The sequence below is a fragment of the Oncorhynchus clarkii genome, chromosome 16, assembly GCF_045791955.1.
Source record: "Oncorhynchus clarkii lewisi isolate Uvic-CL-2024 chromosome 16, UVic_Ocla_1.0, whole genome shotgun sequence".
Lineage (NCBI taxonomy): Eukaryota > Metazoa > Chordata > Actinopteri > Salmoniformes > Salmonidae > Oncorhynchus > Oncorhynchus clarkii.
In genome coordinates, this window is record NC_092162.1 from 51,631,637 (window position 1) to 51,774,779 (window position 143,143).

At 43.7% G+C, this 143,143-nt stretch overlaps 7 protein-coding genes across 16 annotated transcripts; 3 read left to right on the top strand and 4 right to left on the bottom strand.

The window, feature by feature from the left end:
• Positions 1–7,025: 7,025 nt before the first annotated feature.
• Positions 7,026–19,924, top strand: LOC139367694 (myelin transcription factor 1-like). Its single transcript, XM_071105984.1, has 23 exons — positions 7,026–7,089; positions 8,484–8,578; positions 8,756–8,810; positions 8,972–9,002; positions 9,253–9,318; positions 9,848–10,086; positions 10,260–11,327; positions 11,439–11,558; positions 11,676–11,766; positions 11,872–11,997; positions 12,195–12,409; positions 14,543–14,751; positions 15,132–15,350; positions 15,666–15,820; positions 16,043–16,105; positions 16,410–16,478; positions 16,911–16,973; positions 17,087–17,170; positions 17,338–17,562; positions 17,863–17,954; positions 18,204–18,307; positions 18,463–18,606; positions 18,747–19,924. Exons 1-23 carry the CDS (start codon positions 7,068–7,070, stop codon positions 18,888–18,890), a joined length of 3,699 nt encoding a protein of 1,232 aa, XP_070962085.1. The 5' UTR covers positions 7,026–7,067; the 3' UTR covers positions 18,891–19,924.
• A 6,496-nt stretch (positions 19,925–26,420) lies between these two features.
• On the top strand, positions 26,421–34,334 carry LOC139368686 (protein-L-isoaspartate O-methyltransferase domain-containing protein 2-like). 6 transcript variants are annotated; one of them, XM_071107881.1, is made up of 7 exons: positions 27,073–27,142; positions 27,296–27,326; positions 28,100–28,415; positions 28,730–28,832; positions 29,179–29,350; positions 32,019–32,142; positions 32,450–34,334. In XM_071107881.1, the coding sequence occupies exons 3-7, from the start codon at positions 28,109–28,111 to the stop codon at positions 32,893–32,895; spliced, it is 1,152 nt and encodes a 383-aa protein (XP_070963982.1). In that variant the 5' UTR covers positions 27,073–27,142; positions 27,296–27,326; positions 28,100–28,108; the 3' UTR covers positions 32,896–34,334. The 6 variants fall into 6 exon arrangements, with proteins under 6 accessions (XP_070963986.1, XP_070963982.1, XP_070963985.1 ...); XM_071107882.1 differs by lacking the exon at positions 27,073–27,142 and adding an exon at positions 27,152–27,227; XM_071107883.1 differs by lacking the exon at positions 27,073–27,142 and adding an exon at positions 27,155–27,227 and having other exon boundaries at positions 28,109–28,415.
• A 54-nt stretch (positions 34,335–34,388) lies between these two features.
• LOC139368687 (polycomb group protein ASXL1-like) lies at positions 34,389–51,512 on the bottom strand. Of its 2 annotated transcripts, XM_071107887.1 has the most exons (13): positions 51,100–51,512; positions 47,793–47,875; positions 44,933–44,935; positions 44,665–44,782; positions 44,263–44,422; positions 43,459–43,589; positions 43,158–43,242; positions 42,126–42,248; positions 41,238–41,404; positions 39,415–39,511; positions 38,944–39,049; positions 37,819–38,794; positions 34,389–37,509 (listed from the first exon to the last, which is right to left on the bottom strand). In XM_071107887.1, exons 1-13 carry the CDS (start codon positions 51,154–51,156, stop codon positions 34,807–34,809), a joined length of 4,809 nt encoding a protein of 1,602 aa, XP_070963988.1. In that variant the 5' UTR covers positions 51,157–51,512; the 3' UTR covers positions 34,389–34,806. The 2 variants fall into 2 exon arrangements, with proteins under 2 accessions (XP_070963988.1, XP_070963987.1); XM_071107886.1 differs by lacking the exons at positions 42,126–42,248; positions 47,793–47,875; positions 51,100–51,512 and having other exon boundaries at positions 44,933–45,011.
• Positions 51,513–55,980: 4,468 nt separating this feature from the next.
• Positions 55,981–60,775, top strand: LOC139368690 (zinc finger protein PLAGL2-like). Its single transcript, XM_071107889.1, has 2 exons — positions 55,981–56,123; positions 56,972–60,775. Exon 2 carries the CDS (start codon positions 57,503–57,505, stop codon positions 58,781–58,783), a length of 1,281 nt encoding a protein of 426 aa, XP_070963990.1. The 5' UTR covers positions 55,981–56,123; positions 56,972–57,502; the 3' UTR covers positions 58,784–60,775.
• LOC139368688 (myosin light chain kinase 2) lies at positions 59,095–68,296 on the bottom strand. Of its 2 annotated transcripts, none has more exons than XM_071107888.1 (17): positions 68,151–68,296; positions 67,691–68,000; positions 67,261–67,373; positions 67,022–67,100; positions 66,756–66,937; positions 66,502–66,580; positions 64,336–64,654; positions 63,974–64,161; positions 63,727–63,832; positions 63,510–63,603; positions 63,334–63,443; positions 62,824–62,965; positions 62,553–62,623; positions 62,311–62,439; positions 61,898–62,050; positions 61,667–61,799; positions 59,095–61,449 (listed from the first exon to the last, which is right to left on the bottom strand). In XM_071107888.1, exons 2-17 carry the CDS (start codon positions 67,950–67,952, stop codon positions 61,342–61,344), a joined length of 2,268 nt encoding a protein of 755 aa, XP_070963989.1. In that variant the 5' UTR covers positions 67,953–68,000; positions 68,151–68,296; the 3' UTR covers positions 59,095–61,341. The 2 variants fall into 2 exon arrangements, 1 of the variants encoding a protein (XP_070963989.1); XR_011627010.1 differs by having other exon boundaries at positions 60,408–61,449; positions 62,379–62,439.
• A 10,802-nt stretch (positions 68,297–79,098) lies between these two features.
• LOC139367695 (targeting protein for Xklp2-like) lies at positions 79,099–89,205 on the bottom strand. Of its 3 annotated transcripts, XM_071105985.1 has the most exons (17): positions 89,128–89,205; positions 88,670–88,805; positions 87,867–88,007; positions 87,633–87,768; positions 85,671–85,757; positions 85,507–85,548; positions 85,107–85,217; positions 84,700–84,809; positions 83,691–83,836; positions 83,356–83,524; positions 83,086–83,224; positions 82,535–82,754; positions 82,026–82,292; positions 81,560–81,706; positions 81,255–81,366; positions 80,607–80,794; positions 79,618–79,926 (listed from the first exon to the last, which is right to left on the bottom strand). In XM_071105985.1, the coding sequence occupies exons 2-17, from the start codon at positions 88,782–88,784 to the stop codon at positions 79,816–79,818; spliced, it is 2,241 nt and encodes a 746-aa protein (XP_070962086.1). In that variant the 5' UTR covers positions 88,785–88,805; positions 89,128–89,205; the 3' UTR covers positions 79,618–79,815. The 3 variants fall into 3 exon arrangements, with proteins under 3 accessions (XP_070962088.1, XP_070962087.1, XP_070962086.1); XM_071105987.1 differs by lacking the exon at positions 85,507–85,548 and having other exon boundaries at positions 79,099–79,926; positions 80,607–80,773; XM_071105986.1 differs by lacking the exon at positions 85,507–85,548 and having other exon boundaries at positions 79,099–79,926.
• A 14,279-nt stretch (positions 89,206–103,484) lies between these two features.
• On the bottom strand, positions 103,485–120,032 carry LOC139368691 (solute carrier family 2, facilitated glucose transporter member 1-like). Its single transcript, XM_071107890.1, has 11 exons — positions 120,013–120,032; positions 119,744–119,882; positions 114,216–114,311; positions 112,706–112,866; positions 106,672–106,912; positions 106,328–106,490; positions 105,727–105,914; positions 105,505–105,609; positions 105,186–105,287; positions 104,861–105,064; positions 103,485–103,803 (listed from the first exon to the last, which is right to left on the bottom strand). Exons 2-11 carry the CDS (start codon positions 119,759–119,761, stop codon positions 103,600–103,602), a joined length of 1,482 nt encoding a protein of 493 aa, XP_070963991.1. The 5' UTR covers positions 119,762–119,882; positions 120,013–120,032; the 3' UTR covers positions 103,485–103,599.
• Between the last annotated feature and the right edge of the window lie 23,111 nt (positions 120,033–143,143).

Here is a 143,143-nt window from a genome sequence, read left to right on the forward strand (position 1 = left end):
TTCCTAAATTTGTGCAGGTCTAAACATCAAAATGTCTCCAGCCATTATAATGCTACATGAAAACGTTGTCTGCAATATTGTTTTCTTTATTGTATTGTCTATTTTAGATGTGTGTGTGAAACAGATGTAGGAACAGGCATGGGGAAACAGCTTAATAACCTTGTGGCCGGTTTTGAAGTACTGTTTAAAAGATGTTAACAATGTGTTAATGTAAGCAGATTGACTTAATTAAGTATTTTTTTTCATTTGTAACAATTTCATAATCAATATTTTACAAATCGCAATTGCAAGGGGCTTTGCCTCTCTGGATGACAGCCATAGAAAGCAGGCCAGCAGCTGCTTATAATGTCACACAATTTATATCTTAGTGCATAAGTATGGGGGAGTCCTACATCCCCTCACCCTCCATACATTATCTATATACCATGAAGGTTATTTGCATACAGATGCCAACTCAGCCTGGCTAGTTGGATGAGAAAGGGGGGGGGGGGGGGGGGCAATTCACCCAGTCTTTTGGCTCTGCGCCATGGCGACAGGAATGTGGAATTAAAATTACCATGGATACTTCGGAGTGTGGGCCGGTACTAATTCATCTTTGAAAATGTCTAATCTAACAGTCATATTGGCTGGGCTTCAGCAGTCTGCAGGTAGATTTGATATTTTTCTGGCTTTCTTTTTAAATGAGGGGGAATGGTGGCTGCTGTATTGCCGGAGGCAAGGTGATGAAACAAAAATAGTCTGGAGACTAGAGAGTGAGTGTGCTTAATTATGGGGGGGGGGGGGGCTGGGTTGGGTGGGAGGGAGGGAGGGAGGGAGGGAGGGAGGGAGGGAGGGAGGGAGGGAGGGAGGGTGTATGAGGGCAGGTGGCATGAACATCTAGAGTAGAAGGCAAATTGTCTTATTGGGAGGGGTGTGGTGGGGGGTCTATTGAGAAGTTGAGCGATGAATGAAAAAAGAGGACTATTGGCACGTTGTCATATTCACTCCACCAAAACAAGTGAACCTATACTTTACTTTTCGACATCTGCTGAGCTTATTCGGCAAGGCATGGCAGAATACTATCCACACAGTACTAAAACTTTGAGCACAAACCCATTGGTGAACACTCCTCTTGATTGCGTTTCTCTAACAACTCCAAATATGTCCTCAATATTTTGGTATTTTATGTGTGATGCATTTTTACAAATAGAACATTTTTATGAAATGATTATCTGAAGTTCGGTTTGTGTTTACCACACCATACCTTTTTAAGCTATCCCTCTTTGTAACTTCAGTCTTACAACTTGAGTCACTTCATAGATCGCTGTACACAAACAATTCCAGAAAAATTTACTTGAAAATACTGAAATGTGTCTTTTTTGTATTTGAGCTTCAAATAATTATTGAAATGATCCAGGGATATTGATGCAGTCGATCTTTTCACACTAACTTTAGACAGACTAGAGTGATATTACACTGAAGAGTGACAGCTGTGGCAAAGAGCCTTTTTTTCCACTATTCACACACAAACACACACACGCAGACACACACACGCAGACACACACACACGCACATATACACAGAGTCCTCATTAAGCAGCCAATGGCCTGGAAATCATCCCGCTGTCTCCTCCCCAAAGTGTGAGCAGCCTTTGTTATTATAATCAGGCTCTTAGTGTGCAGGGGGCAGGGGGTACGTGTGTGTGCGTGTGTGCAGTGCAGCAAGACTTGGCCATCCGTCAGTATGCCTCCTCACAGCTCCCATTCGTAGGCCCATACAGCATCAGATTTTAAATAACAACTACTGATGCAAACACTACAAAAATACAGGTTATTTTGATGAAAACTATGTGAAAAACACCAAATTGAAAAAAGTACATTTCACGGTAATCATAATCAGGTCTCAGCCATACGTCTCAACTCTCAAAAGTTTGAGCCTGCAGAATACCTTTACGACAACCAGAAGCGCTGTCAGAAAGGTGGGTGGGGGGGTGGGGGGGGGGGGGGTCATCAATATCTGCAGGCCATCTGTCATAGGGGTCTATGGAGGCGCACAGTCTCCACTCATAGGACGAGAAGGACATATGGTGAACCAGAAAGTTACAGAGCACCATTCACAGGGAGAGGAGAAGGGCCAGACTAACAGAGACACAGGGACAGACAGACAGACAGACAGACAGACAGACAGACAGACAGACAGACAGACAGACAGACAGACAGACGTGAGTGGAGAGAGTTGAACACAATGAGAGAATGGGAAGCAAGTAAGAGAGAGAGATGGCATTTGTAGATGACAGTCATGCTACAGTGCGTCAAATGGTAAGCATGTGTCTGAGAAACGTCCTTCATTGATTTGTAACTAACTGATTGATAGACCTGTCAAGCCTTGACTAGAACTCAGTGATCGGGGTTTGGCATCCCTTTCTGACAGAACACAACCTTACTGTAGCATGTTGCTGTACTATAGCACAACAAATGTGGTGTAATAGCCTGAAAGAAGAACGTAATTACACTGAAATTAAGGGTATAGGCTATCTGAGTTTTCATTAGCCTATGAGTAGGCATACTAGGCCTATAACTTGCTTCCACACTATTGCTATGTTATAACCACTTTATTGCTATGTTATAACCACTTTATTGCTATGTTATAACCACACTATTGCTATGTTATAACCACTTTATTGCATGCTATTCTAAAAAGTGCTACTAACATAATTGTATTGACTGAATTCATCTGATTGTGCATTTGTACACACTACTTCAGTATTATATAATTCGTTTCATTACATATTATGGGAAATTGGTAGGGTATGCCTTCCCTTCACCTGCTGATAAGATTCTGAGGGAGGTATATTCTAAGAAATGAAAGCTTCCTTTCAGAGACACTTTGAAAGCTCAAGCATCTTTGAGGAGTTGCAATGAGAGAGCCGGGAAAAAGTTGAATTTCACTTGTGACTTACTAGGGATACCGCGACCCCTTTGTGTTCCCTTTCAAATGCATTGTTTTGGAACGCTACGAGTGTGCGGCGCTCTCATTGGCTGTTTTTGGAAACAATAAAAGGACCGGTGGCCTCTGATTGGTTCAAATCGACAGCTGCCCAATAATACCCCCCTTCCCGACTCGTGTAAGTTTCTCTACCCAACTTTGCTTAGTATGAAGTAAAGTTGCTGTGTTTGGAAGCGGTGTGCAAGGGGAAAAGTCACAGCAAAGATGAAGATGAAGCTGTGTAAAACTTTTTTAGGTGAGTCACCTATTTATCATCTGTTTCTCGCTCTCTCTTCAGCAAGCAATGTGTTGATGGCTAACTGAACTATGGTTAGGAGCAGGTGTGACGATCTACGCATCTGTCACTTTTTAGACTGTTAGGACAGGCCTTGCCTGCTCTTCTGTAGTAGCCTAAAATTGCATGTTCTCTATTCAAAGTAATTTAAAAACACAGTAGCCTATTCATCGTAAAGAAAGTATAAGTATTTGCATTGGCTTTTGTGATGAGAAAGAAGCATCTTCCACCCACTACAAAACACTCACAGGTGGCGTCAACATTTTTTAAACATACTAGAATTATGTTAATGTGACTTCTTCGTATTTCATTAACAAAAACTCATCAACTATATTTACACAATGTCTAAATTTAACCCAAAATGTACGGAAGCTATAAGCTTGTCGACAACCTATAAAAAAGGTTGATTTGTAGACTGTGCCCAGTTGCTGCATTTTCTGGGCCTTTTAACCGTTCAGCTGTTTATGAAAAGTTTTTTAGTATATGGCCGAATATATATTAACAGAAAAACGATGTTGAATCCTAACCACACAAGGCCCTTTGTGCTGACCAAAGATTTCCTGAACTCACACTCTGTTCAGACACTTTGTTAGACAAAGGAAAGTTTTGTCCCCTCAGGGATTAGTGGCTCTTAACTCTGTATAGGAGACGTCAGGCTGCAGGCGTCTTAAACATTTTTGTGCGGGGTGGGGGAGTCTGTCAGATTGGTCCATCTGTTTTTGGGGAGTCGAGAGAGCAGCCTACCCTTTCGTCGGTCACCCACCATGTAATATTTATACAGCGTGTCCCAGTCATAGCAGATCCGACGCTGATTGTATTCCAGAGCAGGGCTGTCCATCTGCACTGGGGCTTTAAAACGTGACTGAGATGGGGGAGAAAAAGGCCCCAGCTGGTAACCGAAGAGGAGTGGAGACTTTAAATATGCAAAATTCTTTTGAAGTTTCTCCAGCTTTAACAGTGCCAAAATGTTGATAATTCTTTCACCATATTTACAACCGGACGTTTGAGGGGTATAAACTAGGCCTACTAGGGTACTTTATATGCCCAATAAGTAAAAGCATTTATTTACACGCATTCAAAAGGGTTAACTACTATAAAACTACTAATAGCATATTCGTTTTGTTTATTGATTGGTTTTCCAAATGTGTATAGGTATAGGCTTCATGATTTGTGATTAGACCTAGATTATGGTCATAACCTATATATTCGTGATTATATTAGCATTCATTAGCCTACTCTATTTAAACAATACATTGTTCTAAAGTAGATTTTTTTATGTAACATTATTTGATTTTCATCAAAACAAAATCAGTATAGGCAAAGATACTTATTGGGCTCCCGAGTGGCGCAGCGGTCTAAGGCACTGTATCTCAGAGCTAGAGGGGTCACTACAGACCCTGGTTCGATTCCAGGCTGTATCACAACCGGCCATGATTGGGAGTCCCATAGGGCGGCGCACAATTGGGCTAGCGTCGTTCGGGGTAGGCCGTAATTGTATATTAGAATTTGTTCTAAACTGACTTGCCTGCTTAAATAAACACTGTAGGGTTACTACTACATTGTCCAGAGGTGCTCAGGCTGTAGGCCTAATCATATTTTGCGGAGTAATGCCAAGAAAAACTAGTTCCCTGAGAGGGCTTTTTTTTGCCAATGTTTCAGTTTTTGTGCCTGACACCATGCAATCGATAGTTTTTTTCTTAAAAAAAAAATATCGGTATTTAAGTTAACTTTGAAGGAATTTAAATCGGTGTGAATTGGAAAATTGTTTATATTTAGCTCTGAGAGTAGTTACCACATCTATAAGGACCAACGTTACAGTTTGTTTATGGACCGCAGTTTTAGCAGAGCGCTCTAGCTACTGTCCATGGTGCTGAAACTAAGGCACGCACCACCCGGGCTACTGAAATCTTCAAAATATTTTTACGGTGCTTAGATTTACCTTGATACTGATGCTGATGGAGGGTGTAGACTACAACAAATGATGATTGATGCTGCAGCATGACAACTGATCTAAAAAAAAATACCGGAGTACCCGAAGCCACCTCTTAGATTGTGGGCTTTGCTATGTTGTGGGCTTTGCTATGGTGATGTCAGAGCATGGGGGGAGGGGTGAACAATGACCCATGAGCGAAAGGTAAGGCAATATTACGTAGGCCTGTTCTCGCTGACAAAGGCAAATGAAGCCATGTTTTTTTGCTTATGGATTTTGGAGTAGGCTATTCTACATTTAAAGTTGGAGTAATGCCGCTTTTGTAAACTGAAGACTGGTGGAAGAGCACTGAGCTCCGGATTATGTTTGATGTCTCTAACGGTCAATGAAAGAGTTGCGGGGATATTGTGGAGGTAGTATTCAACGCTGAGAAGAAGTTGTTGAAATAGGATTCAGGAGGCCCGCCTTACCTTGAAAACAACGAAGCAACCAGAGCCATTCAATAATGGTATTTATAATCATATTATGGTTTCAAATTCTGTAGTATAGTTAAATGCGTGTGTTCCTCAAATGTATTTGAAATCAGATTGTAAACATATTTATTATCTTTTCGCGAACATCCATTGCTGTTGGTTTCTATCGCCTAATGGATGTCCCGGTCTTAATTCTTAAATATGCAGTCTCTTTAGGATGCTAATTCATATAGAACATAATTGTATCTTATTTCACACAACCTTCAGTACTATAGATGTATGGCATGAACCAACAGAACACACAGTTCTGTTTTGGTAATCCAAAAGTCATCCAAACGGCCAGAGAATGTCATTTCGGACGAATGACGAACTCTTTTGATAGTCACCTTTAAAAAAACGTTGATCGTTTTGATATGAGTTTCAGATAAGCTATATTGTTCACAGTTTGTAAAAACATTAATGTGAGATTTGTATCGGACTTCGTGTTGCTTAGGGTTTCTGAAACTTCGAGAAAAGAGGCATATAGACCTAATGTTGATAAGTTTGAAAGCTGCAGGCCTATTGTGTGGCATTGTACATAGCCATGTAATTGTATTTGATGGTTTATCCTTTCTTTCCATTGCGAAGAGCCTATAGAAAAGTAGACTACCGGGGTGATAATATAAAATAATATTTGAACCACTAGGCATATTTGTTTCGGTTTAGGGTTCTATTGTGAAAGTCATTTTGTGTTTTTGCAATCCGGAGAGGCATATGCCTTTATACGTGCAATGTAGCCTACTTTTCTTGTCCTTATCTCGTGTATGTTTTTTGTCTTTATATTTCTGTGTGTGGATGTTCAATAGATGATCAAGGCCTAAACCGGCATGTTATTTGGTTACAAAGTGGCTTTGCAATGGGCCTACTGCTGCTTTGCCTGTGCTATTTGCCTGTGCTTTCCTACTCGGCTCGCAGGGGGTCGTGTTTGTAGTCAATGACTGTAAAATGTGTCAGTAGGAAACTGGGGGAGGTGGAGCTACATATCCGAGAGCCGATGATCATGTGCCCCTCAAATGTCACCATCTCCCGGGGCTATGTGCGCTAAGAGTGCCATTACAACGACCTTATTATTATAATAGCACTAGAAAAACACACCCAAACTTGATATTTGAAGGCTCTCTCTCACTAAAGCAAAACCGATTAACTTGAAGACGTTGTGTCATAGCGGAGTGTGTGAGGTCGTGTTAGCAGCACCATGGACAGCACCGTGGTGTTTTTGTGCAAGGCCGATAAACAAAGCCACGAAGCCATTTTCTTTATCTTTAAACACATATTCATAAATCATTTAAATGTATTCAAATGTGTCCTACTCTAGGCCTTTAGGTCTAATTCCATTATGTGCAAGAGAGATGAAAAATAGGCTAACATGGTCGAGGAGGAAGCTTTGGGTAGGCTAGTTGCATTTCTGTTGTAAATGCAGTTTAATATTTTAGTATATACTGATTAACTGTCTGGTTCATTAAAGGCTATTCCTGAAACAATATAATCACCACAGGTTATAACGTCCAACTATATAGGCAAAGTAGGCCTAATCATAGGTATGCCTAAAATGCTATATGATACATATTTTTTTGCACATTGCTGCATGTTTAACGCAACATGATCTTGGAACAGTGTAATGTCATTGATTTAACAGGCTAGTGATAGCACATGGGCAGGCCTTCTGTACTTTTCGGCCTACTGTATTGTTCTCTTATATTTCTCTGGGAGAATCCCAACCACACAGCCCTATTGTGTATGGGGAGCTTGTTGTGTTTGCAATAACAGTCATGGTTATTTATCACCCTGTTATCAACCATCCACCGTTTTTACCTGTAGCTCTGTCCAGATTGAACATGTGATGATTTTCTAGGGGTGCCCTTCAAGGATCGTTTTGTGTTTAATCTTTTTAGAACATTTTGTACACAAATAATAAGAACAACGAATAAGAACACCAACAATCTCATTATCTTGTTCCAAACTTCCTCTGGAAGCAACGTCAGCACAATAATTGTTTGTCATGGGCTTCATGAAATGGGTTTCCATGGCCGAGCAGCCGCACACAAGCCTAAGATCACTATGCTCAATGCCAATCATCGGCTGGAGTGCGGTATAGCTTGCCGCCATTGGACTCTGGAGCAGTGGAAACGCATTCTCTGGAGTGATTAATCACGCTTCACCATCTTGCTGTCCAGTGGACGAATCTTGGTTTGGTGGAGAGAACGCTACCTGCCCGAATGCATAGTGCCAACTGTAAAGTTTGGTGGAAGAGGAATAAACGTCTGGGGCTTTTTTTTATAGTTCAGGCTAGGCCACTTAGTTCCAAGAAAGGGAAATCTTAATGCCACACCATACAATGACATTCTAGACAATTCTATGCTTCCAACTTTGTGACAACAGTTTGGGGAAGGCCCTTTCCTGTTTCAGCATGACAATGTCCCCATGCACAAAGCGAGGTCCATACAGAAATGGTTTGTCGAGATCGGTGTGGAAGAACTTGACTGGCCTGCACAGAGCCCTGACCTCAACCCCATTGAACACCTTTGGGATGAATTGGAACACCGACTGCAAGCCAGGCCTAATCGCACAACATCAGTGCCCGACCTCACTAATGCTTTTGTGGCTGAATGGAAATAAGTCCCCACAGCAATGTTCCAATATCTAGGCCTCTGTGCGACCCTCCATTGAATTTCGAAATCCTGATGGGCCTCTCGAGCCAAAATGTTTGCCCAACCCTGATGTATGCTGTATGCTGTTGTTGTATAACCTTGACTGTGTGTCCTTTGTCTCTCCTCTCCAATAGAACATGAGTTCAGAGGGCAGCTGCTGAACCAGAGGTGGACACGAGGAGACAGAATAAGCAGATTCTGTGAGACCAAGAGGAGCCTTCGAATCAAAGTGAGAAGCTGTGTGTGTGTGTGTTTGTGTGTGTGTTTGTGTGTGTGTGTGTGTGTGTGTGTGTGTGTGTGTGTGTGTGTGTGTGTGTGTGTGTGTGTGTGTGTGTGTGTGTGTGTGTGAAAAAGAGAAAGAGAGACAGATAGTAAGTGCAGTGTCATGACACTCTGTGTGTTTCAGATGAGTCAGGACACAGCAGAAACGAGAACCCGGACCCGCTCAAAAGGCATCAGAGGTGAGCTGGGGCCAAACACACATGCACGTACAGTAGGCACGCACGCAGCCACCGCACGCAGCCACACATTCACACACACTAATTGAAACGGCTTCCTTTGTCGTGTATTTAGGATAAGTGTGTGTCTTATGATGTTCTCTCTCTGTCTTTTTATTCCCCAGTACCCGTTGAACTCGTGGGAGCAGAGTTAAGGTGAGAGAATAGGTTTTTTTCTGCTACTGTATTGAATCCAGCCACACAGTTGTCTTATTACTGTATACATATAGTCCTGAAAAATACAATATGGCTTTAGACTGGTTGGGTGCACTAAAACCAGAGCATGCAGAGATTCAGAGCAAATAAACTAGGCTGGTGATGAACTGAAAAGCACATACAAAGTTTGAACGTATTCATTGTGCAAAATTAATAAAACAAATGTTTGTTTTCTGTTTGTATCACTAAGTAGCTGCCCCACCCCCGGGTGCGATGGTTCAGGCCATGTCATTGGGAGATATTCACGACACAGAAGGTATGATATACTAACTAGACTAACCACCAACAACTCTTAGCTCTCAAGTTCCTCTGCTAACACCGTTTCTTAAATACAAATACTATTACATTGAGAAAAAGCTCCATTAAAAATACCACATATAGTGTGGTACATATAGGTATTAAGGGTAATTCGTTCTCCAGTTCTCCAGTGATTTTTTAACTTTACCTGTTGAAAAACAATATCCCATGTATAAATACAGTACATACACTAAAGGGTAAAAAAAAAAATGTTTTGAGCAAAATAGTGTTTTTTAGACAACTGCAAACTTCAAGGAGTAGGGCATTGGTCTGATGGTGACTTTGCGATGTCATCGGCCACCCTCCTTGCTCAAGGAACAGTAGAGAACCAAAGAGGAAAGGCTCCTCCCCCCACTTGCGCCATGTCATGAGGATACCTGGACCATCTATTGAGATGTGCCTTTTGTTAAGTAAATCAGGTGTTAAATGAGATGAAAAGGAGACTGGAGTAAGACTTTAACACCCATCTCCTCACCTTGCACCCATAGCATTCTTGGATGCCCAATAGTGAAGAAGAGGAAACTTGTGGAGGCGGAGGCAGAAGAGAATCAACCCGCCCCCAAGAAAAAGACCCTGCCCCTGAAGTTGGCCATGGACGAGGGCTTCAACACAGCAGACAGTGACGCCGCCAGTGAGGCAGAGCATAAGGGGGGGGAGGAGTCAGAGGAGGAGGAGCAGAAAGAGAAGGAAAATAGCAAAATGCCAAACCCAGCCATGTCCATGAAAGGTGAGTCAAGAGAAGACCAGAATCCAAGGAATATATCACATTTATCATGGATTGCTATTGGCTATTGCAGTGGTACAGATTGATAATGATACTAAAGTAAGTATTGATGGAAAGACAAATACAGGGAGAGCTCATTATTTAGCAATAACCTATCAACTCTGCACTGTACACAGCCGATTGCTCACAGGTGATACCCGAAGACACAGAGAAAGAGACGTCTGTCGAGTCCGACACCATAGCTGCACCTGAAGCAGGGACTTCGCAGAAGGACACAGCCACCACAACCCAACAGCAAGCTTCCACAGAGGCAGAAGCAGAGGCAGTGGCAGACAGACACAAAGAGGAGGTGCAAGTAGTGGCAGAGATACAGGCCGCTGAGGAGGAGGATGAGGAAGATGAGGATACAGTTGATGCACACAGAACAATAGAGCATCCCAAAGGCGACAATGAAACAGGGAGAGCAGAGAGTGAGGAGAAGCAAAAGGAGGAGGTAGGAGAGGAGGAGGAGGAGGGAGGAGGGGAGGAAGAGAAAGAGGAGGAGAGGCAATTTGTGAGTCAGGAGATCTCAGATCACCAGTATTCCAGTGGCGACTATAGCAGGCATCCGGCAAAAGAGGAGGGAGATGAGGAAGAAGAGAAGAAGGGAGAGGAAAAGGAGGAGGAGGAGGAAGAGAAGGAGGAGGTGGAAGAGGAGGAAGAGGAGGTAGAGGAAGAAAAGGAGGAAGAGGAGGATGAGGTGGTCTACATGGAGCCTGCCATCCCTCTTGCCCCTAGTACTCCTGCTCAGGAATGTGAGGATACAGAAGTGGCAGCGGGGGAGATAAAGATTGGTTCCCCGTTGACTGAAGAGGAGGAAGAGGAGGAGGAAGAAGAGGAGGAGGAAGAAGAGGAGGAAACAGAAGCAAGGGAGGTGGAAGAAGAGGACCACGACTCTCACAAAGCCCCACCTACCACAGTGGTCATTGAGATACGATCTGAGGAAGAGGAAGAGGAGGAGGAAGAGGAGGAGGAAGATGACTGTCTCTCACAGGGTTCGGGTGTGACAGATGACTCAGAGACTTGGGATATGACCCGGGGGAACTTGGGACTGCTGGAGCAAGCCATCGCCCTGAAGGCCGAGCAGGTTAGAGGGCCGCACGTCGACCAACAGTCTCCAGAGCACCAGCACTACCACAGCCCCGACGACAGGGCCAGCAAAGCCATGGACCAAGCCATGCGACACAGAGGACACCATAGCAAAGGTAGGACAGTTTATGCTTTATCAGGATATCTTTTAACCCGCCATAGAATCAGAATCATGTTCCAATTGTTAGGGATTTTGCTCACTTAACATCTATCCCCTTCCTATCCAGAAAAGAAGGAGGTGAAATGCCCTACCCCTGGGTGTGATGGGACAGGCCATGTGACTGGGCTGTACCCCCACCACCGCAGTCTCTCTGGGTGCCCTCACAAAGATAGGATCCCACCTGAGAGTGAGTACTAGCAGAGCACTAACACTCTAATACCAAAGTTCTAACAGCGAAACATTACACATACTCCTTTGAACAATTGACACACATTCTTATATCTCTCTGTCTATCTCTCCCTAGTACTGGCCATGCATGAGAACGTGCTGAAGTGTCCAACTCCAGGATGCATAGGCCAGGGTCACGTAAACAGCAATCGCAACACACACCGCAGGTATTATACTGTCCAACAATTACAACCTGACATTGACCTTCTATTTCCGGTGGAATTCTATGAGAAAATGTATACATTTTCACTATCTCTCTTTGTCCCTCTCAGTCTTTCCGGTTGTCCCATAGCAGCTGCAGAGAAACTCTCCAAGGGGGGCCATGTCACCCCCAGTCACCCCCAGCCTTCAGTCAGCGAGCCCCCAACTGGGAGCCCCCATTCAGACAGAGTTCTCAGGTGAGCCCTCTCTGGTCCTCCCTTTCTCCATATCTCCACTTACGACAATAGCTGTCCATCTGATGCATTTTACTAATCTTTTACCCCTTCTCTTATACAAAATGTTCTGACTGTTTTACCACCTCTGTCTCTTACCTTTCACCTCTCTCTCTCTCTCTCTCTCTCTCTCTCTCTCTCTCTCTCTCTCTCTCCTACAGACCTATGTGTTTTGTGAAGCAGCTGGAGATCCCTCAGTACGGCTACAGACCCAACATGGTGCCTGCCACACCCCGTGCCAACCTGGCCAAAGAGCTGGAGAAATATTCCAAGGTTTCCTTCGACTATGCAAGCTTCGACGTCCAGGTGTTTGGGAAGCCTTTGCTGGTTCCAAAGATACCCGCCACCAGTCAAACCTCACCCAAAGCCTTCAAATGTAAGATCATCTTGGCATTTGTTGGATTTCTGTTGGAAACCAAAATGACATAGTTTTTTCTACCCTGTAAGCATTCTATGGACAAGGTATCACAGCAATTCATACTCTGGTTTGTTTCCCTGGCACCTTTTCCACATTCTTATTCAAGTCATGAGACCGATATTAGCATTTATTTTATTTTATTTGTTTTGTTTTTAAAAGTCTATATACAGCATGTGCAAATGAAGTAGGATAAGGGAGGTAAGGCAATAAATAGGCCATGGTGGCGAAGTGATTACAATATAGCAATTAAACACTGGAATTGTAGAATGTGCAGAAGATTAATGTGCAAGTAGAGATACTGGGGTGCAAAGGAGCAAGATAAATAAATAAATACAGTATGGGGATGAGGTAGTTGGATGGGCTATTTACAGATGGGCTATTTACAGATGGGCTATGTACAGGTGCAGTGATCTGTGAGCTGCTCTGACAGCTGGTGCTTAAAGCTAGTGAGGGAGATAAGAGTCTCCAACTTCAGTGATTTTTGCAGTTCGTTCCAGTCATTGGCAGCAGAGAACTGGAAGGAGAGGCGGCCAAAGGAGGAATTGACTATGGGGTGACCAGTGAGATATACCTGCTGGAGCGCGTGCTACGAGTGGGTGCTGCTATGGTGACCAGTGAGCTGAGATAAGGCGGGGCTTTACCTAGCAGAGACTTGTAGATGTCTTGGAGCCAGTGGGTTTGGCGACGAGTATGAAGCGAGGGCCAGCCAACGAGAGCGTACAGCCCGCAGTGGTGGGTAGTAAATGGGGCTTTGGTGACAAAACAGATGGCACTGTGATATTTAGTGTTGGAGGCTATTTTGTAAATGACATCGCCGAAGTCAAGGATCGGTAGGATGGTCCTTTTTACAAGGGTATGTTTGGCAGCGTGAGTGAAGGAGGCTTTGTTGCGAAATAGGAAGCCGATTCTAGATTTAATTTTGGATTGGAGATGATTAATGTGAGTCTGGAAGGATAGTTTACAGTTTAACCAGACACCTAGGTATTTGTAGTTGTCCACATATTCTAAGTCAGAACCGTCCAGAGTAGTGATGCTGGATGGGCGGGCGGGTGCGTGCAGCGATCGGTTGAAGAGCATGATTTAGTCTTACTTGCATTTAAGAGCAGTTGGAGGCCACAGAAGGAGTGTTGTATGGCATTGAAGCTCGTCTGGAGGTTAGTTAACACAGTGTCCAAAGAAGGGCCAGATGTATACAGAATGGTGTCGTCTTCGTAGAGGTGGATCACAGAATCACCAGCAGCAAGAGCGACATCATTGGTGTATACAGAGAAGAGAGTCGGCCCGAGAATTGAACCCTGTGGCACCCCCATAGAGACTGTCAGAGGTCCGGAGAACAGGCCCTCCGATTTGACACACTGAACTCTATCAGAGAAGTAGTTGGTGAACCAGGCGAGGCAATCATTTGAGAATCCAAGGCTGTTGTATCTGCAATAAGAATGTTGTAATCGACAGAGTCGAAAGCTTTAGCCAGGTCAATAAATACGGCTGCACAGTAATGTCTCTTATCGATGGCGGTTATGATATCGTTTAGGACCTTGAGCGTGGCTGAGGTGCACCCATGACCAGCTCTGAAACCAGATTGCATAGCGGAGAAGGTACGGCGGGATTCAAAATGGTTGGTAATCTGTTTGACGATCTTAGAAAGGCAGGGTAGGATAGATATAGGTCTGTAGCTGTTTGGGTGTAGAGTATCTCCCCCAATTGATTTTGAAGCTCAACAAAGTCACTTATAGATGAGTTGAACATGATGCATGAAAAATGCAAACATAAGTCTCATGACTTCCTTAAACGTTAGCATGTGAAAACAGTGCCAGGGAAACTAAACTATGGCATTTATTGCTGTCTTACCTTGCCCATAGATTGCTTACAGGGTAAGGAAATGAATGTCATTTTGTAATTTGGGTGAACTGTCCCTTTAACTAACAAAACATAACTTTTTCGTTTCACATCAGTATTCCTGAGAGAAATTGGTTGGTAGTCTAGGATCACGACCCTGCTGGTTATAGGAGAACTGTAATGGCGGCTTGGTGCGTGTTATACTGTGAAGGTAAATTCTAATTTGCACACACCCACCCTCTCTCTCCTCTACAGCTAAACCATTCCCTAAGGCCACGTCCCCGGGCCATAGCTTCTCGGGAGGATATGCAAAGAGCAGTTCCTCCTCGTCCTCCAGTGGCTACGATTACACCCATGATGCCGAGGCTGCTCACATGGCTGCCACTGCCATTCTGAACTTGTCCACACGCTGCTGGGAGAGTCCAGAGAACCTTCGCACCAAACAGCAGGACCCAGCTGGCAAGGTAGGCAGGCCTCTCTGCTACCCAGCTCAGCCCAGCCTAGCCTGTTTGTGGTTGACTTTATAAAGAATATATTCTTCCCTCTTGAAATTATTTATTAGACACACTGTATTACTATCCACACATGCACACACACACGCACCTATACACACACACCTATACACACACACACACACACCACACACACACACACACACACCACACACACACACACACACACACACACACACACACACACACACACACACACACACACACACACACACACACACACACACACACACACACACACACACACACACACACACACACACACACACACACACACACACACACACACACACACACACACACACACACTAACATAGTCCTTGTACCTTCAGGACATAGATATTGAAGTGGATGAGAATGGGACACTGGACCTGAGCATGAAGAAGCCCATCAAGATAGAAGGGATGCAATCACCAGACCCCTGCTCTTCCTCCTCCTCGCAGCACCCGGGAGACGTTCCCTCGTCCCAGGGCCACCTACAGGAGGAGTTGGAGGGGCCTCTGGACTTCACTAAGCCAAACTGTCCCAAAGAGAAGGAGGAGCAGGATGAGGTAACTGCTTTATGCCAAGTCTGCGACTAACACCAAACCATTGGAATTATGATAATGTCATAGTCTTGAGAAAGGTTAGTGTGTGTTCTAGCCTCAGCTTCCAGTGATACACGAGAATTGGAAATATGGCAAGGTGAGACTTGTGTGATTATGTTCTGATTGCATGATTTTTTTATACTGGAGCTGTCATCTTTGCCAGATGTACTTTGTAAAATACCTTTTTCCTTAATGGGACATCCTGGTTTGAATAAAGGGTGGATTAAATGATAAACTATAATCTCCATCCTTACCTGTGTTTGTTTGACCTTCTGCCAGATGGACTATGTGGCCCACTCCTACACCTCCTCTGACGCAGAAGATGATGACATCACCCAGGAGAGCATGGAGGACAGGAAGTACCCAGGCGAGGTCACCACGTCCAGCTTCAAGGTCCAGTTCTCACCCAAAGACTGCAAAAAAGAGGTTCTACTGTAAGAATACTCTAAAATAACTTCAATCCAGCATTCATAACAACGTTATAAGTAAAAAATAACCTACATTTTAATTATCTATGTCTCTCTACCCAGTACTCTAATATCAAGGCTGACACATCACCTTTATATAGAATTCAGTTCAAAGTAGTACTGCCATCCAACCTCATGTTTTTGAATGAATTCATTAATGAATTTCTAATCATTCCCAATTATCTCCAGATGTCCCACCCCAGGTTGTGATGGCAGTGGGCACATCACTGGAAACTACGCTTCACATCGGAGGTATTACACAGCCCTACTCCCCTGTATTACAACCAATGCAGTCGGTAGCGCTGATTCACATTGTACGTCTTACAGCTGCATTCATAGTGTTTTTCAGGCACTGACACTGAATGTCAACTAATCTACACATCTGTATAAAAATTTGTGAACTTTCAATAATTACTATACTCTATTACTCTCTTATCATGTGCTACTATGAGTCCTGTAAACAATATTCATTGTTATGATTGTGATCGAGATCTTTCCTTTATTCTGCCCTTACACAATATACTCTGTCTATATATATATTTTCCATATTTTCTAGTCTGTCAGGCTGTCCTCTTGCTGATAAGTCTCTTCGGACCCTCATGGCTGCCCACTCTGCTGAACTGAAGTATGTCTGTGCTTGTATTACCCCTTCCTTCCTTCTTTCTGACCCAGGCATGTGTGCAGGCAATGGTTCCAGTTCAGCTCCAACACACCTAAAAACTTCATTGTTGTCTGACATCAAGGATTTTAATTAGGTGTGTTAGTGCTGGGCTGGAATAAAAACCTTCACACACTGCGGACCTCCTTGACCAGAGTTTCCTATCCCTGTTCTAACCCTACTTTATACTGACATGACTGAACCCTTTGTATTGTCACTACAATGTGCGGGGATGTGTTTTCCCTCTGCTGCGATCTGTATCAAACTAATTCTATCCCATAGTGAAAGTGTTAGCTACTTTTATGACAAAGCGCTTTCATATCATCTCTACATTTGCAACAAATATGAATATCACATGAAGTGCTATGCTGACCTGACTTCTCTCTGGTTGACTCCCAGGTGTCCGACCCCTGAATGCGATGGATCAGGTCACATCACTGGAAACTACGCCTCCCATAGAAGGTATGCACAGATCATTTATTGCTTTTGTTTAAAAAAAATGTAATCCTAGAAAATCCAACTGGAGGATAATCTAAAAAGGACTTTATTCAAATTTCTCTCTACGTCTCTGTCAGTTTGTCCGGATGCCCCCGTGCTAAGAAAGGTGCCGTCAAGACAACACCCACCAAGGATGACAAGGAAGACCCTGAGCTTTTAAGGTTGGTCCACGACAAACCTTCCTTTTCTTTACCATCCACACAAACGACCACCCTTTATTCGGGCCTCGAGTTTTCAAACTATTACTGATTGCTTTCCTCTGTCTCGCTCTTTCTATCCTTTCCCCTCTCATTCCCTGTCGTCCCTGGCTTTCCCCCCCCTCCATTAGTAGATGCCCGGTGCCCGGCTGTGACAGCCTGGGCCACATCAGTGGGAAGTATGCCACCCACCGTAGTGCCTATGGGTGCCCGCTGGCAGCGCGGCGTCAGAAGGAGGGGCTCCTCAACGGTTCTCCTTTCTCCTGGAAGGCCTTCAAGACGGAGGGCCCCACCTGTCCCACCCTCGGCTGTGATGGATCAGGACACGCCAACGGCAGCTTCCTCACACACCGCAGGTATTACACTCAATCAAATTCAATTGTTTTTTGGCGGGGTTCGTGCAAACACATTACACAAAGCTGGGCCTAAACCTGAAATATAATGAACCTATTCTAGGTTATTATTGAGTTTATTGTTTATTTTATGATTTCATTTCATTCGATAGATTTTTACATCTAGTCAGGTTTTTAAAGCACAGCAAAACATATTGGACAAAAAACTGATTGGCATATTAAAATGAACTAAACTAACTGGCCCTATTCTAGCAGTGCTCCATCACTAGCCTCATCTCTCTTTTCGTCTTCTGTTGCTCCTAGTCTCTCTGGTTGTCCCAGAGCCTCCGCTAATAAGAAGAGAACCAGGTTCCCTGGAGACGAGTACATTACAGCAAAGTTCAAGGCCAGCGATGGTAAGTCTGGGGTTATACAGTACCTTAAATGTTTCATCTGACAGTTTCTGCATAACAGGGAAAATCGTCATTTCCACATAACTCAAATTTTCACTTAGTCATGCATTGATTTCAGTGGAAGTTAGGATTTGTCCCAACATTATGAGTGGGTCAAGTCAACAATACATCAGTAAAATGGGATGATCTTCAATTATGTTTGACTGTTTCTAGTTGTTTTATTGGTTGTTACTGGTTGCTTAATTTCCCCAGTTCTGGATAATGATGAAGATATCAAGCAGCTGAACAAAGAGATCGGGGAACTGAGTGAGTCCAACTCAGAGATGGAGGATGATATGATGAACCTGCACACACAGGTGAGTCTGACACTTCTTAACAATACCCACTAAATACTGTCCCGACCATACATTCCCAATTCAAAATAAAAAACAGATTGTATAAAAAGTGTTTCTGACTGGTTTGTGGCTGACTGAAGAACTGTGGTTGATTGATTGGTGGTTCTCTGCTCCAGATCTCATCCATGGAGAAGAACCTGAAGAGTATGGAGGAGGAAAACAAGCAGATCGAGGAGAGGAACGATGCCCTGTACATGGAGCTGTCTGGCCTGAGCCAAGCTCTGATCCGCAGCCTGTCCAACATCCGGCTGCCACACATGGTGAGTTACACATAGGGATGGATCACTCAGAGCATGCATGCACTCACGCACACCCACATACTCTCCACAAATGCAACGGCACTCGCTTACAAATTAACGCATACAACTTGTCTTTAAAGTGTTACTTGTGTTTACTTCAGCAGGAACCTATGTCGGACCAGAACTTCGATAATTACGTGGACACCTTGACCCATATGTTCTCCAATAAAGATTGCTACCAAAACCCGGAGAACCGCGCTCTGTTGGAGTCCATCAACCAAGCAGTAAAAGGCATCGAAGTGTAGTCTCTAAAAGTGTGGTGAGACATAATGGAACATACGAAAGGGAGGTATAAGAGGGTAGAGGAGGCAAGGTGACATGGTGTCTGGGTATACAAAACCCAACAACCATAAATAATCATCCCTTGCTTTTGGAATATATACTTGGTTTTTCTCTTATTTGTTTTGGAGAAAATATGTTGTCCATTTCATGTTGCTCCCCTCCCTGTTTGCATGAAGGTTAACAGGATCAATGGACACACAAGTGTTTTTTGTGCGCATTGAAGTAAACTGTGTTGGTGTGGGTGTTTGGGAACCTTACGAGGGGTATAATAAAAAAAGACATCCACTTTAATTGTACAGAACAGACTAAGAATGCAGTATACTGGCTCCAATACCCCATCATAACATATGCTCCAAAATAGTGTACTTGTGTTCCAACCCTATTGAGTAATGTTGATAGTATTTATGGGCATAGATATTGCACTTCCAGGAATAGTTTGTGGTTTCATTATTATTGTTGTGTATGAATTTGAGTCTGTTTAATATATTATTTATTCATGTTGTGTTAATTTTGCTTATTTATTCAGCCTTTATTTATTGACTTATTTATTTTTACAAACAAAATGACACTGAAGACATTTTTAAACAGCAACTGAGAGGACTTGTTTATCCTCTGCATTGTTGAAAAAGAGGAAATATTTTAAAATATCAACTATAAATTGTTTTATATATCTTATTTATTTGAAATACTGGGATCTTTTTTAAGTGCAAATATTTTGTAACCGACAAGTTTTGATAATTTTTTAAAGAGTTGGATTTTTGTTTATATCATTTCTTTTATTTCCATAAAGTATTTTGAGACACCTTTGCAATGAACTAGGAAAAATATGATGAACGTATTTAATATTTATTTGATAATGAAGAACAAAGTGAATGGAGATGTTGATGTATATTTATTTTGTATTGTCTATGTCACGTGTTAGTGATGATGGCTGTGTATGGATTAGTCTTTGCCCATATGTTGATTTTGAAATAAAGGAAAACCTGTGCTAACATAACTAAGCATCATGGAATATTTCATGATGAATTATAATTATGCGTAATTATTGTGAAAGTGTATGAATATTGTTTATGGCTACAGATATTTTGTTGACGTCCCTTCAGAACCTAGAAATGTCGGTGGATATCAGCAAATAACCTATCGGCACCAGGATGGGAAAGCTTGTCATAGTGTTTGATGAGGCGAGTAATTGCGTTCTTCGGCTCCAGCACTGCTGGGTGCACCGGTTCTGGTTCCAGAGTCTCAGCTCTCCGGAGAATGCTCCCAACTCGATTGAGATCTGTAGACTTGTCCAATTCAGGAGAGAGGTTTTGGAGGCGGCTTTTCAAAGGGACCACTTTACCACTTTCCAGTGTATGGAGGTCTTCTGGAAGGCATATTTCTCTGGGAGTGCTGGAGGAGCAGGATCTCACATTGAGAACCGTCAATAAATGTAGAACCAGAGTTTTGAGGGGGAGTTTAGTTGATGGACTAGTAAATGGCTTCAATCAGTTCATTCCAGGTATTGAAGTGAGTGGCGTCTGGCAGCGGAGTCACAGTGTTTTTCTCAACTCTGATAGTTACTCCAGTGGTGCTACAGAGGGAGTCTTTGGCCACTGATTAGGGGGTAGGGGAAGGAATGGAGGGCCATGATTCAACTTGTGTGGAGCCGACAAGCCAGAATCTTTCCTCTGGGGATGTCATCTGCTGGGTTGATCTGTGTGTCAACATACCTCCAGTCCTGAGGTGATGTGTGGTCCAGGATTTTAGTTACACGGTTGGAAACAAAGACTTTGTATCGAAAAGAGTGGTTTCTGAGTTATGTGTGGAGCAATTGAAAATTCCTGGTGTTTGTGATGCCCACCATTTGGTGCGACGCAGACCCGGTGGGGAGCATGGTGAGATAGAGGAGTCGTTGTCAGTCATTTTGAGTCAGTCTACCAGACAAAGTCATGTTAGGATACATCAATTATCCTGTTAGAGCTTTTGTCCATACTCCACTGTGCTGTTTCAGGTGCAACGTTTATGGTCATGTTGCAGCAGTATGGAGGAGGGAGATTCCAAGATGTGGGAAGTGTGGAGGCAACCATAGGACAGAGGATTGTGAAGGTTCGGAGGATAAAGTTGTGTGTGTTTCAATTGTACGGCTGATCATGTTGCTGGGGATCGGAAGTGTCAGCTGCGAGAGAGGCAGATAGAAGTGGCCAGAGTCAGAGTAGTGCAGAGGGTGTCATATGCTGAGGCAGTGAAGAAAATGGAGGAGGATGGGTCAAAGGTGAAGGATCCTGAGAGGATCCCAGTGAGAAGTAGATTTGAGCCAGTACAGAGGGATAGGGTAACGTCTGAGTTATTTTTCAGTAAGGTTGGCATCTTAGAGTTCATAGTAATGGTTATCAACTGTACCGCAGAAATGGAAAGTAAATCACAGAAAATAGATGTTGTGGTGGCAGTTGCAGAGAAGTATTTGGGTAGATGAGATTTAACTTCAGAAGCGTTACAGCAGGGGTGGGCAATTCCAGTCCTCGAGGGCCTGATTGGTGTCACAGTTTTGCACCAGCTACAGCTAACACACCTGACTCCAATAATCACCTAATCAGGATCTTCAGTTTAGAATGCAATTTGATTAATTAGCTGTGTTTCACAGGGATGGAGAAAAAGTGTGCCACCAATCAGGCCCTTGAGGACTGGAGTTGCACACCCCTGCGTTACAGGGTGAGTTGAGGCGTGGTGTATTTGTATTTTTATTCATTATGAATCCTCATTAGCTGCTTCCAAGGCAGCAGCTACCCTTCCCGGGGTCCAGCAAAATTAAGGCAGTTTATTCAATTTGAAAAACATTACAATACATTCACAACACACTGTGTGCCCTCAGGCCCCCACTCCACCACTACCACATATCTACAATACAAGATCCATGTACACGTGTGTGTGTATGCATGTGTCTGTGCCTATGTTTGTGTTGCTTCACAGTCCCCACTGTTCCATAAGGTGTATTTTTATGTTTTAAAATCTAATTTTACTACTTGCATCAGTTACTTGGTGTGGAATAGAGTTCCATGCAGTCATGGCTCTATGTAGTACTGTGCGCCTCCCATAGTCTGTTCTGTATTTGGGGATTGTGAAGAGACCTCTAGTGGCATATCTTGTGGAGTATGCATGGGTGTCCAAGCTGTGCGCCAGTAGTTCAAACAGACAGCTCGGTGCATTCAACATATCAATTCCTCTCATAAATATAAGTAGTGATGAAGTCAATCTCTCCTCCACTTTGAGCCATGAGAGATTGACATGCATATTATTCATATTTGCTCTCTGTGCACATCCAAGGACCAGCTTTGCTGCCCTGTTCTCAGCCAATTGCAATTTTCCTAAGTCCCTTTTTGTGGCACCTGACCACGACTGAACAGTAGTCCAGGTGCAATAAAACTAGGCCCTGTAGGACCGGCCTTGTTGATAGTGATGTTAAAAAAGCAGAGCAGAACTTTATTATGGACAGACTTCTCCCCATCTTAGCTACTGTTGTATCAATATGTTTTGACCATGAACGTTTACAATCCAGGGTTACTCCAAGAAGTTTAGTCACCTCAACTTGCTCTATTTACACATTATAAATTACAAGATTTAGCTGAGGTTTAGGTTTTAGTGAATGCTTTTAGTTTTATAAATATTTAGGACTAACATTCCTTGCCACCCATTCTGAAACGAAATGCAGCTCTTTAAGTGTTGCAGTCACTGTAGTAGCTGACGTGTATAGTGTTGAGTCAACCGTATATATAGACACACTATTAGTAAACATTAGTAAAGATTGAAAAAAGTAAGGGGCCTAGACAGCTGCCCTGGGGAATTCCTGATTCTACCTGGATTATTTTGAGGCTTCCATTAAAGAACACCCTCTGTGTTCTGTTAGACAGGTAACTCTTTATCTACAATGTAGCAGGTTGTGTAAAGCCATAAAGCATATACGTTTTTCCAGCAGAAGACTACTAAGAAGAATTAGTTTGGCAGACCGTACTATTTCAGTTTCAGTGTTTTGTTACAAGACACCTTTTCTCTTGTAATATTGTGTATTTTGGATGCGTTTATGACAAAGTAAGTTTGTTCTTGTTTCTTAATTTATACTATAATTTTATTGAGAACATTTACTGTTTGATAAATTTGTTTGCTTTATGCATGTATGTTTTTATATCCTTGTTAACCATCACATCCTTAAATCTCTCATCTTCAATTCAATTGAAATAATAAACCGGGCAACAGCCCATTGAACCGCAAACCACCATCTGTGTTTTAATGGACACACCACCACGATAGCCCTCTATAACTCAAACCAACAGTTACAGCAAGATAGTCCTTTTACCACCAAAGGTTTTCACAGGTTGTGAAATGCAGCTATTGAAATGGTGAGAACAGACATATATATCTGTTGGGGGAAAAAGTCTGGTTATTACCACACAAATACCTGCTTGTTAACAAGGTCAAAGAGGTCTCTTTCAGAATGGTCCATAAGTATTACCCTGCGAATCATGAAGGAACTCAAAATGCATTAACATTAACAATGCTTTTTGTGTTGAGAATCCAGAAAAAGTTTTGCATTGATTTTGGCATTGTCTACATGTAAAGAAATGATGGCAAGATATTAATAGCTTAATAATTGTTAATATTCTTGATGATTTTAGTTTTGTTATGGGTGAATGTGCTGCTCGGTTTCCTTAACTATAAAAAGGATAAAGAAAAACAATTTGACCTCAAATCTAATTGTGATAATGGCAAAATGTCATATTCATAAATGTAAATTCAATTAAAAAAAAACACTCTTCTGTGTTTTCTGTAAGGAAATCGAGCAGTACATTAAGACCATTCTACATTATTCTAATAAGAAAGCTGTTAAAACAATCAATATGTGTGCATCTTTTAAGGTCTTTGTATAATCTGTAATTTGTTGTACCCCCTAGCATATGTTATCATTGTCTGTTTGTATACTTGTATGTATACTATTTTTTCTGCTATAAAAAATAGTATATTATTTATAAATATATATATATAAATAATATACTATTTTTTTATAGCAGAAAAAATAGTATACATACAAGTATACAAACAGACAATGATAACATATGCTATATATATATATATACAAATAACAACAACAAAAATCAAATATATATATATTTTAAAGGAGAACAGACATATGTTACATGGTGGTTTATAACCTATGGCCTAAACTCTGATGACATCTGTCGGCCAGTTCAGGAAATGCTAATATCATGAAGCATATCTGCAATTGTTCAATGAAATTAAAACCACTTAGTTTTGTTTACCATCAAAGAGTGCGTCCCACCAGCCATAATGTAAACGGTGGATACATATTCCAGTGCATTCCATGCCAATGTCACATGCAAATAGCAATTGATTTCCATGAGAGATTGATCGATATATATATATATATATACAGTGCCTATAGAAAATCCCTTGAACTTTTTTCACATTTTGCCAGTGCCTCAGTTTCATGCATTCATAAGGATTTTTCCCACTTATCTACTACACACACCATACTCCACACTTAAGGGGATTTGTGTGGATTTTTAAAAATATATATTAAAAATACAAAACTGATATCATAACTGCATATCTCCCGAGTTAATACTTTGTGGAAACACATTTAGCAGCAATTACAGCTGTGAGTCAGATAGGTCTACCAACTTTGCACACCTAGATTTGGCCAGTTCAGACCATTCTTCTTTACAAAACTGTTCAAGCTCTGTTAAGTTCCTTGGGGAGCATTGGACATTAATCTTCAAGTCATGCCACAAATGTTCAATTGGATTTATGCTGGGTTTTCCTCAGGGACTTTTCTGTACATTGCTCCATTAATTTCCCCTTCTATCTGGATAAGACCTTAACGATGAGAAACATCCCCATAACATGATGCTGCCACCACCATGCTTCACAGTAAGGATGGTATTCATTAGGTGATGTACCGTGTTAGGTTTGCGCCAAACCTAATGCTTTGCATTTAGGCCAAGAAGTTCAATTTTGTCAGACCACAACTTGTTTCACATGGATACAGAATTTGTATTTTTGTGCATACTTAAAAACAGGATTCAAGGTGGGCTTTCTTGAGTAATGGCTTCCTTCATGCCACTGTACCATACATGCCAAATTTGTGGAGTGCTTTGGGATATTGTCACATGCACACTTTGACTAGTCTTAGCCATAAAAGCTTGTAGCTCTTTCAAAGTTGCCGTTGGCTTATTTGCAGACCGCTGTAATACCATAAAATAAGAAAGTTGCCATTGGACTCTTGGTAGCCCCTCTGATCAGTCTCCTACTTGCTCGGTCATCCAGTTTGGAGGGACGGCTTGGCCTAGGTAGTGCCATACACATTCTACTAATTAATAATTGTCTTGACTGTGCTCCAAGGGATATTCAAGGCCTTTTTTTTATACCAATCTGTGCCTTTCCACAACTTTGTCCCAGAGTTCTTTTGAAAGCTCCTTGGTATTCATGGTTTCATGTTTGCTTTGCAATTCACTACCCAGCAGAGGCACCTACAGGAACTGCTGAATTTATCCTGAAATCATGTGAATCACTACAATTTAACACAGATGGAAGCCAATTAACTTGGTGTGTGATTTTGAAGGTGATCGGTTACACCTGAGCTAATTTAGGATTGCTATTACAAGGAGAGTGGAACAGTTATCCAACACAACTATTTAATTTTTAAATTTTTATAGATAAAACTTTGTATTTTTATTTTATTATTATTATTTTTTACAAATTTCCAGTTTTTTTCTCTACGAAGTTCAAATCAAATCAAATCAATTTATAAAGCCCTTCTTACATCAGCTGATGTCTCAAAGTGCTGTACAGAAACCCAGCCTAAAACCCCAAACAGCAAGCAATGTAGGTGTAGAAGCACAGTGGCTAGGAAAAACTCCCTAGAAAGGCCAGAACCTAGGAAGAAACCCAGAGAGGAACCAGGCTATGAGAGGTGGCCAGTCCTCTTCTGGCTGTGCCGGGTGGAGATTATAACAGAACATGGCCAAGATGTTCAAATGTTCATAGATGACCAGCAGGGTCAAATAATAATAATCACAGTGGTTGTCGAGGGTGCAACAGGTCAGCACCTCAGGAGTAAATGTCAGTTGGCTTTTCATAGCCGATCATTCAGAGTATCTCTACCGCTCCTGCTGTCTCTAGAGAGTTGAAAACAGCAGGTCTGAGACAGGTAGCACGTCCGGTGAACAGGTCAGTGTTCCATAGCCGCAGGCTGAACAGTTGAAACTGGAGCAGCAGCACGGCCAGGTGGACTGGGGACAGCAAGGAGTCATCAGGTAGTCCTGAGGCATGGTCCTAGGGTTCAGGTCCTCCGAGAGGGAGAACAAAAGAGAGAATTAGAGAGAGCATACTTAAATTCACACAAGACACCGGATAAGACAGGAGAAATACTCCAGATATAACAGACTGACCCTAGCCCCCCCGACACATAAACTACTGCAGCATAAACACTGGAGGCTGAGACAAGAGGGATTGGGAGACACTGTGGACACTGTGGTTGTGGGGTAGGATGTGTAGTTAAATGTGAAAAACAACTATATGCATTTTAATTCCAGGCTATAATGCAACAAAATATTAACATTTTGACAGGGGTGCAGACTGTCTATAGATAGGCACTGTATCAATATAGGCTTACAATTGTCTTATGCCGCGTTCGTATTCTGGTCGGCACTAACAAACTCGAAAATGTCCGAATTGATGATTCGTTGAACGCGACACGTTTATAATTACTATCAGCATGTTGGAAATGTCAGAGTTTCCTAGTACCGAATAGAACATGAACGTGGCAATATTATAGGCCTACATCCCACATACTGCTTTATGTTTCATGTCAAACAAGGTAAATAACTTTAAATGGATATTACGAAATCGCATTTAAAGCATAGTTTCTATTGGACTAAAATTGCCACTTTACATCTCGGCCGATGCAAGACGAATATTCCATCGAAGATAACTGACTTGCCTAGTTAAATAAAGGTTACATTAAAAAATAGTTTCCTTTCACAATGGCGCGTTCCTCTGCCCAGGTGTTGCTGGCGCCTGTCAGATCTTACAATATTACTCCACCGGGGGTGCTGAGCGCACATTTGGGTGTTACTGCGTGTGACGTTATTGTCAGCTGGTCAATGTTTACATCCATAATAGTGGTGAAATCTATTGAATGTGTATGGGGGGAAACGAGAAGGTAACAACATATACGATTTCAACATAATTTTGAGAAGTACAGTTGACACTATAAAGCAGCGTCGATTAAACGTCACTTCCATAAGGTAAAGACGGCTGCTTCGTATTTCTGTTAGCTCCAACCAGACCATAATTTTTCTTCTCTGCATAGCAGCTCTTCATAGACGACATCAACAGAGACAAAGGTGATACTTTTTTTATGTAGCTCACATTGCGGCTGCAGTTTGTGCACGTCTTGGTTGGTTGTTGATAACAAAGCCTTATCAAACTGTTTCAAATAAGGCATAACAAAACACTATGACGAATGCGTATGAAATGATGACCTAAATGTTGGTTGCAGTAGTTTTGGTGGCAATGAGAATATTTATGTAATACAGACTCTTTTGTTATTCAGTGGCGCAGCTGTATTTTGTGTGTCCGTTGATTGGTGCGAAATATGCCTCTCTACCACCGTCACTAGGATTCTCGTGTACTGTGGCAGTGCCACCGCCCGGCTACTGGTGAAAACACAGGGAAAGGGCTTATTTGACTTGTTTATGATATAAGAACTTAATGAAAGACTTGAAGAAAGTGGTTATAAAACAGGCCTGTATTTTGCACACACCTTCAAGACCCTAAAATACAAATTATTTTCTCCAGCTACTGCTTGGCTCTGTTAAATGCAGATGGAAAATAACATTTATTTTTTATAACGTCCCAAGTCAGTGGTTAATCCAAATATAGCAATAAAAAAGTTATTATCTGGAGCCTGAGGTCAGCATTTCGGAAAGTACAGAAGCTGGTACGGATCATTGGGGAGACGAGGGGGATGATGAATCAATTGATCAATATTTGACACCTTTTGTCTGACTCAATCCTAGTTAAACCAACCTGATCTCTCAAGCTTACATTCCGTTTAATCTCTCTCTCTCTCTCTCTCTCCCTCTCTCTCTCTCTCTCTCCTCTCTCTCTCTCTGAGACCGTGAAGATGGGAGGAGCAGTGAGTGCGGGGGAGGACAATGATGAGTTGATTGACAACCTGAAGCAGGCCCAGTACATCCGTTCGGACCTGGTGGAGCAGGCCTTCAGGGCAATCGACAGGGCCGACTACTATCTGGAAGAGTTCAGAGACAGCGCCTACAAGGACCTGGCCTGGAGGCACGGCAACATCCACCTCTCAGCCCCCTGCATCTACTCAGAGGTGATGGAGGCCTTGGATCTCCAGCCTGGCCTGTCCTTCCTCAACCTGGGCAGTGGCACGGGCTACCTCAGCACCATGGTGGGACTCATACTGGGTGAGTCAGGACAACACAAACCTCACCTGGCCAGGTGAAATCTAGGCTGTGTGAAAAAGGATAGACTTGCTCCAGATTCACTAGATATTCTCAAAACTTTGGTGACTTAAATTAGAAAAGTGCATTGCAATGGAGCAAGAGAGGCTGAGCACAATTCTTGTCATTGAGACTCTCAGCCACTTGTGGTCTCCACTGCTATACACAAGCCTGTGAATGTGCCCTGTTAAGGGAAAGAAAATGGAGAAGTGTAAATTATTGATGGACTCTCATTGTTGATGGACTGACTCTTTCCTTGTTTCTCATCCTTACTGTAGGTCCATTTGGAGTGAACCATGGTGTGGAGCTGCATCAAGATGTCATTGAGTATGCATACCAGAAACTGGAGTTCTTCATCAAGACCAGCGACAGCTTCGACAGGTAGGAGGGTTTCATGATGAGAGAGCTGGAGAGAAGGTGGTAGAAAGAGAAAGGAAGTCAACAGAGCAGAAGCTCCTATAACTCTGGTATAATGCCATCAGGCGCAACCAGTTAAATGTAATTACTCTGTAACAAGCTAGTAAGATAACAGTTATTGTGAGTAGGCTACTCACCACACAGACTCTCACCACACAAAGTCTGTGTCTTCGGTGTACAGGGCACATTTATTCTGGGTTAGGTGTCGTTGATAAGATTGTCGAGAAAACTGTTTCGGGAGTGCTAAAGTTATCCAATAAACATCAGACTGGAATGGGGGAAACGTGTGTTTCTGTCTGTGTGTGTGTAGGTTTGAGTTCTGCGAGCCCTGTTTCGTGATAGGGAACTGTCTGGAGATAGCCCCAGAGAGTGGTCAGTATGACCGGGTGTATTGTGGAGCTGGGGTGCAGCGGGAGCAGGAAGACTACATGAAGAACCTGCTCAAAGTAGGAGGAATCCTAGTGCTGCCATTGGAGGAGAAGGTCAGCATGTGTGCACACCCACAAACCATACCCACAAACTATACAGTGCATTCTGAAAGTATTCAGACCCCTTGATTTTTTTCCACAGTTTGTTACGTTACAGCCTTGTTCTTAAATGGATTAAATATTCCCCCCCCCTCAATCTACACACAATACCCCATAATGACAAAGCAAAAACTGTTTTTTAAATTTTTTCCAATATATATAAAAAACACATGTACATAAGTATTCAGACCCTTTTTGTGTGTGTGTGTGTGTGTGTGTGTGTGGGGGGGGGGGGGGGGGGGGGGTGCATAATATACTGTAAAGGCACCAAGAAATCAGCTCCAAGTGATTTTAATAAAATAAATATGTTCCCAAATATTCCCAAAAATAATAGAGAGACACGTGATCATATACAAATGTAAGCAAGGTTTGAAATGATTATTGTCTTAGTCAAACATGATCTGTTTGGGCTTCTTGTGGTCAATTTGCAGTCTACAAATAATTTGTAATTATGTTCCCGACCATCCGCTCACGAAAGAAATCGTCCCGCAGCTGAATCTAGTTGATGATCCCTGAACTAGAATAAACTCATCTCTTCACCCAGTGCTATTTTTAGAACTTGAATCTATTCTGGTGTCTTGTGGTTTCATCTCCCCTGTCCCTTGCATTCTCTGTTGTAGAGTTTGTGTTGTCTCTTCTTTCTTGGTCCTGCTCCTAGAAGTGGTTTTTATACCATTGATACATTTTGACACTTGTTTCCTTTGTGTGTAGCTAATGCTCTGTGCTCCATTTGTGACTTGGGTTTAGAGAAAGGTTCCATATAAATGCACTTTTTTCCCCTTCTAATTATAGTGCATTCAGAAAGTATTCAGATCCCTTGACTTTTTCAACATTGTTACATTTTAGCCTTATTCTAAAATAGATACAATTGTTTCCCCCTTCTCAATCTACACACAACACCCCATATTGGCAAAGCAAAAACAGGTTGTTAGAAATGTTTACAAATGTTGAAAAAATTAACTGAAATATCAGATTTACGTAAGTCTTCAGACCCTTTACTCAGTACTGTGTTGAAGCACCTTTGGCAGTGATTACAGCCTTGAGTCTTCTTGGGTATGACTCTACAAGCTTGGCACACATGTATTTGGGGAGTTTCTCCCATTCTTCTCTGCAGATCCTCTCAAGCTCTGTAAGGTTGCATGGGGAGTGTCGCTACAGAGCTATTTTCAGGACTCTCCAGAGATGTTTGATCAGGTTCAAGTCCGGGCTTTGGCTGGGCCACTCAAGGACATTCAGAGACTTATCCCGAAGCCACTCCTGCGTTGTCTTGGCTGTGTGCTTAGGGTCATTGTCCTGTTGGAAGGTGAACCTTTGCCCCAGTTGGAGGTCCTGAGCGCTCTGGAGCACGTTTTCATCAAGGGTCTCGCTGTACTTCCCTCCGTTCATCTTTCCCTCGATCCTGACTAGTCTCCCAGTCCCTGCCGCTGAAAACATCCCCACAGTATGATGCTGCCACCACCATGCTTCATCGTGGGAATGGTGCCAGGTTTCCTCCAGACATGACACTTGGTATTGAGGCCAAAGAGTTCAATCATGGTTTCATTAGACCAGGGAATGTTGATTCTCATGGTCTGAGAGTCCTTTAGGTGTCGTTTGGCAAACTCTAAGCGGGCCATCATGTGCCTTTTTACTGAGGAGTGGCTTCCGTCTGGCCACTCTACCATAAAGGCCTGATTAGTGGAGTGCTGCAGGGATGGTTGTTATCTGGAAGGTTCTCCCATCTCCTCCACTAAGGAACTCTGGAGGTCTGCCAAAGTGACCATCGGGTTATTGGTCACCTCCCTGACCAAGGCCCTTCTCCCCCGATTGCGCAGCTCTAGGAAGAGTCATAGTGGTTCTAAACTTCTTCCATTTAATAACAATTGAGACCACTGTATTGTTGGGGACCTTCTATGCTGCAGAAATGTTTTGGTACCCTTCCCCAGATCTGTGCCTCGACACATTCCAGTCTCTGAGCTCTACGGACAATTCCTTCAAACTCATGGCTTGGTTATACTCTGACATGCACTGTCAACTGTGGAACCTTTTTATATAGACAGGTGTGTGCCTTTCCAAATCATTTTCAATTAATAAAGTTTACCACAGGTGGACTCAAATCAAGTTGTAGAAATATCTCAAGGACAATCAATGGAAACAGGGTGCACCTGAGTTCAATTTCGAGTCTCCTAGCAAAGGGTCTAAAAACGTATTTAAATTTATGTATGTATGTATGTATGTAGGTAGGTAGGTAGGTACTGTAGGTCCTTGAGCTGTTCTTGTCTATTGATGTTCTGTATTGTCATTCTGTATTATGTTTTGTGAAGACCACAGGAAGAGTAGCTGCTGCTTTTGCAAAAGCTAATGGGGATCCTAATAAAATACCAAATAAGGTGTTTGTTTATTTTTGAGAAATTAGCAAACATTTCTAAAAAACAGTTTTGTTTTGTCATTATGGGCTGTTCTGTGTAAATTGAGACATTTTTATTTATTTAATCCATTTTAGAATAAGGCCGTAACAACATTTTGAAAAAGGGAAGGGTTCTGAATACTTTCCCGAATGCACTGTAGATGTATTTATTAACCCTGCTTAATACAAACACATTTCAAGTACACATAAACACATCATTGTCCTTCCTCTCCTTAGTTGACCAAGATTACTCGAACAGGCTACAACAGCTGGGAGACCAAAAAGATCATTGCTGTGTCATTTGCCCCACTGGTGTTGCCCAAACACAGAGACAACAGTAAATCTAAAGCAGTGCCTTTACGTAAGTACTGTACGAGTACTGTACTCTCCGAGGGTGTCTCGGGGGAGTTAGGATTTGCAAAAAATAAGAAATATAGGCACCCTCTAAATTATTATTATTCTAGCTCAGCACTCCTACTCTGAGAGGCTTTGTGAATACAGGCCTTGGAGACTCAAGAGACTGGGGAAGGAGGCAGGAGGTGAAAGCAGCTGAACACTGTTGTCTCATGCATGTTGGAATAGTTAGAAAATGAGATTGCAGAACTTCCATCACTTACTATGTGGGCAGGGTGAAATGGTTTCATCGTGTGGTGTGTGTGCCTCCCCAGCGACCATGTTTGAGGTGCGGACTCTGCAGGACTTGGCTCGCATTTCTATCCGCCTGACGTTGAAGAAGACAGTGGCGGGGCCAGGGCCGTTGCCCAGGAGGAGGCTGGCCCACAGCGGGGAGCGGTTCCGACGGAGGCGGGCCCAACACCGTGGCTCCACCCTACTCTCCAACCGCTACGTATTCATGAGCCGCCTCATCCCCGGGCCGATGGACAACAACAACAACCGCTCTGGAACCGACACCGAAGAAGAGCAGGAGGACGAGGAAGTGGAAGAGGGGAACTGCAGGGTTCTAGGAGATCCTGAGGAAGAGGAGGAGGAGGAGAGGAGGGAGGGCGGTGCCCTTCTACATGAGGCTCCAGTGAACCTGCTAAGAGAGAGGATCTTGGGTCTGCCGCTCCCTGAGCCTCTGAAGATGTACCTGCTTCACTACAGAGAGAAGTAGGGAGGGACAGGAGACGTGAAGCTGTGCGCCCATTCTTTAACTTGTTCCCATCCCTATGCCCTTGTTGACTCCCCTTTCTGGATTCAGAAGTAATGGATGTGTAAGAAATAGGCTGATAACTCCAGTGGAATGGCTAAAATGAGTTCCTACTATTTTTTTATACAGCCTACCTAATAAGTTGCAAGTCAACAACTGGTGAATTTGAAATCAACCCCTAAAAACTTCATGTTGAAGTGAATATCTAGAATAATTGGATAAGTAGAAGCAATATGGTAATGGCACCATCTCCCCCTCCCCTGACAGCCCAGGTAAACCTATCCAGAGGTGCCTAGGAGGTAACAGTTGAGTTGGAAAAACAAGGATGGCGAGTTAGGGATTGGAAGCTTACTTAGTCAGCCCCAGAGACGTCACCACCACCAGCCTCATAGGACTATCCCAACAACTCCTCTGAACACTCAATTCTCATAATCTCACTCAATTCCCTACCTGTGAACTCCATCTACCCATCTTTTGGGTATCTTCGGTCTTGTGCCTAACCGGGGCATCCAGTCTCCAAGTCCTTCTTTATTCCCTTTGAATTTTGTAAATGTGATTGTTTGGAAAATTATACTTTTGACTGACCGAACAATTCAGTGGAGCTTTTGAGATGGACTTACAAGTACTGAAAGCCCCAAATGTTGTGAAAATAGTTTCCTCATTCTGTGTTCATATCTTACTGCATTGAATGTACTTGGTGAAAGCAGGGAATTTGTTGAAGAGGCCATTTCTGTTCAGGCAAATGTCGAGGGCTCCAGGCATTAAAGTATAGTAACACATTTTTGCACACAGTAGGTATAGAAATGAAAGGACCACATTGTCAAACAATATTACCCAAATTCACTCATTTTGTGAATTCTTTCATCACATCTTTTCAAATAATCAGAGACTGTAGAACACCCCTGGATTAGGGGTAAAAAGTGAATGAGTGTGGGATAGCAATTTACCATTGGGTTCTTAATGCAGAACTGTAGTCAAAGTAGTGAAGAATGTATGTATCCACCTGTGAAGGAATTTAAGTACTAATTGGTCTACATTGGAACTTCAGTGCAATGCTCTTTGGTGGTGTTTATAAAATGTTTTGTCTGATGTTCTCAGTGCCAAACTTCTCCAGCACTGGCCGGCTCCAAATGTTTCTTGTGGTTCCGTTCTACAATGTGTCAAGTTGTTCAGCGGAAGTAAAAATTTGTATTTAGAATAAATATCTACGTGTGACAAGATGTTTGGAAAATAATTGTAGCGTGACTATCATTAAAACAAGTTAAACTATACTGCAAGCAAATTAAAAAGTTGTATTGCTTAAGACCAGACTGCTTGATTAGTTTTGAATATTGTGCTTAGCTGCAGAGTAGTCTTGACTTTGTGTGGGAAAAATTAAAAGAAAGCAATTAGAAAAAAACAAATGGAATTTATGCTTGCTTTAATGATTTAAAAAAATATTTATTTGCAAGAAAGACTAGAACAAATTCCCCAGAGAGGAAAACAAAAACAATAACAAAACAGCCACCATTTTCACACTGAACTGATGACAGGTGTCAAGATGAGGTAAATGCTTTTTGGAGAAAAAAAAAAGGCACAATTTACAAATCAACCGTGCCAAGTAAATTCACATTAATAATTATAATACAAAATAATAATCATAATGGCATTAGAAAAAATAAGCAACAAAAAATACAGACCGATATAATACAAGGCATCACCCTGCCTGTGTTCCACCTTCTTCCGAGGGTGGAACATGTCAAAGCCTTAAGTCCCACACCCTTATTTCTCTCAAGTCCTGGGTGTGTTAGGTTAGTTAACAGTTTATACATGGAGCAGGTATGCTGAAGGTGGCACACCAAACCACCAACACTGTAGCAACGTCAGCAAAAGCACCTATCTGACCACCAAGCAGGATACACACAGTTTGGAGGGGCCGATGCAGTCGTCGTGGCAGAAGGCCCCGCAGCCCTGGCACATGATCATGGCCTTGAGGCGGCAGGAGCACTTGAGGGCCACCTCCTCAGCGGCGCTGTCTGCAAACGCCTGGATGCTGAGCGTGGCACTCTGGCTGGCACTGTGGCGCTGACGCAGCTGTAGGACACCATCGGCGATGCTCCTCGAGAAGCCGCTGCCGTCTACCACAGACACGTTGGCCGTATAGCTGAAGCCGGGGGCCGACACACCGCTGCCCCCGCCCTGCTTGGGCAGCTTACCGTAGAGCTGGAAAGGGAGGGAGGAGATCGAAGAGGAGGATGAAGATGAAGAGGGGGAGGTGGAAGAGTATTGAGCTTTGCTTTGCGCCTCCTTCTTAGCCATGCGGGCTAAAGACATCTCCATGTTCAGCAGTCCCTCCATAGCCCCACCTCCTCCAGTCAGGTAATCGTCCATAGAGTTCACTGCCTCCTTTTTGGTGACCACCACACCTGGCCCACCACCTACCATGGGGCCAGAGGGGGAGGTTTTGGCAAGAGCTTGACAAGAGGGCCGGGAGGAAACCTCGCTCTTCACGTTGGGTGCAGGCGAGAGCTGCTGTTGGTGCGGGGGGTGGGGTTTGGAAGGGTGCCAGTTTATCTTGACAGTGGGGACCACCTCAGAGGGGCAGAGGTCGGGGGTGGCCCGGGGCTGAGCAATGTTGTTGTGGTGCCTCTCTGGAGACTCTCTGATAACGGCCGACTCTTGGGAGTTCCGTCTGGAGGAAGAGGATGAAGAGAGGGATGTGATGACGGGCACGGCCCCGAGGGGTACAGAGCCACCTGGCTGCTGGGACAGATACTGCTGCATGGCTGTGGCCCGAGAGGAGGCCTCCTCCAGCAGGCAGGCCATGCGGGAGGGCACTGTGCCCAGGGGAGAGGACCCGAAGCTCCGGCTTGCTCCAGGGGAGCCTCCTCGGCCAACAGGGGACTTCTGCTGGTTCTGAGAGGACAACTCAGGGACCAGGGACTCCCCCGTATGGGCCTCTGTGGGACCCCTGAAGCGAAGGCCCGGAGACTTGGTCTGTTGCTGCCAGTTGAGCTGGGACTGGGGGGCTGGCTGGGGCCCCCCTGGCAGGCGGTTGATCTCTAGCTTGCTGGATGAGTGCGTCTGCGGCAGGACTTTCTCCATCGGGAGGCTGCCTTGAAGCAGCTGGGTGACCAGAGGATTGTTGGCCTCCACTGTGGACACAGGCCGGGCCGAACTAGGGAGCCTCTTGGAGCCAGCGGTGGGGTGCATGGGAGAAGGCTTCAGCCCCAGCCTACAGTTCTCCTCAGCCGAGCCCCGGCTGGACGCTTTGTAGTCATCCATTGGGTCCGTTTTGTGCCCCCTCTGGGTTTGAGAGTGTGGCGCAGCGAGAGTCTGTTGGTCTGGGTGAGGAGTGCATTCAGGCTGCGGCTGCTTTTGGCCTGGCTGTATGAGACTCTGGCTGGGCAGGCCGTTGGGGAAGCAGGGCTGGATGACCGTTTGGCTGTGGCCATGGTGGTTGGACACGTGAGTCTGGATGACCGGCTGCTGGATCTGCTGTAGAGGGGGGCTGCAGATCACAGGCTGGCCGTGGGCCTGCTGAGACAACCTTTGGAGGTGCTGGATGTTGCCGTTGCGCTGAGCAGGCAGGCGGTGGCTCCACATGCTCAGGTGGGGCTCCTCCTCCTGGCTCTCGTTCTCGCAGTCGGAGGCCGTCTCCGTGGAATCGCTGTGATGCCCTGCTTCGTCCTCTCTGACTGAAGGTGGGAGACGAGGGAGGGAGGCTGTATCTCTCCCCCTCTCAGAGGGCTGCGAATGCTTTTCGCTCTGGCTCTGGCCCTCTCTGGCTGGGGTGGGGGGCTTCTCTTGTGGCCCCACGTGGTGGGAACCATGTTGGATGACACCCCCTCCTCCCCCAGCCAGGGACCTGATCACATCCACTCCCTGGGCCCCAAACCTGGGCAGAGAATCTGGTATGGAGGTGGGCGCCAGGGGACCATTTTTGGTCATTGTCCTGTCACAGTCGTCCCCCTCGCCTCGCCCTCGGAGGTGGCTGGACACCGACTCAGGCTCCAGCAGCGCTGCCTTGTCCGAGAGTCCGTTGGAGGTGCCTTTGATTGGTGGTGGTGTTGTCCCCTCTTCCCCACTCAGCTCCCCTTGTCGCTCCTCCTGGGTGGTTGGGGATGGAGTGGGGGTCTGCGGGGGCTCGGAGAAGGACAGGGAGGGGTTGGAAGAGGTGGACAGGGAGGGGGATGAGGCAGCTGTATTGGGGGTGGGGGTAGAGGGCTCTAATTTGGACTGCTGTAGTTGTGTTCTAGGCGGATGAGAGCCCGCAGGCGATCCCTGCTCCTCCACGTCTCCTGCTCCTCCGGGCTCGACGGGTCCTGGGTGCTCTCGCGTTCGTCTTCCACTGCTGCGATCCTGTAGCCCAGCACCAGCCCTGCCCCCGCCCGGCCCTGGTCCGTCCCCAGTGGCTGCAACAGCAGCAGCGGCCTCGCGCTGGGCCCGGGCCTGCTGGGCGCGGGCTTTGATGTCCGCCAGGGTGCGCGCCCCCGTCCCTGAGCGCCGCGAGCCCTCGCCGGGGGGCACGATGCGGGGACAGATCTGGTAGGTTGGCGGCCCTTTGACCCAGGGCGGTTTGATTCGGGAGAGTTGAATCTGGAGGGACACAGACAAGGAGAGCATATCAAACATGGATTTTACAAAGGCCATATAACAGACATTCGCATCCATTGCTTGGCTAAGAATCCCACACCGAAACCCAGTCAATCATCACTAATGATTAACCATCTTCAGAGAAGGAAGTTGGTTTTTGGCAACGTGGTTTGACATTTTTGGTGGAGACAATTCACAATAATCAAACTTACTTTACAGATTGTGGATTCCAGGTTGTCAGAAATTGAGTGCCTGCTACTGCACTACTACAGCCACAATAAAGGGTTAAAATTACAAATGGTGACCTCATACCCGGATAGGTGGGACCTTGGGCTCCTCTGCTGTCGGCTGCGGCTTTTCCGTGTGAACCCCGTCGATTGTGGTACGAAAGGACTGACGATCTTCCATTCGCGGCCTCTTTTCGGGGAAGCTGCAGAAGGCCTGGGGTTCGTCTGGCCTCCTCTTCTGCTCCTTGGTGGCCTGGGCGGAGGTGGCGATGATGGGGGCGGGGCTGGCTGCAGGGCTGCTCTCCCGGCTGCTGGTGGTTGTGCCCCCCGTGACTGAGGTGACCATGGAGGCCCCGTCGTCCAGTGGATCAGCGGTGGCAGCGGCCGTGGAGGAAGAAGAGGACGAGGAGGAAGAATCCAAGCCGGCGGTGAACCCCCCCTGTCTCTCTGAGTTGGAGGAGGGAGATGAGGAAGGGGAGGAGGATGAGGAGGAGGAGGAGGAAGACGAGGAGGAGGGAGAGGAGGTTGAGGCGACGGCAGGTGCAGGCTCTTCAGGGAGCAGGCGGGCGGTGACTTCAGGCTCATCGGAGGCGCTGATAGATACAGGGCTGGGACTGGGGGTCGGGGTGGGCACAGGCATGGTCACAGGCGGGAGCACAGGGGAAGGGCAGGGCACGAGCTCTAGGGAGGCACACTGGGCCGGGTCCTCCAGTTCACAGTCGGCCTGTAACACCACCTCTCCTCCCTGCACCGTGGTGGCCTCTGGGACGGGCAAGGGGACAGAGGCAACAGAAGCTGCATCTAAAGTGAGCGTGCCTTCCAGCTGCTTGGAGGACTGCAGGGTAGGGGAGTTGGTCTTACAGAGGGTGCGTTGCGCCCTGCGTCTCAAGTCTGCCCGCGTTCGCCGTCTCATCCTGCCATCACGCCTCCGCCTGCCCACATTGCGGCGCTTGGGCGTTCCCGCCGCCACCAAGGCCACCTTGCTGTCCAGAACGCTGGTGGCAGCATCGGGCGCTTCGCTCATCGTCAACTTCAGAGACTCTTCTCGGGTCAGGCCAGACCTGCAGCAAAAGAACATTAGTATAAAGAGTATATACACTGTTATGCAGTGGAAATAATCAAGTCAATCAAGTCAAATGCTCCATGGAATAAAAGGGAGCTTAAAAAAATAACAGCCGATGTTGTGGCTGTGGATGTTCAGAAGACTTACTTTTGACCGTGGTACTCCTCAAAGAACTTCTCCTTCCATGCCTCCACTTTCTTCTCTTTCTCCATCTCCTGGCGGAATCGCACCTGCATCTCATGGGTGAACTCCCCTGAGCAGGTCAAACAATATTAGATTAACATATAGATAACTGGCTATAGCGTTTTATATAATAACTTAATGTATTGACTGATTCTGTTTCCCCTGGTATTTAGTAGGAAGCTATGTGATAGCATCAATGGGTACTTTCTGATACTGAATAACCAAGAGACAGTAATTCATGGGTTATTATTGTACACCATGTTACTTCTAGAAAAATACCTGGCAATTTCTGTAGAGTAAAATAAATTGCTAGCGAATTAACTCCTGAAAGGAAAGAGTTCCCCACCTGTGTAGCCAGTCACTAACACCTAGTCACGTGTTATCAGTGGGCCTTTATACCAACCATAGTATATAATTAAGTAAGTAGGTACTAACCCTCAGCAAGCCTTTCCTTCCAGCTCTGGGAGGCGTGAGTGAAGAATTCATTGTTGAGAGCCGAGTTACTGAGGCGAGCCAGACCATCAGGTCCAACCTGGAGAAGGAAGACAGGACATACTGGGTTACATTCACAGACAACATGGCACAGAAATGATGACACATTATGGGCTGGACTAAAAAGGCACACTCCAATGGAGAATCTCCATTGATAAATCTTTTTAGTCCAGGGAAAGGTTTAACCTGGGTCCGGGAATCTGTCCTCGAGTTATACAGTGTAAGTAGGAAGTTTACATACACTTAGACTGGAGTCATTGAAACGTATTTTTCAACCACTCCACACATTTCTTGTTAACAAACTATAGTATTGGCAAGTCAGTTAGGACATCTACTTTGTGCATGACACAAGTAATGTTTACAGAGATTATTTCACTTATAATTCACTGTATCACAGTCAACACTCAGTTGACTGTGCCTTTAAACAGTTCGGAAAATTCTAGAAAATGTCATGGCTTTAGAAGCTTCTGATAGGTTAATTGACATAATTTGAGTCAACTGGAGGTGTACCTGTGGATGTAGTTCAAGGCCTACCTTCAAACTCAGTACCTCTTTGCTTGACATCATGGGAAAAGCAAAAGAAATCAGGCAAGTCCTCAGAAAAAAAATTGTAGACCTCCACAAGTCTGGTTCATCCTTGGGAGCAATTTCCAAACGCCTGAAGGTACCACGTTCATCTGTACAAACAATAGTACGCAAGTATAAACACCATGGGACCACGCAGCCGTCATACAGCTCAGGAAGGAGACGCGTTCTGTCTCCTCGAGATGAACGTATTTTGGTGTGAAAAGTGCAAATCAACCCCAGAACAGCGGCAAAAGACCTTGTGAAGATGCTGGAGGAAACAGGTACAAAAGTATCTACATCCACAGTAAAAACGAGTCCTATATCGACAATCTGAAAGGCCGCTCAGCAAGGAAGAAGCCACTGCTCCAAAACCGCCATAAAAAAGCCAGACTGCGGTTTGCAACTGAACATGGGGACAAAGATCGTACTTTTTGGAGAAATGTCCTCTGGTCTGATGAAACAAAAATAGAACTGTTTGGCCATAATGACCATTGTTATCTTTGGAGGAAAAAGGGGGGTGATTGCAAGCCGAAGAACACCATCCCAACCAGCAAGGGGCGAGCAGCATCATGTTGTGGTGCTTTGCTGCAGGAGGGACTGGTGCACTTCAAAACAGATGGCATCATGAGGGAGGAAAATTATGTGGATCAGTCAGGAAGTTAGAGCTTGGTTGCAAATGGGTCTTCCAAATAGACAATGACCACAAGCATACTTCCAAAGTTGTGGCAAAATGGTTTAAGGACAAAAATTTGTGGGCAGAACTGAAAAGGCATGTGCAAGCAAGGAGGCCTACAAACCTGACTCAGTTACACCAGCTGTGTCAGGAGGAATGGGCCAAAATTCACCTAACTTGTTGTGGGAAGCTTGTGGAAGGCTACCCGAAACATTTGACCCAAGTTAAACAATTTAAAAAGGCAATGCTACTAAATATTAAGTATGTATGTAAAATTCTGACCCACTGAGAATGTGATGAAAAAAATAAAAGTTGAAATAAATCACTCTACTATTATTCTGACATTTCACATTCTTAACATAAAGTGGTGATCCTAACTGACCTAAAACAGGGAATTTTTATTAGGATTAAATGTCAGGAATTGTGAAAAACTGAGTTTAAATGTATTTGGCTAAGGTGTATGTAAACTTCCGACTTCAACTGTAAATGATGACTAGGATTATAAATTATGAGCAAGCTCCCTCACCTGACGGTCAACCTCAGGGAGGAGCTGCAGGAGTTGCTGTTGGGAGTGGGCTGGGAAGGCAGAGAAGGTGCGCATGTTGATGAGAGCCCTGATGTTGGTGTTGACCAGGATAGAGCCGGGCGTTTCAAAGTCCACCTCCACCCCGCCTCGGCTCCTCTTCATGGGCCCTGCAGGCATACACAACCACAGGCCCGCAAGTGGCTAATGCTATCCAATGGATATGGTTTAAAACTCATTCATTCAACTAACAGCAAGCACAGCATGGCTGTTCCATTGCAAGCCAACAACTCCAGTTAAGATCCATCAACACAGTCATTCAGGCGTTTAGTTTAGCAGCCAACACAATCACAACAGCTATCAGTCAGTGAGCGGTTAAGTATGTCCTGGCCGGGTAGCCAGTGTTGGGATAGCTAGCCGACCCTGGCATTCAGTTAGAAACCTGCAATGCACTGCTGTTTAGTTAGCATTAGTGACCAATGCAACCCTGACAATGATAGCGACCAGCGTACTGTTGGTTAGCTACCAAATCACCCTGTCAGTCTGGGATTGACCCAAAGTCCAGGTTTGACGCTTATTCGTAGACAGCTGGCCTGTGTAGAAACTGAGACATACATCTAATAGTTCTACAGATTGTGTACTATGTCCAGATTATGTTCTTTGACCTCTTCATTTGTGACAGCTAAATTCATAAGATATACAGATTTGTCAAGTTGTTTACAGTTCAGGTTCCATCAGGTATATCTCTTTGCCAAAGGTGTCCTGAACAATGATGAAAGGAAAATAAACTGGGTTACAACTGGGAGAGTGAGGGGTTGGTGTTTTAGGGTTTACTGGAGGGAGGTTGGTTGGGTTGGTGGGTCTTATTATACCCGGGTCTAACCCCTGTACCTGAGTGGTAGCCACGCAAGCTCTTGAAGTGCTGGGGGCGTTTCCAGCTAGCCAGCTCGGGGCGGGCACGGAGCGTGGGGCCTGGACCCCCCCTAGAGTCTTCCCTGCGCCTCCCCGCTGCTCCTGAGGGGGAGAGGTGGGGGGGAGGGGGAGCCTGGTGAGACACTCCGGTCACGTGGTTGAGGGGGGACTTACGAGCGGGAAGGCGGGGGTGGGCAGGTCAGGCAGACAAGCCAAAAGGGGAGGCAGCAGAGCCCATAGCACGGGGTGGGGGGGATTGGGACAGGTGAGCAATACAGACAAAGCAAAGGGAGCAGTTACCCAGTCCCACATTAACACAGAGAGAGGAGAGTGGGGGGTAGGGTGGAGCAGAAATCTCAGAAAGAGCTCCCCCACCTCATAGATAGCAATTGGGTTTACTGGGCAGCTAAATGTAAGGCGGGAGGGACGGACTGATATGAGACTGGAATTTCCAGGTGCACACAAAAAGAAGCAGGGAGGACAGAAGTTGCACTCAGACAATGAGTGGCTAGGAGGGTTATTCTGCACGCAGAGACTGACAGACAATCAGCCACAAGAGGGGAGGGTTTCATGGGATCCATAGAATGAGAGAAAGACTCTGGGTGTACGAGGAGCACAGTCAAAACTGCACACAGGTCACATTTCAGTCAACACGACACCTGCAGGAACACTAGCCATTCCTACACTTTCTTCCCATAGATAGCACTAAAACTGTTTTTTAGGCCACTCATGTTTTTGTTACCCAGAGCTTACTGAGAAACTTAAAGAGGTTACAGTCTAAGAATGCTGCTGCAAAAGTAAATAGGCAACACATAAATAAAAATACTGGCAAAGCAGTAGAGGCCCATGCTGGGTGAGAAATGGTCCAAGCCCACTGTAGGAATATGACTCAGAGGTGTCTGTGTGTGTAATGCTACATATTCCGCAACATTTTTTTGCCCAGGAAGAGGTGTGTGGGCATAGCGAGATGGGGTTAGGGTAGCAAAGGGGTTAGCAGAGAGAAGTGCTCACCTGACGGGACGTGTTCACCATTGACCTTGAGTGGAGTGAGGACCACTCGCGGCATCATCACAGCCTTCTTCCTCTGTCTGCTCGACTGCAGGGAAGGAGAAACGGACATGGTGAGAGGTAATAGAATGCTAAGGTTATCACTAAGCCAGACAAAGGCGATCTGCAATCATTTCCTATGCATGTAGTACTCATAAAAACCTCTTTCGACTCGACCTACGCACACTATGCACAACCACCTATAATATCCCTATTGAGCAACAGTACACATACAGACAGCCCAGGTTGAGGGGGTAAAGTGTACCTGTCTGGATCGACTTAGTCGGGTCTGTGCCTGGGCCTCAGAGCGCACCTGTCTAGAGACTCCAGATCTACTCAGCCTGGTCTGGGGCTCTGTGGAGCAGGATGCACTGGACGAGCTCTCATCTATGGAAGCTGTAAGGGGTAGAGGGGGCTATGGTCAGACAGCAAATGGTTCTCTTTACTGGGTTACAAATGGTTTAGTCGATGATAAATGGTCCATGGACCACAAACACTGACAATAAGGTTTTTCACACTGCACATGTTTTGGTTTCTGTTATCACAATTGGTGGGGTTTATCATCTAGCACTTTTCAGCCATGTACTCAGATAAACAGGAGCTCACCCAAATAAAATGTTTCTTAAAAAAAAATAATATATATTTATGCCATGGGTTGGCAGTTTCATGTGCACCCGTAACCACAGCAACAATCACATCCTAAAAATAAGAAAAAATGTCTCTGGTTTGCAGTTGTTTAAAAACACTTCAATTTATTCTATCATAGGCATGCTCTTTCCACCTTTATCACGACACATATTCCTGTGTTGTTTTCAAAGTGCCTTTGAACAGGGCAGTCAGAGAGATTTAATAGTGATGTGTTAGATGTGTGTGCTTAATAAAGACCAGTGATGTAGTGGAATAAACAAACGGTGGATAAACTGTAAAAAGGAGGTTGATAAGATGGGCGGTGAGTAATGTAAACTTCAACCATGTTAATTTACAGTGGAAGTAAACACCAAATAAAAAGGGCATTTACTCTCCACCAAATGATCACTGATGAAAGCATGTGGTGAGCACAACCACACACCATCGTTCTCTCCACTGGCTGCAACTGTTTCCATGGAGTCACAGCTCTCTTGCTCCGCACCTTCCGTTGGCCCTGCTGTTGCTGTGTTAGCGGTAGCCAGTGTGCTGGCTTCGGCTGTCTCCGCCTCCTTCGAACTCTTGGTCCACTGCAGAGCGTTCTTCTACAGAGGGACAGTCAGAAGAGAGATTGCTATCACAAACATGAATGTGTGTGTGTATTCCAGATATGGGTTTGCATGAGGTTTATTAGGGGTCACTGAAAATCTTTATACTCTCTTTGGATAATTCATTCCAATCATTTAAAAGTTAACAGCAGGTATTCTGCATGTAAGTTTAAGTATTTTGATATAAGAGGTACGTGCGTGTTTGAGATATGGGTGTGTGGATTGGGCTGGTTCCATACCTTCAAGGTAAACAGACTCATCCTGCCAGGAAGCTTAAAGAAGATGCTGTTTTTTACTCTGTCCCCCCTCACCTGGGAATGCAGCATGGTCACCAGACAGGCCAGAGGGGCTGTGCCACTGGTGGACAGAGAGAGAGAGACAGGGTGGGGTGATGGAGAAAGAGTGGGGAGAAGATGACTGTGAGAAGCAGAACAATACCTATGGTATGCAAAGAGACAGCTAAACATAAAATGGAAATATTGTCCCTTTGTTCTTGTGCCATCTTACCTTCTGTTTTTGTTGAGCATATTGTGGATCAGGCCAGGTAGAGATCATGGAAGAATTGTGAAAAATGTGAGTCAAAGTTGAAACATTCCTTTCTCATGGATATTCTCATTACATATTGACTTATTTTACATAAAACATGAGCAATTCCATTCTTGGTTTTGTTGCTGGTATACATTACCATAAAGATGGGCTTTAAAAGGTATAATGGGAGATTCTGGCATTTAAGCCCTTGTTCTACAGTTGAAGTTGGAAGTTTACATAAACAGAGTTTAAATGTATTTGGCTGAAGTGTTTCAATTCCTGACCTTTATCCCTAGTAAAGATTCCCTGTCTTAGGTCAGTTAGGATCACCACTTTATTTTAAGAATGTGAAATGTCAGAATAATAGTAGAGAGAATGATTTTTTGTTATATCTGGAGTACTTCTCCTGTCCTATTCGGTGTCCTGTGTGAATCTAAGTGTGCGTTCTCTAATTCTCTCCTTCTCTCTTTCTCTCTCTCTCGGAGGACCTGAGCCCTAGGACCATGCCCCAGGACTACCTGACATGATGACTCCTTGCTGTCCCCAGTCCACCTGGCTGTGCTGCTGCTCCAGTTTCAACTGTTCTGCCTTATTATTATTATTCGACCATGCTGGTCATCTATGAACATTTGAACATCTTGGCCATGTTCTGTTATAATCTCCACCCGGCACAGCCAGAAGAGGACTGGCCATCCCACATATGCTCTCTCTAATTCTCTCTTTCTTTCTCTCTCTCGGAGGACCTGAGCCCTAGGACCATGCCCCAGGAATACCTGACATGATGACTCCTTGCTGTCCCCAGTCCACCTGACTGTGCTGCTGCTCCAGTTTCAACTATTCTGCCTTATTATTATTATTCGACCATGCTGGTCATCTATGAACATTTGAACATCTTGATCATGTTTTGTTATAATCTCCACCCGGCACAGCCAGAAGAGGACTGGCCACCCCACATAGCCTGGTTCCTCTCTAGGTTTCTTCCTAGGTTTTGGCCTTTCTAGGGAGTTTTTCCTAGCCACCGTGCTTCTACACCTGCATTGCTTGCTGTTTGGGGTTTTAGGCTGGGTTTCTGTACAGCACTTTGAGATATCAGCTGATGTACGAAGGGCTATATAAATAAATGTTATTTGATTTGATTTATTTCAAATTGTATTTCTTTCATCACATTCTCAGTGGGTCAGAAGTTTACATACACTCAATTAGTATTTGGTAGCATTGCCTTTAAATTGTTTAACTTGGGTCAAACGTTTCAGGTAGCCTTCCACAAGCTTCCCACAATAAGTCGGGGGAATTTTGGGCCATTCCCCCTGACACAGCTGGTGTAACTGAGTCAGGTTTGTAGGCCTCCTTGCTCATTCGCTTTTTCAGTTCTGCCCACAAATTTTCTATGGGATTGAGTTCAGGGCATTATGATGGCCGTTCCAATATCTTGTCTTTGTTGTCCTTAGACCATAATGTCACAACTTTGGAAGTATGCTTGGGGTCTTGTCCATTCGGAAGGCCCATTTGGAAGACCCACGCTTTAACTTCCTGACTGATGTCTTGAGATGTTGCTTCAATATATCACCAAAATTTTCCTCCCTCATGATGCCATCTATTTTGTGAAGTGCACCAGTCCCTCCTGCAGCAAAGCACCCCCAAAACATGATGCTGCCACCCCCGTATTCACGGTTGAGATGGTGTTCTTCGGCTTGCAAGCATGCCCCTTTTTCCTCCAAACATAATATGGTCATTATGGCCAAACAGTTCTATTTTTGTTTCATCAAAGAGGACATTTCTCCAAAAGGTACGATCATTGTCCCAGTGTGCAGTTGCAAACCGTAGTCTGTTTTTTTTTTTATGGCGGTTTTGGAGCAGTGGCTTCTTCCTTGCTGAGTGGCCTTTCAGGTTGTGTCAATATAGGACTCGTTTTACTGTGGATATAGATACTTTTGTACCAGTTTCCTCCAGCATCTTCACAAGGTCCTTTGCTGTTGTTCTGGGATCGATTTGCACTTTTCACACCAAAGTACGTTCATCGCGAGGAGACAGAACGCGTCTCCTTCCTGAGCTTTATGACGGCTGTGTGGTCCCATGGTGTTTATACTTGCGTACTATTGTTTGTACAGATGAACGTGGTACCTTCAGGGGTTTGGAAATTGCTCCCAAGAATGAACTACACTTGTGGAGATCAGCTCTTGGCTGATTTCTTTTGATTTTCCAATGATGTCAAGCAAAGAGACACCGAGTTTGAAGGTAGGCCTTGAAATTCATCCACAGGTACACCTCCAATTGACTCAAATTATGTCAATTAGCCTATCAGAAGCTTCTAAAGCCACGACATCATTTTCTAGAATTTTCCAAGCTGTTTAAAGCCACAGTCAACTTAGTGTATGTAAACTTCTGACCCACTGGAATTGAGATACAGTGAATTATAAGTGAAATAATCTGTCTGTAAACAATTGTTGGAAAAATCACTTGTCATGCACAAAGTAGATGTCCTAACCTACTTGCCGAAACTATAGTTTGTTAACAAGAAATTTGTGGAGTGGTTGAAAAACAAGTTAATGACTCCAACCCAAGTGTATATAAACTCCCGACTTCAACCGTACTTACCCAGAATCAGATGAAATTGTGGATACCATTTGTATGTCTCTGTGTGCAGTATGCTACTGTAGCATTGCTATTGTACCTGCAGACTTCCAGGTTAGCAGTAGTTTTGCAAGCCAATGCTAACTTCCTTCATACTGCCCGCAGAGACATAAAATGGCAGTTCATCTGAATCTGGTAAGTGGTAGAACAAGGGCTTAAATGCCAGAATATCACCCTTCCATTAAATGTGTGTGTGGTGGTTGTTTACCTCATTTCCTTGAGCCCCTTGGTCTGAATAACATGCAGGATCTGCTTGGGCGTCATGGGGGCATCAGAGAAGTTCTCTAGAACCTGGAAAGAAAAGTCAGTCATGAACATGTTATAGCCCATACAAATACCTAGTTTATAACTATACCATACATCCAGTAAGTGAATACAGCAGCTTCAGAAATATCTGGTGAAAAAAGGCAACAAAATGTGAATTCCATACCTTATGAATGGAAGATTCACAAAAGGCAGTGTATTAAACTAGCGTCCATTTATTAAAATGTTTCAAAACGCCTGAGTTAACCACTCAAGCTTCGTCAGCAGAAGGCATGTGGCTTTAATATCCACTAAGACAGTGAAATAGCACAACACACAATACACCCACAACTAGGCCTATCCCTCTAGGAGAACCAATTCATATAAACATACGATAACAATTTAAATAAGTGATACAAAATAAGTGGGTAAATGCTGATTGCCAGCTGTGGTGAAAAAAGTAATGCTCACTATACTTTCAAAGCATTTTTACGCAAAAGGTGGGTAAACACACACACAAAATAAAAAGGTGCATAAACAATGTTTATCCTCCACTACACCACTAATTCTAATAAAGTGACATCACTACATAGCCTAGCAGCATGTGGTTTTAAGTGCCACCTCCACCCTTAAAAATACAGTGAATTATTGATTAATTTCCATTAATAAGACCAGAGATAGGTGCTTGAGGTTGTGCGATCAATCCAGAGCCTCTCAGTGTGTCGTCATGACAGGATGCATGAGAAGGAACAACACATAATACAGACTGGGTAGTAGAGCGCTGCTTCAAATTAACCCAAGGACACGCGTGCAGGAAATTGGAAGAAGAGGAAAGGGTATTTTGGTCAGGGAGACCAGCAGACAAAGCCGACTCCAAGCACACAACACAGGCACACACTAAAGATGCACATCACAATAGAGCAACAGTATGCACCATGATTCGGTGAGGCGTTGATTACAGAATACCAAGACATGTGGCATTCAATGTAACAATTATGTTGTCCTTGTCCCTGCAGAAAAAGGAAACTGAAAACAGTCTCTGAGGAACTCAAAAGGCCAGATGGTGGATAAGTTAGACCTATCAGGATTCTCTGGAATCTGTGGAGAAAAGAACCTGCCCAGTCATGCATGGAGAAAACCCATCACACACCACTACCAAACTCCTGATTAATGCCAAGGCAGATAGATTATTTTGACTTACTGAAGATAGGCCTATATGAAAATGATAAACTAGCCTACAGACTGTGCTTATGGTTGTCTAGGCAACATGACATTGTTGGTCATAGTATGAAAAGTGTCTTGAAGGTTCTCCTTTTTTGTATGTGGTGTTATGCAACCCTAAATGGATTTGTTCCATATGGTGGTGTGGGTGCAGTCGAAGCGTGTTCCTCTATCTCGGTGAAGATACAATTTCACACCGGCCCATCCCCATTTATCTGAATGTGTGAGCGTGCAAACTAGGTATGCGTGTTTCTCACTGGCGGTTCTCAAACCACGCTTGAAAGTCTGTATTTTTGTTTACATCTCTTATCACTAAATCGGTCTGTTATTCCTGTATGCCCCAGAGAATAATGAGTAGCTAGCATGGCCTAGCACAAGTTTCGGAACACACTAAACTCACCTCAGCCTATGAATATTGTTTAGGCTCCCCAAAAGCTAGCCTAGCCAAAACATTCGCACCACAAGGATCTGCAGTGACATATGGGCTTCGGTTATAAATACATGCATTCCCCACACAGTGAAAACCAAAAATGGCACTGAGCTATGTAGCGCTGCCGCGGCGTGCAAGGATGCTGATAGGCAGGGAACAGAAAAGTAGGGTCTGGCAACGGAATAGAGCCCCACCCTAAGATTTAAGTAACTTCCACACCCATATTAGAAAGGAGAAATTAGCCGAAGTTGAGCTATAATGCATCTGCAGTATGCATGCACAATATAAAACATGGTAGGCTTTATAGCTATGTGTACTGAATAAAATGTGTCATTAACTGCATCCAGTTCTAAATCCTCAAGAAACACCAATGATACTGCTATGCAACACAGCCTCATCTGGCAGTTGAGTCGCAGAAGAGGGGTCTGCCTACCATTTAAATTAATGGACTGTTGCCGAATGCAGACCATTTACAGCAGTAAATGGGCACTATGTGTTAGGGTTTTGCATAACTACACAATGTAGGTGCCTGATTATCCTACTCAGCATCAAGACACAGCTCTGACTGGCAACCTCATGACATTCCCAATAGTATATCCCTTTTACACACAATTTTAATCCAAGTACTCTCTGATACAATATAAATAATGTAATCTACCTCATATAGTAGACCTGTATATTTAGACCACTCTACAAAGCATAGAGAATCGGTGTCTGTCTTGTTGCGGAAGAAACCATAATGGAAAACTGAATTACAATAAAATGTTGCAATGGTCATTGAAGAAAGCCAAAAGAGGACTTGCATTACACAAGAACACAGACATGATTTGTATACCATTGGGTAGTAACGTTAGCTGGAAGCCTACAAGAAACTTCTTAGCTGTCTTATTTATCAATATGGCTAAATAAAAACTTTACATACATACACCAGCTTAGCTATCCAATAACCATTATGATAGCTACATAAAGACAACTGTATCCAACTTTGAATGGTTGTAGCTAGCTACCACCTAGATAACATTAGCTAAGGCTTGGGGTGGTATTCCCCTGACCCTTGCTCTGACCATAACCAGAGGGACCTGTCTAAATGTGTTAAAATAAGAGCAGATAGTGTAATTAACGTTAGCTTGAGTGGATAACTCTGAAATTGTTATTTGTTTACATGTTCAGTGAATGGTGGTACCACTGGTAGTCTGGCTAATTTACCAATACAGTGGGTTATGCTAACTCGCTAGCTGGCAAACAAAGGGTCAAACTGGAAGGCAGACGTACCCGTATGTTAGCTATGCTCCTGTCAACAATGAGCGTTAGCTTAGATACAACCAGAGCCATCTAAATACACGACTCTGCTACAACCACACTTGGAATGACTAACGTTAATCATATGAATAATAAGAGTATTTCGTTATCAGGGGCTCAGTGCATTTACTCATTTCACTGTTAACATGCTGGCGATTTAGCTAAATTAATTTAGGAGATTAACCGAGCACTCCCTGCTAGCTAACGTGCAGTGCCAACAAGACAGCCCAGGCTCCGACTAATATTTGTTTGGTTGCTGAGTGTTCCTCTTCCCTGTCAGTACATTAGCTAGCTACTATATTACAACTAAAGATAGTATTACCATGCGAGCCGCCTCAGCCCACGTGCGTTCCTTCTTTCTCTTCTGTTTGTCCTTCATTTCCTCCCCTCTAGTAGCTAGCAGTTATCGGTTGCGCCTCCAGCAGCAGCTAGCTTTTTAGCAAGCTAAATACGGTCGGTGGATCAAGAAACCCCGAACTAGCAAGCTAACGTTAGCTGAACTGTTTCTCTCCGTTTCGCTAGCCTTCCCACCACGTAGTTGCTAGTTCTCTCGCTCGTCTGGTGCTCGGTAGGCACGCCTCTTGTTGAGCTAATTCATTTAGCTATATAAACTATTGTTGTTCTACGCTAGTGCACGGTAACGCGCCTAAAGGCTAGTAAGACGCTAGCTAGCTAATAAACACATACGGGGGGCGCCTCTCGTCTTGAAGCTACTACCACAGTTTCTAACCTAGAGGGCCCAACATCGCGATACTTCCCAAGACTCACTCCGTGGACTCAACGGACCAGACTGGGGTTTGGGAAGTGGACAATTCTTCCTTAAATTGATAATTTTCTCGATTTCTGAAGGCACAACTTTAGATTCGAGCCAATGTCTTAAGTAGCTGATTGTGTTATAATTCCAACCTCAAACTGACACGTTTTAATTTTCGTCAAAAATGACTTTATATCGATGGACCGTTAGACCTGAAGACGTGTTTCTGCGCATGAGCTTAGCTAGCGTCGCATACTAAACCATATTGTTGTATTAATAGCGTTTCACGGTGAAGCTATTGCTTATCGCTCCTGTATTCTTTGATTTTATTTTTCTTGACATGGTCGAATAACTCAAGCATAAATGTGTAACTTTTTCTAAATTGGCACAAAGTAACTGGCACAGAGTAATTTGCTAAAAAATGTCACAGATTGGCCTACAGGTGGTGCTGTTATAAACAGTCTCACTTAACACACTCCAGCACAGTAGGTGGCGGCATGCAGACAAAACATTGTTTGCTGACCGACATATTGAATGAAGAAGTCTCACTGAAACCGAAGATAGAACAATGAGCCAGATGTTTCACTGTAAATCTGAAGCATCCAGTTGGCGTTTCCACTCACGACCAAATATGGTGATGAGAGGAAGCCCAGTGGCCTGCATTGGAGAAGATGGCGCCAGATGGTTTTGGCCGACATTCTGCAAATGTTCTCATCGATGAAACATTTGATCTCAATACAGTTTTCTATTCCCAAAACTAGAATATGCTACGAACAGAGTGAAACTACGTTTTGTAGACTTTACCCTTTGCCGAAGTTTTTTTTTTAAATGGCATTGTCTAGAAGGAGTGCACGAGCGAATTGAGTAATTGCACAGGAGCACTTCACAGACTAGGCTTCCCTAACGAAATATGCAAATACATGCTAGAACGCGCAAATAGGATCTCGCTTGGCTCTGCCTACCTCCTTGCCCACTATGATTAATTTGCTCGCATCGAAAAAATAGGCTGTTGTCTATCTTGGGTTAGTTATACAGACCTTTGCTTAACCCAGATAGAACAAGGGTTAGTACTATACAGTTTTCTGTTCACAAAACTACAATCTGTTACGAAAAAAAAGTCAAAGGGTCACATCTACAAAACTTAGTGGACTCTGTTCGTAATCAGTGTTGGTTTAAATGGGAGCAAATGAAGCATAGCTGTCAGAACAAGCAAGGAGGTGGGCAGAGCCATGCACGAACTAGCGAAAAACGATTGGTGTGTTCTAGCATGTATTTGCATATTACCACTAGGGAAAGCCTTCTCTGTGAAGTGCGCACTCCTTGTAAACGATGAAACGGAAATATGCAAATACAATGCTTGTTCTGACAACTATGCTTAATTTGCTCCCATTTAAACCAACACGGATGACTAACTGTCTTGGGTTAGTTATAAATATCTTTGCTTAAACCCTCATATCCGTCACCCCATTTGGCATAGCCCAATAATGGATTTAAGAAGCCTAACGTTACTCTTTATTATCCAAGGATCTTACAATTTCTGTTAAGAGGCGAATTGGTTGTCAGCCAAAACATCCAAATACTCCATCTAAACGTGAATCAATTCTCAATTGCGGTAAGGTTCTAAACTTAAAGCACTCTACTTTCATAACACATCAAAAATAATTTCACAAATGCAAAATATACCCTTTAACCGGTTTTAATAGTTGCAACCGACAGTATTTTTCAGTGACATCACGTTTGGGGTGTCTTCCGTTCACACTAATTAGCACAGGTAGTCGACTGTCTCCCGTCGGTTTTCCGTAAACAAGCGCTGTATATCATGGAAATATGGCCATGTGGAAACCATAACGAAGTTGGAGAAAAGCAAAGGGATTGGTTAAGAGATGGCGGAGTCATCGTGTCCATTTAAATCCTTTGTAAATCCACTCCACAATGGCTTATCTACTTGAAACGTTTTAAGGTCATCAAAACCATTATCATGATGAACCATGTTAAGTTTTTGATAGCTTAAAAAATAAGGAAACTATTAACAATTCACTTTTTTGACTATGTAACGCTAATACTTAAAATAATCATAAATAATATTATTCTCATGGACTAAATGTCAGATTCACTCCAAATCTGTTTTTTGGACTCATTACAATAGTCCCTAAAGAGTTTGAGAAAACAACATTGACGCATTCAAAGTTGGCCACACTATACCAGTTGATGCATATTAGCACATATGCTAAAATGTGCAAAATATACATAAATCGAATAAAAAACAAATTTGGAATTTACTAATAAAGGGATTGATCACAAGATGGCTGAGATATTGACAAATCAGATTTTACATTTCCATTTAAAACACTGTAAATCCACTCCTCAGTGGTCTTTCAACTTGAAACTTGCCATGGACGTCCCTAAGATTGACCACACTGGTATTGATAAGAAAAAACAAGGAAACTATTAACTTATTTTTTTGCATATGTAATGCTAATGCTCAAAATCATCTGCAATCCTCTTCTCCTTTAATTGTTTTGAGAGAAAAAAATAGGTGCTGCATTCAAATATCTCCGCACTGTACCTATAGATGCAAGTTAGCACATAAGCTAATGCAAAAAATACTGGGCACAGACGTCAGTTCAACGTCTAGTTTTGATTTACATTCGGTTGAGCTTTCAACTAACGTGAAATGTCATTGGCTGGCCTGTAGGTTAAAAGTTGTGTGAATAAAATTTTAAAAAGCCCTTACGTTGATTTTTTGCAAATCCAATCAGTTTCCCACTTTGATTCAATGTCATCACATATATCAACAATGTTGATTCAACCAATTTTTGCCCAGTGAGTCACTTTGGAATGCAAGGCGGACAGAACACAACAGTGAGGTCAAGGGTCAAAACACTGCAGGAATGAAACACTAAACAACTCTCCCTACCCCCTCTCTCTCTCTAGTCACTCTACAAACCAACGCTAGTGGGAGAGAATTGACAGAGATCAAGCCATTGTGGCGCTGCTATCTGCAAAATTAGCCACAATCAGTGTTACACTTGGACTGAAATAGGTGCTGGTACTCATTCTGGGTGTCGGTACTGTTTATATTTAGGTGCAGAAGCTCCACAATACTTTTGAGCTAATATTCTCTAAGAGGAACAGGAGCTTAAGCAGTAGAACATTTTAGGTTCCGGTATTCAGCTCCAAGTCAAGCACGGGTCACAATGGCATCATGTAACCTGTCCATGGACGAACCTGGCAGAGATCAACCTGAAGGAAAACATGGAGAGGAAAAATCTGAGACCACCCCTGTGGGCATAGACGTCAATTCAATATCTATTCCACGTTGGTTCAATGTTATTTTATTGAAATGACATGGAAACAACTTTGATTCAACCAGCGTGTGTCCAGTGGGACATTTTGTTTTGAGATTTAAAAAAATCCAAGAATAAATAAGATTTTTCTAGGCTACTATTTAATTACATAAAGACATAAGGGAGCATAATTATATTTACTACAGCGTTAAGAATAAAACCCTAGGGCTAGCCATATTTTTCATTGATGTTCCAGTACTCTAGTTTTCTTAGGGTGTGCAGTGCTGTTCAAATGACAGTGCCTTAACTGCCTATTTATTAGCGCACACAAAAATTGGGGTAAGGGGTGAATAAAATCATTTTGGTTATTATCAAACAAAAACGGATTATAGTCTGTAAAAAATAGAGTACTAGTCATTATGATTGTCCATACCCCCAAATAAAGTCACACAGAGAACATCCACATTAATAAAAATAGGTACAATCTGTCATTTCAACAGCCTGATCCTGCCACATTGTTTGGTGAACTGAGGGATGGGGCTGGGGAAATGTAACCACACATTTTGCAGCTGGAGCTATGAATGCAAACCTTAACATACAGTCTGTGAGATTGACATGATATAGTTTGAAGCTATTGGTACAAGACAAATGACAAAAGCAGTAGGCTATGCAACCTGGACTCCACAATCAATGCAACCTAAATCCATGTTTCAAATAGTTCCTCAATGAAGGAACTGTTTGAAACATGGATTCAGTTTACATTAGGATTTTTGGTCATCCTGAGACCTGACCAGAACCAGATAATGACCAGAAAATCTGATGGAGATGAGCATCTTCTCCTCATACCTCGTAAGTGAGTCCGCTACCTCCATCCTCCTCTCTTCTTATATAGTGTCATGATGTGGGACCCATATGGCCATCCTCTTGTTTTTTGGGCTTACAACACCTTCAATTTAACAGTTTTAATTATTTTCTACAGAAAAAAAGGAGTATATGCAATGATGTTATGGAATCATCTTTTTCTAAGTTTTAAAATATTGTCCCATGTCTTAAGGTTTAATATGAAGTATTGCATACTAGGTCGCAGTGTTGGTGAACCTTATTTAGTTGGCAACCTCTACAAAAGTTAGTCAAAAAGTGGTGTGTCTGACGTCACACTCCCATAATGCAAGCGCTCTGCAACTCCAGCGCCGCGGAGGAAAAACCCAGGCCCCGAAAATAATAAAACTTAAAAAAATTGGAAAAATAGTTTTACAAAACATCTGAGAGAAAGGGACCAAGAACCGAATCGTGAAAGTTTTAAAGGTACGTTTACGCCCATTTTCAACGGAAACGTCCCAAATATACGCCTGCCAGGCTGATAGTAAAAATCTAACGTTACTCATACCGATCAAATTCGGTGACATGAACTTGCTGAATTTCTTTAGCACTTTTCAAATAGTAGTGCAACATGTACATTTATTTTCATTACTTTATGTAATTAAGGAAAACATAACTGTTTTGTTAGCGCTCATCACATTTTCAGAATACAAACGTTTAAAAAAAATGTTTTTGAATGTTATCATCACGTCCTTATTTTCGTATTACGTTTCCCCATTCATTATTTTTCAATCATTGCTCATGAATTACACGAGTCCATTTATTGAGTTAAGTTAATTTACTTTGTGTTTTTAAGTTACTACGTGAATACGTTTTTGTGTGTTTTTGACTTCATATACATGCTGATCAGCGCGAGTTGATGATGAACCATATGTTCGTTGTATATAGACTCTTGATTCGTTTCCAAGTGAAACTCATACCTTGCTTTTCATTGTTCAGATCAGAGTGTCTTTTGTACAGTTGCCCCATCAAATGATGTAAAAAGGATAATTTTCTAATATAGAATACAAGGCTCATATCATGCCACCCCAGGTTTCACTTGATGAATATTGATCTGCAGCACTTGCACAATTAGCCTAACCATAGTAAATCTTCAACTTAAAAAGCCAAGTAATATTTTTTTTAAATATTACGGTATTGCCAAAGTTAAAATAATGTAAAGTGCATCGCTTTGGATGGGTGCTATACATGGGGTGTGTCCGGCATCAGCTTGACCCTGGTAATTTCATCACACAACAACTGTAGGCTGATCTTAACCTTGTGCTTCTTTATAGGACTGTGGTCATGCAAAATTGCCACTCATGTTCAACCGGTCCTCTGGCTCGTGTGGCTGGATGAGACAGGGAGAAGAAGCACACAACTTTGGGCCTTACACAAGAATTACCCTGCGGAGACACGCACACATACACACACAATAACATAAAACTCACACAAGCTCAGGGATGCTCACACATATCTAGTCCGAGCCTTAGCAGCTGAGTGAGTGACTCTGCTCTCTTTGCCCAGGCCCTATTGGGTTGCTATGGCAGCTGCTGCTGCAGAACCCCCCCATCTGATAAAAGCTCGTACTGGAAAGGGAGACAGGCGGACAGATCCTCACCTGGAGAGAATACGAAACACTCCACTAGCAGCATTCAGCAGCATTCAGCAGCATTCAACACCCTACTCTCCATTAACGGTGCAGCCAATGGTGTCAAGTTTGAAGGTCCTCTCTTAAAATACCCCATGAGTGTTTTGTCCATCTGCTCATGCTTATGGCCCGTCGCCCTCTGCAGAAGACCCAGCGCCGTTCCCTCTGCTAGAGCATGTTCCAACAGAAGGAGCACCTGAAGAGCCACCTGCAGGCCCACGACGCCAACAGGCAGGTGTTCCACTGCCAGGAGTGTGGCAAACAGTACAGCACTCAGTTGGGCTACCGGCGCCACCTGCTGGCCGCCCACGCCCCTGCCTCCAGCGCCACCATCCCTGGGGAGCTCCATTGCCAAGAGGGGGCGCCTGCCCTGCTGGAGCAGCTAGGGAGCCACACCGACAGGCTTCCGCCACTGGAGGTCACCGCCACCGTCAGGGAGAGGAAGTATTCGTGCGAGCGCTGCGACCGGCGCTTCTACACTCGCAAGGATGTGCGGCGTCACGCGGTGGTGCACACGGGCCGCCGTGACTTTCTGTGCCCGCGCTGCGCCCAGCGATTTGGTCGCAGGGACCATCTGACGCGCCACCTGAAGAAGAGCCACGTCCAGGAGCCCACAACCACCACCCCCACACCAGCCCCCACCACACCTGGGCCCGTAAAGGAAGAGCCAAGTCCGGTGCAATGCAGCATGGGACCCTCCTCCAAGGAGCATGTAGAGGCCTTCCCCATTGACATGTACAGCAGTTACCCCCTGCAGACCATTTCCAATCCAGGCATGGGCCACCAACACCACTCTCTCATGCAGGGCTCCCTGTCCACGGCCATGGGGGTGGGCCTCCACATGCCAGGCCCCTCTCCCCATCCCCACCACCACCTCCCCCAGCAGCAACAGCAGCCTTATGGCCACATGGCCAGGTATCAGCATGGATCTACCTCATATCCCCGCACTGACATGGAGAGCTTCCTAATGGACCTGCAGAGCGGGCTGCCCCCACACCTGACCACAGCCTCCTCCTCTACCTCCTCCTCCGCCTCCCCTCAGAGGGAAGTGCTTTCAGAAACCCTGGGTGGCCCAGTGGCTGGGGACCCCCACCTTCTGTCCAGGAGCCCCGCTCTCTCCTCAGCCGAGCTGTCGTGTGCTGCTAACATGGACTTGGGTCCTCTTCTGGGCTTCTTGCCGTTCAGCCTGCCTCCCTACAGTGCTCATATGAGTATGGGAGGTCTGGTGATGGGCTACCCGTCTACCTCCACCTCCACTGTGCCGCCCTCCTCCTCCAGCCCCCTACCCTATCAGGCCCCAGGAGGACTCACCTTCCTGCAGCCCCCACAACTTCACGCACCGCAGGTCCCCGGAGCCCACAACCACAACAACAACCAGCTACCTCAGGGGTTCAGCAATCCTGGAATGAGCACTTCCACTTCCCTACCTCGCTACTACCAGACCTTTCAACAGTGAGCAGCCTGATACCATGTGACCCACGTGACCCCAGCACCAGGCCAAGGAACACTCCAAATATTCTTGAATAAAGCCTCCCATAAAGGACGAGTGTCTCAAGTCTTGAATATACGAGTGATACATATAGGCATCCAATGTGCTTGCATTTATTTTTTTTATGGGAAAAAAATGGGAATTGTATTTTTTTAATGATGCTAATTAAGCTTTCAGTAGCAATAGTTTTTGTTATGATGATGTTGAACACAAAGAACCACTTCATCAGTATTACCTCATCCGATAATAAGAAACTTGAGCAGAAGGAGAATAGAAAGTGTGTTTTAGCAACCAAAATGTTGTTTTATTGAAACCTGTTAGAAATAGGCCAAATGGTTGCACTTTGTTCAGAAAAGACCGCATAAGGTCTAGACAATGTGGACATAAGTGCTGCATGACACCTGCCACTCATCTTGTTTTCCAATAATGTTAGTCACTTGTATGACAATGGTCATGTTAGATATTTAACAGCAGCTTACGTAAAAGTGTACTTGTGTTATCATGTTCTGCGTATTTATACAAAAACTAGAGATGTTTGATTTTTAAATCCCTTTAAAGCAGTTTCCCAAACCTCTATACAGGACCCCCATTCCAATTATTTGGTCTGTTCCAGACAGTATTAGCACACCTGATTCAAGTAATCAAGAGCTTGATTATTAGTTGACCAGTTCAATCAACTGTGCTTGTTCTGGAATATACCAAGTAAGTGGAATGGCAGGGGGTACTTGAGGAGAGGTTTGTCAAACACTGCTTTAAAGAGTGTTACTGAAATGGGTTTCATATTACTGCATATCATTGACTGTATCCTTTATTCAGTGAAATGTTGCACCGATGTCTTAAAAAAATGCTACTGTTGTGCCTCTTGGGTGTCTACTCTATTGACTGGGTTTAAGCACTTAAGACATTATGAAAGGATAGAATTGATGTCTTATGAAATGTTTTGTTCTTTTTACCTCAACAACATGCTCTCCTAGATGAAGATATTAATACAGAACTCTGTCCTTTGGGGTTAGGGTATATCATTTTAATCTCTTTCCTAGTTACTTTGGCTCTAACTTGTGCCATTAGATCTCAAGTGAAAATGTAGATTTTCTTCATCAAATTGCTTGTTTTGTTTAGATACAACAGACATTGATTGACCCATAAACTCTCTACCTCTACCTTATCCTATTACAGTACCCGTTTCTTTCTTTGCGTGGAGGTAACTGTTACGTAAAAATGAACAATCAGTACGGAATAACATCTCTCCTCCTTGAACATTGTTGTCTCTTTTACCACTACTTATGTATTGTATTCTTTCCTGATATGTAGAGATCAGTTCCTCCACGCCCATGATGATTGTATATTTGTTGGCAGCGTTTTAGACAGACTACATTGCAGACGCCTGCCAAATCTCACAACACCTGGATAGGTGTTTTAACATATCACCTAACCACATCATATGATATAGCAATCTGAGGCCTGACTGCGCAGTCAATTAAGTAGCATGCAACCATTGGTTGATGCAATGCAACTGTCTGAAATGTAGTCAGCCTGGAACGCGTCCTTTGACTACCTCAGAAAAGAGCAACTTGTAATTGCAGAGAAAACATTTGTGTAGAGTTTATTTTTGTCAGTTCAACGAACGCACACTTTATAGTAATAGATTTGTATTGAGGTTAGCTTAGCATATTGACGAAAGGATGTTATGCCCAATAGTTAAGTTCCCATCATATTGTATTGAATGAGGATTCCATTTAATTCAATTGCATTGTTGCCTGCAGTAAAATTAGCTGGAAGCGTTACTAGTATGCAGGCATCACATCCTCGTTAGCTCTTAGGACAAGGCTCTAGCTGTTTGTTCCATCACCCTATAGAAGAAGATACAAAACAAGAATTGCTGAACTGCTCTTATCATATTATCTTTGAAGCATTTTCTTATTGTATGAATGTAAACAATAAAGTACCTATTAGATTGGATTGGTTTCTCGTTATTGAGTTGCGCAGCGGTCTAAGGCACTGCACCTCAGTGTTTGAGGCGTCACTACACACACCCTGGTTCGAATCCAGGCTGTATCACATCCGGCTGTGAATGGGAGTCCCATAGGGACACAATTGGCCCAGCATCGTCCGGGTTTGAGTGAGGTAGGCCGTCATTGTAAATAAGAATTTGTTCTTAACTGACTTGCCTAGTAAAATAAAGGTTACGTTTAAAATTACAAAATCATTTCACTATTTCCTTTATAGATGTAGTGTCATATCTTTTGGCATGAATCCGCTTCCATACATTTCCACACAAGAAAAAATATAAAAGTACAAAATTGCTGTTCATTTTATGAGTGAAATTATGTTGTGTAGCCACTATTTATTCACACACTGTGTCCAGGTTTGTTTACACAGACAGACCATGACAAGAGTACCTTCTCTGACTGATTATGTGGGAGGTCTTTACAAGTATGCAGTTTGTCCAGCGTAGGTCAGTACAGATTTCACAGGGGTGACATTGTAAGGCGGCAGTGCAGGTACTGTATTAATGGGTGACATTGTTACGTTGCTATAGGTACTGTATCCGTCTCCGTATCCAGAGAGGTCAGTTCCCCACCGCTGCTGATCTTCTTGAATCTGTTGGCTGCTGCTATCGCAATGTAGTTTTTCTGTCAACAAGCACAGAAGCACATTTACAACAAAGTGAGCAGGGCAGGAAGGTTGGATGCGTCTCATCAACAATGGTCGGCCGGTAACAATTGACATGACACAGCTGATTGCAGTGCAAAGAGGATAAAACTACCATAATGTAAACAATGTGCCTTCCAACTACACAACCAACTAAATGAACCACACTGTGTGGTGCAGGAATTCTGTTTAACTGACCTTCCATAGTTTCTTGGCCAGGTATTTCTTCAGCAGGACCTGGGACTTCAGTACTATATTGCTGCCCTTGGCCTTCTCTGCAATGTTGTTGAGCCACGGATGTCTTAGACACTGTAAAGCACTCATTCGCCCTCTGGCCAAACAAGGAACATGGTAGAAGTATAACTAATAAACTGTAATAATCATCACAATCATGAGTGTTATGATTATTATTTCAGCTTTGGCCCTCACCCCCTCTCCTTGACCAGAAGGTGGGAGATAAAGTCCTTGGCCTCTGCTGAGATGTGCTCAAAGGCCTCATCCTCAAAAGAACAGTTGGCAGAGAGGACGTTGTTGAGGGTCTGGCTCTCATCATCACCCAGGAAGGGTGAAAGGCCACTTAGACTGTGGAGGATGAGAGGAAGGAAGTGCCGCATGCACATACACAGGGAAACAGGTCACAATGGAAGAGCATGCATGGTAGGGACATGGGGGGGGGGGGGGTGAATCCTAACTCCCACTTAAGTCACATTTTTACTTGGTCATGCATTGATGTCAATGGGACACTAAGTAATAATGTTACTTACGTGGAAGTAAATTTGCCCCATACAACTTACGGTTTAACTTAGATGTTAGGGAATATGAGGCTTATATTTTAGACTCACAGCATATAAGTGACAACCCCTAAGGTCCACATGTCTGTGGGAAAGGACACAAAATCAAAGTTGACCACCTCTGGGGCCAGAAATTCAGGGGTTCCAAAATTGACTCTGAGCTTCTCCCGCGGCCTGTATCTGATTCCGAGGAAGAAAGAAAATTATTTTTCAAGGTTCGTTTTGAGAAAGCTGCTACCAATGCTCACAATAAATCCCCCAAAATCACACCCACAGCTGAAGAGAGGCATTACCTTCTTGCCAGCCCAAAGTCGATAATCTTCACCTGATGGCCAGTTCGATTCACACAAAGGATATTCTCCGGCTGTGAACATCGGAGTGTGCAAATTCATTTGGATAAATTAACCATTGATTCCTTTTCTTACAACAACACACATATGGATGCCTCTGAGTTACGGTGAGACTGACCACGATGTGCTTCAAGTGGTAATTAAAATGTGCCTGGCATTTGTGACGATGGTGAGCCTTGAAATCTGGAATGCACATCCAGTCCACCATACTCACTTTCAGGTCGAGGTGGAGGACGTACATCTGATGCATGTAGCTGACCCCTTCACAGATCTGCTTGACAAACACCATGGCGTCCACCTCGGTCAGTGGTGCGCTCTCATCCACAATCCTGTCAAACAGCTCCCCGCCCTCAACACTGCCACACACAGACATCAGGTTGACCAACTCCACTGCTCCTTTCTCCCCTTTCCATTGTGTACTTTTGATTGAGGTATACTGTATGTAATGCACTTTGTCTTTGTTTTAATAATGTATCCATATTTGTGGTGATTCAGTGTTCCGTATCTATGTCTCTGAGTGTCTGTACTTTGTACTTTAGTGTCTGCTGCCAGCAAACCAAATCCCCCCTCAGGAGATCATTCAAGTATATGAATTAATTGTTAATGTATTGATCCCTGTTAAATTATTTGTAGAATGTTTAGAAGCACTACAGTGTAATGGAGATCTTGCTAACCAATGACACTGAATAGCAGAGTGGAATATGAAGGAATAGTAGCCACTTACTATTCCAGAATTAACACCAGCTGGTGCTTGGCCTCAAAGGCCTCGTAGAGCTGGAGGATGTTGGGATGACTCAGCTGGTTCATTGCCTGCACCTCATTATTTGCCCTTTCCTGAGAGAACAACACAGGCAAATGTGTATGTGAACATACAAATATGTACCTCACTCACTCACTCACCTTTTCTTTAGCAGTTCGTGTGTTGATTATCTTAGCTGCAAGCTTTAGTCCAGAGGATTTTTCAGTGCATTTGTGCACCTTGCCAAAGCGTCCGCTGAGGGAAAAATATGTTTTTCTTAACTCATTAACACACAAACCCAATAGCTAGTAGATAACATCTGGGAGATTACTAGTTCTACCACTATTCCAGACCAGTAGGCTACAGATGTCAGTTTACCTCCCCAGCACCTCTCTGGTGTGGATGATGAAGGTGTCAGATGGGGGGTTGGATCGCAAAGACACACAGCGGTGAAGGAAAGGAGCTGGCTGGGGGGGAACGTCATCTGAGAGATAGATAGAGAGAGAGAGATTGGGAGGGCAACACTCATTAGCACAATGTCAGTACACGTCTTTGTATAATAGCATACTAATCCCAAAATTATCAAACACACTAAGGCCTTTTGTGCACGGAAGTCAACAATCACCTATGACCTTATGGCAAGTTTTGGTAGGGGACTTGGGCCGGGTCCTTTCTGCTGTAGTAGGGACTACTATGATCTGTATTCCACTGGCTGCAACTGGACTAGCCCCTCCCAAAACACTGCAGGTCTTCCCAACAGCAGGTCTACGGGCAGGGCAGACAGACTGGGGCTTGGGCCTTGAACTCTGGAGCCTGGACCAGAAAGAAGGTCAGCACAATCAGAGCAGAGTAGCATTTATAATTTGTATGGTGGAAAGCAATGTGATTCAAATTGGTGGTGGATGTGTTTTTCACATATAGATCCGATATCCAATCATGTATCATTTTTATTAGTATGTATGTTAGGTGATGAGTAAGTGCCTTTACCTCTGCAAGGACTCTGGACAGCTGTGCACTTGTCTGAGGGAGGAGCTTTCCACAGTTGGCATAAGGACAGCCAACCCAGACTGCTTTTTTGGTGCGGGGGCGGGACTTGATGGAGCAGCTGCTTGGTTCTCCGCCACTGTGGTCCTCGTCTCAGTCCTTGGAATGTCCGCCAATGATGGGACAACGGCTACAGCTGGAACCTCTCTCGTCCAACCCCTTTTAGTTTCACTCTGTCTGTGGGAATCTGCTGCCATTGGTTGACCTCTGACCCCCTGCTGGTTCCCTCCAATCCACTGCTCTCCAACACAGTCTCTTTGCTCTGCTCCCATACCAGCAGACACCCATTAATTAATATAATATACAGTTATAGTCGGAAGTTTACATACTCTTAGGTTGGAGTCATTAAAACTCGTTTTTCAACCACTCCACATTTTTTTGTTAACAAACTATAGTTTTGGCAAGTCGGTTAGGACATCTACTTTGTGCATGACACAAGTAATTTTTCCAACAATTGTTTACAGACAGATTATTTCACTTATAATTCACTATATCACAATTCCAGTGTGTCAGAAGTTTACATACACTAAGTTGACTGTGCCTTTAAACAGCTTGGAAAATTCCAGAAAATGATGTCATGGCTTTAGAAGTTTCTGATAGACTAATTTACATCATTTGAGTCAATTGGAGGTGTACCTGTGGATGTATTTCAAGGCCTACCTTCAAACTCAGTGCCTCTTTGCTTGACATCATTGGAAAATCAAAAGAAGTCAGCCAAGAACTCAGAAAACAAATTGTAGACCTCCACAAGTCTGGTTCATCCTTGGGAGCAATTTCCAAACACCTGAAGGTGCCACGTTCATCTGTACAAACAAAATTACGCAAGTATAAACACCATGGGACCACGCAGCCATCATACCACTCAGGAAGGAGACGCGTTCTGTCTCCTCGAGATGAACGTACTTTGGTGCGAAAAGTGCAAATCAATCCCAGAACAACAGCAAAGGACCTTGTGAAGATGCTGGAGGAAACATGTACAAAAGTATCTATATCCACAGTAAAATGAGTCCTATATTGACATAACCTGAAAGGCTGCTCAGCAAGGAAGAAGCCACTGCTCCAAAACCACCATAAAAAAGCCAGACTACGGTTTGCAACTGCACATGGGGACAAAGATCATACTTTTTGGAGAAATGTTTTCTGGTCTGATGAAACAAAAATAGAACTGTTTGGCCATAATGACCATCGTTATGTTTGGAGGAAAAAGCGGGAGGCTTGCAAGCTGAAGAACACCCTCTCGACCGTGAAGCACAGGGGTGGCAGTATCATGTTGTGGGGGTGCTTTGCTGCAGGAGGGACTGGGGCACTTCACAAAATAGATAGCATCATGAGGTAGGAAAATTATGTGGATACTGTATATTGAAGCAACATCTCAAGACATCAGTCAGGAAGTTAAAGCTTGGTCGCAAATGGGTCTTCCAAATAGACAATGACCCCAAGCATACTTCCAAAGTTGTGGCAAAATGGCTTAAGGACAACAAAGTCAAGGTATTGGAGTGGCCGTCACAAAGCCCTGACCTCAATTCCATAGAAAATTTGTGGGTAGAACTGAAAAAGCGTGTGCGTGCAAGGAGGCCTACAAAGCTGACTCAGTTACACCAGCTCTGTCAGGAGGAATGGGCCAAAATTCACCCAACTTATTGTGGGAAGCTTATGGAAGGCTACCCAAAATGTTTGACCCAAGTTAAACAATTGAATGGAAATGCTACCAAATACTAATTGAGTGCATGTAAACTTCTGACCCACTGGGAATGTGATGAAAGAAAAGCTGAAATAAATCATTCTCTACTATTATTCTGACATTTCACATTCTTACAATAAAGTGGTGATCCTAACTGACCTAAGACAGGGTATTTCTACTAGGATTAAATGTCAGGAATTGTGAAAAACGTTTAAATGTATTTGGCTAAGGTGTATGTAAACTTCCGACTTCAACTGTATGTCTATCCATTCATATGGCAATGCTTTCTGTGTTCCTATCTATCATATAACTCATAAACACCCATCGAATCCATGAATGTTGGTCAACTCAATCTAGCCAAATGTAGGTCTTGAGCTCACAGAGTATGACATGACTATAGTCATACCACTAAAATGGAAGTGAGTTACCTTTCTTTGCAGGAGTGATAGGAGTCTGTTGCTTTGTTTCCTGGTGTCTGTTCGTCTCAAACTGATTCAGGGTCTCAGCCTGAGCATGAGAGAAACAGAGGCAGCTTGAGCATATCACAAGGTGTGCCACTGACCAATCATCAACTAAAAGGCTTGTTTTATGTTTTGCCAATTAGAGACATGAAGTAGACACATATCCATGCAATGTATACACAAAACCATTGACACAATGAAGAAACATATTATAAAAGTACCTTTTCCATGCTTAATGAATCACTGACTGGCAGAGATGCTGTCCTAAGTGACTCTTCGATGGATGTCACCGCTTGGTTCTTCGTCACTGTGGTCCTTGTCTGAGTCAAAATCTTTTGAGTGTGCGCCATTGATGGGAAAACTGCTACTGCCAGCCGTGTCAATGTTTTCTTTGCATCCGTCTCTATCAAATAACACACCAATTGAATCCACCCTGGATTATGGTCACCTACATTTGGTCTGGAGCTCATTGAGTATGAATAGTTACCTTTCTTTGCTGGGGTGGTAGGAGTGTGTTGTGTCTTATCCTGCTGTCTGTTTGTCTCCAACTGATCCGGGATCTCATCCTGACCATGAGAGAACATAGCACCGGACAGACTAAAACAGTTGCTTTATGTTTTGTCATTTAGATATACATGCTTCCCATGTTGACATGTATCAACATGGAAAAAGACAATGCAGTGTATACACAACCATTCACACAATAAGGAAACAGACTCAAAGTACCTTAGAAGTGACTAGTGAGGTCTCAGCTGGCAGATATACTGTTCTAGGTGATGGCTCAATGGGTGGGGCTGGGGCAGCTTCCTGGCAGGTGTGGGGGTTCCTTTGCGCCAGACCTCATTTACAAGACAAAATGGAATTATCCTCAAAGGATATTGGACACAATTCCTACAAGCCTCTGTCATCTTCACAGTAGCATGGATGTTGTTGTAACATCAACATTGTGTGAGCAAAATCATTGTAATTCATGTCCACTTCACAGTTATTAATCTCCTTTGAAATGCAGTTTGAAACTTTAATGCAGATACACGGTATTGGTTGAGACATTGAAATACTAAACCATGGGTCAATCCTGTAGTGAGCTCAGTCAAACTTAGCTTGTCAATAACAATACAATACTTCCATGTGTCATTTCAGATCAATTGAACGTTACCTTTGGCCAGGGCCTCTAAGGTCCTCTGCATCTCACCGATCTTCCTCTCAAAGTTCTCTAGCAGCCTGGACTGGGCCACAAGCTGCCTTTCTGTTGCCTCTGGCTGGCCGCTGTGCAGACTGCAGGTGGAGCAGATGGAGCAGGAACCTATTTGTCTGGAGAGGAGCTCATCTAACTTGTGACTCAAGTCATCTACTTTGGCCTCTAGGACAGGTAGGTTTGTGGGGAGTGGGACAGGTGGCGTACACCGCACGGAACCCATGATGAACAGTGGTCCTCAATAGGCCTCCGCAAAACACAAGCCTCTAGACTAGAAGACATAGGCAGAGTTATCCTCAAGAAATGAAAAGGCTGGTTACAGATTAGAAAAAAGTCAGTACAGTTGGTTACAGCTCCCTCCAAAAATATAAAGGTTGGCACTCTTCAGGCCTCCTCTCAGAGCTCTTAAAATTGTACCTACCTCTTAGATCAATGAAAGCTGTAGAAGGCAGAGTAGGAATAATCTCAGATCAAAAAAGACCAGTATTGGTGAGAGTCAGAGAGTAGGGGTTGGTCCTGTCCAGAGAGCAGAATGCCGCAGTGAGCTGGTTTGCTCCGTTATCTCTTCCAGCGACAGCCTCATGGTCCAGAAATAGGCAAGCGAGGGGCAAGGGCGCTGAGGGTTGCGAAACAGTAGCAGATAATGAAGGTATGCATGTCAGGCCAGACAGACGTCAAGAGGACATACGCAGTTCCTCTGATGAAGGAGAGCATGTGCACACAATTCTTGTTTTATTTGGGCATAGAAGACAGTGATCCAAATGTCTGGGTCTTGGCTAATCAAGTTGCAACCAATCCTTTCCAGGCTTGGACCAGACTCCTAATTTGCATATTTATTGGCGTGCTAATAGTCTCACTAAACTATCAGATACTGTTCCCCAATTAAACTATTCCCAATGAGCTGATTACTGAAATGACACAGTTTGGCCTCCATCCAACCAGTGTCTCAACCTCTGGTCCCCAAGATGGTTAGTCTACCCAAACTTTTTATAGTCCCGTACCCCTTCAAACATTCAATCTCCAGCTGCGTACCCCCCTCTAGCACCAGGGTCAGCACCAGGGTCAAATGTTTGTTTTTTTGCCATCATTGTAAGCCTGCCACACACACACTATACATTTATTAAACATAAGAATGAGTGTGAGTTTTTGTCACAACCCGGCTCGTGGGAAGTGAGAGATCTTATTGGACCAGGGCACAAATAATAATATAATAATAATCAATAATTTTGCTTTTTATTTAGGCATCTTACATATAAAACCTTATTTGTTCATCAAAAATTGTGGGTGTGCTTGAAAGGATGCACATAAATCATTTTCCACACACAGTCTGTGCCCGTATTTAGTTTTTATGCTAGTGAGGGCCGAGAATCCACTCTCACATAGGTACGTGGTTGCAAAGGGCATCAGTGTCTTAACAGCGCGACTTTCCAAGGCAGGAAACTCTGAGCTCAGCCCTATCCAGAAATTTTTCAATTCAGTTTTCACAGAACCGCTTGTTGCAATTTCGATGAGGCTCTCTTGTTCAGATATCAGTAAGTGGACTGGAGGCAGGGCATGAAAGGGATAACAAATCCAGTTGTTTGTGTTGTCCATTTTGGGAAAGTACCTGCGTAATTGAGCACCCAGCTCACTCAGGTGCTTCGCTATATCACATTGACATTGTCCGTGAGCTAAGTTAATTTGCACACAAAAAATCATGCAACGATGAAAAGACCTGTATGTTGTCCTTGTTAATACAGACAGAAAAGAGCTCCAACTTCTTAATCATAGCCTCAATTTTGTCCCGTACATTGAATATAGTTGCGGAGAGTCCCTGTAATCCAAGATTCAGATCATTCAGGCAAGTAAAAACATCACCCAGTTAGGCCAGTGGTGTGAGAAACTCGTCATCATGTAAGCAGACAGATAGGTCAAAATTATGGTCAATAAAGAAAACTTTAAGCTCGTCTCTCAATTCTTTAAAAACGTGTCAATACTTTGCCCCTTGATAAAATCAAATCAAATCAAATTTTATTTGTCACATACACATGGTTAGCAGATGTTAATGCGAGTGTAGCGAAATGCTTGTGCTTCTAGTTCCGACAATGCAGTAATAACCAACAAGTAATCTAGCTAACAATTCCAAAACTACTACCTTATAGACAGACACAAGTGTAAGGGGATAAAGAATACGTACATAAAGATATATGAATGAGTGATGGTACAGAGCGGCATAGGCAAGATACAGTAGATGGTATTGAGTACAGTATATACATATGAGATGAGTATGTAAACAAAGTGGCATAGTTAAAGTGGCTAGTGATACATGTATTACATAAAGATGCAGTAGATGACATAGAGTACAGTATATACGTATACATATGAGATGAATAATGTAGGGTATGTAAACATGATATATTTTACATCATTTCCCATCAATTCCCATTATTAAAGTGGCTGGAGTTGAGTCAGTGTGTTGGCAGCAGCCACTCAATGTTAGTGGTGGCTGTTTAACAGTCTGATGGCCTTGAGATAGAAGCTGTTTTTCAGTCTCTCGGTCCCAGCTTTGATGCACCTGTACTGACCTCGCCTTCTGGATGATAGCGGGGTGAACAGGCAGTGGCTCGGTGGTTGTTGTCCTTGATGATCTTTATGGCCTTCCTGTGACATCGGGTGGTGTAGGTGTCCTGGAGGGCAGGTAGTTTGCCCCCGGTGATGCGTTGTGCAGACCTCACTACCCTCTGGAGAGCCTTACGGTTGTGGGCGGAGCAGTTGCCGTACCAGGCGGTGATACAGCCCGACAGAATGCTCTCGATTGTGCATCTGTAGAAGTTTGTGAGTGCTTTTGGTGACAAGCCGAATCTCTTCAGCCTCCTGAGGTTGAAGAGGCGCTGCTGCGCCTTCTTCACGATGCTGTCTGTGTGGGTGGACCAATTCAGTTTGTCTGTGATGTGTACGCCGAGGAACTTAAAACTTACTAACCTCTCCACTACTGTTCCATCGATGTGGACAGGGGGGTGTTCCCTCTGCTGTTTCCTGAAGTCCACAATCATCTCCTTAGTTTTGTTGACGTTGAGTGTGAGGTTATTTTCCTGACACCACACTCCGAGGGCCCTCACCTCCTCCCTGTAGGCCGTCTCGTCGTTGTTGATAATCAAGCCTACCACTGTTGTGTCGTCCGCAAACTTGATGATTGAGTTGGAGGCGTGCGTGGCCACGCAATCGTGGGTGAACAGGGAGTACAGGAGAGGGCTCAGAACGCACCCTTGTGGGGCCCCAGTGTTGAGGATCAGCGGGGTGGAGATGTTGTTGCCTACCCTCACCACCTGGGGGCGGCCCGTCAGGAAGTCCAGTACCCAGTTGCACAGGCGGGGTCGAGACCCAGGGTTGATGACGAGCTTGGAGGGCACTATGGTGTTAAATGCCGAGCTGTAGTCGATGAACAGCATTCTCACATAGGTATTCCTCTTGACCAGATGGGTTAGGGTAGTGTGCAGTGTGGTTGAGATTGCATCGTCTGTGGACCTATTTGGGCGGTAAGCAAATTGGAGTGGGTCTAGGGTGTCAGGTAGGGTGGAGGTGATATGGTCCTTGACTAGTCTCTCAAAGCACTTCATGATGACGGAAGTGAGTGCTACGGGGCGGTAGTCGTTTAGCTCAGTTACCTTAGCTTTCTTGGGAACAGGAACAATGGTGGCCCTCTTGAAGCATGTGGGAACAACAGACTGGGATAGGGATTGATTGAATATGTCCGTAAACACACCAGCCAGCTGGTCTGCGCATGCTCTGAGGGCGCGGCTGGGGATGCCGTCTGGGCCTGCAGCCTTGCGAGGGTTGACACGTTTAAATGTTTTCCTCACGTGTCAGTGGCACTGTATTGTCCTCAAAGCGGGCAAAAAAGTTATTTAGTCTGCCTGGGAGCAAGACATCCAGTGCACTTCTGTACGTTGTAAAAGTGTTACATGGTCGCTGCCCATATCATTGCATAATGCAGAAAATACACAAGAGTTCAGGGGCCTTGCTTTAACAAAGCTAACCATTTTCACTTGTGACAATTTCTTCACCTCTTATGAACTCAGCCAGCAGCTCCTTAAGATAAAGATCACCATGGTTGGCACAGTTAGAAAGAACAAGCCTGAGCTCCCCCTTCACTCCTCGCAACAAGGGGGAGAGACCTTCTCATCAAAGTTTGCCTTCACCCCCACCAATCTAGTTTCTTACCTCCCAAAGAGGAACAAGAATGTGGTCTTCCTTAGCACACTGCACAAACGGCTGAGATCAGTGATCGTGAGTACAGGAAGCCAGCCATCATCCTGGACTACAACCACATCAAAGGAGGTGTGGACAACCTGGACAAGGTGATTGGAACTTACAGCTGCAGGAGGATGACTGCCCGCTGGCCCCTGGTCATCTTCAATAACGTCATTGATGTGTCCTCATACAATGCCTTTGTGATATGGAACAAGACCAACCCTACCTGGATGCCTGATAAGAGGAACAAGAGGGTGTTCCTGAAGCAGCTGGGCACGGCACTGGTAACCCCACACATTCAAAGAAGGGAGCGGCTCCCTCGCACAGCAGACTCTGCAGCGCTTGTGAAAGCTGTTCAGGGGGTTGAATCTTGTGCTGGTCCACCTGAGGCTGCAGCTGGGGCAGGCAAGAGGAGATGCCAATTCTGCCCCCCAAAGGACTGTAAAACAAATACTATGTGCTGCAGTAATACATCTGCAAAGTCCATGCACGCACACTTACATACTGTCCTACATGTGCTAATTAGAGTTGATTGATTTATGTTCTTCACGTTTTAGTTTTGTATCTTATTCTCGTTTATACAGCTTGTGGGTGGGGGCAATGGTTAAAATAATGGAAGACTAGTATTTTGTAGTTGAATTCCTCATTGTACAGTATATATCACTATGTTGGCAACAAAGTTCAAGACTGTTTCCCTTCAATAAAATGCTTTCAAAACGACTGCTACTTTCTTAGGCTATACAAGTGCTATCTCTTGCAAATTTTTTTTTTCACCTATGCAGTACCTTAAGCAATAATAATAATCCTCTACTTTAAAGAAAACAATGACAGGTGTGTTGTAATAAACAAGTGGTGTCCACTGATTAAACCCAGATATTAAAAGTTTGATGAATGACAGGTTGTTTCTTCATACAAATTAGATTTGGTGTTTAAAATTAAATTAATCTGCTTTATTTGAGGGGTTTAGTGAAAGGTCATTTTTGACCCTTAGGACAAGGAGAATATACAGAATGTTTAGACTGTACAAGGGTTAATTGACGCCCCATAAACATAAACGGACATATACCAGGAGCTGTGCCCGGCCGGCCACGTCCGTCGACTCATCCAGCTGTGACACTTACAATTCACTGGCTTGTACGCGAAGCAGTAATTGTTTCAAAACATCTCCTGCCATGTCACTGAAGTGTCATGAAACAGTGTTTGATGAAGACAGTTTGTATAGTTTTTTGGGCATCCCCCCCTGCATTGTCCCAGCCATATCCGCAGCAGCAGGAAGAATTAAGTCCTCCACAATACTATGGAGCTTGTCTGTTCTAGCCACTCGGTAACTCACCCTGTGAAGACGCTTCTAGCCCCTTACTAGCGGTATCTGCAGGAATGGCCACTAGACCCGTTGCCAATTTAATAATTTCTCTACCACAAGTCGGTCATTAAGTTGGCTGTATGTCCAACCGGTCTCAACCGCAGAGCACGTCTATGGCGTCATGTGGGCGATCTGTTTTCTGATGTCCTCCCATGGTGGAGGTGGGGTTATGGTATGGGCAGGCATAAGTTACGGACACAATTGCATTAGTGATGGCACAGTCAACGAACAAAACTACCGTGACAAGATCCCGAGGCCCATTTCTTAATGCACTGTATATCTGTGACCAGACGCATATCTGTATTCCCAGTCATGTGAAATCCATAGATTAGGACCTTGTGAATACATTTAATTTGACTAATTTGCTCATGAACAGTAACTCATTAAAAAAAATCTATGACATTGTTGCTTTTTAAAATCTGGTTTAGTATGCAGATATTACTTCAAAAGATAGTAAGGATGTCAATTCTGGTGTATGAACCAAATCTTTACTTTTAATGTAGTAAAAACTTTATTATACATAATTGAAATTGGACAGTAAATCAGAACAAACAAGTACAATTAAGATGGGAATGAGAAGTTAGGATTAGAAGTAGTTACTTCGCTATACAATAACACGTTTGTGAATTGTCCCATAATAGCGTTACACGTCGCCTAGTAGAAAGGGGTCAGAAGCAAATTTTCAAAACTTGTTCTTGACAATATATTACTTCCAAATTGAGCACAAAAGTATCTTATGTTCAGTTGCAGGCGGTTCTCCAAAAGCAAACGAATATTCAGAAAGATTACAACGCATGTATTTTACATCACGCAAGAAATGCCTTGTGTAGAACTACGTGGCCACGTCACATAGAAATGTGTCGTTCCATCTGAGGCTAGGAACTGCATGTCTGGTAGCTAAAATGGCAAGGGAACTCCTCACTAAGGGCAAAACGTAGGATTTCACCAGCTCTTGGGATTATTATTTTTTGTTAAAAACCACCTGCAACTGAAAACGTGTCAAACGTACTTTTCTGAATCAAGGATGATGAAAGTATAGACAAGAACAGGTTGAGAAAATCCACTCTCACATAGGTACGTGGTTGCAAAGGGCATCAGTGTCTTAACAGCGCGACTTTCCAAGGCAGGAAACTCTGAGCTCAGCCCTATCCAGAAATTTTTCAATTCAGTTTTCACAGAACCGCTTGTTGCAATTTCGATGAGGCTCTCTTGTTCAGATATCAGTAAGTGGACTGGAGGCAGGGCATGAAAGGGATAACAAATCCAGTTGTTTGTGTTGTCCATTTTGGGAAAGTACCTGCGTAATTGAGCACCCAGCTCACTCAGGTGCTTCGCTATATCACATTGACATTGTCCGTGAGCTAAGTTAATTTGCACACAAAAAATCATGCAACGATGAAAAGACCTGTATGTTGTCCTTGTTAATACAGACAGAAAAGAGCTCCAACTTCTTAATCATAGCCTCAATTTTGTCCCGTACATTGAATATAGTTGCGGAGAGTCCCTGTAATCCAAGATTCAGATCATTCAGGCAAGTAAAAACATCACCCAGTTAGGCCAGTGGTGTGAGAAACTCGTCATCATGTAAGCAGACAGATAGGTCAAAATTATGGTCAATAAAGAAAACTTTAAGCTCGTCTCTCAATTCTTTAAAAACGTGTCAATACTTTGCCCCTTGATAAAATCAAATCAAATCAAATTTTATTTGTCACATACACATGGTTAGCAGATGTTAATGCGAGTGTAGCGAAATGCTTGTGCTTCTAGTTCCGACAATGCAGTAATAACCAACAAGTAATCTAGCTAACAATTCCAAAACTACTACCTTATAGACAGACACAAGTGTAAGGGGATAAAGAATATGTACATAAAGATATATGAATGAGTGATGGTACAGAGCGGCATAGGCAAGATACAGTAGATGGTATTGAGTACAGTATATACATATGAGATGAGTATGTAAACAAAGTGGCATAGTTAAAGTGGCTAGTGATACATGTATTACATAAAGATGCAGTAGATGACATAGAGTACAGTATATACGTATACATATGAGATGAATAATGTAGGGTATGTAAACATGATATATTTTACATCATTTCCCATCAATTCCCATTATTAAAGTGGCTGGAGTTGAGTCAGTGTGTTGGCAGCAGCCACTCAATGTTAGTGGTGGCTGTTTAACAGTCTGATGGCCTTGAGATAGAAGCTGTTTTTCAGTCTCTCGGTCCCAGCTTTGATGCACCTGTACTGACCTCGCCTTCTGGATGATAGCGGGGTGAACAGGCAGTGGCTCGGTGGTTGTTGTCCTTGATGATCTTTATGGCCTTCCTGTGACATCGGGTGGTGTAGGTGTCCTGGAGGGCAGGTAGTTTGCCCCCGGTGATGCGTTGTGCAGACCTCACTACCCTCTGGAGAGCCTTACGGTTGTGGGCGGAGCAGTTGCCGTACCAGGCGGTGATACAGCCCGACAGAATGCTCTCGATTGTGCATCTGTAGAAGTTTGTGAGTGCTTTTGGTGACAAGCCGAATCTCTTCAGCCTCCTGAGGTTGAAGAGGCGCTGCTGCGCCTTCTTCACGATGCTGTCTGTGTGGGTGGACCAATTCAGTTTGTCTGTGATGTGTACGCCGAGGAACTTAAAACTTACTAACCTCTCCACTACTGTTCCATCGATGTGGACAGGGGGGTGTTCCCTCTGCTGTTTCCTGAAGTCCACAATCATCTCCTTAGTTTTGTTGACGTTGAGTGTGAGGTTATTTTCCTGACACCACACTCCGAGGGCCCTCACCTCCTCCCTGTAGGCCGTCTCGTCGTTGTTGATAATCAAGCCTACCACTGTTGTGTCGTCCGCAAACTTGATGATTGAGTTGGAGGCGTGCGTGGCCACGCAATCGTGGGTGAACAGGGAGTACAGGAGAGGGCTCAGAACGCACCCTTGTGGGGCCCCAGTGTTGAGGATCAGCGGGGTGGAGATGTTGTTGCCTACCCTCACCACCTGGGGGCGGCCCGTCAGGAAGTCCAGTACCCAGTTGCACAGGCGGGGTCGAGACCCAGGGTTGATGACGAGCTTGGAGGGCACTATGGTGTTAAATGCCGAGCTGTAGTCGATGAACAGCATTCTCACATAGGTATTCCTCTTGACCAGATGGGTTAGGGTAGTGTGCAGTGTGGTTGAGATTGCATCGTCTGTGGACCTATTTGGGCGGTAAGCAAATTGGAGTGGGTCTAGGGTGTCAGGTAGGGTGGAGGTGATATGGTCCTTGACTAGTCTCTCAAAGCACTTCATGATGACGGAAGTGAGTGCTACGGGGCGGTAGTCGTTTAGCTCAGTTACCTTAGCTTTCTTGGGAACAGGAACAATGGTGGCCCTCTTGAAGCATGTGGGAACAACAGACTGGGATAGGGATTGATTGAATATGTCCGTAAACACACCAGCCAGCTGGTCTGCGCATGCTCTGAGGGCGCGGCTGGGGATGCCATCTGGGCCTGCAGCCTTGCGAGGGTTGACACGTTTAAATGTTTTCCTCACGTGTCAGTGGCACTGTATTGTCCTCAAAGCGGGCAAAAAAGTTATTTAGTCTGCCTGGGAGCAAGACATCCAGTGCACTTCTGTACGTTGTAAAAGTGTTACATGGTCGCTGCCCATATCATTGCATAATGCAGAAAATACACAAGAGTTCAGGGGCCTTGCTTTAACAAAGCTAACCATTTTCACTTGTGACAATTTCTTCACCTCTTATGAACTCAGCCAGCAGCTCCTTAAGATAAAGATCACCATGGTTGGCACAGTTAGAAAGAACAAGCCTGAGCTCCCCCTTCACTCCTCGCAACAAGGGGGAGAGACCTTCTCATCAAAGTTTGCCTTCACCCCCACCAATCTAGTTTCTTACCTCCCAAAGAGGAACAAGAATGTGGTCTTCCTTAGCACACTGCACAAACGGCTGAGATCAGTGATCGTGAGTACAGGAAGCCAGCCATCATCCTGGACTACAACCACATCAAAGGAGGTGTGGACAACCTGGACAAGGTGATTGGAACTTACAGCTGCAGGAGGATGACTGCCCGCTGGCCCCTGGTCATCTTCAATAACGTCATTGATGTGTCCTCATACAATGCCTTTGTGATATGGAACAAGACCAACCCTACCTGGATGCCTGATAAGAGGAACAAGAGGGTGTTCCTGAAGCAGCTGGGCACGGCACTGGTAACCCCACACATTCAAAGAAGGGAGCGGCTCCCTCGCACAGCAGACTCTGCAGCGCTTGTGAAAGCTGTTCAGGGGGTTGAATCTTGTGCTGGTCCACCTGAGGCTGCAGCTGGGGCAGGCAAGAGGAGATGCCAATTCTGCCCCCCAAAGGACTGTAAAACAAATACTATGTGCTGCAGTAATACATCTGCAAAGTCCATGCACGCACACTTACATACTGTCCTACATGTGCTAATTAGAGTTGATTGATTTATGTTCTTCACGTTTTAGTTTTGTATCTTATTCTCGTTTATACAGCTTGTGGGTGGGGGCAATGGTTAAAATAATGGAAGACTAGTATTTTGTAGTTGAATTCCTCATTGTACAGTATATATCACTATGTTGGCAACAAAGTTCAAGACTGTTTCCCTTCAATAAAATGCTTTCAAAACGACTGCTACTTTCTTAGGCTATACAAGTGCTATCTCTTGCAAAAAAATGTTTACACCTATGCAGTACCTTAAGCAATAATAATAATCCTCTACTTTAAAGAAAACAATGACAGGTGTGTTGTAATAAACAAGTGGTGTCCACTGATTAAACCCAGATATTAAAAGTTTGATGAATGACAGGTTGTTTCTTCATACAAATTAGATTTGGTGTTTAAAATTAAATTAATCTGCTTTATTTGAGGGGTTTAGTGAAAGGTCATTTTTGACCCTTAGGACAAGGAGAATATACAGAATGTTTAGACTGTACAAGGGTTAATTGACACCCCATAAACATAAACGGACATATACCAGGAGCTGTGCCCGGCCGGCCACGTCCGTCGACTCATCCAGCTGTGACACTTACAATTCACTGGCTTGTACGCGAAGCAGTAATTGTTTCAAAACATCTCCTGCCATGTCACTGAAGTGTCATGAAACAGTGTTTGATGAAGACAGTTTGTATAGTTTTTTGGGCATCCCCCCCTGCATTGTCCCAGCCATATCCGCAGCAGCAGGAAGAATTAAGTCCTCCACAATACTATGGAGCTTGTCTGTTCTAGCCACTCGGTAACTCACCCTGTGAAGACGCTTCTAGCCCCTTACTAGCGGTATCTGCAGGAATGGCCACTAGACCCGTTGCCAATTTAATAATTTCTCTACCACAAGTCGGTCATTAAGTTGGCTGTATGTCCAACCGGTCTCAACCGCAGAGCACGTCTATGGCGTCATGTGGGCGATCTGTTTTCTGATGTCCTCCCATGGTGGAGGTGGGGTTATGGTATGGGCAGGCATAAGTTACGGACACAATTGCATTAGTGATGGCACAGTCAACGAACAAAACTACCGTGACAAGATCCCGAGGCCCATTTCTTAATGCACTGTATATCTGTGACCAGACGCATATCTGTATTCCCAGTCATGTGAAATCCATAGATTAGGACCTTGTGAATACATTTAATTTGACTAATTTGCTCATGAACAGTAACTCATTAAAAAAAATCTATGACATTGTTGCTTTTTAAAATCTGGTTTAGTATGCAGATATTACTTCAAAAGATAGTAAGGATGTCAATTCTGGTGTATGAACCAAATCTTTACTTTTAATGTAGTAAAAACTTTATTATACATAATTGAAATTGGACAGTAAATCAGAACAAACAAGTACAATTAAGATGGGAATGAGAAGTTAGGATTAGAAGTAGTTACTTCGCTATACAATAACACGTTTGTGAATTGTCCCATAATAGCGTTACACGTCGCCTAGTAGAAAGGGGTCAGAAGCAAATTTTCAAAACTTGTTCTTGACAATATATTACTTCCAAATTGAGCACAAAAGTATCTTATGTTCAGTTGCAGGCGGTTCTCCAAAAGCAAGCGAATATTCAGAAAGATTACAACGCATGTATTTTACATCACGCAAGAAATGCCTTGTGTAGAACTACGTGGCCACGTCACATAGAAATGTGTCGTTCCATCTGAGGCTAGGAACTGCATGTCTGGTAGCTAAAATGGCAAGGGAACTCCTCACTAAGGGCAAAACGTAGGATTTCACCAGCTCTTGGGATTATTATTTTTTGTTAAAAACCACCTGCAACTGAAAACGTGTCAAACGTACTTTTCTGAATCAAGGATGATGAAAGTATAGACAAGAACAGGTTGAGAAAATGGATTCAGACCCTTTCGACAAGTCAAGGTATAACACTAGTGGACAAATTCACAACCGCAGTTAATGTACAGCTACAAACTAATTATAAAGGCAGACTAACTAAATGGAGCACAGAGATATATACACACACAAAATCTTTCCCTCAGCCATTACATGCGGAAACGGTCAGAAAAGTTGGGGGACTGGGGCACAGTGAGTGTGACGTCGCTCTTCTTCAGCTCCAGCAGTTTGTAGCGTCTGATGGGCTGGGCTTTGTGGACCTGAGGGACAGAGGGGACAATAAGACGCAGTTCAAACACCCACGCACCCATTTACATCAAGGTCCAAGCAGGGCTTCTGCTCCAACAAGTCAAACATTAACACCTAATTCAACTATATCAAAGGGCCGAAAGGGTAATTAATTAGTTGTATCAGGTGTGTTGGTGCTGGAGCAGACACCAGAGACGTATTAATTAGGGTAAACATTTAGTAACAGACAATTGTTTCATGCAGAGGTTCAGGTAGTCCCTCCTAGATTTTACCCTAGCTTGTGCCCAAGGAATAATACCCAGGAGTGTGTGCTGGAACAAAAGCCAGCAGCCCAGGTAAAGAAAATGATTCATTTCAATAGCTCTGGTTTATAAAATGGTCTATGGACACCAAGTGTTACCATGCTGCAACAATTTTTTCCTTCTGTTTGGATTCCCATTAGCCATTTTACTCTAAGTTGGACTAGTAACCGGAAGGTTGCAAGATCAAATCCCCGAGCCGACAAGGTAAAAATCTGTTGTCCTGCCCCTGAACAGGCAGTTAACCCACTCTTCCTAGGCCATCATTGAAAATAAGAATTTGTTTTTACCCAACTTGCCTAGTTAAATAAGTGTAAAATAAAAGTTATTGTAAGTGCATAACCAACTTTTGGGGGGGGGGGGGGGGGCTGGTCTAAGGTTTCCGTAGTTACCTGCTCTTGGCGTAGCCTGGCCATTTTCTCCTTCTCGCACTCCTCCAGCTCCATCCGCTGCGCCTCCTCCACACGAGCCCTCATCGCCTCCTTTTCGCTCACCGCCCGCTCAAACTCCAGCCGCTCCTTGGCACGGCGCTCTGTGGATAGCTGGAAGACCTCTGGAACTACGGAATTATTAATGTCTTCTAAAAGAGTGCCAAGGAAAAGGGGTTGAAATAGAAAGAGGGTGGGGGTGAAAAGGGTTTGGGTGGTGAGGTGTTCTCAAAAGGTGGGAGAAATTGGAAAGGAGAAGGTGGGAAGCAAAAAGAAAAGGGTTAGGGGTGCAGAAGCCAAGCTCAGTGTTTCCCAAACAAAGCCCATGTAAGGGAGTAGGCAACCCTGATCCAGCAATTAGAGACTTAAGAAAAACAAGACAGTTATTCGTAGTGGTGGAAGAAATATGCTCCAGTTCAACTGATACGTGGGTAATGATCCAACAGAACTGCTCAGGGTGACAAATTGTTGGAATCCCTTAAATAAAATAAAAAATGGTGGAAACATTTCAGGTGTTGAATAAAGAAGTCTAACAGGTTCAGGACCAGGGTTGTCCATGGCCACCATAGTGCAGAAAGCAGAGGTGCGCAAGGCAGTTGTGGTCATACGTACCCAGGACTGAGCGGTTCTCTTTCTTGGGCATGAACGGCTCTTTGTGAATTGCCGTGTTTGGTCGAGCTTTGAAGGTGGCTGCCTCTGCCTGGTGCTTCTGTTCCTCCTTCATCTGAGAACAAAACAGAGGAAATACTGTATGGGGGGCAGGGAATAGGATTTTGTACTATTTGTTGTAAACATGCATACTCTGGTGCCAGAATCAAACAATTAGTTATTCCTTGTACTGTATACGGTCAAAGTATGAAAGCAACAGCATGACGTTTCAAACAGAAGGTCATGAATTCAATAAAGGTTTGTCTTACCATCTGCTCCCAGCGGTCATTCTTGGCGGCTCCCCGCTCATCGAGGAGCAGCTTGAAGGGCTCAGGCTTGGTGGGCTCAGCCACCTTTTTCTCTGGCAGGACCACCGCATGGAAGTCTGGCAGTGGCTGGGCCTTGAACTTTGGCGCCTGAGGGGTTAAGAACATTAAATAATTAACAGACAACCATTTAGGCTATATTGTCAGACCAACACCTAGTTAGGACAACATTTCCTAGCTCTACAACTTGCAGCAAAAGGCTATGATTCTTTATCCCAAACAAATGATTGAGAAGTCTTACAAAGAGTTCAAAAATAAAAACCTTTCTCACCGCCATCTAATGACAGGCAACTGCACCTGTAATGCCATTAGTGGCATCATTCATCAGGTCTACCCATATTGATAGAATGTAAGGCAAATGATACACGAGGAGAAATCTGAACAATTTTAAGGCAGTTAATGGGGCTACCTCCTCGTGCCTCAGCTCCTCCAGCCGCTTCTCTTTCAGCACCTGCCTCTCACGCTCCCGCTCTTCAAAGGAGAAGGGGCACACCTCCACCTGGGTCTTGTCCTGGAGCTTAGGCAGAAAGGGCAGGCCAAAGTGGGGCACAGCATGGGCCTTGAGCGGGGCTGGGGGTTTCACCACCTCCACTTTTCTGTCTATGCACTTCCTCTTCAGGGCCCATGCAGGGGACTCTGGAACAGTGGGACACTGCACCTTCTTTTCCGGGACACCCTGTGAACCAAAAGGTGTGGGTAGACCATTAATAACAGAGCCATCACATCTTATATACAGTCAGTGTTACACCAGTGCTAGAACGCTTTAAATAGATAGTATGGAACGCCTCATACTACTAGCCTGGGTGCACTTCTTCGGTTCTCCTTTGCTTAAAGAGCAGACATGAAACAAACTACAACCAATCCAGTGTAAAAAGTCATGACAATCCAGTAAAAACATGTTGGTTGTGTAGCACTCACCACCACCTCCTCTAGGATCCTGACAGGCAGCGGGCGGGAGTGGAAGGTGTGCTGCTCCTCAGGCTCATCTGGCTTCTTGCTGGCTTGCCGCTCCGCAAGTCTCTTGTCCATGTGCATATGGAATGCCTCTGGGTGCGTGGACTCCTTCACAGTAGGCTTCTTGGGGTTCAGTGCCCCCTCCAGGATCTTCCTGTTCAGCACCAGGGCCTTGAACTTAAACCTGGAATATACAGGACAGGGGTGGATTAATTTATTAAAATGACAGTGTTCTGAACATTGCAAATAGCAATAGAATAAGTAGAGACAATTCCCTAGTCGAACAATCATATTGGTTCTACACAATGTATTACTATCTGAAAGTTCTGTCCTTCTGAACAGGCCTCAAGCTGAAGGTTGTTGGACTATGGATGAGCTGGAGCACCAGTAAACATTTTTGGCTTTGTTCAAGTCTCATTGGGAGTACACACAGGTAAAAGTAACCCAACAGTCTAATAACTACTATGCAGAGGGTAGAAGGATAGAGTGTGAAGAAGCCATAAGTGTGGATTCACTGTTGGAGTTTCTGGAGCTCCTCGGCCTCCAGTTCAGCGCTGCTCTTGACCGCCGTGGGACGGCTCCTCTGTCGGGTCATCAGCTGAGGGGTGTGAGGGTGGGTGATCTTAAGCTGCTCACTCTTCACAGGCGACGGGCCTGAAGGAGATGATAGATTGTAATTTGTTGCCACCCCCCTCCCCAACATCACACTTCTCATGAATCCCAGCCATGCTATGTGAAAGCCACTCATCTGTAATGTACAACAATGCCAAAGCTACCATACGCACCCCTCTCTTGGCTCTGTCGACTACGAAGGTGGTAGCGGGTCGGAGTCCGTTTCTGGAACAGTTCGACCTGTTGGGCCATGGGCATGAAGGGGACAGGGTCCTCCACCTTCTTGCTGCCAGTGGACAGGTTGAAGGGCTTGGGAACAGTGGCACCCTTTGGTGCCTTGGTCTGAGAAGGAAATAATTCAGGAGATGAATTAAAATAAACAAATAATCCAAAATATGTCTGGTGAATTAACAACCTAGGTAAGTGGAAAATCATATATTTGTTTGTGTGAACCATCCTTTTAACAGCCATAGCAGCGATGTGGCCAAACAGAAGGCTAGCTACTTACGGGGGAGGACGGGTGCTTGCGGAGCTGAGCAGTGAAGTCCACCTCCCTGTGGGTTGATGCAGTGCCCGCCTTGACGCGTCCATCTGTGCTGAAGTTGAACTCTTTGGGTACGGTGGTGGCCAAAGCCAGCTTCTTAGGGAGCTGACCTGAATGACAAGATGAAATCCCTCTTAATAACAACTTCCTCGGGATAGGGGGGCAGCATTTTCACTTTTGGTTAAATAGCGTGCCCAAATTCAACTTCCTGCTACTCATCCCCAGAATATAAAGATACACATATTAGTAGATTGGGATAGAAAACACCCAGAAGTTTCTAAAACTGTTTGAATCATGTCTGAGTATAACAGAACTTATGTAGCAGGCAAAACCCAGAGGACAAACCATTCAGATAATTTTTTTCAATTAGTTTATTGGGAAAACAGATTTCTAAGGGTATGTGTTTACAGTTCCCACCAAAAGTAGTTTGAAATGTTTTGGCAAAGTTTACAAGTAACTTTTGAGATGTTTTGTAGTGACATTGCGCAAATTGGAAGCTGTGTTTTTCTGGATCAAACCCGCCAAATAAATGGACATTTTGGATATATTGCGACGGAATTAATCGAACAAAAGGACCATTTGTGGTGTTTATAGGACATATTGGAGTGCCAACAAAAGAAGCTCGTCAAAGGTAAAGCATGATTTATATTTTATTTATGCGTTGTGTCGCACCTGCAGGGTTGAAATAAGGCTACTCTTTGTTTACTGTTGTGCCATCAGATAATAGCATCTTATGCTTTCGCTGAAAAGCCTTTTTGAAATCTGACATGTTGGCTGGATTCACAAGTGTAGCTTTAATTTGGTGTCTTACAAGTGTGATTTAATGAAAGTTAGATTTTTATAGTCTTATTTTGCGCTCTGCATTTTCCCTGGCTACTGGCCAAGTGGGATGCAAGCATCCCGCCTATCCCAGAGAGGTTTTAAGTCAGGAAGACTTGCAACGCTTCACTCGTAGTAAGAAAGGGTTACTTACTGCCTGCCAAGGCTGCCCTGTAGCTGGCCATGTTCCTCTTCCGCTTGTCAGCCACCTCCTTCTGAAGAGTCTTGATGGTCACCATCTCCTGCTGCTCAGAGCTCTTATGCCTGGGTGAACACACAATCTAGGGATATTAACCTTCAAAGGCAGTATTCTACAATCCTGGTCCTAGAGAACTACTGGTTGTGGAGGCTTTTGTCCTAGCCATATGTGCAAACACTTGGTTAGTTGCATAAGGTGTTAATGCTAGGGCTATAACACTGTTGGATGTGCCCAGGGAAATGTAAACTCAAATTCCTTAACGTAGCCATGGACGAAAGGACTGACAGGCTTGTCGGCACCAATGTCAGGTCATGGTGCCTCCCTGGCTAATTGCTGAATCCATTAGAGATAGAATGCCTTACTGTGTGGTGTTTGCGGCAGCTGCAGCGGGCCGGGCCTGGTTGGCTGCTCTGGGGTTGAGTCGCACACTAGAACGGACACCACCACTGCGTCTGGGGGGTAGTAATAAGCTCCTGGGAAACAGACAAACCAAGACAGTCGGGTTACTTTTCTCCACAAGACAATTGGTCAAGGTTAATTATTAAACAGTCCTTACATACACTAAAAGCGTATTCCATGCAAAGGGGACAAAACTCTATCTGCATGTGGAAAAGCAATACATTGGCACAGTCACTGTTGACCAACAGCCAATGTTTGTTTATAATTCCAATCACAAAAATGAAGAGTTTTGACCATGCCGAAATAGCACCCCCTAAACATTTTCACCATGGTGGAAAGGGGGAAGACCCTCCAGTTGTTTACCTTTGACGTGGGCGAAAGGTTCTTACAGCAGTTGGGTTTGAGCTGTAAACAGTTAGACTGATGACTACCATGATTACATCCAGGGCTGGATTTAATAATCCTAGGCACAAAGCTGCTCATGATAACAATAGACAGGTGGCAGGATAGTGCAAATGTTTACAGACCTTTTCAGCTTCTTAACAGGTGGTGCAGCTTCAGGGGCCGTGTGCTGTCCTTCCTCATTGCTGGCTGCATCTTTGCGTTTTAACACCCTTCAGTGAAGAAACAGGATTGCCACTTGGAAGCATACAGTTGGTTGGTCTAATGCTGACTAGTTACAGTGAGGGAAAAAGTATTTGATCCCCTGCTGATTTTGTACGTCTGCCCACGGACAAAGAAATGATCAGTATATAATTTTAATGGTAGGTTTATTTGAACAGCGAGAGAACAAAAATCCAGAAAAACACCAGTCAAAAAAGTTAAATTGATTTGCATTTTAATGAGGGAAATAGGCATTTGACCCCCTCTCAAATCAGAAAGATTTCTGGCTCCCAGGTGTCTTTTATACAGGTAACGAGCTGAGATTAGGAGCACACTTAAAGGGAGTGCTCCTAATCTCAGTTTGTTACCTGCATAAAAGACACCTGTCCACAGAAGCAATCAAGATTCCAAACTCTCCACCATGGCCAAGACCAAAGAGCTCTAAGGATGTCAGGGACAGGATTGTAGACCTACACAAGGCTGAAATGGGCTATAAGACCATCGCTAAGCAGTTTGGTGAGAAGGTGACAACAGTTGGTGAGATTATTCGCAAATGGAAGAAACACAAAAGAACTGTCAATCTCCCTCGGCCTGGGGCTCCATGCAAGATCTCATCTCATGGAGTTGCAATGATCATGAGAACGGTGAGGAATCAGCCCAGAACTACATGGGAGGATCTTGTCAATGATCAAGGCAGCTGGGACCATAGTCACCAAGAAAACAATTGGTAACACACTACGCCGTGAAGGACTGAAATCCTGCAGCCCCGCAAGATCCCCCTGCTCAAGAAAGCACATATACATTCCCATCTGAAGTTTGCCAATGAACATCTGAATGATTCAGAGGACAACTGGGTGAAAGTGTTGCCGTCAGACCAAAATGGAGCTCTTTGGCATCAACTCAACTCGCCGTGTTTGGAGGAGTCGGAATGATGCCTGTGGCCCCAAGAACACCACCCCCACCGTCAGATATGGAGATGGAAAAATTCTGCTTTGGGGGTGTTTTTCTGCTAAGGGGACAGGACAACTTCACCGCATCAAAGGGATGATGGACAGGGCCATGTACCGTCAAATCTTGGGTGAGAACCTCATTCCCTTAGCAAGGGCATTGAAAAGGGGTCGTGGATGGGTATTCCAGCATGACAATGACCCAAAACACACAGCCAAGGCAACAAAGGAGTGGCTCAAGAAGAAGCACATTAAGGTCCTGGAGTGGCCTAGCCAGTCTCCAGACCGTAATGCCATAGAAAATCTGTGGAGGGAGCTGAAGGTTCAAGTTGCCAAACTTCAGCCTTGAAACCTCAATGACTTAGAGAAGATCTGCAAAGAGGAGTGGGACAAAATACCTCCTGAGATGTGTGCAAACCTGGTGGCCAACTACAAGAAACCTCTGATTTCCAACCAGGGTTTTGCCACCAAGTACTAAGTCATGTTTTGCAGAGGGGTCAAATATTTCCCGCATTAAAATGCAAATCAATCTATAACATTTGACATGCGTTTCCTGGAATTTTTGTTATTCTGTCTCACTGTTCAAATAAACCTACCACTAAAAGTATTTGTCAGTGGGCAAATGTACATAATCAGCAGGGTATCAAATACTTTCCCCCCTCACTGTCAGTCAAAGACAACTAGAACTTTATTCCTGGACTGGTCTACAGCTAAACAGGCAGAAGCTTGTTTTGGAACAGAGACAATACATCAGAGTAAACCTTTTTATCCATGTGATCTTTCCTTTTAACTTTTGCAATAAACAAAATATTCTGAACACCCATAAATGTAGCAGGACGAAAGCTGCAATAAATGATCTATGGGGTTGTGAAAACTCAATGTGGAGCCTCACAGAACTCTCAAACAAGATGTTAGCTAAATGTTCTAGAAACAAAATACCTGTGTGTTCGGGCAGGCGGTCCCTTCTTTGGTGGGGCAGCTACCGGTGCTGGCCTATTTCCCCAGGATGTGACAATGTTGGAGTACGTGCTCTGAGCACCTGCTGTGGCGGGTACTGAGGACGTGCTTGGGGCTTCTATTGTGGAAACATGAGTAATTAGCACATTACACAATAGTCAGTCAACTTGTGAATGTATCTGGCCTAGATAGATCACAACTGTCTAAAGTACCAACCCGAGTCTGAGTTCTCTTTCACCCTGGGAGAGACAATCGCCCTGGGCAAGTGTGCTTTGGGGGTTGCACCAAATGGTATGTTGTTTCTGTTTGGGGTGGCAAGATGGCCAAACAGTCTCCCATCCTGGCCAGCACATTGGTCTGCAGAGCATAAAATGATTCAGGAATACATTGTGGATATTCAAGAATTTGGCAAGTTTGCCACTTCAAAAGCATGTAGTCAGGCCCCCATTGGAGCATGCTGACAAACATTGAAATACATGCATTCATCCCAGGAAGCACCATTCTTACTAGCCTGGAGACCTGCAGTTGAACTGCATTCGGTCAGCTAAAGTTCTCTCTCAAGACCTCTACAAGCCAGTATATTGGATAAAATGGTTAACTTAATTGACTGAAGTACTTGCAGTTGGTCCTTCTACAGGTAGGATTGTGAGACCATATTTCCACCAGAAAGTGAAATTAATTACATAAACGTTTCAAAGCCTGGTAGGTCATTAAGACTGCGATCACCTGAAGCATGTGCAGGAGCTCTACACCCATGAGTGAGTCTCCTGCATGCATTTTAATATTGTGCTCACTGTCTCATTCCTACCTGAAAAAAGGACCAAACACACGCAAAACAGGTAAAGTGCAAATATAATTTTATTCAACTTTGACTTGAAGTCGTTAGAAGAAACGTTCCTGAGCCAAACGATCACTTGTGCCCTCACATTTTTAATTTCATTGAATTCTACTTAAGGCCACCGTAGAATTAAATGACATTCAAAATATTGTTCACAAGCACAGGTTGCTAACCATCTTACCAAACCAAATATCTGCGTTGTCCTCCGTATCCAATGCTTGGAAATCAATGACATGTGACGGTGCATCGAATTCGTAGTGACTAGCCGATTCACTCTGCGCCATCTCAGCATCCATCACCGCACCTATTGTCTCCACCTAAACAAGCAGATAAGATGCATGTTGTGAGTTGTTCAAATGGGGCTATCCAAGTTAGTTAGCTTAGGTTATTCATTCACAAACACATTTAACTGCGTAGCGACAAAATATACGTTATTACAGTAAACACGCGAGAGCTATATAAAATCCAAATTAACACCAGAAATGATGTATTGAAGTTAGCTATGAAACGTAATGTTAGTTAGCATTAGTCGACCAGGTAACGTTAGCTAGCTATTGTAAGTTTACTGTTGATCAAAATTCTCTCGGTAAATTCGATACAAAAGAGATGTCCATTCAAATACAAAATATTAGAACGTACCTCTTAAACACAACCAACGCGTAATGGAAATCGAGTGAGCAGTCAGCTGAACTGCAACGTCGCGAGCGCAAAATAACAAATGAGGGTTGGCGTAACCGTTTAAAGTTTCTCGCCATTTGAACCAGCCAATCAACAGCCTCGTCCAGATCAATCGGTTTTTCCATTGGCTTCCGGTTGTCGACGTCACACTCAAGTTATATTTCCTGTCACGTGAGGAGTTTCTGTAACTTTTGTATTTATTTAACAAGGCAAGTTAGTTAAGAACAAATTCTTATTTTCAAAGACGGTTTAGGAACAGTGGGTTAACTACCTTGTTCAGGGGCAGAACGACAGATTTGTACCTTGTCAGCTCAGAGATTCGATCCTTCAAACTTTCGGTTATTTGTCCAACGCTTTAACCACAAGGCTACCTGCCGCCCCAAACTTTAAAACAATCCATCACTGGCCGTATTGTTTAGTTTTTTTCTCTACCCACATTCCATCCTTTTTCATTTAGTTATTTTTTGCTAATTTAGGAGACACTCTTATCCAGAGAGTGACCAGGGTTGGGGAATAACCTCTACATCTGATTTTAAAAATACTGTAATCTGAGCACAAATATTGTAATCAGATTACAGATACTTTTGAAAAAGTAGATGATTACTTATTGGATTACTTTAAAATTCAGAAAGGCTGTTTGTAAAAAAGAAGAAAAACATTGACACCTTTCTGTTTTGTCAATGACATTCAATTCAGCATTCAGCATTTTTTTTGTCACTTGCCTTCACACAATAACCCATAACGTCAAAGTGGAATTCGGTTTTTAGATTTTTTTAAACTAATTAATTAAAGATTCACTATGAAGAAATCTCTCCACCATTTCCTGATTGCAATAGTTTGCCCAATTTCAGTGTATGTGACAAAACAAGCAAGTATAGTGTGGAGAATTGCTGTCTAAACCTCTGTGAAATATCTTTTCATTACCAAAAATATTGTATTTTCAAACTGTTTGAAGCTAGTGTACAAAACCCGTAAGTAAAAGATGCCAAAATGAAACTTAAAACCGGCAAGTATAGAAATTGTGTGCATAGAACAAATCAACCATTCCTTAGACTTACTTTCAATGAGAATGACATATCTATAAAACACATTTCTATGTAAATTTGATCAGATCTCCCAAAAAGTTACATATTGGAGGTTTAAAAATTAGTATTCAACCTCTTTGTTATGGCAAGCCTAATTAAGTTCCGGAGTAAAAATGTGATTAACAAGTCGCATAATAAGTTGCGTGGACCTAGCACGCCCCCATTCTCATCGACGGAGCTTCAGTGGAGCAGGTTGAGAGCTTCAAGTTCCTTGGTGTCCACATCACCAACAAACTAACATGGTCCAAGCACACCAAGACAGTCGTGAAGCAAGCACGACAAAACCTATTCCCCCTCAGGAGACTGAAAAGATTTGGCATATGTCCTCAGATTCTCAAAAGGTTCTACTGCTGCACCATCACTGCCTGGTATGGCAACTGCTCAGCCTCCGACCGCAAGGCACTACAGAGGGTAGTGCGAACTGACCAGTGCATCACCGGGGCCAAGCTTCCTGCCATCCAAGACCTCTATACCAGGAGGTGTCAGAGGAAGGCCCTAAAAATGGTCAAAGTCTCCAGCTACCCTAGTCACAGCCTGTTCCCTCTGCTACTGCACGGCAAGCGGTACCGGAGCGCCGAGTCTAGGTCCAAGAGGCTTCTAAACAGCTTCTATCCCCAAACCATAAAACTCCTTAACATCTAGTCAAATGGCTACCCAGACTATTTGCATTGCTGGCCCAGGAGTGTGAAGGTGAACGGAAAGGCTCTGGAGCAACGAACTGCCCTTGCTGTCTCTGCCTGGCCGGTTCCCCTCTCTCCACTGGGATTCTCTGCCTATAACCCTATTACAGGGGCTGAGTCACTGGCTTACTGGTGCTCTTCCATGCCGTCCCTAGGAGTGGTGCGTCACTTGAGTGGGTTGAGTCACTGACGTGGACCTTCCTGTCTGGGTTCCTGTCTAAGTATGCTCTCTCTAATTCTCTCTTTCTCTCTCTCGGAGGACCTGAGCCCTAGGACCATGCCACAGGACTACCTGGCATGATGACTCCTTGCTGTCCCCAGTCCACCTGGCCGTGCTGCTGCTCCAATTTCAACTGTTCTGCCTGCGGCTATGGAACCCTGACCTGTTCACCGGACGTGCTACCTGTCCCAGACCTGCTGTTTTCAACTCTCTAGAGACAGCAGGAGCGGTAGGGATACTCTAAATGATCGGCTATGAAAAGCCAACTGACATTTACTCCTGAGGTGCTGACTTGTTGCACCCTCGACAACTACTGTGATTATTATTATTTGACCATGCTGGTCATTTATGAACATTTGAACATCTTGGCCATGTTCTGTTATAATCTCCAACCGGCACAGCCAGAAGAGGACTGGCCACCCCTCATAGCCTGCTTCCTCTCTAGGTTTCTTCCTAGGTTCTGGCCATTCTAGGGAGCTTTTCCTAGCCACCGTGCTTCTACACCTGCATTGCTTGCTGTTTGGGGTTTTAGGTGGGTTTCTGTACAGCACTTTGAAATATCAGCTGATGTAAGAAGGGCTATATAAATATATTTGATTTGATTTGATTTCAAGTTCTGAACCGCACGTTCTGCTAATCCATTTGAAGATGGGTGAAAAGGGGATGACGTTACATGCTGAATTCCATTTTGCTTCATGAAACTTGTGTGCTTGTGAAACAAGTAGCATTGTCGCTAACCAACATTTGAGGCAATCCCATGACACTGAAGCTTTATCTCAACTTCTCAATCATAGCGTGCGATGGTGATGTGCTCATGGGGTAACATTCATCCACTTTGAATGAGAATTGATCAGCACAAGGAATATTTTTCCTAGGAAGGATCCAGCGTAGTCCACATGTAGTCGTGTCCATGGGTTTCCTGGCCATTTCCATGGATGTAATGGCACGGTGGGGGGTGACTTCCTGTTACTCTGACAATCTGTACACAGGCTGACCTCATTTTCCACATCCTTGTCCATCTTTGGTCACCTCGCTTGGCCTTTCATTCTCGATGTACCTGGATGCGACCGGTGCAACAACTACAGTAGCATACTCCGCCCTTGTGGTGGGATAACTACTCTTGAACCCCATAGTACGTACACACCCATCTCGAACACTCAAGGCCAAGCGGCGAGCGTAGTAAGGCATTATCTCAGGCTCTGAGAACCACCCACACACCATACGATGAGGCGTCACACGATAAGATGAGGTCTGTCTGCTGAGTTGTGCCCCAGTATGTGATGTACTGGGCCGTCGGAGGCCGAGCAGTTGCCATACCAGTCAGTGATGCAAACAGTCAGGATGCTCTCGATGGTGCAGTTGTAGAACTTTTTTAGGATCTTAGGACTCTTGCCAAATCTTTTCTTTCTCCCGAGGGGGAATAGGCTTTGTCGTGCCCTCTTCACGACTGTCTTGATGTGTTTGGACCATGAAAGTTTGTTGGTGATGTAGTCCACAATCATCTCCTTTGTCTTGATCATATTGAGGGAGAGGTTGTTATCCTGGCACCACACAGCCAGGTCTCTGATCTTCTCCCTATAGGCTGTCTCATCGTTGTCTGTGATCAGGCCTACCACTGTTGTGTCGTTGGCAAACGTAATGATGGTGTTGGAGTCGTGCTTGGCCATGCAGTCATGAGTGAACAGGGAGTGCAGGATGGGACTGAGCACTTACCCCTGTGTTGAGGATCAGTGTGGCAGATGTGTTGTTACCTACCCTTACCACCTGGGGGCGGCCCGTCAGGAAGTCTAGGATCCAGTTGCAGAGGGAGGAGTTTAGTCCCAGGGTCCTTAGCTTAGTGATGAGCTTTGAGGGCACTATGGTGTTGAACACTGAGCTGTAGTCAATGAATAGCATTCTCACGTAGGTGTTCCTTTTGTCTAGGTGGGAAAGGGCGGTGTGGAGTGCAATAGAGATTGCATCATCTGTGGATCTGTTGGGGCGTTATGTTGGGGTTTCTGGGATAATGATGTTGATGTGAGTCATGACCAGCCTTTCAAAGCACTTCCTGGCTATAGACGTGAGTGCTATTGGTCGGTAGTCATTTAGACAGGTTACCTTAGTGTTCTTGGGCACAGGGACTATGGTGGTCTGCTTGAAACATGTTGGTATTGCAGACTCAGTCAGGGACAGGTTGAAAATGTCAGTGAAGACACCTGTAATCTGTCTGCCTGTAATCTGTCTGTGAATGTTTACCTGTTTAAAGGCCTTACTCACATTGGCTATGGAGAGGTGATCACACAGTCGTCCTGAGCATCTGATGCTCTCATGCATGCTTCAGTGTTGCTTGCCTCGAAGCGAGCATAGAAGTAATTTAGCTCGTTTTGATAGGCTCATGTCACTGTGCAGCTCGCGGCTGTGCTTCCCTTTGTTGTCTGTAATAGTTTGCAAGCCCTGCAATATCCGACGAGCGTCGGAGGACAGATGATTTTTACGCACTACGCTCTCCTTGATCTTGTGTGGCCTACTACTCGGCGGCTGAGCCGTTGTTGCTCCTAGACGTTTCCACGTCACAATAACAGCACTTACAGTTGACCGGGGCAGCTCTAGCAGGGCAGAAATGTGATGAACTGATTTGTTGGAAGGTGGAAATAGCCGAATCCACTAATTTGAAGGGGTGCCCACATACTTTTGTAGCGTATATTAGTATCAATGTAGTGTATATTAGTATCTTAGGATACTTCTTAGATCGATGACTTCGGACACGTAAGTACCTTTTAGTATTTAATTGTAACTTAAAAATAACATTACATGAATGCACCTGGCGTAAGCTACCTGAGGCTTTTCTTGAGCACAGTTATATGGCAGACATTTTAAGGGCTAGATATAGCGGAAAGCAAATTCCATATTGAGGTGATACTGCAATCTATTTATAAACATAATACTTAAAATAAGTATACCAGGTCACTACAAGTTGGATCGTCCTTAATCTATGCTTAGCGTTCTTAGGAAACTATGCAGTATTTTGTTTTTTTCATGTATTATTTATTTCTTAAGTCTTTTTACATACAGCCGGGAGGAACTATTGGATATAAGAGCAATGTCAATTTACCAAAATTATGACCAGGAATACTACTTTCCCGAAGCAGATCCTCTGTTTGGTCCACCACCGAGGACAATGGATCGGATCCCAGCAGGCAACCCAAAACAAAGGCGCCGCAGAAGGGGCAGACAGAGCGGTTTTCTGGTCAGGCTCCGTAGACGGGCACATCGCCCACCGCCCCCGACTATACTACTCGCCAATGTCCAGTCTCTTGACAACAAGGAAGGCAAAATCCGAACATGGGTTGCCTTCCAGAGAGACATCAGAGATTGTAACATTTTCTGTTTCACGGAAACATGGCTCACTCGGGATACGTTATCAGAGTCGGTACAGCCACCTGGTTTCTTCACTGATCGCGCCAACAGAAACAAACATCTCTCTGGTAAGAAGAAGGGCGGGGTGTATACCTTATGATTAACAAGTCATGGTGTGATCATAACAACATACAGGAACTTAAGTCCTTTTGTTCACCTGACCTAGAATTTCTTACAATCAAATGCAGACCGCATTATCTACCAAGATAATTTTCTTTGATTATAATCACAGTCGTGTATATCCCCCTTAATGTTCTTAACTGACTTGCCTAGTTAAATAAAGGTATAAAAAAAAGAATAATTGGCAAATCGTCGCCCAAAAATACAGATTTCCGATTGTTATGAAAACTTGAAATCGGCCCTAATTAATCGGCCATTCTGATTAATCGGTCGACCTCTAGTATAGAGACAAAGTAGAGTCGCAATTGAACGGCTCAGACACGAGAAGTATGTGGCAGCGTCTACAGTCAATCACAGACTACAAAACGAAAACCAGCCCCGTCGCGGGCCCCGATGTCTTGCTCCCAGACAAACTAAACAACTTCTTTGCTCGCTTTGAGGACAATACAGTGCCACCGACACCGGCCGCTACCAAAACCTGCAGGCTCTCCTTCACTGCAGCCACTGTGAGTAAAACATTTAAACGTGTTAACCCTCGCAAGGCTGCCGGTCCAGACGGCATCCCTAGCCACGTCCTCAGAGCATGCGCAGGACCAGCTGGCTGGTGTGTTTACGGACATATTCAATCAATCCCTATCCCAGTCTGCTGTTCCCACATGCTTCAAGAGGGCCACCATTGTTCCTGTTCCCAAGAAAGCTAAGGTAACTATCGTAGCACTCACTTCCGTCGTCATGAAGTGCTTTGAGAGACTAGTCAAAGATCATATCACCTCCACCCTACCTGACACCCTAGACCCACTCCAATAGGTCCACAGATGACGCAATCGCAATCACACTGCCCTAACCCATCTGGACAAGAGGAATACCTATGTAAGAATGCTGTTCATTGACTACAGCTCAGCATTTAACACCATAGTACCCTCCAAACTCGTCATTAAGCCTGGGTCTCGACCCCGCCCTGTGCAAGTGGGTCCTGGACTTTCTGACGGGACGCCCCCAGGTGGTACCCATGACTGAGTGGCCATACACGCCTCCAACTCAATCATCAAGTTTGCAAACGACACTACAGTAGTAGGCTTGATTACCAACAATGACGAGACGGCCTACAGGGAGGAGGTGAGGGCCCTCGGAGTGTGGTGTCAGGAAAATAACCTCACACTCAACGTCAACAAAACAAAGGAGATGATCGTGGACTTTACGTTCCTTGGTATACACATCATGGACAAACTGAAATGGTCCACCCACACAGACAGCGTGGGGAAGAAGGCGCAACAGCGCCTCTTCAACCTCAGGAGGCTGAAGAAATTCGGCTTGTCACAAAAAAACACTCACAAACCTTTACAGATGCACAATCGAGAGCATACTGTCGGGCTGTATCACCGCCTGGTATGGCAACTGCACCGCCCATAACCGTAAGGCTCTCCAGAGGGTAGTGAGGTCTGCACAACGCATCACCTGGGGCACACTACCTGCCCTCCACCTACACCGTCAAAAAGATCATGAAGGACAACAACCACCCAAGCCACTGCCTGTTCACCCCGCTATCATCCAGAAGGCAGGATCAGTACAGGTGCATCAAAGCTGGGACCGAGAGACTGAAAAGCAGCATCTATCTCAAGGCCATCAGACTGTTACAGTCAGACTGTTACAGTCAAGTATCTCCTAGCATGGCGTATCCAACCTTGGACAGAGGCAACCTCTATGTCCCCACATGCGTCCTCCATTGCCTGGAGAAGCGGCATGCGGGCATAGGGTTGACGATCATACACTTTCCAGCGCCAGGCTGAGAAGAATTCCTCTATGGGATTTAGAAAAGGTGAATATGGGGGTAGGTACAAAACTACAAATTGTGGATGGGTGGCAAACCAGTTTTGGACCAGAACAGCCCGGTGAAAACTAACATTGTCCCATAAAATGACAAATCTAGCAGGCTCCTGATCTGGATCAGGGACAAGCAATGTGTAAATTGCATCCAGAAAAGTGAGCATATGGCCGATGTTGTACGGACCCAGTGTGACATTGTAATGGAGGACCCCGTTTTGAGTGATGGCAGCACACATAGTTATATTACCCCCACGCTGTCCAGGGACATTGGTAATTGCCCTCTGTCCTATAACATTTCTTCTGCGGCACCTGGTTTTGGTGAGGTTGAAGCCAACCTCATCCACATAAATAAATTAATGGCGATTTACATGGGCATCCAGCTCCAATACTCTCTGTAACAGACAAAAGGATATACAGATGAGTAAATATGGTATGTCTGAAGTACTGTTGCATACATACCTCTACAAATTCATGTTGCATATTCTTGACTCTGTCAGAGTTTCTCTCAAATGGCACCTTGTAAAGTTGTTTCATCGTCACTCGGTGCCGTTGGAGGATGCGTTGTATGGTCGACAGGCTTACAGCATTGATGTTGTTAAATATGGTGTCATTATTCAAGATATGCTCTCTTATCTCCCAAATCCTAATTGCATTGTTGGCCAAAACCATATTTATAATTTCAGTTTCTTGTACATGTATAAACAAGCGTCCTCCATGATGTCTTTGCCTTTCCACTCTGTACAGAATTCAAACACAGTATGTGTTCAGCATAGGAACTGTAAACAATGTACAAAAAAATGTAGTACAGCATTATAACCAACCTCATTCATTCAATGCAGTGCAGTAAATGGATGGCTTAGAGTTACAAATGTTTATGCAATACTATGCAGTCATACATATTTTACAGTACATTACTGTAATGCTAAAATAGTCATTAAATAGTTGCATACCTGTTCTCATTTCTGAAGGTTTGAATTATGGATGCCACTTTAAATCGACTCAAGTTGGGCTGCAGCCTCTCTCATGTTCAAACTGTGGTTGATCACATGATCAACAAGTGTTGCCCTAATCTCATCATAGATGGCTCTCCTTCCTTCTCTTCTTTGCCCTCGTCATCTTCTTCCTCTTCCTCCTACTCCTCTTGCTCTCTGTCCATTGTTCAAAACAGGTAATCTGACCTTTGACCTATTTATAGGCCTATACTACAGTAAAGCAGTGAATGGTAAGTGATCAGTTAAGATATTAGTGTTTGCACATGTGAGGAGTGTGTGTGTGACCTGGTGAATAATTGTAGCATTTTGATTGGTTGGGTTTGGAAAAGGAAAGCAAGTCACTTCCTGTTAGATATTTGTGTTTTAGGTAAAGAATTGGGTGTAGTGTTTTGAAAAAAGTGTTTCATGCAATTGACAACTGAGTCAAAGGCTGAGAAATAGCTTATGGGTTTGGATATTTGGTGTGTAGTTTTGCACTTTGAGTGAGAGTTTTCAAAAATCGTGTGACATGAAAAGATTTTGTGTGTAAGCAGTTGGAAAAAACTGTAAACAGCCATCACTAACATTGAGTGGCTGCTGCCAACATACTGACTCAAATCTCTAGCCACTTTAATTATTACACATTTGATGTAATAAACATAGTCACTTTAAACAATGCCACTTTATATAATGTTTACATACCCTATATTACTCATCTCATATGTATATACTGTACTCTATACCATCTACTGCATCTTGCCTATGCTGTTCGGCCATCGCTCATCCATATATTTATATGTACTGTGGCAGACCAGGGGGTTGGATCAAAACGTTTACACAGATCAAATCAAATGTATTTATATAGCCCTTCGTACATCAGCTGATATCTCAAAGTGCTGTACAGAAACCCAGCCTAAAACCCCAAACAGCAAGCAATGCAGGTGTAGAAGCACGGTGGCTAGGAAAAACTCCCAAGAAAGGCCAAAACCTAGGAAGAAACCTAGAGAGGAACCAGGTTATGTGGGGTGGCCAGTCCTCTTCTGTCTGTGCCGGGTGGAGATTATAACAGAACATGGCCAAGATGTTCATAAATGACCAGCATGGTCAAATAATAATAAGGCAGCAGCAGCACGGCCAGACGGACTGTGGACAGCAAGGAGTCATCATGTCAGGTAGTCCTGGGGCATGGTCCTAGGGCTCAGGTCCTCTGAGAGAGAGAAAGAGAGAATTAGAGAGAGCACATGTGGGGTGGCCACAGATCAGACACGGACAGAGTAGGATTAGCTCAGTTTCAAAGGTGTTTATTAAAAATAATAGTTCATGAGACCCTCTCCGGGATACCGTCTTCTGGGCTCCGGGTCTTGCTGTATCCTGTGAACTCACTCCTGTTACCTCTGTAACCATCCCCAACTATACGGGAGTCCATTCTTCCCCCAGTCTCCTCCTGTGTGCTGCCCTTGTGGCAGCTTTATGGGACTTGTACAGCTGGTGAGCAATCAACCCTTGATTACTCACCAACTCCCAATCAGCCCCAAATAGTCCTGGCCGCAGAGCCTGTCGAGACCTTGCACGTCCAGCAGATGGAGCCATCGCCTCGTGATGTATACTCCGTCTGTCACCAGGCCTCGACGAGTCTCCCCCTGGTGGCTGACCTGCTGTACGCCACAGTACATATTCTTATTCATTCCTTTACACTTGTGTGTAAAAGGTAGTTGTTGTGAAATTGTTAGATTATTTGTTAGATATTACCGCATGGTCGAAACTAGAAGCACAAGCATTTCGCTACACTCGCATTAACTTGATAAAAATATGTCAAAATTGTACAGCAAAAATAGTTTGGATAACTTTCAACTCTCTGTTTAAAAGTGTGGAACAGAAAAGACAACCATGAACATGGTTCCCTGGGTGCAGCTTGTTTTTATTGAGCCAAATATCCAGCTATACAATACCTCATAAAAAGGGGAAAAACTGAATATAGCAGTCTTGGCACATTGTTTTTACATAAAAGAAAGCTAAAAATCTACACCCCCAACCACTAGGCACAACACACAGATGTTATCTTTGTTATACAGTAAATTTGTACAGATCAAATTTATTTATATAGCCCTTCGTACATCAGCTGATATCTCAAAGTGCTGTACAGAAACCCAGCCTAAAACCCCAAACAGCAAGCAATGCAGGTGTAGAAGCACGTGTACAGCTCACTAATAAATTATTTGTTTTAGAAAATTATATATGTCCCCACTCTATAATTGACAAGTTAGAGCTTACATGGGATTTTCTTTTGTTCTGGTTATACAACTACAATTATTTATATTTTATGTTATTTACAGGAAGTGTTCAATACTAAAGAAAAGTCAATTGCCTAGTAACTTGTGTGTACACGAACACACAAGAGAAAGAGAGAGAGGGACACAATTGCATGCATGCATGGGCACACAGCTTGAAACAAGTAGGGAAATGATGATACATTGTATTGATCAAAGACAAGGATAAAATCAGTAAATTCCTAAATGTTTTGCCTCAGATGATTGAAAGACTACAGTAGCTATACTTCTGAAAATCAGAGGACACACTACAAATCCCCATTTGTCATAACAAAGCAGTTACCCTCTAAAATACATAGGTTCAAGTGGAGTGTATGTAACATTTAATTCGTAAAATCTTGTAAATGTTACATTTAATTCGTAAAATCTTGTAAAGGGTTTAAACACTGTTCCCATGCTTGTTCAATGAACCATAAACAATTAATGAACATGCACCTGTGGAACGGTCATTAAGACACTAACAGCTTACAGACGGTAGGCAATTAAGGTCAGTTATGAAAGCTTAGGACACTAAAGAGGCCTTTCTACTGACTCTGAAAAACACCAAAAGAAAGATGCCCAGGGTCCCTGCTCATCTGCGTGAATGTGGTTAGGCATGCTGCAAGGAGGCATGAGGACTGCAGATGAGGCCAGGGCAATAAATGTCCATACTGTGAGATGCCTAAGACAGCGCTACAGGGAGACAGGATGGACAGCTAGTCGTCCTCGCAGTGGCAGACGTCGTGTAACAATGCCTGCACAGGATCTGTACATCCGAACATCAGACCTACGGGACAAATACAGGATGGCAACAACTGTCCGAGTTACACCAGGAACGCACAATCCCTTCATCAGTGCTCAGACTGTCCGCAATAGGCTGAGAGAGGCTGGACTGAGGGTTTGTAGGCCTGTTGTAAGGCAGGTCCTCACCAGACATCACCGGCAACAACGTCGCCTACGGGCACAAACCAACCGTCGCTGGACCAGACAGGACTGGCAAAAAGTTTTCACTGACAAGTCGCGGTTTTGTCTCACATGGGGCGATGGTCGGATTTGCATTTATTGTCAAAGGAATGAGCGCTACACCGAGGCCTGTACTATGGAGAGGGATTGATTTGGAGGTGGAGGGTCCGTCATGGTCTGGGGCGGTGTGTCACAGCATCATCGGACTGAGCTTGTTGTCATTGCAGGCAATCTCAACGCTGTGCATTACAGGGAAGACCTCCTCCCTCATGTGGTACCCTTCCTGCAGGCTCATCCTGACATGACCCTCCAGCATGACAATGTCACCAGCCATACTGCTCGTTCTGTGCGTGATTTTCTGCAAGACAGGAATGTCAGTGTTCTGCCATGGCCAGCGAAGAGCACCGATCTCAATCCCATTGAGCACGTCTGGGACCTGTTAGATCTGAGGGTGAGGGCTAGGGCCATTCCCCACAGAAATGTCTTGGAACTTCCAGGTTCCTTAGTGGAAGAGTGGGGTAACATCTCACAGCAAAAACGGGCAAATCTGCTGCAGTTCATGAGGAGGAGATACACTGCAGTACTTAATGCAGCTGGTGGCCACACCAGATACTGACTGGTCCTTTTGACACCCCCTTTGTTCATGGACACATTCCATTTCTGTTAGTCACATGTCTGTGGAACTTGTTCAGTTTGTCTCAGTTGTTGAATCTTATGTTCATACAAATATTTACATATGTTAAGTTTGCTGAATATAAATGCAATTGACAGTGAGAGGACGTTTCTTTTTTTGCTGAGTTTATATTGGGGTGGTGAACGCATATCCCAAAAGTAACATTGAGGATCAACGACAGCTACAATTCGTTAAACAGATCAAAGGGCAGATACAGAAATATTATAAATATATTTCAATAATACACTTGATAGGCCTGGTTAGTTGACATTATCTAATTATGCAATATAATTTAAAAGTTTCTATTTTATATACTGTAAATCAATTGTGTTGAGAGAAAAACAGATTAAATAATTATAAAATGTGATCTAGTTCAACAATTTGACAAGACCATGGTAAACTGTTGGGCAAAAAAAGCTGGGTAAACTGTGTTTACTTGCGTTTACCCTCCACTACACCACTGTTGCTAGTATAGTTTGACATTTCATTTCAAACCAAATGTGCAGTATTATTATGCCAATAGACAGTGGTTGAGGAAATGTAAGGTTATTTTCAGGGAATGGTGTGCTAAAAGTCCCACTTAGTCACAGTAAGGTTTTGTGCAAAGATCAAAACTATTGTAAAACTTGAAATTAAGTTCATTCATTAAATAAAGGGATTAAGTAGACATTACTGTTGGTATTCCATTACATGCAAGCATTAGGTCCTACCAGAGTCATATATTAAGATACAATATAACACTTCACCTAATAAAGAAAATAATTGAGGGATATATAATTAAACTTCCATGAATAGGATTGGCTTCATAATTAATTAATTTCTCATGGCGTAAATAGAATGGTTTAGCAAAGATTGTTCATATTGCTCCTCAGTAACAGAAGAGCAAAGACACAAATAAGTCAAATATTGACATGCATTTTACAATATCTCGGCTTGGTCAGGGATATGGTGCCTTGTTATAACCTTTTGTCAATAAGATTGGTCGGGGGTCTTTGTTTTTATTGTCAGAGTTTGCTGAAGTAAATTGTGGATGAACAGTTGGAATTGAGAATGTGTCTCACTAACTGCATTGTCTGTGGTGATATTAAGGATTGGATAAGTGGAATGGAAAGCATTGTTTAATTCAGTGTTTCACTTTGTTATCTTAATAGCAACCAAGTCAGCCCCTTTAAGCTGCAGGAAGAGACCAAAAGAGGATAAAGAGCTATTTTCCCTTTCAGGCTGATGAGGATTTAAACCAACAAGATAATGAAGATGTCTCATAAACGCCCTTTTATAACAGCTGGCTCTGGTCTACTTATTCCCCTCTCCCCCGTTTGCACCACCCGATCGGAGATGAAAGAATTTGCCTGTGAGATGTCTCGCTTTCTCTTCCGTATCTGATATGGATATCTGCCAATATTACACAAGGGTCAACAAGGAGAGCCTCTACTTCCTGTGAATACTATAGAGATGTATAGAGATCGCTACTTGGAAATAACCATTTTTTGCATGGACATTGCCATTGAGGTCTTCCACCATTTTAAAGTAGTCAGCTGGGTGGGGAAGGCCAATGGGAGAATCTCAATTGCATATGCCTCGCGTTCTCTCTCCTCTCTTCCTTCTCAAAACCCATTGGATGAAAAAGCCAGAGGTCCCTCGCCTCTGACCTCTTCCAATGGATTTTGAAAAGGAGACGAGAGGACGCGAGGACAATGCAATTGAGATTCTCTCAATGATCAGAGCATTGTCTTCAAATTGTTTTGCCTAGTTTGTAACGGGCTTTTAAGCTATATCACAGCCATCTAGTTGACATAATAAATGAATGACACCCCAGATTTGTTTCAAGACTACAGCACTGCAGGTGGTGGTAAATCACAATAGCATTACACTTTTTTTAAACATCAAAAGAAGAAAATGTACTACTTTAAAATGGAGTTGGCCTCAATGGTGCTGCCCATGCTGCCACAGACACCATAATGAAACATACAACATTGCGATCTCTACACATCTCTATTGTGAATTTGCAGTCTCTCATCGCGCCCTCCTGGAACCCCATGCATACTGCAGTCATCAGTTTACCACAGAGAGCAGGAGGTGGGACTCTGAAGGCCTATAGGAGTGGCACTCGTCCCTAAACTAGAAATGCCCAGGCGTATGTTGCCCACCCAGTCTATCAGTAGTATTGAAGGAGGTTGGGGGTGTTGTCGGAGATCTTAAAGTTGAGAGTCGGCTCCCCCAAGGCTGTTCATCTCATCAGGAGCATACTTTTCCCCTGACTGTCCGGCCTCATGGCGGAAGCCGGCTGAGATCTCGTCAAACGACCGTCCCTTGGTTTCGGGCACCTTGAAATAAGTGAAGATGAAGAAGCCCAGCAGTAGCACAGTGAAGATGATGAAGACGTAGGGGCCACACAGTTGCTACAGAAAAGACAGAAACTAACATTATTTTCACATTTTTCCATTCATAAATTGGACTTCAACTTCAATTTGAAATTGAAAATGGAAGTCATCAGGGCTATTATAAACTACAGTTATATAATATATACTGTACTATCATTGTACATTGAGTAAACCAAACATTAGGAATCCCTTCCTAATATTGAGTTGCACCCCCACCCCCTTTAGCCCTCAGAACAGCCTCAATTCGACGGGACATGGACTCTAAAAAGTGTTGAAAGCCTTCCACAGCGATGCTGGCTCATGTTGACTCCAATGTTTCCCACAGTTGTGTCAAGTTGACTGAATGTCTTTTAGGTGGTGGACCATTCTTGATACACACAGGAAACTGTTGATCGTGAAAAATCCAGAAGCGTTGCAGTTCTTGACACAGACAGATGTGATTGGCACCTACTACCTCCTACCATACCCCGTTCAAAGGCACTTACATTTGTCTTGCCCATTCACCCTCTGAATGGCACACATACGCAATCAATGTCACAATTGTCTCAAGGCTTAAAAATCCATATTTAACCTGTCTCCCCTTCATCTACACTAATTGAAGGGGATTTAACAAGTAACATCAATAAAGGATCATAGCTTTTACCTGGATTCGCCTGGTCAGTCTATGTCATGGAAAAGCAGGTGTTCTTAATCTTTTGTTTACTCTGTGTATATTTAAGTAAAAAGGCCAGAGGGGGTGTGGTATATTTAAGCAATAAGGCACAAGGGGGTGTGGTATATGGCTAATATACCACGGCTAAGAGCTGTTCTTAGGCACGACGCTATGTCATACCACAAACCAAGGTGCATTATTGCTATTTTAAACTGGTTACCAACATAAATAGAATAGGAAACAACTATTTTTGTCTCATAACTGTAGTATATTGTTGGATATACACGGCTGATATGCTGTTTCAACCAATCAGCACCCAGGACACAAACTACACGGTTTGTAATAATTGATATACCGGTACATATGTAATAGAGCCATCAAGGCAATAACCCAAAAATCTGAGGTTTTTTTCTGTCTCCTTACCTCAACGTATTGGAAGGTCATGCCCACTATGAAGTTAGCCGACCAGTTGGAGAATCCAGCAACGGCAAAGGCAGAGGGCCGAGGACCTTGGCTGAAGAGCTCAGCCACGATGAACCAGGGGATGGGGCCCGGGCCGATCTCAAAGAAGGCCACAAAGCTAAAGATGGCTACGATGCTGACGTAGGACATCCATGGCAGCTGGTCCTGAGGAAAAACACAGGGGAACATCAGTGGAGGAGGCTGGCTGAGGTAGTCGTCTACATAAAACATGATATACGCAAATCCAGTGATTTTTTAAAAATGTTTATTGTGCCATTATACATACCAGTAGTGCCATAGCGATTGTCATCAGGACAGCTGAGAATGCCATCCCCAGCAACCCAGTGAGGTGAAGGGATCTTCGCCCAGCACGCTCCACGACGAATAGCTAAATAAAGAGAGAGAGGAAGAAGAGAAGAATGGTGGTGTTTGTGGGGGTTGGGAAGTGGATTAATTTATGTCATAATATATCATAATGGAAACAATAATCATATTTGATAAATTCCATTCCCACCCAAAAATCGTAATACTCATTGTTGAGATGATCATATGATCACTGGGACTGGGCTCCTGTTTATGGATGTTGTACAGTGTTTCAGACTTACAGACACAACAGTGAAGGCTGTATTGACCACTCCGGCACCAATCGTAGCATAGACTGGCTGAGAGACTCCCGCCTTCTCAAAGATCCTGGTGGAGTAGTAGAAAACCTGCACAAAAATGTCATAATTGATTGAACCATATAGTTTGAAGTGTGTGTGTGTGCCCGAGTTAGCATGTGTGTATTTGAAAGTCAGTGTGTGTCTCCCAGAGTGTCCCACACTCACAGCGTTGATGCCAGACAACTGCTGGGAGAGCTGGAGCATGACGGCGATGAAGATGGGCTGGCGATAGAGCGGCGAGCGGAACAGCTCCAGGATGGTCACCTTCTTCTCCTTCATCATCTGCCTGGCCTCCTCCTTCATCTCCTGCATGTCGGCGCCCACCTCCTTAGTGCCTCGCAGCTTCTCCAGCACTGCAGGGAAAAAGACAACTCAGCTCCATTCCCTCCTGGAGAGCTACTCGAGGTGAAGCCCTTTGTTACAGTCTTAATCTAACACACCAGATTCTATTAATAAGCTTCTGGTCAGGACCTTGATAAGTTCAATGGTGTGTTAGAGCAGGGCTGCAACAAAAGCCAGCGCACCCAAGAGCTCTCCTGCTTTTCGTGGGAATAGGGGTGTGGGACAGGGGTACTCAACTGTTACCCTACGAGGTCTGGAGCCTGCTGCTTTTCTGTTTTACCTGATAATTAATTACACACACCTTGTGTCCCAGGTCTAAATCAGTCCCTGAATAAAAGGGGAACAATGACAAAATGCAGTGGAACTGGCTTTGAGGTCCAGAGTTGAGTTTGAGGGGTGTAGGAGTAGCTGGTCAGAGGCTTACCTTCTCTGGCCTTGAGCTCCTCGTTGCGGTTGATTAGGAGGAAGCGGGGGCTCTCGGGGCAGAAGGGTAACAGGATACACTGCAGCATGGCTGGGATGAATGTGAAGCCCAGTAGGAAGGGCCACAGAGTGGAGTTCCCCATGATCGACTCGATCCCAAACACCTGTAAGAAACAATATTTAACTACACTAATTATGCTGTCAATGAAAGATAAACTACCATGGAAATACACTGTGGTAAGGTTGTGAGGTTACTTGAGTACCGTATGTTGGTGGACATTTGTCCAGATGATTGTGCTGTATCACTAGCTTTAAAAAAAAAGTCACCCGACGGACAGTGCCTACCTGTGCCATGAGGATGCCAAGGACGATGCCCAGCTGGTGCAGAGTGCCCAGCGCCCCGCGGAGCGAGGTGGGAGCAATCTCTCCCACGTACATGGGCACGAAGCCAGTGGACAGGCCGGAGTAGAGCCCCACAATGAAGCGCCCGATAATCAGCATCTCCCACGACGCCGCTAGCTTGGAGAAGCCCATGAACCCGGCGGAGATGAACGCCAGCACGTTGGCAATAAGCATCGAGTTTCTCCTGCAAATCATTCACAGAGGTCGTCTTCACTTCCTAAAGGCACAACAACGCTATACTGTTGTTGAGGTGCACAGGACAGCACAACAAACCGAAATGACCCATGATTACCACCAGCGGCGACGCGTCATTCATGGCAGGTGGGAACCCCACCTGTTTAGCTAATATATATATATATCCATATATATATATATATATATTTTTTGTTGCCCGTTTTTGTTTTTTGTTGCCTGTTTTTGTTGCCTGTTTATATATATTTTTTGTTGCCTGTTTAGCATATTATTTTGCCATTAATACGTGTCACATATCAGTTTGCAAACAATGTAAAACAAATTATAATAATTGAGTTAATAAAGACGCATACAAACATTTTTTGCAGGTGATTCAGCCTAGCTCAGTGCTTTTTGTGGTGGTGAGACAGTTCTCTAGTTGCGCCGTGATTGGCTCAATGTTCTGTCACTCATGAGGACACAACGTCACCGCAAAATCTATGGGTAGAGCTAGAAAATACAAGCCTCCTGGGTGCTGCCATAGACTTACATTAGAAGTGCCAATCCAAGAAGGCTCAAGATGGTTGGCCACAGTTAAAATGATATCAAATCACGTTATATCTACAGTAGCCTTGATTGGACTGATCATGTCAACATCATACTTTAAAAATCTTGGCTAGCATTCATCATCATGAATCAAGTCGACAATCTACTGGCAAATCTTTTTCAATCCTTGTCATATGAAGAGAAATTATAGATAAAGCGTATAGGTGCTCATCGGCCATTGGACAATAAACATTACACAAGTTGGAAATCGCAAATTCAAGAATAAGTGCTAAGGCGCCACTGCAGCCCGGGGTTCGATCCCAGGCTGTGTCACGGCCGGCAGTGACCATTGGTCCAGTGTCATCCGGGTTAGGGGAGGGTTTTGCAGGCCGGGATGTCTGTCTCATCGCGCTCTAGCGACTCCTTGTGACGTGCCGAGCTACTGCAAGCTGACCTCGGTTGTCAGGTCAATTGTTTCCTCCGACACATTGGTGTGGCTGGCTTCCGGGTTAAGCAAGCAGTGTGTCAAGAAGCAATGCGGCTTGGCTCTTGACCTTCGCCAAGTCGGTAGGGGAGTTGCAGCGATGAGAGAAGATTGTAACTACCAATTGGATATCACAAATAAAGGAGTAACGCCATGGGCCAGAAAAGTTTGAAAACGTTTGCCATGCTGTCAATCCAGCATCAGTTCTGTCGCATTCAAATCAACTGGAAACTCAGAAACGGGAAATCTCAGACTTCAGTTCAATACAACTGGGAACCAGCTCCGACTGGGAAAATACCTAAAATAACGGTTAACCAACTCGGAATTTTGGACCGCTTTTCTAGAGCCCACAAGAAGGACTGCCGCGCCACCTTCCTGTTCAACTGAGCACAGCACAACAAAGTGAGTCCAAAAATGTGTTGTATGCTGCTGCATGAATGATGTAATATGCCAGGGACATATGTATACTGTAGCCAATAAAGTAATACTAAATGTATGTTGTGTAGTAAGCTGTTAGCCCATGTGCCTCACCCTAATAATTTTATCAATTTCCTCCCTCATAACAGCCTACTGTTCTGACTTGATGGTGCACATGTAGCCTATAGCCTGTTTTAGAGAAATGTCATCATCGAATATTAAATGCCTCATTTATCCTACGGTTCTGACTTGTACAGGGACAACACTGTTAGAATGGCCCATGTTCTGAATTCTGTTGCTGTACATTTCAAAATGCTGAACAAATAGTTATATTGACTACGTCCGTCCTAGCTCCCTCATTAATGTCTTAATCGAAATGATGGATTGCCTCTTATCCGCTCGTCATCGCCTTATGCCAGTTTATACGTCTCAATTGTCAGTAGAAACCACATTTCTTTAAGCACGGCAGACATGTCAGCTATGTTTTTTTAAAAGGCAGTAAATGAGGCTGAATGAACTGTTTTGCTGCCAGACAAGGCTCTGCCGATAGCCAGGTGTAGCAGTGGTAAGGTGTTGGGACAGCTTTATGGCCCTAAAAGTTTGTGGGCACCGTTTGTTATTGTTATTGTGCAATTGTCACGACGTCCACCGAAGTCGGCTCCTCTCCTTGTTCGGGCGGCGTTCGGCGATCGACGTCACCGGCATTCTAGCCATCGCCGTTCCATTGGTTTTGTCTCGTTCCATTACACACCTGGTGTTCATTCCATAATTACTGCATGTATTTAGTCCTCATGTCTTTGTGTGTAATTGTTTGTGATGTGGATTATTGTCGGGCGCTTTACTTTTGCCATGTTCCGTGTTTTTGGCACGTTATTGTTTTTATGTGCTGTATTTTGTGGAACGGAATTAAAGTGCACCTGTTCACTACACTCTGCTGTCCTGCACCTGACTTCGCCTCCCGTACACACCCTTGACAGTAATGCATGTATTGTTTAGTGTTGTGTAGTGGGCTTTGTTGGCATGCATCACATTTTTTGTTGTTGTTGAGTTTGCCCCACCAAGATTTACATGCTAAAAATCGCCTTTTAATATGAATACCAGCCTAAAATACATTAACACTGCAGTTTTTCTTATACATCAGAGAGGAAGAAACGCGCCAATACTAGGCTGAGAGAAATTGAAAAGAGAGGTAGGGGAACAGGAGAACGTTTTTAGGACGAATTCCTCGTATACAGTCCTTGAGAAGATCAAAGTTAAAATATGAATACAATACCATCCTTTCGAAACGTGTGGGCTCTTTACTTGCTAGAACGCAACAAAGTTATTTTGAACTGGGTGACAAACCACAAATGATTAGCAAGACAGCTAAGGCATGTACAGGCATCTAGAGCTATTCACAAAATAAAAGGCAAGGGTAAAATAGTAACAGATCCGCAGGATATTAATAAATGCTTTGCGCAGTTTTACTCAGAGCTATACCAATCAAAATGCGATGCTACTGATCCACAAACTATGGAACGCTTTCTCGCTGAATGTGAACTTCCTAAACTAGACAGGGGGGCAGCTGCTGCACTTGATGCAGGGATAACTTTGGAGGAAATTAACACAGCGATAGCACAATTTCCAAACAGCAAGGCCCCTGGGCCCGATGGATATGTAATATAATTCTATAAGAAGTACTGCGCCAGTCTATCTCCACTTATGTTGCGAATGTTTAAACACTCCAAAGAAAATGCAGAACTCCCGCAAACACTGTATGAGGCTACAACAGCACTGATCTTGAAAAAAGATAGAGATTCCATGGAGATGTCGTCTTATCGCCCCGTGTCGTTACTCCCCATAGAAAACAAGGTGTTGACAAAGATATTGGCAAACCGATTGAAAACATATATTTCCGACATCATACACCCTGACCAGACAGGTTTTTATCCCGGGCCGACATATATACTACAATTTGAGACGCCTTTTCAACTTAATGTATCATGATCATAAGGTTGAGGCAGTGGTAATAGCTCTTGATGCAGAGAAGGTTGAGGCAGTGGTAATAGCTCTTGATGCAGAGAAGGTTGAGGCAGTGGTAATAGCTCTTGATGCAGAGAAGGCGTTTGATCGGATTGAGTGGAAGTATATGATGTCGGTTCTGGAGCACTTCGGGTTTGGAAAGGAATTTATTCATTGGATAAGAATTATTTATGCACACCCAATGGCGTCCGTGGTAACCAATCAAGAAATGTCGCAGTCATTCCGCTTGTTCAAGGGGTGCCGACAGGGGTGCTATATTTCGCCTGCTCTCTTCGCTATAGCCATGGAACCCCTTGCTACTCGCATTCGGGCATGTGCCGATATAGCTTCTGTTAAAATAAAGGGCACACAGCACAAAATTACCCTATATGCAGACGATGTTCTTTTGTTTTTGTCCAAGCCTAAAACTTCTATTCCACCCTTACTTAACTTGATAAACACATTTGGCCCCTTCTCTGGCTACAAGATAAACTGGCAAAAAAGTGAGTTGATGCCGATATCACGGCCTGTGGATATGCAATTTCTGCAATCTACCCCGTTTAGAACAGTGATGGACAAGTTCACAAGCCTTGGCATTGTAGTGACAAGAGACCTTGATCAGCTATTGAAAGCGAATTGGGACATGAAAATATATCAGCTTAAACAAAATATAGATTTTTGGAAAACTCTGCCTATCTCCTTGGTTGGTCGTATAAACGCTATTAAAATGGTTGTCCTACCCAGGTTTCTTTACCTCTTCCAATGTCTACCCAATTTCATACCACAAAGCTATTTTAAGAAACTGGATTCAATAGTAACTCCATTTTTATGGGATAACAAGGCAGCCAGAATTTCAAAGAAGCATTTATGCAAGTACAAGATAGAGGGGGGCTTTGGCCTTCCTCACTTTATACTGTATTATTGGGCTGCTAATCTGAACATTGTGTCTTTCTGGAGGGAAAGTTCACCTGCGATGAGACAGAAGGATATGCCTGCATGGCTTTTGATTGAGCAGGCCTCCTGTCAACGTTCCTCACTCCCTGCACTTGTTAATAGCCCATCATATGTGAAAAAAAATCCACTTATGACTCCAACCCAGTCATTTGTCATACGCTTAGGATCTGGAAACAGATTAGGTATTTTCTTAACATACCCACTGTATACATTGACAGCCCGATTTGCCTGAATCATGCTTTCCACCCCGCATTGGATGATGTGGTGTTTTCACAGTAGAGGGAGAAGGGGCTCACAACAATTGGTAATCCATACATAGATGGTCAGTTAGCTTCATTTCAACAATTACAGGGAAAGTTCAACATGCCAACACATTTTTTCAGATACCTCCAAATCAGGAATTTCGTAAGGACACATATCCCACAGTATGGCATGAAGCCAAATAGTCCTACATTAGATAGCTTGATCCTTGTCAAACCCCATTCAAAAGGGTCGGTCTCTAGACTGTATGATGTGCTACAGGCCCACATAGAGGTATCCACAGACACCATTAAAAGGGCTTGGGAACAAGAACTTGGGTCAGAAATCTCAGATGAGGACTGGGTAGAAGCTCTCAGGAATATAAACCACAGTTCAGTGAATGCCAGACACAACCTTGTACAGTTTAAGGTGATACACAGGTTACATTACTCAAAAGTGAAACTGCATAAAATATTCCCGGACACCTCACCACTGTGTGAGAGGTGCAAGCAGGACGAGGGGACGTTGACCCACTTATTCTGTCCCAAGTTACATGTTTACTGGGCTCTCATTTTTGATTACTTATCTAGAGCCTTTGATAGAGTTCTAGCCCCAGACCCATTGACCGCTCTGTTTGGCACAGTTGATGGGAATAATCACGAAGGGAAAGCTGTCTCTCTTTGTACTCTATTAGCCAAAAGGCTCATATTGCAATTTTGGAAATTGGAGACTGTACCTACCTTTGAAATGTGGTTACGGGATTTAGGGAATGTAATACATATGGAAAAGATTCGATACAATACCTCCAATAGAAGTCCAATGTTTTACAAAATATGGCAGCCGATACTGGATAAATGGTCTAGTCCCGCTTCATAACTGGGTTGACGATCTGCTGCTACTCTGTGCTGTACTCCACTCAATATTTATTTTTGGCTTAACTACACTGCTTGTAATGACTATATGCTGTCTTCTTATACATGTACCACCTAATAGGATTTTGTTTTATTTTGTGTATGTGTGAGTTAAGTTTTGTCCTCTAAATTGGCCATCCCATTCAACAGTACAATGAATGTCATTGTTAGTATTGCTGTCTTTATTAGATTTTTTATTGTAAAATAATAAACATATTATAAAAATAAATAAAAAAAATCACTGCAGTTTTACCTGCCCAGGCGGTTGACAAAGAGGCCCACGGAGAAGGAGCCGAAAATGCCCCCGACAGAGAAGATGGCCACGGATATGGACCACAGGGTGGTCAGGGAAGTAGTAGGGATGGGCTCAGAGTACCTGCTGTTCCACGTGTCATTCAGGAAGCCTTCGATGATCTACGGTACAATACAACATAACACATGAAGAATATACATAAACTATAGTCATCATTGAAGGTTGATGGAGACGTGAAATAATATAATGATCATACATACACACAGTCACAATTCACTTTATAGTAAATTACCAACCATACAGTGAAATTATAGGTATTACCCAGAACTAAAATCTTGCATAATTGAGTCAGATGCTTGTTTAAATTCTAGGGGCAGATGTGTTATAAAAGATACTAGAACGAGGAGCAGGAGTAGGGTGGTCGCTCCACCCCCCTCTCTTTGCAAGTATGTGTCAAATGTCCCCTTCTCTTCCGAAATTGGAACAATGCGAACATCGTGATTTGTCCAAATGATCGTGACAAAACATTGGAGCATGTTTCAACCAAAATAGTTAATTTAATCTTTTTTTTTCACCCAACTTTGAACTTAAATCCAATGACATGGTAATATTTTTCGTTAAGTGGGTTAAGATGTTCCTAGAAGTCACACGGAAGGACATGTCAAAATGCTGAATGAGATTTATAGAAAGGCACTTCATTTAGTATAACAGGCTTTTAAAATGCTCTATTGGTGCAATGTCAACTTAAAAAAATCAGAGGGATGCAAAAGACATTCGTTTCATTGGACAACTCAGTTACACTCCTCTAGCCTCCCCTTAAATCCTGTGAATTTGACAATAATCATTGTTATCTCTGCCAGGTGTAATGGACACACCACAAGTGAATTGATCACAATGGTAAACCTTTCCCAAACTTCCCAGTTGAAGGCTTCCTGGAATAAGATGGAAATCTGTGACTCCTCCAACAGGGATTTCAGGAAAATTCTTATTTACAGAGCAGGCATCAGAGAAACCTTGAGGAACTTTCTTAAGCTGCTGGCTTGAAGTACATACAGTACCAGAGTCTCTCCAGTATATCTGCCAGACTGTCACTTAGCCAAGTGTTAAATTCAGTAGAAGGACTGCATCTCACCAGCGAGTCTCACCACGTCAGTCAAAGATCCTACATGTATGTGATGTATCACCTTCGATTGACCTGGCAGGGCTCCTGCTGGAGAGATGAGATGCAATCTGTCGGAACATGCATTACGGCACCTTTGGGTAGGAGATCTATGAGCGCCATGCATCTCTGAGGAACATCTTAACCTGCTGAGCTAGTCAGAGGTATCAAGAAATAGGAACAATACTGTTTTCGCATTCAATGGATTTAGACAGGCTTCTAAGGGTCACAAACATAGAATATGCATAACATTTTTTAACTTGATTCTCTATACAGGGCCTCTATGGCTCTGTCCAAAAATAGTGCACCATATAGGGATTAGGGTGCCATTTGAAACTCTTTTTCACTCACCTTTTGGGGAGCATTGATGACCCCTGTGTTGTAGCCAAACTGCAGCGAGCCAATCACAGCTGTTCCCACTGCCATCATCAGCTGGAGCGTCAACCCCTGTGGGCACAGAGGAAAAACAAACATCTCTTCAGTTTAACAAAGAATAGCTAAAGTGCTCCATCTGCCTTCAGAACACATGCATTAAAGCATTAGCCTACAAGTAATTGTTGTTGATTTTTACTATCTTTGAGAGAGGGTATATTTAGCCAAATCTGATTTTTATTTAAGAAGTCTTGGACTTGGATGAGATGACAGGTGAATTGGGACTAAGACTTAATAAATGTGCACGAGAAATTGGAGACCTGACTTGGACTCGGTGTTAACATACTTACAAGTGATAGTGACTCTACAGTAACACTTGGCTGACACAGGTGGTCCGTTCAGTGTAATCCCCTTAGGAACAGTTGATGACAAATGTTCTAGCAATGTCTAATGTTGGAACAATACATCTGAAGACTGTAAACTGTTCAAAGAGTATCCGCTTTATTAAAAGTATTAATTGATCTGGACACCTGTCATATCCTTGAGCTTCGCAGGTGCACCAACTTTGTGACACTATGGTAAGCACTGGCTGAGAATGGTGGTCCATTCAGTATAATCCACTTAAGGAATGATGAACATCAGAACCAAGGCAAGCAAACAGGACAGCTTGCTTACACAGGCCACACTGTGCCAAGCCACACTGTGCCAAGCCACACGCGAACACTTAAACTTATGTAAGAAACACACCTAAGTGCGTACGTAGGCTCTTAGTGAGTGACACCCCCTCCAAGATGTGAAATAGTTGCAGTCACACTAATGTCTATAGAAGTTTCCCTCAAACTCACATCGACATGAATCTCTGTCTAAGCATTTCACCTTATGTATTTCACAGAATATACAAACCATCAGACTCTGCTTTAGGTATCAGGATCCAGTTGAGACTTTGGTCCCACAGACAAATTTAACCATCCAGTTCAACAGCAATATACACTGAGTGTACAAAGCATTAGGAACAACTGCTTTTTCCATGACAGACTGACCAAGTGAATCCAGGTTTTTCACGCTCAACAGTTTCCTGTGTGTATCAAGAATGGTCCACCACCCAAAGGACATCTAGCCAACATGACACAACTGTGGGAAGCATTGTAGTCAACATGGCCCAGCACCCCATGGGTCTCGACCCCACCCTGTGCAACTGGGTACTGGACTTCCTGAAGGGCTGCCCCCAGGTGGTGAGGGTAGGTAACAACATCTCCACCCCGCTGATCTTCAACACTGGGGCCCCACAAGGGTGCGTTCTGAGCCCTCTCCTGTACTCCCTGTTCACCCACGACTGTGTGGCCACGCACGCCTCCAACTCAATCATCAAGTTTGCGGACGACACTACAGTGGCAGGCTTGATTACCAACAACGGCGAGACGGCCTACAGGGAAGAGGTGAGGGCCCTCGGAGTGTGGTGTCAGGAAAATAACCTCACACTCAACGTCAACAAAACAAAGGAGATGATTGTGGACTTCAGGAAACAGCAGAGGGAGCAGCCCCCTATCCACATCGACGGGACAGTAGTGGAGAGGGTAGAAAGTTAAGTTCCTCGGCGTACACATCACGGACAAACTGAATTGGTCCACCCACACAGACAGCGTGGTGAAGAAGGCGCAGCAGCGCCTCTTCAACCTCAGGAGGCTGAAGAAATTTGGCGTGTCCCCAAAAGCACAAACTTTTACAGATGCACAATCGAGAGCATCCTGTCAGGCTGTATCACCACCTGGTACGGAAACTGCTCCGCCCACAACCGTAAGGCTCTCCAGAGGGTAGTGAGGTCTGCACAACGCATCACCGGAGGCAAACTACCCGCCCTCCAGGACACCTACACCACCCGATGTCACAGGAAGGCCATAAAGATCATCAAGGACAACAACCACCCTAGCCACTGCCTGTTCATCCCGCTATCATCCAGAAGGAGAGGTCAGTACAGGTGCATCAAAGCAGGGGCCGAGAGACTGAAAAACAGCTTCTATCTCAAGGCCATCAGACTGTTAAACAGCCACCACTAACATTGAGTGGCTGCTGCCAACATAATGACTCAAATCTCTAGCCACTTTAATAATGGAAAATTGATGTAAAAAATGTATCACTAGCCACTTTAAACAATGCCACTTAATATGTTTACATATCCTACATTACTCATCTCATATCTATATACTGTACTCGATACCATCTACTGCATCTTGCCTTTGCCGTTCTGTACCATCACTCATTCATACATCTTTATGTACATATTCTTTATCCCTTTACACTTGTGTGTATAAGGTAGTTGTTGTGGAATTGTTAGGTTAGATTACTTGTTGGTTATTACTGCATTGTCGGAACTAGAAGCACAAGCATTTCGTTACATTCGCATTAACATCTGCTAACCATATGTGTGTGACAAATAACATTTGATGTGTGGGGGGGGGGGGGGGGGGTTTGCTGGAAAGGTAAACATCAGACCCTTTGCTATGGGACTCGAAATTGAGCACAAGTGCATATCAGAGCAAAAAAACAAGCCATGAGGTCAAGGAAATGTCCGTAGAGCTCCGAGACAGGATTGTGTCGAGGCACAGATCTGGGGAAGGGTACAAAACCATTTCTGCAGCATTGAAGGTCCAAGAACAGTGCCCTCCACCATTCTTAAATGGAAGAATACTCTTCCTAGAGCTGGCTGCCCAGTCAAAATAAGGAAACCTTGCACCATCCCTAAGGTGAAGCATTGTGGCAGCATCATGCTGTGGGAATGTTTTTCAGCGGCAGGGACTGGGAGACTAGTCAGGATCGAAGGAAAGATTAACGGAGAAAAGCACAGAGATCCTTGAAGAAAACCTGCTCCAGAGGCCTCAGGACCTCAGACCGGGGCAACTTAGGACAACTTCGGGACAAGTCTCTGAATGTCCTTGAGTGGTCCAGCCAGAGCCCAGACTTGAACATCTCTGGAGAGACCTGAAAATAGCTGTGCAGCGACACTCCCAATCCAACCTAACAGAGCTTGAGAGGCTCTGCAGAGAAGAAACGGGAGAAACTCCCCAAAAACAGGTGTCCCAAGTTTGGAGCGTCATACCTAAGACTCGAGGCTGTAATCTTTGCCAAAGGTGCTGAAACAAAGTACTGAGTAAAGAGTCTGAAATTAAATTATTTGCAAAATGTCTAAAAAAAACCTTTTTCTTTCTCATTATGGGGTATTGTTTGTAGATTGAGTTTTTATTCATTTTTAATCCATTTTAGAATAAGGCTGTAACGTAACAAAGGGTGGAGAAAGTCAAAGGGTCTGAATACTTTCCGAATGTACCGAATAAGGATGATGAAGTGGCTTAATATTTGTAGGAATATTACAATGTGTTTACTGCCATACGGGACAGGGTTCCCCAAAGACATTCATTCATCTGGTGATTATAACATATAAGGCGTTTATCTAACTAGGATTATGCCTATAATTTCTCAGGGTGAGCAATAAGTAATAAAATAACATGATTTGTTTCAAATGTTGTCAGTCAGAAGAGATGCATGCACCATTGACATAGGACGGCAACACGCACACATATAGTCGGAGGTTTACATACACCTTAGCCAAATACATTTAAACTCAGTTTTTCACAATCCCTGACATTTAATCCAAGTAAAAATTCCCTGTCTTAGGCCAGTTAAAATAAAGTGTTGATCCTAAGAATGTGAAATGTCATAATAATTAATTTGGGTCAAACGTTTCAGGTAGCCTTCCACAAGCTTCCCACAATAAATTGGGTGAATTTTGGCCCATTCCTCCTGACAGAGCTGGTGTAACGGAGTCAGGTTTGTAGGCCTCCTTGCTGCACACGCTTTTTCAGTTCTGCCCACAAGTGTTCTATAGGATTGAGGTCAGGGCTTTGTGATGGCCACTCCAATACCTTGACTTTGACTTAAGCCATTTTGCCACAACTTTGGAAGTATGCTTGGGGTCATTGTCAATTTGGAAGACCCATTTGAGACCAATATTTAAATTCCTGACTGTTGCCTTAATGCTGCTTCAATATATCCACATCATTTTCCGTCCTCATGATGCCATCTATGTTGTGAAGTGCATCAGTCCCCCCTGCAGCAAAGCACCCCCACAACATGATGCTGCCACCCCCATGCTTCACAGTTGGGAAGGTGTTCTTCGGCTTGCAAGCCTCCCCCTTTTTCCTCCAAACATAATGATTGTCATTATGGCCAAACAGTTCTATTTTTGTTTCATCAGACCAGAGGACATTTCTCCAAAAAGTGCGATCTTTGTCCCCATGTGCAGTTGCAAACCGTAGTCTGGCTTTTTTTAATGGCGGTTTTGGAGCAGTGGCGTCTTACTTGCTGAGCGGCCTTTCAGATTGTCGATACAGGACTCGTTTTACTGTGGATATAGATACTTTTGTACCGGTTTCCTCCAGCATCTTCACAAGGTCCTTTGCTGTTGTTCTGGGATTGATTTGCACTTTCCACACCAAAATACATTCATCTCGAGGAGACAAAACGCGTCTCCTCCAGAGCGGTATGACGGCTGCGTGGTCCCATGGTGTTTATACTTGCGTACTATTGTTTGTACAGATGAACGTGGTACCTTCAGGCGTTTGTAAATTGCTCCCAAGGATGATCCAGACTTGTGGTCTACAATTTGTTTTCTTGTCTTGGCTGATTTCTTTTGATTTTCCCATGATGTCAAGCAAAGAGAGAGAGTTTGTAGGTAGGCCTTGAAATACATCCACAGGTACATCAAATGATGTCAATTAGCTTATCAGAAGCTTCTAAAGCCATGACATCATTTTCTGGAATTTTCCAAGCTGTTTTAAAGGCACAGTCAACTTGGGTGTATGTAAACTTCTGACCCACTTTAATTGTGATACAGTGAATTATAAGTGAAATAATCTGTCTGTAAACAATTGTTGGAAAAATTACTTGTGTCATGCACAAAGTAGATGTCCTAACCGACTTGCCAAAACTATAGTTTGTTAACAAGAAATTTGTGGAGTGGTTGAAAAACGAGTTAATGACTCCAACCTAAGTGTTTGTAAACTTCCGACTTCAACTGTAGATGTTTTGACACTTGGTCAAGCTCAAATAAAGTAAAGAATTGTAAGCATTTCGTTTTATGTAATTCACAAAATAAAGCAGAGTCTATGATGGATTGTTTAAGTATAAGGATACAGTCTAGACTGATATGCAAGTTTGAGACTTTGGTCCCACAAACAAATTTAACCATCCCGTTGAACCCTAACCCAACCACATTAGTTATTGTCAAATGTTTATATTACAAACATCCTTTGTGTCGGGTCGTTTCATGGCATGCGCCCAAGTGCTGCCCAGGCTATTCCATATACTCTGCAAAAAAAGTTAACATTAGTAGACTATCCATAAGTCATGTAGACAAACCAAACTGTACATGCTAACAAGACTCTCTTTGCCCATCAGCATACTTTGGCTACTCGGCTAATTTGACCAGTTTCTGGGTAGCTCTTTGTCATTACCTTTCCTTCGCCTTCCATGGTGATTGATCAACGAAGTATAGATGGTTGTCGGGATACCTCGCAGAAGACAGGACACAATTATGCAGACGTCTTCTAGTATCCTTTTATCTCCAGTGGGGAAACTAAAATCCAGTGCTTACTACACCGTCGTTAGCCTTTGTAAATACTGATATTAAAGTTTTAAAAAACATTGAAAATCCACAATTCATTATTACAATTTCATTATGCGGTCTTTACTTATCTATTTTATGATACGCGAGTATACCTACCGTTCGTTATAGGCTCCCATTGATACGTTCTTACTGGACATAAACCGGTTAATATTATTCAATCAGCTTTCAATGTTATTGACTGTCGGCAGCTTCGGGAGCGAACGATTCCGAGGAGTGGGAGAGAGCCTGTTTGTAAAATATGATTCTAATTGGTTGTGGATAGCTCGGCAGATGACGTAGATCATTGCGTACTACTGTAGAAGAAAGTTCTGATGGACAGAGCTATTTTCCCACTTCAGTCCATATGTAGGTTGCATGTGCTACTTTGAAAAAGTAATTATAGTATCTAAGGCAAGAGTACTTGTTAATAGATTAGCAATTCAATTATCCATTAGTAACTAACTTATTGCTGTAATATTATGTATTGTTAGGCTACTTTAAAAAGGTAAAGCCTTCAATGTGTGCAGAAGGTATTATAAATTAAAGGAGGCATATCCATGAGGTGAAATAAAGGCTTGATAAAGCCTACCTTCATCAAATGTCTTTCATGAAATTGTTATGAAGTTCTACAGCTGCACCATCGAGAGCATCCTGACAGGTTGCACCACTGCCTGGCATGGCAACCGCTTGGCCTCCGACCGCATGGCACTACAGATGGTAGTGCGTACAGCGCAGTACATCACTGGGGCCAAGCTTCCTGCCATCCAGGACCACTATACCGGGTGGTGTCAGAGGAAGGCCCTAGAATTGTCAAAGACTCCAGCCACCCTAGTCATGGACTGTTCTCTCTGCTACCGCACGGCAAGCGTTACCGGAGCGCCAAGTCTAGGTCCAAGAGGCTTCTTAACAGCTTCTACCCCCAAGCCATAAGACTCCTGAACAGCTAATCAAAGGGCTACCCAGACCCCTCTTTTACGATGCTGCTACTCTCCGTTTATTATCTATGCATAGTCACTTCAACTCTACCTACATGTACATATTACCTCAATTACCTCGACTAACCAGTGCCCCCGCACATTGACTCTGTACCGGTACCCCCTGTACATAGCCTCGCTATTGTTATTTTACTGCTGCTGTTTAATTATTTGTTACTTTTATTTTCTATTTTTTACCTATCAATTTTTTACCTAACACTTATTTTTCTTAACTTCTTAAAGCATTGTTGGTTAAGGGCTCGTAAGCAAGCATTTCACTGTAAGGTGAACATTTGATTTGAAGTTCAATGATAAAGACAGACAAGCTGTTTAGATGTAGGGCTGGTCTGAAAGTAACTGAGTGGCATGTGCTCTGGTGGAAGTGAATAGTAGCATAGCGTTGATTTAGGAACATGGCCATTGTTGAGTTACTTGGGGATTAGATTAATTAAATGTTCAAGCAGTGAGGACATATGAATCAGACCATATCTTGGGGTGACTAAGCATAATACTTGTTCAGTTTGAGATAAAAGCACCAAATTTGGCACATATTGTATAAAAATATTTAGATACCGTCCCAATCGCAGATCTGGCTCCATGGCAGATATCTTCCAAAATAGGTGATGGAGCTTTTAATTAATATACAAACTCCCACAATAATTATTCTGGATTTTTTCTAAATGTCAGATTGTTCTGATAAGATGTCACTAGGGTGTTTGTGTGTTTACCAACCACTATACCACTGATCAGAACATTCCCTACATTGTTTTGGGCCAGCATAATACAGGTTGACTGACGAAAATAAATAAACAAGTCCTTGAACGAGCAGCTTGGCATGAACGTTGATGCAGGAGTAAACAGCACACGACTGACAGGAACAGTCGTACTGGCAGCAATGACTTGAGCAGTGCCGTTTCTAGACATAAGCAACAACCATACGCTAGGGGACCCCCAAACAAAAACAAAATGAAAAAGCAGCAGTTATTCTCTTGCGTCAGTCACTGACAGTCACTTAATTAGGCCATGTCAGCGAACATTTTATAGATAGCTGGCTAGACTCACCTAGCAATCTAAACCTTGTAGTGGCAGAATTACTGACTGAGTACGCAAGGCATGTGCCCAGGGGCCCTGACCTCCAGTGGGCCCTAATTGATTTGGTTTGTCACGGTCACTCAGACATCATATGAATATTGCATAACCCATGGCAACATGTTTTTTATTTTACCTTTATTTAACCAGGTAGGCTAGTTGAGAACAAGTTCTCATTTGCAACTGCGACCTGGCCAAGATAAAACATAGCAATTCGACACATACAACACAGAGTTTACACATGGAATAAATTAAACATAGTCAATAATACAGCGGAACAAAAGAAAACAAAATGTCTATGTACAGTGAGTGCAAATGAGGTAAGATAAGGGAGTTAAGGCAATAAATGGACCATGGTGGCGAAGTAATTACAATATAGCAATTGAAACACTGGAATGGTAGAAGTGCAGAAGATGAATGTGCAAGTAGAGATACTGGGGTGCAAAGGAGCAAGATAAATAAATAAATACTGTATGGGGATGAGGTAGGTAGATAGATGGGCTGTTTACAGATGGGCTATGTACAGGTGCAGTGATCTGAGAATGGCAGGACATTGGCAGTACTTATGCTTTAAAACTGTATAATTTCCTCTCCACCCCTTGGACAAAAAGTGTAGAACTGCAAGAAATTATAATGTTGAAAACACGGCTAAATTTCCATAGGAGTTGTTCCTGTCAGTCGTATGCTGTTTACTCCTGCATCGTGGTAATGCTAAGCTGCTCTTTCCTGGATGTGTTTATTTTTTATTCAACCTTTCATTTTTAAGATGGGTGCCACAGCCCTCTCATGCCAGATCTGTGATGGCATGTTATCAAAATATTTTCTGAACACATAAATCTACCTCTAGGCCAAATTAGCCACACCACTAATACAAGATTGGCATTGTAAATAGTTTGGGAAGTGAACCTGTTGTCACGTTCTGACCTTAGTTCCTTTATGTCTTTATTTTAGTTGGTCAGGGCGTGAGTTGGGGTGGGCATTCTGTGTTGTTTTTCTATGTTTTGTTCTGTTATATTTCTATGTGTTTGGCCTAGTATGGTCCTCAATCAGATGCAGGTGTCAGTCGTTGTCTCTGATTGGGAGCCATATTTAGGTAGCCTGTTTTCTATTGTGTTTTGTGGATGGTTGTATCCTGTGTTAGTGTTTTCACCATACGGGACTGTTTCGGTTGTTTGTACTTTTGTTCAGTGTTCTGTTGATTTATTAAATATATCATTATGGACACTTACCACGCTGCACATTGGTCTGATCCTTGCTACTCCTCCTCTGAAGAAGAGGAATTTCGTTACACCTGTTTATCAGGAGGAGCAATTGTCCCTCACATGAACATTACATGTTTCATATAGACTCTTAATCTGTTTGCGTAGGCTACGCCATCATGTTACTGCCAATGGCAAGGTAATGTCCACCTTTAAAACAAATAATGAACATTATGGACATAACTGTGAATATGGAGCCCGAGGTGACTAAATTCTCAGTCTTGAAAATGCCTGAAAATTAATGACACTTTTGTAGCTTTGGCAACTATGTGTGTGTTGTTCTATACCTGTTTGCTCTTCTCCCTGTAGGCTTTACAGACACTACACACCTTGGCTGCAACCCTTCTAATTTAGTGTAATTAAAATTCCACAATCCATGTGGAATTATGGGTCTCTGGCAGCGTTTGGAACTGCCAATCTGTGGTCAAGAACGTGGAGTTCATCTCAGCCTATGCTGCCCCTCAGTCCCTTGAATGTTTGGCCCTGACGGAGACATGGATCACCCCAGAGAACACTGCTATTCCAGCTGCTCTCTTCATCGGACTACGTTTTCTCTCATAATCCAAGTGCATCTGGTCGCCGCAGTGGTGGCACAGGGCTACTCATTTTCTCCTTCTCTCACCTGTCCATCTCCTCATTTGAATTCAATGCTGTCACTTGTCCACTAAAGCTTAACATTGTCTTCGATCACCCAATAGGTGCCCTTAGAGAGTTCCTCAATGAGCTTGACACCTTGAAAAGCAAATTTCCTTACAATGGCACATCACTCTTTGTACTTGGCGACTTCAACCTCTATAGACGTCTGCCTTCGATTATCTTTCCACTCTTTTGACCTCACCCTTACCCAATCCCCTCCAACTCACAATGCAAGCAATACGCTCACAAGGCAAGCAATACTAGAGGCTGTTCACCTAGTATTCTCACTGCAACCCCCTGATCCCTATTTTGTTTCCCTTTGTCTCCCTTTCCACCAAGCCTAGCCACTCAGCCCCTACCCAGATGGTCATGAGCCGTCGCAATCTCCCACCACGCCATCGTCTATCCTATCATCTCTCCCTTCTGCTAAATCCTTCTCCCTCCTGTTTCATCAACTCATCCCTGACCACTGGTTGCGTCCCCTCTGACTTCAAAATGGCCCGAGTTGCTCCCCTCCTCAAGAAACCAACACTCGACTCATCTGATGTCAAAAACTATAGACCTGTATCCCTTCTTTAGGTTCTTTCCAAAACACTTGAGCATGCGGTTGTAGTGGAAATATAAAGAGAGTGAACAAATGGGAACGATGATGGCCAGTGAATTGCTGACGCTGAGTATTGGTAGAATGACACCATCTGTGGGCTTTCACAGGGGTCAAACACCTTATCTGTGGCAATTTCAATGAAGACATTACCACAGAAGTTCTAGGGTCACTGAAGCCAGGAGGGGTGAAGACTGATGCAACTTGAACCGACTAAAATTAATTAAAACAATTAGATTGTCATGTTTGGATTATGAACTCTTGAAACAAAGAGCTATGAATTTTGACATGTGTCATTGTATGGTAAGTGCTATGGATTTATTGTTACAGAGTAACTGTTATTCTGTTTGTCGGATGGCGACTAGTTCAAAGAGGAGCGACACAGGGATGTGCCTGTATAATTTAGATTGGAGTTGTGATGACTAGATCCAAGAATTTGTGTGTTGTTTTCATGTCTTTGTTTTAATGTTTTGGGCCATGCAAAGTGATGTTAATTAGACTGGAGATGCTGGGATTTGGCGCTCTTGGAATAATAATAAAAACTGGGTTTAAACATTGATTATGGAGTCTTAGGAAAACCGATCTCCTGATGTACATTTGTATGTCATAGTGGTGAATTTTCTATGCTGCTAAGACTTAGGACATTTTGTATTCTTTTTATCAAAGATTTCTGCTATGTACCATTTGTTAAATGTGTTCTTATGGCATAACTGTAATAAATCAGATTATCTTTAAATGGATACGAACCGTAGTCCTCACATTTCTGAGGACTATTACTTCTTATTATTTGGTGAAGTGTCTAGCAGTAAATGTTATTAGCAATATACATAGCATGTATGCACGGTCTCTAACTGTGCTTCTCTGAGCTTAGGTTACCTAAATCATTTAATGCTTGGACATTGAGAAGGACATTGCAAGATATTAGCTCTTTGTTCCTTAGCCTCTTAATAATTGCATAACATTTAACCTAGGCACGTGCATCTTATAGTATTCCGGGCGGTGACGCAGGGCTCTCAACCTTGGCTATACCAACTAGACACAATAATGGGCCTATAGCCTTCAAACAATAATAGATAGTACATCTTATTAGGGTCATAGACCCTCTACATTAATTCTCTGTATTTCTCAGACAAAGTGAATTTTCACTATTGTACACGGTCTCTGATCAATTCTCTCGTTATCCCTCTCAGAATGATCTTCTTGACTCTAACCAGGCAGGCTTCAAGACGGGTCACTCAACCGAGAATGCTCTTCTCTGTCAGAGGCTCTCCGCACTGTCGAAGCTGACTCGCTCTCCTCTTTTTATCCTCCTAGATCTAGCCGCCGCCTTCGACACCGTGAAACATCAGATCCTCCTCTCCACGCTCTCAGGGCTGGGCGTCTCAGGCTCTGCACACTCTTTAATTGCATCCTACCTGGCAGACTGCTCCTACCATGTGACGTGGAAAGAATACTCTCACTATTGGTCTCCCCCAGGGCTTGGTTCTAGGTCCTCTCCTCTTCCCTCTCTACACCAAGTCACTCAGCTTTGTCATATCCTCACATGGCCTCTCCCATCATTGCTATGTGGATGACACTCTACTTTTCTCCTTCCCTCCTGACACCCAGGAGGCGACTGGTATCTCAGCTTGGATGTCGTTCCACCACCTCAAGCTCAACAAGACGGAGCTGCTCTTCCTCCCAGAGAAGACCTGCCTGCTCAAAGACCTCTCCATCCCGGTTGACAACTCTACAGTGTCGCCTTCCCAGAGTGCAAAGAACCTTGTCGTGACCCTGGACAACACCAGGGTCACGTTCTCTGCAAACATCAAAGCAGTGACTCGCTCCTGCAGGTTCATGCTCTACAACATCCGTAGAGTACGACCCTACCTCACACAGGTCCTAATCCAGGCAGTTGTCATCTCCCGTCTGGACTACTGCAACACGCTGGCTGGGTTCCCCGCTTGTGCCATCAAACCCCTGCAACTTATCCAGAACGCCATACTGGCTTTCAACCTTCCCAAGTTCTCCCATGCTACCCAGATCCTCCGCACATTCCATTGGCTTCCAGTCAAAGCTCGCATCCACTACAAGACCATGGTGCTTGCCTACAGAGCAGCAAGAGGAACTGTCTCTCTCTACCACTATGCTCAAACCCTACACTCCAACCCAAGCACATCATTTCTGCCACCTCAGGTCTCTTGGCTCTCCCACCCCTACGGGAGGCCAGCTCCTGCTCAGCCCAGTCCAAGCTCTTCTCTGTCCTGGCACCCCAATGGTGGAACCTGAAGCTAGGACAGCACCGTCCTTGCCCATCTTCCGAAAGCACCTAAAACCCTACCTCTTCAAAGAATATCTGAAATAATCCCCCTCACCTCAACCCCTCCCCCCTAAAAAAATAAAATGATTTAACACTTGCACCCCCCCTCCTCTGACTTTGCTGATAGCTACTTTGAGGAAAAGTTTACTTACTACTTACTGTATGCCTGTGATGTGGTTGTCCCACCTAGCCACCTTAAGATGAATGCACTAACTGTAAGGTGCTCTGGATAAGAGTGTCTGCTAAATGACTCAAATTTAAAATGTAACAATGGTCATTGCTTGTATTAAAAAGGAAAACAGGCCAATTCCATAAATGGGTACAAGACACTTTAAAAGACACGCACAGCAATAATACTGGATTGGAGCTTTGCAAGTGGAGGGATGGGACATTTAGTAGATCTGGTTTACAGGTCAAAGCCACCAGAGGAACAATAACTATAGGACAAAAATATCAATAGGTTTGGTCTTACTACTAATAAAAAAAATGGGACTGAAGTACACTACTTTTCCACAGAAAGGGTAAATGTGCCGAGGTCATTGGCTTTATTGACGCCAACCTTTGTTCCTGACAGTAGGGTGCTGTCCGGTCATCAATGCCAAAATCAAAAAAACATATATTTTGCGAGGTGCAGGAAAGACCTACGTGCAGACTACTGCTCCAAGAGCAAATTAATGCAAAAAATTGGGTCCATATGATTTAATCAATACTCTTTGAAAGTGAACATAAACAATACTGTTAAAAGAAAGAATGGGTGGAGGTTTGGTGGGATCAGTATTGTTTAATATATCAAAAGAGAATTCTTGAATATTCGCCATTGCGAACACCTTGTGTCAAAAGCCATGCAACATGATCAAAAACATCCAGGTTTGGAAAATACATTCATACAAAACAGTACAGATAGTTTAATACAAAGCAAACTATTACAGTATATAATGAAAGACAGAACTGACAGGTGATGAATGAGCCATTTAGCAGAAACAGGAATCCCATTCTTCCACCTACCAGACTGGTTGTTATTGAATGGGTTTCTGCTTTGGTTGTGCTGTAACCAGTGAAGATATAGATAGCCCTTGCATGCAAGACACGGGGTCCTCCTCTGTCATGATAATAGGCCTAATGGATTCGCAAGGGTCACCTTAGTTAGCCGACCATTGACTGACTGACGGACCAACAATGATAAACACAACACATTGTGAACATAGCAACAGTTCAGGATAAGCATATACAATAAACAGACCACATCCACAACAGTATGGCCTAGTAGTCAGAGAAAGAAAATGGCTTCCTTATTGCTTGTTTACATGTTAGTTGGTGAACTACTACTACACCTGCGTACATAATAAGCTAAGCAATGTCTAGTTTAGTCATTTTGTCCTGTAAACAAATTCCCCAAAATAACATTTGATTTATTACTGCAGCTATATTTTGTTCTGTGATAAATATTTTGTGTATTGGGTCATTACACCCACTACAGGCCACAATGCTAGAATGGAACCAGTAGAGTGGGGAGCACTATGGGCGTTTGCAATCCAATATCTGCATGGCGTCATCTACCACTGAAAGGACTTCCACCACACAGAGGCTACAGTTATAGAGAGAGCCCATTACGTTTTTACCAAGTTGTGTGCTAGCCAAACAAACAGCTTTTTCATGACGAGACAAAACTTCTAAAAAGCTTTATTTGGAATGAACGAGCATGTCACTTTCACCGGGATAGCAGAACAAGCCAGGGCAGCCAACTGATGTTCACAAGGAAGAACAAGGTCTGCACTTTCATAATAATGACATTGCTCACTTGTTCCAGGCTCATTTGATAATATATTATGTCTGTCCCTCCCTCTCACCTGTCCTGGCAGTGTCGCATTGTTTCTCTCATGTAAGTACAGGTGAGAGAGTGCGAGACCAATGTGAGTTTGAAACACACTTTTGTCTTGCAGTTGTTGTTGGTGAGGGCTGAGGGCTGTGGCTGGGTGTGAACTGGCCGATGGCCACCTTGACTTCCCTTGAGAGAGGATGAGCTCGGCTACAAACATGACACCTAATCCAGGCAGTCATGTGACCTCCATAGTGCTGCTGGCTCATGGGAATACTCCCTGCCTCCAGGATGACTCAACTTCACATGACAGGAACCTGATCCCCTCCCCACCTGCCTGCTCTGACACCTGAGGCCCACCTGCTCCCGCTGCCTAATCCAGCATCCTGCCTCCAACCTCCAATCCCAGCCTAGCACAGGAGACAGACATCCAAACTGGCCAATCCAGAGTACAGAGAAAATACACATGGTATAAGTGCTTTGAGACACTATGCACAAATAATAAATCATGAAAGTAGGCCTAGTAAATACACACAAGGTCATGGGTAGAACAGTCAATGAAGTTGTATAGGTGGCATGGCAGAGCACAAATATTGAGGAAGGCTGGCGCAAGGACTTTTTCCCTCAAAACTACTGTTATTCACTCTTTTAAACCAGTGCCTAGCAAGCATATTGTACAGTAGTGCCGATTTTAACTTTTTACTGGGTAGCCTTGCCTGCCATCATTTCTGACACACTCTCTCTCTGTCCTGGACCTACTGTAAAGTTGAATGGGATCTGCCAGTTCACTGAGTTCAAACAGGAAGATCAAGACCTGATCCGGAGGTTGGTGGCGGCAAAAGACTCACCAGTGTCATGACGTTGACCTGGGGGTAGGTTTATGACAGTCATAAATACCTCTTCCACCCCTTTTCCTCTCTACCCTACTGATGTTACATTTGCAAACCCCTTGGTTAACATAGAGATTCTGGGAACATCAGAAGGTGGGGGGAAATGAACTATATTCTGGTAATCCGACCAATTGAACATATGTGGTGGTACTTAATGAATATGATGTCAGTTCGGTTGTCATCTGAGACATTCTCATCAATGATAAGATGATAAACTCTACAGAGGAAAGTCTACAGATTTATCGGATTCACATGGAATTGTTCAATTTAAATGTTTTTACATTAAATTATTCATGATGGGATGAAATGTGATTTTAGCTACTAAAATGTGCGATTTGGGTTTTCATAAGGTTAGGGCTCTGCTCAATCAGTGGCCCGCCCCTGTGAAGGGACATGGGCGTGTTTGAAAAGTTTTATAGCCCTCCTCTCCCTTCCTATATAAAGCCTTGACGACAATATAACCTCCGGTTCCGAGGATGTGAGGACGACGGTTCGATGTCAGAATGGTTCAGATAATAACTACAGAACAGTGTGAGCTTTGGTTGCGAATGACATGAACTTTGAACTCTTATTCACTACAGAAGTGATACCTCCTAGCCGTTGAGTTAGCAACAACAGCAGCAAACGCAGGTTAGGAAGGAACAGACAGAGTCTACAGAGTCTACTGTCTACCACACAATGACGTTACTGCAACGTATCCAATTGACCACCAGAGACATTCTTCAAAGGACAAAGGACTCGGTTTGGCAACACGGCCTTCCATCTACCACCAACCTACCGAAGCGCAGCTCAGAGTAAATATTTATTGAATTTCCTGTTCCAAATGGGCGGTAATTTAGAAAGCATAAGATACTGTATTTACGATAGCACAGCTTCGCCCTTTGTTCCTCATTCTTCCCGCTCTTTCACTCAAACCCAGCCCCTTTTCTTTTGTGTAACAAGCGGTCTTATCTGTTCCGCCCGCTAGGGACGTTTTCCTTTATGACAATTATTCATCAAGTTATGATTAACTATGTGTATGAGTAATTAGTTAGGTATTTAGTAAATAAATAATTACACCCAATTTTGTATTGCTGAGTCAACTTGTTAGCCAGGGTTCGTGCAGATAACCAAGAATTTACAACTTTCAGATGAGACTGAATTAAGGTGACAATTAATATTGACTGCTATTGATGTAAAATATTACTAGGTGTTTAAGAGTTTATTCGGAAGATAACAGCTCTATAAATATTATGTGGTGCCCCGACTCTCTAGTTAATTACATTTACATGATTAGCTCAATCAGGTGATATTAATTACGGAGAAAGTATTTTATAGAATAGCATGTCATATCACTTAATCCGGCATAGCCAAAGACACGACACCAGTGTACCCAAAACAAGTACCCCCACATTCACTTTCTCTCCTGCTCTTGTCCCTGTCATCAAGGGTACCATTTTGTAATAGAGGTTGACACCGTCGAAAGGTTCGTTGCACAGCATGAAAGTGGGGTGTCAAATGGAACCCATCACTCCCACAAAGATGGTGACATGACATCAGCACAGTGCATGCAGTTTCAAGCCACAATTATGTGGCAAGAGTACTCAGTTTGCTCTGTTGGCGAAATACTGTAAAGCCATTATTCCCTTTCCCCAATTAGGACAACTTTGCCTCTTTGTTTCCTGCCACTGGGACAAATAGGAGAACAGGCTGTCACCCTGAATTTGACCAGTCATTCAGTGCAATGAGTCATAGCTAGGGACAAGCTGGTAAATGTGCTGACCAATCTATGTAATGAATTGGGAGAATCTGCTTCATCAGCTTTGGAATTTTAATGACTGACACCAGCAACTGGAAATCTACATGTGACAGAGACAGTAAAATTACTTGTTCCAGCCTTGAAGGATCTTTCGAAAGTTATCGAACATTTTCTGGGAGATAAAATCCCATCCAGGAGAGTGAAAGTTCAGAACAATCCTTAAAAATGTTCAAATGGTTCCTAGATGAAAAGATCGAAAACGTTGGTCAAGCCCCTATAAAAACAAGAGGAAGTTGCTCTAAAGGGGATGTGAAAAGAAAGGTGGTGAGTTTTGCATATCAGCAAATGGGACGTTTGCATATTTCTTTGAAGTCATTGTGTTTGAGGGATGTAGATGAAAATAGATGTTTAACTAAGCATTGTCGGAACACAGCAAGTGATCCTTTGCTTTCAATGTGAGAAAATGTTTGAACACAGGCCCCTTATGCAGCACCCCAGCAACCTTCCATAGACTTATGCAGAGCTATTAGGGAAACCTGGTAGCAGGGTCCTCTTGGCAGTACTGTATGCTGCTGCCATCTTGTGTAGAATAGCACCTATAACTTTGAGCACAGGAAAGCAGGACAAAATACTGGCCCAACAGAACACCATGGAACAGAAAGCCATTGTAGAAAATATGTCTTGCACATTAATACAATATTGCCACGTACACTGGTAATTTAATACAGAAAATAAGAATATTAACATTGAGCTATTCAAACAATATTGGAAAGCTACATTATTGTGAAATCACAACAATTAATTTGACTGTTTAAATACATCTATTTTATTTTATTTAACTAGGCAAGTCAGTTAAGAACAAATTCTTATTTTCAATGACGGCCTAGGAACAGTGGGGTTAACTGCCTGTTCAGGGGCAGAATGACAGCTCGGGGATTTGCAACCTTCCGGTCACTAGTCCAACGCTCTAACCACTAGGCCACCCTGCCGCCCCTAGCCAACCCTTACAAAAATAAATTTGATGCAAACTTCCCACAAGTTTGTGGCAAATTTGCTGCAAACTAAAACATGTGCCAAAAATGTTGCAAATGTTTGCCACTAGTGGTGAATCTGCAGCAAACCTTTGGCAACAATAATAGTTATTTCCACTAGTGGTGAATCTGCAGCAAACCTTTGGCAACAATAATAGTTATTTCCACTAGTGGCAAACAGTTCACCTGAGTTTTTTTTGTGGCAGACAATTCTCTCAAGATTCTATTTGAATATGTGGCAAACCTGTGGCAGCAACATTTATTGCCACTAGTGGAAAACAGTTTACCAGAAGCTAATCCTTATTGTGGGTAGCTTCATACCAGGTCAGGGACACAAAAGAACTGGCAGGGAAATGTTAAGGAGAAATGGCGGCGAGTACTGCGGACAAAATGGAGGAAATTGAGAAAAAGTCAGTGAAGCAACAGCTGTGCTGGAATGTGAACAATATGGGTGTCAGTTCTGATAGTATGGAGCAGGAGGATGATGGTCAAGGACAAGAATGGTCGGCAGTGGAAAGTCAAATTAGCTCAGTTCATTGGAAATGGTAGATTGTTAATATTTGTGAAAGCCAGGCTCAGCAAGAGACGATTCTGAAAATTGAATAGCTTAATGGGAACAAGCTTAAAAGCCATGTCCCTGGTGGGCCTCCCGAGTGGCGCAATGGTCTAAGGTGCTGTGCCACTTGAGATCCTGGTTCAAGTCCAGGATCTGTCGCAACTGGCCACGACCGGGAGACCCATGGGGCGGCGCACAATTGGCCCAGCTTCATCCAGTTTAGGGGATGTCTTTGTCCCATCACGCTCTAGTGACTCCTGTGGCGGGCCCGGGCACATGCACGCTGACACGGTAGCCAGGTGTACGGTGTTTCCTCCGACACATTGGTGCGGCTGGCTTCCGGGTTAAGCGAGCATTGTGTCAAGAAGCAGTGCGGCTTGGCTGGGTCGTGTTTAGGAGGATGCACGGCTCTCGACCTTCGCATCTCCTGAGTCCGTATGGGAGTTGCAGCGATGGGACAATTGGATACCACCATATTGGGGAGAAAAAGGGGCAAAAAAATAAAATAAAAAGCCATGTCATTGGTGCTTATGCTAGATTGGAGTCATTACTGGGGTCCCAATATCTATGTCCATAGATGATATTATAGAAAATTTGAAGGGAGGAAGAGTGATTGAGGCCAAGTGGGTCAAGGAAAGCGGGTCAAAGAAATGAAAGCCTATCAGTGCTGCTGAGGTTTGAGAAGGTTATGCCTGGGAAAGTACAGATACAAATCTATCCCTTAATGTGTCATTTAGGTTCTCTCCAAACTGGCAATGTTCAGACAGTTTCTTCAACTCAGTTACATATGTACTAACACCCTCACCCTCATTCTGATCTCTCTTGTGGAAACGAAAACGTTCCGCGATGAGTGGTTTGGGGGGAATAGGTGATTTTGCAATATCTCCACAATCTCTGTGAATGTTTTATTTGAGGGCTTCAGAGGGGCAGTCAGATCTCTTGGCAAACGGTACGTTTTTGGGCCAATTAAACTCAACAACGCTGGTACTCTCTTGTTATCAGCAATGTCGTTTGCAATGAAGTACTGTTCCAATCGTTCAATGTAAGTTGCCCAGTTTTCTTGCGCGTCGTCAAACATCTATTTTCCCGATGCTAGCCGTTCTCTTTACCTCTGGCTCCACGGGTCTTTGATCTGCCGCCTCGTTCTCGTCAGCTCTCCCCTCGTCTTCATTGCTTGCTAGCTGTTGTGCTACAAAGTTAAAATCTTCCTCTTCCTACGAGCTCCATCTGTATTCGTGATGCACACTGCAGGTAATCATCCTGGTCGCCATTGTAGTGTCTTAACACTTAGTACTCATTTATATAATAAGAAAGACTCTGAATACAAGTAATTGAACTGGAGCTTCACATTTACTCAAACGAGTTAGTACCAGAATAACATAGAACACTGCATGACATTCAAAAACGTTTGCTCACAGAATCAGAGCTCACGTTTGCAAAGGCGGTTGAAATTGCTGTGGCTATGGAAATCGCGACTAAAGATGCATTTGAGTTGCAAAGTAAAAGTAGTACTGACCTGTCACAAATTTCCCTGCACAAGTTCATGCAGCCGACAGCGCCCCCGTGTGGACGAAAAATGCAACAGGTGTGACAGAGATGGTCACAGAGCAGAGGAATTTGTCACAAATGCAGTAGAAGGGGGCACATTCAAAGAGCATGCAAAGCAAAATTCAGTCACAAAAGGGATAACTGAGAAAATTAAAGGGTCTGTGAATGCACTAGCAGAGAACAGTGGCAGTGATTCAGATTAACAATTAATTGGTACAATGGAGTTAAACAGTGACTTCTCCCAGCAGTAGCATAATATGGGTGACACCAGATATCGAAGGCAAACCCCTCAAAATGGAGCTGGACACAGGAACTGCAGTGTCTATGATTTCCACTACCGTCTACAATGAGAACTTTAAGGCTATCAAGCTGAAGAACACATGTGTTGCTGAAGACCTACTCAGGAGAGAGATTGAGCCCAATGGGGGCATTGCAGGTCAGAGTGCGTTATGGGGGGCAAACACAGCAGTTACAGCTGTATGTGGTGCCTGGAACTGGCCCCCCATTATTGTTTCACACTGGTTACAGATCACCAGCCGTTGCTTTCCATTTTCAGTCCAAAGAAAGGCATTCCGGCAATGACAGCAGCCAGGTTACAGCGAGATGCCCTGTTCCTTGCCAGTCATATGTATGACATTGATTTTAAGCCGTCATCCCTCCACACAAATGCAGATGGATTATCCAGACTGCCGTGTACAAGAGAAAGACAAAGGAGGGTGGACATGTTCCATACCGCTCAGCTCGAGGCCCTACCAGTCACAAGCACAGCTATCAAACAGGAGACAAGGAAAGATGTGACCTTGTCAAAAAGTGTACACCTACACCATGTCAGGATGGCCAGCTACTGGCAGAAAGGAGCTGACTCCGTATTTCCAGCGGAGAAACGAAATTACAACGTACCAAGGATGTTTGATGTGGGGAATGAGAGTCATGATACCCCAGAAACGCCAACATCTAGTATTGCAGCAACTACATGAAGGTCATGTTGGAATAGTCAAAATGAAGCTGCTCTCAAGGAGCCACTTCTGGTGGCCAGGTCTGGATCAACAGATAGAAAACATGGTAAAGAACTGTAGCGGATGTTTGGAAACCCATCACATGCCTGCTCCTGTCCCAGTCCACCCATGGGAATGGCCCGCAGAGCCATGGCAGAGAATTCATGTGGACTACACTGGTCCCTTTGAAAAGCACATGTTTCTATAGTTGATGCCCATTCCAAATGGCCAGAGGTGTTTTGCACTGACTCCTCCACCTCAGCTCAGACGATAGAGTGTCTCAGAACAACGTTTGCACGCGTCGGTTTGCCGCTGCAGCTGGTAAGTGACAATGCGCAAGCTTTTGTAAGTGACGAGTTTACAAGATTACAAGATTCATGTCAGTAAATGGAATCAAACACTCAACCTCAGCTCCGTACCACCCTTCCACCAATGGGCTGGCAGAACGCTTTGTGCAAACCCTAAAGCAAGGACTCAGCAAAACGAGACGAAGGGACTTTGCAAACAAAACTGTTCCTGGCCTCCTACCGAAACACCCCACATGCCACGACAAATGAAAGCCCAGCCGCACTGATGTTCGGGAGGCCTCTCCACACACAGCTGGACATCATTAAGCCAAACAGGCGTAATGAAGTGCTGAACAAACAAACCAAGATGCTCTCCGGTGGCACCATCTCCAAACAGGACAGGAAGTGATGGTGCGAGACTACAGAGGAGGGAAATGGACAAGAGGGACCGTACACACACAAACGGGACCCAGAACTTACCAGGTTCAAGTGAGCCCAGACATAATGTGGCGGCGTCACATTAACCAAATGCATTCCAGGGAAAACAGTACAACAATCGAGAGAGGACAGGCACAGAGAGATCTTGAGTGTGACACAGGAACTGTAGAGGACGGTGGGGCAGTAAAGAGACCCCAGAGTGAAAGAAGGGAACGTGTTGATGAAGGTGCTGCTATAGCAGAAGCTATAATGGAACAAGCACACACTGAGGATGTTCAGGAGCCTCCAGACAATCCGAGGCGCTACCCAGAACGAAGGCACCGTCCACCAGACAGACTAGACTTAAACAAACAAACATGAACTGTTCAAGTTCAAATTAAAAGATGCAAAATAACTACAACAAGTTCTGGGAAATGTTTCAGTTGTGGTTTGGTAAAAGTAACTCTGATTCTATAAGAGAAGGAATGTTATGTTCTGTTGATTACTGATGTCCCCTTTAAGGATGGAGCATCCTTGGTCATGCGCAGTGTTGTTCTATGTTATTCTGGTACTAACTCGTTTGAGTACATGTGAAGCTCCAGTTCAATTACTTGTATTCAGTCTTTCTTATTATATAAATAAATACTAAGTGTTAAGACACTACAAAAGTGAAGGTTAAGTATTGTGTGTGTGTGTGTGTGGTGGGGGGGGGGGGGGGGGGGGCATAGGGCAGCATTTGGTGGAGGCCAGGTGCAGAGAGAGGCTAGGGAGGTGGTAGAACAATATGATATGATTTGACATCAAAGCAAACCTTAATTCTGACAGATGGATACCTTTCCCTTCCCGATGTGTTGGAAGAGGATGCATCAACACCCTGGAAATATGTTTGTGGTGCACTCACGCAACACTTATTTTGAGTGATAAATGAGTGCATCGTCTTCAAGATTTATAAGGTAAGTCAAATCAAATTAATTTATATAGTCCTTCGTACATCAGCTGTACAGAAACCCAACCTAAAACAGCAAGCAATGCAGGTGTTGAAGCACCTCAATGCGTGTATTCTCATAAATGTAGCCCATATATTCATTCTTTGTAAGAATGAGATATATCACTTTAAACTAGTAGGTAGCTCATCTTGATCATGTGTTGTTCCTTCTCACTTTCTAGAAGCAATCAGTTACAAGGCAAAAATACAGATATAGGCCTTCAATCAAACTGAGGACAGAGAAATACAGTATGTGTACACATGACAGGGTAAGGCTTCTTGCATGCATGGCTTTGAGATGTAAGAGTTGTTTGGATGACCCAATTGCTGGGTTGCAGGCATTGGGTCAATTGTTGGGTTTTCTGTAAATACAACAAGGTTTGGTTGTTGGTGCTGGGTTATGGATATTTGACCCAGCCAGTGGGTTAATTTACCCGCCACCAGCACGTGAGTTTCACCAGAATATTTGCAAGTACTCTAGTTCTAGTGTGACTGAGTGACTGACGAGTGGAAAACGGCTAACGTTATTCTGACCAAGGGTGTTTTGGCTGACTGAACAATCACTACGAATTACAAACACTACGAATTATGAATGTGATGGTCGTTCAAGTTAAATAGTTTGTCCTATCATAATTGGGTAGCTTGCAAATGTTAGCTTGAGCGTTAGCTAGCTAACAACCGCTGGCTAGCTAACGACCATAAGCTACTGTAGTTAGCCATTTTCAGTGCTAATATCTTTGGCTGTGGTAAAGTTAGCTACATGTGTTATTTCATAGTAACAAAGCACACTGGTTAATTGAAATGCATTCCAGGTGACTACCTCATAAAGCTGGTTGAGAGAATGCCAAGTGTGTGCAATGTTGTCATCAAGGCAAAGGCTGGCTACGTTGAAGGATCTAAAAAATAAAATATATAACACTTTTTTGGTTACTACATGATTCCATAGTTTGATGTTTTCACTATTATTCTACAATGTAGAAAATATTATAAATAAAGAAAAACCCTTGAATGAATAGGTGTCCAAACTTTTGATTGAGACTTTATTTTTGATATTGCTACTACGCAAATATGCAAGTAACCATTTCACTGTACAGTTTACACCTATATCCTGTGCATGTGACAAACTTTGATTTGATTGAGTTTCCTTATTGTAGGCTGTTACTTTTACCACTTTTAGTCATGAAATCTTTTGTTGTTTACTACCCTACTTACTCTGTTTAGCACAAGTCCTCACGTGAATCCTTAAAGAAATGGGTGGGGCCATTTTCTCAAGTGGGGTTACATGTTTAACTTTCAAAAGCAAAATTACTTTCCCATGGTTCCTCAACTGAAGTATACCATTTTGTAGCTCCGAGTCTCTACTTCTATCTAATGTAAAACACAATTTCAAATGTTTCTACATACTGTAAGACCGAATTGAGGTAGTCAGTCACATTTTCATTGACCCTATGTAAAATAGCATCTACTTCTTCCACATGGTTATCGATAACCAATAGTACAACCTTAATGGAAACGTGAAAGACTCAACTTCACCAGAACTTCTTAGAACCATGTAGACAATTTGGGACTAGATACATTACATGCACAGATACCATAGTCAGCCTGGCCTTAATTTTACCATACTTGCTTTATTGGTCATTTGAACTGAAAGTGTCAGTGACCAACTTGACACACATTACAGGCTGGGCGAAGCTCATGGGCACTTAGGGGTAAAGTGCATCGCTCAAGGGCACAATAGCAGTATACAGAGATTGTAGCTGGTAACACTCTGGCTGATAGATCACTCCTTTCGAAGTTCCTGAAAATGTCAGAATTGACTGACCTACATGTCTTAAAGTAATGATGGACTGTCATTTCTCTTTGCTTATTTGAGCTGTTCTTGCCATAATATGGACTTGGTCTTTTACCAAGTAGGGCCATCTTCTGTGTACCCACCCCTACCTTGTCACAACACAACTGATTGGCTTAAAAGCATTAAGAAGGAAAGAAATTCCACAAATTAACAAGGCATAGGTGTCTGGTTAGACTGTAAACTCTCCTTCCAGACTCACATTAAGCATCTCCAATCCAAAATTAAATCTAGAATCGGCTTCCTATTTTGCAACAAAGCATCCTTCTCTCATACTGCTAACCATACCCTCGTAAAACTGACTATCCTACCGATCCTTGACTTCGGCAATGTCATTTACAAAATAGCCCCCAACACTCTACTCAGAAAATTGGATGCAGTCTATCACAGTGCCATCCGTTGTGTCACCAAAGCCCCATTTACTACCCACCACTGCGACCTGTATGCGCTCGATGGCTGGCCCTCGCTTCATATCCGTCGCCAAATCTACTGGCTCAAGGTCATCTATAAGTCGTTGCTAGGTAAAGCCCCGCCTTATCTCAGCTCACTGGTCACCATAGCAGCACCCACCCGCGCTCCAGCAGGTATATTTCACTGGTCACCCCCAAAGCCAATTCCTCTTTCGGCCACCTTTCCTTCCAGTTCTCTGCTGCCAATGACTGGAACGAACTGCAAAAATCACTGAAGCTGGCTTTAAGCGCCAACTGTCAGAGTCAAATTCAAATCTAACAGCGGTCAGGGAAATTGATCATTTCCCAGATCTTAGTCCTCATAAGGAAAAGGGATCGCTACCTGGCCAGATTCAGAAGGACAAATCTACAACAAGATTATGACAGTTATATTAACTGTAGAAACCAGGCAAGATACAAAATGGATAAGGCCAAATCACAACATTATATAGATGCCGTTAATGACAACTTACATCAGCCTCAAACTGTGGAAAATTTGAATGGACATTGGCTCAAAAACTCCCCATAAGGTAGAATTGGCCTGGATAGTGATGACGTTTTATGTTTTTGACCAAGCAAAGTTTGCAAATTTAAACAATTTTTTTTTACAACTATAGCCTCATCTCTGGTTAAGTTACCCCCATCTGCTCTGGACACTATGGCCAGTCTTTCATAAACAACTTTTACCATAGCAAAGGTCTCACAAATTATTTGTTTGGGCTGTGCATGGTAACAGAGGACAACATTTCCAATCTACTATGCTTAATGAGCACAAACAAAGCAACTGGGCTGGATAACCATCCTGCAAGATTCATAAAAGATAGTGCTTGTGTCACTGCTAAAATAACGCATATTGTAAACCTTTCTATTAGTTGGACAAGGTCTCCCTTGGAAACAAGATGTTGTGTCATTGAGAAAAACCTGGTATAAATAAAGGTTAAATAAAATAAAAAATAAGTAGTGGTACATTTCCCAAGGATCTCAAAACAGCCTGGGGGGTTACACTTCACAATAAGAGCAGTAAAACAAATGTAGGAATCTACAGACCTGTGTCAATCCTCAGCACCTTATCCAAAGTTGTTGAGAGATTTGTTTACCTTCTTGAGCACAAACTTCTTTATGAACTACAATCTGGCTTCAGAACAGCTCACTCCACTGATACTTGCCTGATCTGTTTCACCTGTCTTTGTGCTTGTCTCCACCCCCTCCAGGTGTCGCCCATCTTCCCCACTTACAATTGAAATCGGAAGTTTACACACACTCAGGTTGGAGTCATTAAAACTCGTTTTTCAACCACTCCACAAATTTCTTGTTAACAAACTATAGTTTTGGCAAGTCGGTTAGGACATCTACTCTGTGCATGACACAAGTAATTTTTCCAACAATTGTTTACAGACAGATTATTTAACTTATCATTCACTGTATCACAATAACAGTAGGTCAGAAGTTTACATGTGGCTTTAAACAGCTTGTAAAATTCCAGAAAATGATGTCATGGCTTTAGAAGCTTCTGATAGGCTAATTGACATAATTTGAGTCAATTGGAGGTGTACCTGTGGATGTATTTCAAGGCCTACCTTCAAACTCAATGCCTCTTTGCTTGACATCATGGGAAAATTAAAAGAAATCAGCCAAGACCTCAGAAAAAAAATTGTAGACCTCCACAAGTCTGGTTCATCCTTGGAAGACATTTCCAAACGCCTGAAGGTACCACGTTCATCTGTGCAAACAATAATGCGTAAGTATAAACATAATGGGACCACGCAGCCTTCATTCCGCTCAGGAAGGGGACGCGTTCTCTCTCCTAGAGATGAATGTACTTTGGTGCGAAAAGTGCAAATCAATCCCAGAACAACAGAGAATGACCTTGTGAAGATGGGAGGTACGAAAATATCAATATCCACAGTAAAACGAGTCCTATATCGACATAACCTGAAAGGCCGCTCAGCAAGGAAGACGCCACTGCTCCAAAACCGCCATAAAAAAGCCAGACTACAGTTTGCAACTGCACATGAGGACAAAGATCGTACCTTTTGGAGAAATGTCCTCTTTGATGAAACAAAAATAGAACTGTTTGGCCATAATGCCCATTGTTATGTTTGGAGGAAAAAGGGGGAGGCTTGCAAGCTGAAGAACACCATCCCAACCGTGAAGCATGGGGGTAGCAGCATCATGTTGTGGGGGTGCTTTGCTGCAGGAGGGACTGGTGCACTTCATAAAATAGATGGCATCATGAGGACGGAAAATGATGTGGATATATTGAACCAACATCTCAAGGCATCAGTTAAAGTTAAAGCTTGGTCTCAAATGGGTCTTCCAAATGGACAATGACCCCAAGCATACTTCCAAAGTTGTGTCAAAATGGCTTAAGGACAACAAAGTCAAGATATTGGAGTGGCCATCTCAAAGCCCTGACCTCAATCCTATAGAAAATGTGTGGGCAGAACTGAAAAAGCGTGTGTGAGGAAGGAGGCCTAGAAACCTGACTCAGTTACACCAGCTGTGTCAGGAGGAATGGGCCAAAATGCACCCAATTTATTGTGGGAAGCTTGTTGAAGGCTACGCAAAACATTTGACTCAAGTTAAACCATTTAATTGAGTGTATGTAAACTTCTGACCCACTGGGAATGTGATGAAAGAAATAAAAGCTGAAATAAATAGTTCTCTCTACTATTATTCTGACATTTCACAAAGTGTCTTGCCTTGCCTATCCTGACCTGACCTGACCCTGTACCCGCCTGACCACCCTTCCTGTCACTGACCCGGAGTCTCCCTGCGGTCCTGTACCTTTGCTCCATCTCTGGATTACCGAACTCTGCCTGATCTGAGCCTGCCTGCTTTGACGCTTGACTGCCCCGTTGGTACAATAAACATTGTTACTTCTACACTTGGGTCTTACCTTTATTCCCGATACTTATCCAGCTTTTTGACCACATTAAGCAGGAAAGTGAGGAGGGAAACTATACAGGTATGATATGGTCCATAACCAACCGTCACAATACCAGAGCTAGTGTTATGTCTTGTAAAATCCCAAGAGTAAACAGTACTGCGAGGAGCACGTTTTTCTATATAGGCATTTGTCTATGGAATAGCTTTCCCTTGGAGATCAAGCAAATAAAAATTTTAAATAGCTTTAAAAAGCAGGACAAGGTTGTCTAGGTTAGGGAAATCACCCCACTGCCCCTTGTGCCCCCACTGCTGGTCAGGTGTATTTATTTGAAGGATCAGTATGATGTGCAATTAATAGGTTGTTTTAATGTGAAATGAATATGGTTGATTTTTAAGGTTAAGGAGAAGTGCAGTGAATAGTGCCACTTTTTAAGATGTCAATATAAATGAATGTATTTATGGTTGTTTGTAATTTTATCTAGTCTTATCATGTTATTGTTTTTACCATTGAGGACCACTTTGGAAATAAGCGTTTTAATTCATACTTTCAAGTGATATCCTCTGGGTCCACATTGTGCATTTTGTTGAGTATGTCTGTTGCCCGAAATAAATTCAATGTCAGCAGCAATTTGCAGTGAGAAATGTTCTGTCTGAAGCCATTCCGCTATGGCTTTCACAGCCCGATAATAATGATAGAAGTTATATCACCTTAAAAAGGGTTTATTTACAACCTCTGGGGTATAACATGTTGGACAAAGAGGTATAAGAGAGTGACATACAGTGCATTCAGAAAGTATTCCACTTGACTTTTTCCACATTATGTTACGGTACAGCCTTATTCTAAAATGGATTAAAGAAAAAATAAATCCTCATCAATCTACACCCAAATACCCAATAATGACAAAGCAAATGTATTGAAAAAAAACAAACAGAAATACCT

Bases quoted from the DNA above. Each gene is read 5' to 3' on its own strand.
- LOC139367694 (XM_071105984.1), top strand. From the start codon at position 7,068: ATGGTCGAGGAGGAAGCTTTGG. The intron at 16,106-16,409 runs GTATTACACAGC...CATATTTTCTAG, and splicing joins AACTACGCTTCACATCGGAG to TCTGTCAGGCTGTCCTCTTG. The intron at 17,171-17,337 runs GTTGGTCCACGA...CCCCTCCATTAG, and splicing joins GAAGACCCTGAGCTTTTAAG to TAGATGCCCGGTGCCCGGCT.
- LOC139368686 (XM_071107884.1), top strand. From the start codon at position 27,119: ATGTGTATGGGGGGAAACGAGAAG. The intron at 27,143-28,108 runs GTAACAACATAT...GAGACCGTGAAG, and splicing joins GTATGGGGGGAAACGAGAAG to ATGGGAGGAGCAGTGAGTGC. The intron at 28,416-28,729 runs GTGAGTCAGGAC...TCCTTACTGTAG, and splicing joins CATGGTGGGACTCATACTGG to GTCCATTTGGAGTGAACCAT.
- LOC139368687 (XM_071107887.1), bottom strand. From the start codon at position 51,156: ATGAAGGACAAACAGAAGAGAAAGAAGGAACGCACGTGGGCTGAGGCG. The intron at 39,050-39,414 runs GTTAGTACCTAC...TGACCTGCTCAG, and splicing joins GAAGGAAAGGCTTGCTGAGG to GGGAGTTCACCCATGAGATG. The intron at 38,795-38,943 runs GTAAGTCTTCTG...CTTTTGCTGCAG, and splicing joins GAGGAGTACCACGGTCAAAA to GTCTGGCCTGACCCGAGAAG.
- LOC139368690 (XM_071107889.1), top strand. From the start codon at position 57,503: ATGTTCCAACAGAAGGAGCACCTGAAGAGCCACCTGCAGGCCCACGAC.
- LOC139368688 (XM_071107888.1), bottom strand. From the start codon at position 67,952: ATGGGTTCCGTGCGGTGTACGCCACCTGTCCCACTCCCCACAAACCTA. The intron at 67,374-67,690 runs GTAACGTTCAAT...CTTGTAAATGAG, and splicing joins CTTAGAGGCCCTGGCCAAAG to GTCTGGCGCAAAGGAACCCC. The intron at 63,604-63,726 runs GTAAACTGACAT...TTTTTCCCTCAG, and splicing joins ACCAGAGAGGTGCTGGGGAG to CGGACGCTTTGGCAAGGTGC.
- LOC139367695 (XM_071105985.1), bottom strand. From the start codon at position 88,784: ATGGATGCTGAGATGGCGCAGAGTGAATCGGCTAGTCACTACGAATTC. The intron at 82,293-82,534 runs GTGAGTGCTACA...TTTGGTTCACAG, and splicing joins GGATCCTAGAGGAGGTGGTG to GGTGTCCCGGAAAAGAAGGT. The intron at 81,367-81,559 runs GTAAGACAAACC...TTTTGTTCTCAG, and splicing joins ATGACCGCTGGGAGCAGATG to ATGAAGGAGGAACAGAAGCA.
- LOC139368691 (XM_071107890.1), bottom strand. The intron at 105,288-105,504 runs GTAAGTCTGAAA...CTCTTTATTTAG, and splicing joins CAGCCTTCACTGTTGTGTCT to CTATTCGTCGTGGAGCGTGC. The intron at 103,804-104,860 runs GTAAGGAGACAG...TCTTTTCTGTAG, and splicing joins TGACCTTCCAATACGTTGAG to CAACTGTGTGGCCCCTACGT.